Source organism: Sturnira hondurensis, unplaced genomic scaffold (genome assembly GCF_014824575.4).
Source record: "Sturnira hondurensis isolate 20B ecotype Veracruz unplaced genomic scaffold, ASM1482457v3 Scaffold0005279, whole genome shotgun sequence".
NCBI lineage: Eukaryota > Metazoa > Chordata > Mammalia > Chiroptera > Phyllostomidae > Sturnira > Sturnira hondurensis.
In genome coordinates this window covers 8,936,456-9,080,634 of record NW_028077910.1, presented here as the reverse complement: position 1 = coordinate 9,080,634, position 144,179 = coordinate 8,936,456, and the positions used below count along the sequence as shown (strand labels likewise).

Genomic DNA, 144,179 nt, shown 5'->3' with positions numbered 1-144,179 from the left:
TCATCCCGGACACCAGGCTTCCTAACAAAGTCATTACCAGGCGACCTCCCAGCTAGAGTTCCACATATGGCCTGGTTCCAACAAGTCTGTGTGCGTTTTTGATGTGACAGTGAACAGCTGCCAGTCACAGGAAGAAGTGATTTTCCAACAGGCAGGCACGGTGGCAGAGGTCCCTGGGTTTTCTGGGACACGGGTGGCCGAGTTTCTGGCATCCCTTCCCCAGCATCTTGGAGTCAGAGTGCTGCGGAGTGGTGACCGTGGTTTCCCCTGGGCTCTTCTACTGGCTGCATCGCTGCTGGTCTTATATCTCAGCCCAGTTTCCTGGAACACTGAAGTTCCTGTGAGTTTCCCCCAAATGGTTTACACATCTCTTCGTGCGTAAATTGGTTGGGGTAGATTTTATGGTCTGCCACTACATGTGTAAGTTACCCAGGAAAACAGTGAAACAAGAGATCCAAGACAAAGGCACTGGGCAAATTGGGAAAGGAATACCTGAGAGGAGGTGAAAGATGACAGCCCAAGGGTCCTTGCCTTATCCTCAGGTGAGATTCAAGTTTATGCATTTTCCTGTCATTAGGGAAGGGACAGGTGTCTGGTCCCACTTGGTCTCTGGCTGGCGTCTCATTATGCTATGACCTCTGTGCCCCTCACTTGGCCGACAGGAAGAAAATCTACATGCCTGTCTGTCAGGCCTCCCCTGGCCTGTTGAGTGCAACTTGCTGCTGATAACAGCAGGCCTGGGTACCACTCTGACTGCAAGATTTGTGCCCTCTGCAGCTTTTAGGTCCCAAACCCAGTCTTCTTCTCTTCCAACACCCCTCTCAGCATTTCCAGACTTCATGCGGGCCCCAGGAACCCTCTGGGGCTTCTTCATGCCTCACTGGTGTGCGGGGGCCCTTCAGAGCCGCTCTCAGACCCACAGCCCTGAACCTCTCGCTGTCCTTACTGAGTTTCTGCCACAACGCCATGGGGAATGCAAAGCCATGTCACTCTGGAAACTCTCTCGGAGGCTCACAGCACCCGCCAAAAATGTCTGGACAAGGGAGCACCAGACTGAATCTTCTGTTGGAGTGATAACACCACTGTCCACATCCCTCCCTTTCTCAGAATTTTAACTCAAGTTCAGGAAGCCCAAGAAAGTGATTTTAATGAAGATTTTGAGAAGGCTAGTTCAAACACTACAGGGGGTAGGCAAAAGGCAAAAAGCAGGTTTACAGTTGTGAGTACACGAAGCACAGAGTGGATAAAGCTATGCGAACTGGCATGCTGCATGTCTTCTTCCCTATGAACAACTGTGAACCCACTTTTGCCCGCCCCTGTGTTTAACAAATTTTTAAATACACAGGGCCTCGAATTGCAATTTTACCTCTAGGAGTTTATACTACAGATATAATCGTGTTCTCACAAAACCCTTTTTATGAAGCTCTTCATTGTGGGGTTGTGTGTAGGAGTCAAGTATTCAAAACCACCTAAACGTCCATCTATATGAGACTGATTAGATAAAATATGGTATATTCACACAATGGGAGATTATAAAGGCATGAAAAATAAAAAAACTGACTTTAATGTACTGATTTGTAAGATCTGCAAGATACATCTGGAGGATTACACTAAAACCAATAATATTGATTTTCTGTGCAGAATACTATTCACCATACAGCCTTTCATACTTCTTGAATATTGAACCATGTGACTATCAAACATATAAATATCACCAAGTACATTTTTATCTTAAAGGTGCATTTAATTTGTTAAAATATATATTCCCCCTAATATATACATATATATACAAATAAAAATATAGTTTAAAATTGCTCCAAGCTAAGCAATTACTTTTTTGCAAGTTTTTTTTCTTTTTTGTGGAATATCTACCTTCCCCTGAAGCTACACTTGCTTCAGTTTTAATGAGAGAAGAGCCTCAGGGCAAGGAGACGCAATTACTAGTTCCTCAGAATAAGCAATTACTGGGAACAGGAATTTAACCGTCTCAGTTTAATGTTTTCAAAAATGCCATCTCTCTCCACACCGTCAAGAGTTGAGGTTTGCATCATTCTTTANACAAATAAAAATATAGTTTAAAATTGCTCCAAGCTAAGCAATTACTTTTTTGCAAGTTTTTTTTTCTTTTTTGTGGAATATCTACCTTCCCCTGAAGCTACACTTGTTTCAGTTTTAATGAGAGAAGAGCCTCAGGGCAAGGAGATGCAATTACTAGTTCCTCAGAATAAGCAATTACTGGGAACAGGAATTTAACCGTCTCAGTTTAATGTTTTCAAAAATGCCATCTCTCTCCACACCGTCAAGAGTTGAGGTTTGCATCATTCTTTACTCAGAACTTTGTGTGTTGTTTTTCTCTTTAGTTCGTTAAACTAGTTCATAAAACTTGGTTCAGTATTTACATTAAAACTCTTGCTAAACTCGTCAGCATATGGTTTTCTAGATTCCATAAAATTATATCACTTGGATATAAAATGACAACCACAAAGCAATCCGTTGGTAGTTCACAGACAAGAGCAGCTGGCAGTTGTAGGGTGCTCAGTCTACATGAAGCATGATCTGAACTCTTTCCTGTATTGTTTGTTTAAGCAGGTATTCTTATCGTCATTTTACAGATGAGGAAACTGAGGCACAGGGAAGTTCACCAAGGTCATATAAACAAGACGTGAAGCAAGTAGGATTCACACCTAGATCCCGCTCAGTAACGATAGCTGCAATAACCGACATCCATGAAGCAGTAATAATCTGTCAGGCTAACACTGTTTTTGATGATCTAACCAATTCAATCCTTACAACAATTCCATAAACAGCTACCGTTTCATTTTCATTAGACGTGAGGATGTTGTCTAGTCAGTCCTGGCTGGCTGCTTTAACAGAAAACCAGACACTGACTGGGTTGCTTAAACGGCCCAGGTTGATTTCTGAGAGCGGTAGAGGCTGGAAAGTTCGAGACCGAGGTGCACATTAGAGACTGGACAGCAGCTCAGCTCCCTGGTTCGCGGAGTAATGGTGACGCGGACAGGGTTGAAAGCAGCCTTCTCTGCCTGCCTTCTGCAGCCTGGCTTCTTCCCATCACACGGCTGCGCGGCTACCCTATGAAAGCCCCCTGGGGCACGGGGCAGGCCACTGGGGTCTGGATCTATCCGACTCTCTGCTTCTTCCAACTCCTCTAACCTCTCTGAGCTTCGGTGCGAAAACTTTCGAAAGGCAGGAGAAGAACCACGTGGTCTCTGAAAATCATGACAGCCCTGGGCGGCTGTGTCGCCCCACGTTCCCTCCTTACCCTTCCTTTTGTTTCTACAAAAGGAAGTCTCCATTCGCCCTCCACATTCTGATGCTACAAGACTCCGGGAGAAACTGTCTCGCTGCTGAAAAGGAGTTCTGAGCACTGAAGGGCGAGGTTGGAAGTCCCAGGAGAGAATTGACATTGGCCTCCCAGACCTGAGTTCACGTGCAGACTGGCTTCCTCCTGACTCTCCTGTGTGTCTGCAGGTCCCTGCCCGAGGCGCCCATCCCCCACAGTCCTGGGCTTTTGCTCATGCTGAACCTTCTGCCTTTGGTGCCTTCTGCCTCCATTTCCACTTCCAGGGTCCAGATCTGTAATATTCTTCAGGACCCATTTTAATTGCCTCCTTTTCTGTGAATCCTCCCTGTTCTCTCCTCTCTATGCATTGGAAAGTAGTCTCTCTTTCACCTGGTTTGATTTCTTTTCCTAAACACTGATGGTTGTGAAAAGCACGGCGATCACTGGCATTTTAAAAATAAAAAATTTGTGCTATCATTCTAAAAAATTTCTCGTTAATAAATTAGTATCACCTCAAGTTAATTTCACCTGCTGCACTGGAAGCCCATCTTGATTTTTCACAAGTGAAGCCTTTAAGGAGGTTATTTCTTTAACAAGTAAAAGAAACGTTGACCCTTTCTAAAAGGAAAATTTCCCCCTATTAATAATATCTTGTTTGCTTTTTGTTTCTCTGCCTCTCTTCCTCACTTGTCCTCCTCTTTCTTTCTCTCTCCTTCCTTTTTTATTATTTGGATGTACAATTCCCTTCAATTTAGTTAGTATTTAGTGTTCTGTTGGCATTGTAGAGGTTAAGTTCAGAAATAATCTCTCCCCTCAAGGAATATTCAATGTACTCAAAAGAAAATATGCAAAAACTAATTGTGACACAATACAGCTTCAGAAAAGCTTAGGAAACTGGGGATTAATCTTCATTTAACACAAATAATGCAGTACACACAAAAAAATACTGTCTTGGAGGCACACTAAATAAACTTATAACACATTTTAAAATAGATTTGTTTTGCTGAAAGAGAACCCAAAACACAAAATTAGTTATAATTTGGAAGTTCATCCAACTTTAATAAAACAAAGAAAACAAAGTTCTTTGTTATTGTTAGTTCAAAAACAAATCTGATAAGTTTATATTTAAAAAGTAAAGTGACTTTCTTATATAGTTATGTCAAAAAATTAGGCTAACTTTGATTTGCGGTAAGAAATTCATTTCATTTTTGGTGTGGATTTTTTTTTTTTTTGGTTGAGTAGATACCAAGCACAACCCAATGGACCCCAAGTGCTCTCTGACTACTGTGGGATAATGGCTGCCTTCTACGGAGGAACTGCAAAGGGGGGGGGGGGCGTCTGTGAAATGGTGAGAAGCTATGTAGCATCCCCCACAGTCCAGCTGACATACGTGACTCTAACAGGCCATAGACTACCTGCACAGTCATGGTTTCTGCACATTTCCCTGCCTTGTATTCCTTCCATCAGGCACAGGTGACTCTAACATCTCTAGCATCTACGTTCTGGTGGAGACTTCAGTGATGCCTCTTGGCAGGACCTACACTCCTCATCCATCCACTGAGTTGAACCACCCCTGAGGACTCCATCTCTTTCCCTGGCGGTACGGAAAGGCAGTTTCAGTCATTTTTGGTGAGTCTCAAGTGAGCTATCTTGTATATTAGTTTATAATCACGACCACCAAAAAAGTCTTCATACACTTGTTAATTACTAGATTAAGAAGATAATCAATTTATTAATTGACTTGTGTATTGAAGAACTAGAAATAGTCCAGATGACATCGTGTAGGTAACACAACCCAATTTTAGCAATTGGTATTGTAACACTGTTGTTGTTTTTTGTTACCAAGATCAGAATGCATCTTTAAATGTACTGAAATGTATCAAAAGATATATATATATGATATAGTTCAAACACACATATTTAAGCATGAATAATTATGCACATGTGTCAGTGGAGAGACAAGAATCAGAGAAACATAGAGGCTGTTATTTTATCCTCTGCTCCTTCCTTCACACACAGAAAAACCTTACTACCATATTGCCTTACTTCTTTTTCTTTAGCATAACTTTTAAAAAAGCTACATTTAAAAATATCTTGCACATGGTAAAGTAACGATACAAAACTCAGTGAGCAACTGCTCTACCTAAAACGACTCTGGGTAATGACTGTGACTACACTGGTACAATTTATCTGCCGTGACAGTCACACGCATGCTTACAATGTTCCAATACATCAGCTTGAAAAACCCAGAGAGTGTATGAGTGAAGAGCTCTCCCATTATTAACAACCACCAGAAACATAAATACAACTTCCTCTTTCATCCAAGGTATTCTTAGCAAGATTTGCAATGCATCTTATTACTGTATCCACATAAACTATGCAAAAGGAAATTTAAACTCAAGCACAGAGGTTAGATTTATTTATATTTCTTTTAAACATTTCTTCTCATGTGGCTTTGAAACAGTAAGTACCATTATATTTTAGTCAATAAAAGTAACATTCTGTTCTTTAAAAATGAATTATAAAAAATTAAGATACTGTATTAATAGAATAAAAATACATTGGCTGATATTTTGCATATTTTAAAAATTCTGTCAACAGCATAAATCTGTTTTAGGGCTATGACACAGGATCATTTTATCTGGCTTATGAATGAATGTATTTTTATCTCTACATGCACTGTTTTGAGGGACATTGATAGAACAGTTTGTTTCAGCCAGAAATACATTTTTAAAAAATCAAATAAAGTTTAGGTTGTTTTTCTATTTATATATACACAAATGTTGGTTGCAGGAATTTTGTATAATAACCACAGAAAAGTGAGGAGAAAAAATGTGATCCCACTATTAGTAATATATTTGGTATAATTTCTTTTGGGTTTCTTAATGCATAATTTTTGTTTGGGTGTTGTTTTACCCCATGGTTAGAATAATAACATTTGGTATCTCTTTTTTTTTCAGTAGCTTTAAGTGTGAGGAAAGGAACATTAGAAACATATTCAGATTTCCATCTCGGTTCTGCCTCTGACTTGCGTTTCTCACCTTGACAAACTGCTTGTTTCTTTCAGCCTTAGGTTCCTCATTTATAAATGGGGATAATACAGATACCCGTCTGTTGCAAGCTGACCTGAAGTGAACATGCGTCTTCATAAGTGTCAGATCCTTTCTGGTGAAGACTGGTGCTCTGCCACACAACAATGATGCCACTCTGGCTACCTCACTGTCGGGGGATCTATTCAGTAAGAACAAGGCTCAGACCGATTTCTGTTCAACACACTCTCTGCGGCCATCAGGAACACCAGCTCTCTATCTCTTTAAGCAACCTCACAGCAGTCTTCTTGGAAGTTCCACTCCGAGGCAAAGACATTAGCACTATTGCAAGGGGAGTCTGGGAGAAGTTGATTCCTACTTTCACGGATGCCTTCAAGAGGTTCAAGACTTCGGTGAAGGAAATAACTGCAGAAATGGTGGAAATAGCAAGAGAGCTAGGAGTATAGCCCGGAGATGTGACTGGATTGTCGCTGTCTCATCACGAGACGTGAGTGAATGTGGAATTGCTCTACATGGGTGAGCAAAGAGACTGGTTCCCTGAAGTGACATCTGTTCCTGGTGAAGGTTGGTGAAATGACAACGAAGATCTGGAACATTACACAGACGTGACTTTGGGTGATACAGCAGTGGCAGGGCTTGAGAAGATTGACTCCGATTTCGAACGGTGTTCTACTGTAGGTTGAATGCTGTGAGTCACGTGCTGCAGAAAAACTGTTCAGGAAAAGCCGATTGACGTGGCCAACTTCAGCGTTGTATTTGAAGAACTTGCCGCAGTCACAGTGATCTTCAGCAGCCACCAACCTGACCAGCCAGCAGCCACCAACCTGACCAGCCAGCAGCCACCAACCTGACCAGCCAGCAGCCATCCACATGGAGGCGAAATCCGCCCCCCCCAGCAGAAGAACCGAGACTTGCTGAAGCCTCAGATGATGGTTAGCACTTTTTTTTAGAAATAAAGTGATTTTAATTAAGGTATGTCCATTGTTTTCTACACATAACATTATTATCCCATGACTATTTAGTCCCCTAACACCCCCTCCCCACCACAATGACCGCACAGTTGCCCATGTCCACAAGTCCTTTTTTTTTTTGCTCCATTTCTCCACCCCCTAACCTCCCTTCACCTTTTATCTTGCAGCCTGCCCTCTGAGTCTGTCTCTGTTTTGCTTGTCAGTTCAGGTTGTTCATTAGATTCCATATATGAGTGAAATCATATGGTATTTGTCTTTCTCTGAACGGCTTATTTCCCTTAGCATAATGTTCTTCAGGTCCATCCATACTGTTGCAAAGGCTAAAATTTTCTTCTTTTTTTATTTTTATGGCCAAGTAGAACAATGTTATTATGTGGTTAATAGACTGCAGTAGAGTATAAGCATAACTTTTATGTGCACTGGGAAACCCAAAAAAATTGAGTGACTTGCTTTATTGCAATATTCACTTTATGAATATTACAGATATCCATACTCCCAATATGGTGGTCTGGAACCAAGTCCACAATAACCCTGAGGTGTGCCTGTAGTAGCCAGAGCATCGGCATGTTTTGTGCAGGTTCACTAGACCCCATTTCCCAAAGGGCAATGCAAAGGCAGGGTCAGCTGATAACTGAACATGCAGCGAGATGTGTTGTAGGGAAGAACTCTAAGCTTAGAGAAACTGAAATTTTCATAGTGGCCAATAAGAGGCATTTTCTTTGTGTGAGGGGGAGACATTACCTTTATTATACAGACTGTAAGTATGCTGCCCTTTGCTCTAGAGGGGAACACTAACTCTTGTCTTCCAAGGCTATTTACTAGATAGATAACCTGTGAAGACAGTTGAAACGAAGACAGTTGAAACAAAGGATATTCAGCACCTGTCTTCTTTTTAAAAAATATTTTACTTATTTATTTTTTAGAGAGGGGAAGGAAGGAGAAAGAGTGAGAGAGAAACATCAGTGTGTGGTTGCCTCTCATGTGTCCCCTACTGGGAACCTAGCCTGCAACCCAGACATGTGCCCTGACTGGGAATCGAACCAGTAGTGACCCTTTGCTTCACAGGCCCACTCTCAATCCACTGAGCTACACCAGCCAGGGCAGCACCTCTCTTCTTAAGATGTGGAGAAACATGAAAATCTCATGGTTTACCCCAAATCGGATAGTACACATTTAAAAATTTCTAGGTAAGTAGTTTATTAATGATTGCTTTGTTAATTGAGGTTTTTTAAGTTTTGGATTAGGTGACTTGATGTTTTATTAATTTTAGAGAAATTGTTTTCCATGACTCCATCTAAACTTATGGGATATTCTATTGAATTTAAGATCTCAAAGATTATAAGGTATGTCATTACTCTATTTAACACTAAGGAAAAATTTTCTAATAACTAGATGCTGCAATGCCTTCTAATCACATCTGTTATAAATTGCTTAATAATTTTAGAGATATTAAATTGTGGGAAATGTATGTGTGTTAACATCAATGAAATTTGTATTTATTTATTGTCTTCCTTTCCCAATTAGAATGCAAACTCAGAGGAGGTTGGTATTCTGTCAATGTTAATTATCAATATGCATCCAGTGCCTAGAAGAGTGTTTGGCACATAATATTTAGTAATATTTGCTGAACTTATTTACATAGGAAAAATTGTAAGCTCTATCTTCCACTCCCTTCTCTCTTTCCCCACCCTCAACTTTGGCACACAATAATAGTTCTAAACTCTAGTACACAGAAAATCATCTAGAGAGCTTTAAAAATATGGTAACTGGGCCTCACCTAGACTAATTAAATTGGAATTTCTTGGAGCAAGGTGCAGACACAGGTGCCCAGGTGAATCTAATGCACACTGAGAAGTTCAGAGTCACTGATTCATGTTACTCCATTAATAATAAATACACATGCAATAGCCATGCATCTCTGCATAAAGGTTCCTAAAGGAAATTGTCGCTATTTCCTCAAACAGTAATAATCAAATATGCTTGGATAATACAGCCTTATTAACTATCGCATTTGATTTTCAGTCAGGTGAGGAAAGTAAAGTAAATATTATCATTTCTAAAGCTGCAAAGAATCTGAGTCTCAATGATTTAATCAAGGAAAAGCAAAGATGTGGACATTTTTTCTTCTCTGTTTTATAATCTCAAAAAAACTGTTTTATACTCTCAAAAAATCAGACAAACTGCTGTAAATTGTTACTTTATATCTATATTTAAATAGCATCTCCTAATTGATGTATTAGCTCTAGAAAAACACTGAGACAATCTGATTACTGTAAGCCATCCATTCGTTTAAGAAATATTGAATATTGACCAGTTATTGAATGCCAAGAACGTTCCAACTGTTAAGCAAGCTGAGCTTTCCTTAACTTGTCCGCTGACCAAGCACTGTGTTCCCATACTCCTGCCTCTCCCACACGTTTGACCTCTTCTTTTTTCTTTTTCTACCCTAGTTCAGGCTGGCGCTCTAGGTATAGCAAGAAATACAAGTTTGCTCATACTGTTACATTACTTGAATAACTGTAAATTTTATTTTGGACCATGATGTCCTAATTTCGTAAGCTTCAAGTCATGACCCTCTGCTTCTTCTTGCTAGTTTTTAATCAGTGAATTTGAGGACCCTTAAAAACAGGTTGAAACATACTGAGAATAACGTCCCATTAACCACTGGAGGGTTAAAGCTTGAGAATGGAGATCAATTTTGGTTTTTGTCTTTTTGGAGAAAGTAAAGTCCTTCTATCTCTAATGTTCTAGGAACCATTTTTCCTTGAGGGTGAAGAGAGCCATGAGGCTGTCATTATCATTTTATAAAGTTGGAAACATTTGATGGAACTAAAAGGGGGGTAGTTCCGGCAACAGGAGAATCAGCACTTATGTGATCTTATGCTCATAAATAAATGGGACGTAAAGCATTTTCCTAAAACAACCATAAAAGACTCTTAGAATCAGAAGTCACCATGATGAAAATGTAGGGAAAATAGGCAGACTGTGCCAAATGATCTTTAAGGACAGTGCTAATTTCCTCCTGGGGTATTATAACGTTTATTAAAAAGTTAATGGGATATCTGCCATACTCAGAAACATTGAAGCCCAAAGATTTATATTACAGAATTGAAGCCCTCTTTAAAGAATTTAATATCATCCATAGGCACTTAAATTCATATAGAAATCATTTCCTCCTTTGGTTTTTACTTAGTTTCTTTTAAATTTGAAGTTGAAGACGGGGGTGCAGCATCCATTTTTCCTAAGCACACATTGAAAACCAACAGTTCACAAGCACTGTTTCACCCAGCCCCTCAGCGCATTCAAACATATTGTTTGGAAATGCCGTATACTATTTATTTCCTCAGGAAAATATTGTCACCCAAAGGCTTCTCATTTGACATGTAGTAAGTTGGGTGTGTCCATGTTTGTGCCCAGGACGACCCTGGTTTATGCCTTTGTTCTGGCATAATTATCAGCAGCACCCTCTTCTCTCTCAAAAGGACCCTACTCTGGATAATAAATTACGTGGTCATCCCAATAACTTTAGTTTACATGAGTTTAATCAAATGTTTCCTATCCTTACTGAACCACGTGAGCCATATGTTCCTGTAACATGAATCAATCTCCCTAGAAAATGGTTTTACATACCTCCGAATTAATATTTAAGATCATATGTGAAATTAGTTTAATCCACGAGAATTTATTTTTGTCCCATTCTTCATAGCAAACGTGCAAAGGCTTCACTTGCAGGACGCAGATATGGTAGAAGAAAATGAAGACACACGTAGGCACATGTTGTGCAGCTGAACGCTTTCCTGTTGGGGACCTTGTTCATTGCAGCTGCTCCAGCACCTTCCAGTGAGTGGCGGAGCCAGGCCTGTCACACGTTCCCAACTTAGCTGCGCCTAATAAACTCACAGCTACAGTCTATAGTGGTAGGTTTTGCATGGCCTACTTAAGCCACATAAATTTGCTTCCTCCTACCACCTGCGACCTATTATTTCCCTTAAAAACTGCTGGTCAACTCTCTCTCTCCAAGTATATATCGACTACCATTTCAAACAATTTGTTTATAACTACCAAACTGTAGGTTAAAAGGAGGCAGTCTTGCCCAGGTGCCTGGTAACCAAGGGAAGCAGTGTTCCCATAGCTTTGAATGCGCCTGGTAAGTAGTGTTCTCAGAGCCTTGAGACTGGGTCCGAGGAAGGGTTCCCATAACTTGAAGTGGGCTCACATGCGTAGTGTGAAGCTCTGCTGAGTAAGATCTGATGGCACCTGTCTGGCTTTGTCTGTGTTCTATTACTTAAGCAGGTAGGGACTCCCCACTGGGGGCCACAGCATGTGCCACTCTAGGGGACAGGTGACATGCAATGTGCCAGGCAGAGACATGCAGGGTCATGTCTCTGCCCCACTGCGGCTTGCAGGGTGCACAGCTTGCCCACCTATGAATAAAATGTCAGACATGCCCACGGTCCTATGAATCTTCCTCCGTCTGCCCAAATACTATGAATCTGTGAGGCCTTGAACGGTCACAATACACAAGTTAACTAGTTTGCTCTAGAAACCACTTTCTGAAAATATTCAGGCCCCCAAAAGGCTTTACAATATTGCCCCACATCACTTAAATATTTATACACACCAGTGTTTCCTTGTAACAACAGTTAACCCTTATACAAAGCTTCCTGTGTTCAAGAATAGCTCTAAACTCTCTTTGCATCTGTTCACTTAGTCCTCCTAGTAATTTTCTGGGATAGGTACAGGTATGACTGCCTCCTGTTACAGAAGTCTACTAACCTGCCATGCCTACCTGGCTAACCAGTAACAGCCTGCCGTGCCTCACATATCAAACTGTCCCTCCCTCTTTGTAATAGAGTGTATCTTTACATGAAAGCTTTTGAGGAAAAGTACTATGTATATGTTTTTTGGTTGGCTATTTCAAATAACCCCTGCACTTCTTATGTATTTCAAGCACTCAAGAATGACTACAATAATATTTTAATCAATGGTAATTGTGTTGCAGATAAATGAAGGACCAATAGTCCCCAAAGATGTGCCTTGGACATAGTAAAGTTTTAATAAATATTTGTTGGTTATTTCTAATTAAGTATATGGAGACTATGCTAACATTTTCTAAAACCAGAGTTACTAAGTTATTTTCTAACTCTTTTTAAATATATGTTCTCAAGGAGTTTATTTTATTGTTTGATTTTTAGAGACACAGAGGAAGGGAGAGACAGAGAGAGAAACATCAATTTGTTGTCCCACTTATTTATGCATTCATTGGTTGCTTCTTGTATGCGCCCTGCCCAGGAGCTGAACCTGCAACCTTGGCTTATTGGGATGATGTTCTAACCAACTGAGCAACTGTCATTTCAACACCATTTCCTAATTCTTTAGTCAGATAAAATTCAGTAAAAATGAAGGAACGTACCTCCCAAATGAACTTGTTTAACTGACAGTTCAGGCATATGAATACCAAAAACATATTTTGAGCTGCCTCTTTAAACTGTTGATTTTCTGTTTACAATATTAAGACACTGTGCTGGGTTAAATATTCTGCCCCCAAATTCATGTCTGCCCAGACTTTGGGATGTGAGTTCTTTTGAAATAGAGTCCTTGAAGATATAATTAGCTAAGATGAAGTGATATGGAATTAACTGGGCCCTAAATCTAATAACTGGTGTCCTTGGCAGAATGTAGTGGACGGACACAGACACAGAGAGACGGGGACAGACATATGGGAGGGCCCCGTGGGACAACAGAGGTAGAAATTGGAGCGATGCATCGATAGTCACTGATTGCCAAGAATTGCCAGGAGCCCCCAGAAACAGGAGAGAGTCATGGGACAGAACCTCCCTCAGAACCTTGATTTTGGGCTTCTAGCCTCCTGAACTGTGAGAGAATAAAATTTCTATTGTTTTCTGTCACTTAGTTTTTGGTAATTTGTTATGGCAGCCTTAGGAAAATAACATAGATGCTAATGTGAAATCTTGATGCTTGCTCAGTGTTAGAAATTTGCTGATGCCTCAATTGTTTAGACATTAGTAAAAAAATATTTTATAAATACCACTATTTTTGTCTCTCTTATAAACATGCATGGTCTTAATTTATCTAAAGTGATCACTTTTCAAAGCAGCGCTAAATATCTTACTTAAGCTTTTGAATAAGCTCAGTTTCTGCCAGTTAATTATTTGTTGCTATACAGTGATATGAAACCAGGATTATATTTCCTCCATTAACATTACCAATCACACATCATTTCACTTCTGCACAACACACAGTGCCTTCGGCTTCACGTGGTGCACAGACAACTTGGCAGAGTTTTAGTGAAAGGCAAGCCAGACGGACTCCCGCTGTGCTTGCAGAACGACGATCTTTCCTTCTCGGTTGTTCACGGAGATAAGATGGTAGCTTTGGAAATAATTTCAAAGCTACGTGTTGTAATCCATTCATTACCGAAATATTGTTTTGAATATTGAATCTGGCAATTAGTTTACTAGGTCGACATAGGAGAAAAGTTGATAAAGTCGTTTCTGACTATATAAAGCCATTTTGTAATTATACAAAAATACTTCAACCACTTGTTTTATTTGCTCAAACAAGTTCCTCCCTTCTTACCCCAGAAATATTTTGTTTGAAATAAAAGAACAAAAAAAATTATTTGTACTGAGATTTTACTTTTGATACTATTTGGTAACTGTATTAAGTTCTGAAAATATAACTCAAAAATCAGAACAATATTTAATGGTACCTAGAATGACTAAGTTTTTTCTTATTTTAATAATTTCCTGGCTTTCTAAGAAATATCTTTTAAACAGCTAAGTGCATTTCCAAACAATAAGAAGAAATATATTGTTTTTAGTAGGTACAAAGATAATATTTACCGTTGGATTTTTTTCAAATTTGACATTTGGGACTTCCAGGTGCATGAATCACTAGAAAATTGAACTTGCTGCTGGCACCTCCTACAGATTTAAAACTACACTGGAACTGTTCTGCTGGGGAAATAGAGAAAGGTATGATAAGAGTGTGAGTTGAAGATGCTGACTAGTGTTTTATTCTAGCCATCAAAATGTAAATTAATTTTTCAGTTAATTGATTAATGACAGTTAATTTTTCTCATGTAAGGTAAGTGCATGATTATGGTTTCTAAGCAGAAAAAGTATTCTAGAGGCAGTATAGCAATTGAATAATTTCCCCTCAAACTGTGGGCTGGGATTATATATACAAGTGAATGTTGTATTACCTCTTAATTCATCGATTCTACGTAGAGATTAGGCTGCCGAGTTACCTCACCATTAAAACAGGCAATACACTTAGACCAGTCTCTAAGACAGATAAAATTAGTGCTATACAGTGCAATTTTCATGGAATATATTTACTAATATTTATGGTCATATTAAAGGCTATTGAGAGCTCTACATGATATGGGGAAACTCTTTAGACTATAGACATTATATACAAGTTTTTACTGATATCCAGCCAGGGAATGTTTGTTTTTCTAAGCTACTTAAAAGCAAAAAATACATAACATTAAGATTTTTTCCAGAAGCCAGTTCCTAGCTTAGTGTAAACTTTGTCTTATTTCTTTCTCTTATGATATGAATTCCGTTTTTCAAAGGTCAGGAAACCATGGGATGTTGGCCACTGGCCAGCTGATCCTTCACACTGAGCCTTGAATCAGAGCATATTGAGTTTACCAGGCTATTAGTGTAAGAAACACGCACGGTAGGATGGAGGGGGGGCCACAGCCAAGCTCGCCTACAAACAGGGAGCACGCATTCATTCCAGAGCTGCGAGCAGACCACAGGGGAACGCCGGGAGGATGAAAGCCCACATATGCCCCTTTGTGCATAGTCACTTATTAATTCAGCTGTTCTGTCCCCCCAAATCAAGGATATTTATAGATGTAAAGCTGAAGGAGGCGAAAGCAGAGGAAAGGTTTTAGAGTTGTAATCTCCGTTCCACGAGCCGTGGCCACACCCACGTGGCTTCGCACGTGCCTCTGAGGCAACAGAAGCCAGAACACTAAAGAGGCTGCCAGCGGCTGTTAAAACCCAGGCCAAGATCAGGGTGCAGAATAAGGTCACGAGCCTGTTTGAAAAATAAGGGTCAGCAATCTATTAGAATAAAAGCAACTACTCCTCAGGTTTGTGAGGGGTCAAAATCTTTGCACTTGAATGCAAAATATTTTTATTACTTCACTCACAGCTAAAGGCCAAGGTAGGCAGACTTTCAGTAAATGGGTCTGTAGCCCTCCTCTACTTCCCATCCTCAAGGGAGCGTGCATCCTCTGGCTCTTTACCCAGCAGCATCCCGACCCCAAACCTCTAGGGTTTCGCTATCCACATTTCAGTTGCCTAAGATTCTTTGGAGGAAGAGGACCTGCTTCATCCAGAAAGAATCCTGTGCCAAATCGTTCATTCTTGGTGAGGACTTCAAGTCTTCAAGTCCTAGTGTTCAGGTAAAGATATTTCAAATATCAGTAAGCTGGTTAGAAAAAAAAAAGGCAGAGGGTAGGAAAAACAATTGAGAAGAAAGAACAACTGAGGAGTACATGCTATGGTCTACTGAAGTTACAGGGACCCTGTGACATACTGCGTGGACCTTGGAAGACTCAGAGAGGCCAGGAAGAGTCCCAGGATGTTCAGATGTAGATATTCCTGAACTTGGCTGTCCTGTGGTGTAACTACCCAGTAGCACACAAAGTCAAAACTGTAAAGTGTGTGCACATTAAATTAAATGCATTGCAAAGTGAGAAGCCAAGATTTCACTTTGCAGTCCCCTGCTGCACAGCCCCAAGCAGATTGAACCTGTCGTTTTCAAGTTCAACACTGCCATTTCTTCCCTTTCTAAATGTGTGTTATAGCTGATTTTTTCTCCCAACGTGCACTGTGCTCTTTAGTTGCATTTATAACTTTGTTGCACATCAAATAACACATTTCTGCTGTTGCTGAAGGAGGTCATGGAGAGGATGCGAATAGGACCTGGGAAGTCGGAGGCTCCTCACCCTCTCCCCGTTCTTGGAACGTGTGTTCTTCCTGCCATTCTGATAGCCGAAGACTTTTCAAGGATGAAGCCATGAGAGAGCAATGTGTTCAGGCCATCTGGACGGTATACGTGACTGAACGCAAGGATTCTATACAAACTTCTAACACTCTGGCAGGCCAGTACATCTATTAGTCCTATGGCCGCCTAAGACAAGCCTCATATGTGAGTAAGTTCCTTGCTTATTAAACCTGCCGTCTCCCAACCTGGAGTGGTTTGCCTTTCTTCTTTCTCTTTGCCTTCAGTGTACCAGAGTCAATTACATATTTCATACAGAAAACCCTGAGTTTGCAAACCAGCACCTGATTTTCTTTCAGAATTAGCTTTTTTTGAATAGCTTTTGCAATCTAAAAGATAGGTTGGAGATTTAAATATCCTGAACTACCCCAAGTCAACCACAAACTTGGCAGGGTCTCTATCCTCCGTATCCTCCGTGTTTTAGAAATGTTTTGGTTTTGGCTTAAATAGACACGAGGCAAACAGCACGTCTTCATAAGTTTAAAATGCTGTCCATGTTGTGACCAATGGTGGGACTGGCTACCATGCGTGAGACAACCGTTCTCTCTGTTCCTGCCTAGACTAACAAAAACCAAAGGCTGAACACAGTTAACTGCTTTGCCTATGAGTTTACTTTCCAGTGTTCACTTGGGTTCTGCATGATTTATATTTCTGTACATATGACATATTGTTCCATGTCTCCAAAGTTTTAGGAAGTGCCCTAGTGAGTATCCTAACAATCTCTGCCCAGTTTGCCAGGCCTTCCCGTGCCCTGGGATGCCTTGAAGGTGGGTGAATGGTGGGTAATTCAACCAATGCCAAGGAACACAACATATGCCTGTTTGTTGCTCATCCCCTTCCAATGGGACCATTTGTATGCTTTTTTCCTGGACTAGGATAATCATAGCATTTCCCCCTCATGTACTCTTATTGGTTTTTCATGAGACAAATCCGTAGTGAGACTTATCTGGTTATTATAAAGGAAGGAAGTGCATGGGGTGGATCAGCTTGGATCTTCATCTTCTTTGGCCAGAACAACTGCTTAATCATTCTTCTGCCTCCAGCCACAGTGACCCAAATCATTAGAGATTAAAGAATTTATACTCTTGTTAAGCTCTGTTGACTATTTCAAGAACTGAAAGCTCTGATAAGACCTAGCTCTCAGGTAACAACTTTTAAAGGAAAAAGACAGTAAATACAGATCTAGTCTTCTGGCTTCCAAGCTGAAAACTAGGTGAGAACTTCCACGGCCAGTGTCCTTCTCAGTGAGTCTTAACATGAATGTAGAGGGAGGTGAGAACAGCTCAGGAGGTGGGCACATCAGCTGAGGGTGCGGGGAGCCCAACCGTAACCTGAAGGCTGCTGTAATTATTCTCGTTTATGAGTGAGTCAATGGAGGCGCACAGAGATCAAAAAATTTGTCTGGCTTCAGAGAGCTAAAGAATGGGGCAGCCAGGCCTCAGATTCCTATCCGCCTCTTTGGCCCGTGGCAGGAAAAAGCATGAACACTCAGTTGCATTCTCCCACAGTGTTTTACCGGTGACACTTCTCAACATTAATGCATGGTGCTATCAAGATCCCGGGTCACGACCAACACTGCCACGACATAGAATAAAGCAGGAAATGGCACGAGTTGTTTCTCAAAACTTTTATTTCCTTTATATAATACAGACATAGTCATGCACAGTTTGGGGATATAAATGTATTTATTTCTTCCTGTAATCCTATTCAGAAATAAAACTAATTAAACTGCCACACTGTTCTCCTTTTGGGATTCTTTGTTATTCTATAAAAACCACAGTTTATGAGTTTGAGAAACATTGTTTTGAGGCAAAGCAATTGCATTATGAGGTTTTCTTCTCCAAGAGCAGAGATTAATGGAACTATTGACTCATGCAATTCCCCTCTGCAATATTCTGAAATTCTCCAGTGTGAATCCGGTAAGACAGCTATATCTCACTATTATGGTATTTACAATTTACTGTAAAATACTTTAACATAGCAAATGTGGTGTGGCTAGGAGAGGTTTGTTAGGAAGTTAGTACTGGTGGTACCCTAGCTATGAAGGCAAGTCCCGCAGATGGTGAATGGACCCCTGTACGAATCGAATACGGTGACTCCCAGCTCCGGCTGTACATTGGAATCACCTGAAGCTTTTAAAAAGCACTTAATGGTTACAATATTTTAGTTTTTCAATTATCACACAAGATTGGCCTTTTTTACCCGTGGTAGTGCTGAGCTTTGAGTGTGAATATGTGTACAGATTTGTATAACACCCTTACACTCAGAACACGGAAGAGTTTCACCACCTAAAAACTCCCTTGTGAGTGTTGCCCACTCAGGGTCACTCCTCCCCAGCACCATGACCCCTGCCGATCATGACTCATTGGGAAGCTTGATTCATTGGTAAAAAGCACCAACCTGCAGACGCCGCCTTCACAGTTTCAGATCTGATTAGACTGGGGTTGGGGCTGGGGCGTCTTTCTAAGTTTCTCCAGGAGCCCTCATGTGCATCCACGGCGGCAAAACCGGTGCCCCCCTCAGGACCCAAATTCTGGAAGATGCTATCACAAGATCTGCTTCTTCAGCCCACGTCAGCACTGTTTGGTTAGGTAGCACACTGGATATTAAAGACTTGTTTTAATTCTAGAAATGAATGGAGATCAAAATATGTGGGTGAGCTGGAGGAATTCTTGTACAGCCCCCCCCCCCCAAAGAGGGCTGAGCACGTGGTGAGCCCAGCACCCATGGCAGATGGACCGGGACCTCTGAGGGGAAGGCTGCCAGGCACGGGATCTGACCAGAAGGCCAGCTGAATTCTGGTCCTGGAATACCATTAGCTCTGCCCAAGGAAATCCTTCATGCCTCATGCCTGTCTAGAATGTCTCTCCTTTTAGGGACTCACGGAGTCTTCAGAAAAGTTTATTATCAGTTTCTGCTTGCCTGTAAATATTTGCTTTGCAAATTTGGTCTGAGACTGCTTTCATTGTAATTTACCATCTGGTTGAGAGATGTTGGGGAGGGCTCAGTACTCTTTCCCACTTCTAACTTGTAAAATAGTAAAGCTTAATCCTGGCTGCACATTAGAATCACCTGGAGAATTTTCACGATCCTGATTCCCTGATGACACCCTAGTGTAATTAATTTAGAGTCTGTGGGAGAGGGACCCAGGTATCACCACTTTAGAAATCCTCCAGGTGTGTGAACTACTGCATTAGAGACTACTAATACCTGCCAAAAACCCTAATAATTCTGAATGAATAAATTGGCTTAAATTTGTTCAACTCAGTAAGTTGAACTCCATCTTCCATCACCAGCACATCTAGGCCTGGCTTCCGGCAGAACAGCTGCCAGGCGCCCAGATCCACCGCCATCATCTCCACCCCTGGCCTCTCCACTTTGAGCCATGAACACTCCTTAGAAGATGCATCAGTATCTTTTAGATACTAAATTATTTTCTAAACATTTATTAGACAATGAGAATAAATAAATGGTTAGAGAATAAACATTTATTCTCTAAAGTTTGTGTGAGCCAGGAAGCTGAGTATGACTTGTCTGGGTGGTTCTGGCCCGAAGTTGCAATCAAACTGTAGTCTGATGCCTTGACTGGAGCATTCACTCCAGATTCACTCACATGGCTGTTGGCACGAGCCCTCAGTTCCTCGCAGGCTGTGGGGCCAGAAGCCTTGATTTGTCACCTCCTGAATGTAGTTTCAACGTAAGGCTGTTTGAATATCCTCGTGACGTGGCAGCTGGCTTCCAAGAGGAAGCACGGAGGAAGTGGCGTGGTCTTTTATGACCTAATCTCCAAGTCACACGTCCTCGCTTCTCTTTCATTTCATGTTTTGGAGGCCAGTAACTAAGTCTAGCTCACGCTCAAGGGAAGGAAACAGACTTCACGTCTTGCAGAGAAGACTCTCAGAGGTTTTGTGAACAAACCTTAAAACCACCCCAGAGGATAATTGGCCTATAGAGCTAAAGGACTCTAAATGGTGCTTTAATTACCTTTATGGAAAAAAGCATCTAATCCCACTAGGATGCATAAACTTAACAGGAATCAGAGACCTACAGAACCCAAAAAACTCTGAGTTGAGACAACAGATTTGATTATTGTTGACATATTAACGGGCAAGCATGATTATGTGTTCCTATACCTTACATCTTAGAAAGAGGACAAACATACCAGATCAAGAGAAGTCACCTTATCTTGCTCAGATCCATGTTTTCCAATGAATCAGTTCTTTAAAAGATATGTACTTTACGGGGAATGCTGTATATGTGTTAACAGATAAACAGAAATGACATTTAATTTCAAGCGTCATTAGTACCATACAGGGAATGGTGAGAACAAGGTCAGCCAAGATGGTAAGGGACGAAAGTATTTCATTTCCAACTACTTAAAACAGTGTATTGATGCAGCAGCTAAGATAATGTTGAGTGCTTGCCAACTTAGAATAGAAAGGTTTATGGGAAAGAGCTAGAAAGCCTTTATAGCGCAAGTTCTCAAAATGCTCTATTTTCTGCTGAAGGCATTGCTTTTACAGGGAGCATTTGGATCATATAGAACAGGTGTCTACAGCCTGCAGGCCAAATCTGGCATGCTTTCTGCTTATGTAAATCAACTTTTATTGGAACACAGCTATGCTCCTTCCTGTCTGCAGTGTCTCTGGCTACTTTCACAGTCAAATGGACAGAGTAAGTGGTTTCTATGGTCCTCAAGGACTAAAAGTTTTACTATCTGGACCCTTACAGAAATCTGTTTGCCAATCTTTGGTATTGGCTAAAGAATAGGAACATACAAGTATTTTAAATTTTATTGCAAGAATCCCTAAGCTTTTTTAAAAATATTTTATTTATTTATTTTTAGAGAGAGGGGAAAGGAAGGAGAAAGAGAAAAACATCAATGTGTGGTTGCCTCTTGAGTGCCCCTACTGGAGACCAGGCCCACAACCTGGGCATGTGCCCTGACTGGGAATTGGACCAGCGACCCTTGGGTTCAGAGGCTGGCACTCAATCCACTGAGCCACACCAGCTTGAGCTAATCTTTAAACTTTTAATCACAGATCTTTTGGGACTTAAAGGCAGATAGATCAACGAGAAAACATGGCAGTCAACAGATTGACAAAACAGCATGTCATTATTTATTAAAACTTGCTACTTTTAGTACAATATGACTAAAATTATTTCCTCCCACCCTACTGTTGTTCTGCACCATAAAGAAAAATATGACTCTAGAGTCAGTCAACATTCTTGAGGTTGTACATAATTTTAAAAAACTCTCAAACTTGCTTAGGAAACAAAAGAGGGGAGGAGAAAGAGATTTATTGGCAAATAAAATCAAAGGAAATTAGAACCTGGGAATTTAAACACCATTTTCTTTCTTTATGACTGACGCCTTCCCTTTCCCCCTCTCTCCCAGACCCTGATTCTATCCTACTTTCTGTGTCAGCTTCATTATTTCCCCCTGCAACTGGATTTTCTCCGTGTCATGGGGACAATGACCCCTGGCAGCTCCAGATGTATGTTCCCTGCCCTCACCAGAGCCAGAGAGCATTTTCCTTAATTTGAAAGGAAGGAATATCTTTCTAATATCTGCCTCAGTATAGAAATCCAAGAAGATGGAGAAGAATGGTTGGTTTGGGATTCTTCCCGGTGGTGATGGGTTGGGCCTTCCGCCACAGGAAGAGCCGAAGAGGAAATGGTGTGTGGAGGAGAATCCTCCTCATCCAATCAGTGGATGAGCAGGAAGCTTAATCATGTGCTCATCCCTGGTTACAATTGGCCCTCCCACGTGGTCACACCAGCCAGGAATTTCTAAGAGGATACTGCATCTAATCCCTGTAAGAAGCTTATGCAGGTCACCTATAAATGGTATTTAATATATTCTGATTTTACTCTCTTGATTTTACAACTCCTTTCACCTGTTTTTCAAGAACTTCTTTATTCCTGATGCTCTAACTGATGCTTCAAAGAAGACAGACACACGGTGTTACATCTTCCTCTGGTCAGAGATCTCAGGTCAGAGAATCCTAATTTCTTATTTCCTCCTTTAAACCCTATGGTTGAGACATTTTTTTAACTTCCATTACACTTTGGGTTTTTTTTTGAAATATTTAAAACACATCTTCTGAATATATGAAACTCAGACTAGGACAGACACTGGCTAGTGGCTAGTGATCCCTACAACCCCTGCTGTATTTAGAATTAGCATTGGAATCAGATTCACTCAGTAATAAAATGTACTCTGTCACTTATTTAAAATCGTGTGATCTTGAAATAATGAATTTTCTCATTCTACAAATGAGGGCCATAAGCTATTCACTTAGTGAATATCTACCGAAAGTACCAAAAATTGGGATGCAACCATAAACAAGGGAAATAAGGTCTCTACCCTCACCGAACATACATGTTGAGTGTATTGAGAAGTTAATAGTGGTTTCCACACATGGTGGTAAGTACTGTGGTACAAAACAGGGGATACTGCAGGAAGACAGAGAAAAGGTATGCAGAGTAGACTTGGTGGGGTAAAGGAGGTGGTGGGGAGAGGTAAGACTCTCCCTGAGGAACCCGTATCTAAGTTGAGACTTAGAGAAATGAGCCGAGCAAATGAGAGAAGAGCATAGGGATTGAACAGTGTCTTGGGGGAGAGTAGGAGACAGATTTACCAAGATATGAGAGGGCATAATGCTTTTAAGGAACTGAATGTCACTCAACTATTAGTCAGGAATGTTCAGGTGGCAAGCCAACTAGCTCAAATTTAGAAAAAACTAGAATTTTTTGGCTCATTAATCAACTTATGGCTGGACTTGGCTGGCATCAGGGATGGCAAGATACAGGGACTCAAAAAAATGTGCCTGTGCTTCTGCCCTTTGCTTGTCCTTGTGGGTTACGTCGCCTGTCCTCTACTTGCTAGTCAGGGAACAACCCATGTGCCCTCTGACCCAGGAGACACTAGCTTTAACTTCTGGCTGTTTGTTGGGCAAATATCCTTTTTGGTATATATTATATGTTATAGTTATATAAGACTCATAGCAATGTAAAACATAATATTGCTAATAACATGATGACTAAGGACTATGATATTAAACAAAGTAATGCTTTGCTTTTAAAAAATATCTCCAGAAGCACCTGAAAAAATGTGAGAAAGGAGGATCAACTTACTCTTATTGACAAGGTTAAAAAGAAGTATGAAATACTTTAAAAATTGGATGAAATTCAGGCTGTGAAAGAGAAATTAAAACAATTTTGGTTCATACTGGAATTTTACGTTATCACTGAGAATAGGATCAGAAGCATAGTTGTATGCAATTTATTTATTTCTGAAAAGATAGTCTAGGAGAAAAGCTGTTACAAGATGTGTAGAAACTCCGTAATTGCCATCCAACAAAAATCCCCAGGGAAGAAATTCAGTCGTGTGCCCATCTCGGATCGAGTATGTTGTCCAAGGAGATGGGTTAGTTTTATTGGCTTTGTTCAGGTTGACCTCCCATTGAAGGACAGGGGTCAAGGTTGCTTACTAAGATATTAAGAGAGAAATGTGCTTGACATATTAGAGTCATGTGTATTATGATTCAGTTTAGAATGTAAATTATAAGGCTGAAGAGGTAAGATGGGGCCAGGTCATGAAGAATTATGTAGGTCATAGTAGAGTCTGGAATTTCTCATATGGACAATAGCAATCTTGCTGAATCATTTTGTAAAGTGGTAGTGTTAGTGTTAACTTTAGAATGATGGCACTAGCACAGACTGTAGAGTATGGGAGGTGAGAATAAGTGAGGAGAGAAGTTAGGGGACTGTTAAAATTGTCCAGATGAAAAGATAACAGGGGCCTGAACCAGCAAGGGTGGGTGGGCAGAAATGGGCAAAGTTAAGGATACTCTGGTAGCAACTATAAGGAGAAAAGATAGAATCAAGGACAAAGTTTTTTTGTTTGTTTGTTTTGTTTTGGTATACTTGGTGAATTGAGATGTAGAACCTAGAAAGATAAGTGGGTTTTAGGTGGGAAACGCAAGCTCAGCTTTGAAAATGAGAAACCTGAGGCAGGACAGGTCATAGAAAGCTAGGCTGAGGAGACGGATCAGGAGATATGCCTGAGACGCAGGTGGGGGGAGGGCGAAGCAGAGAGCAGACCTCCAGGTCCAAAGTCAAAGAACAGAGATATTTAAGGGAAAAACATAGGAAGGGGACTCTGCAAAGAAGAACTGAGTAGCCAGAACAGAAAGAAGAAATCTAGGAACAGATAGTACAATGAAGGCCAAAAGATGATTCAGTACAAGTTGACCTCATTTTTAAAAATTGTCGTGCAACATGCCCTAGCACAGCACAATGTAAGAACTAAAAATAAAGCACAGACCTCAAAGCAATTAAACGATGTCAAATAGTCTTGAACAAATTTCTTCAGTTGGGGGATGGGGGAGTGAGGAGCTGAAAGGGGCGGTGTGGGATGAAGTGGGTCCTGTGAACACACTGGTCACACTATGATGTTCAATAACCAGTATTTTCCTTGATAGAAGTGAGTCACTATGACTCACATGTGGCTCAGACGCTCACTCGTACATCTTTTCCAATCACTCTTGTAACTATCCGGTCACTGTATTTGTACTAATGCAGCTTTTTTGTCCCGAGTAAACGTGCCTTTTTCCTCTTCTGATTACATCAATAGTACCAAATCCTTTGACTTATTGGTTGCACCAGAAGCCATAGATTAATTGGCAAGATAAGTACAAGTGACAATTTATTTCTGCTTATCTCATTGATGTAGATAAACTCTGGCCGCTTGGTTCTCCTCCAAACATCAGCTAAAATGGCCATACAACTTATGCCACCCTGAGAGCAGTGTGGTTTGTGATTGCTGCTTTCTGCTGTTTGTGTGCATGACATTCAAACATTCTGTATCTGTTTTTTTTCTTCCCCCAGAACTAGCACGAATAAAATAAAAATTCTTAGCTCTTTCTTTAGGACAAGGGGGGTGGGGGGAATCACACATCAATTGAAGTAGAGAGAGGTATAAGGAAAATAACAGGTTGAGAAAGGCATTTTATAATTTATTAATATATATTGGTACTTCTTAAATTTGTTTCAAGAAAAAGAATGTTATAAAATCACAAACCATTAAAAAACCACATACTTTAAAACTTTTATCACTTCCTTTTTATAGCTTTATTGACTATCACCAAGTTTCAATATTTCAAATAATTAAATACTGCAACTGGGACATTAAAATACAAACTAATTTACCAAAATAATTGTATTCTGAATATTATGTACAATATTATACATTTTACATTACATAAAGGGTTTTTTATACATAAAGGTAAAATTTGATTTAGGATTCTTAAAAATCCAAAATACATTTGAGGAAACATTCCTATGCTTACATACACAACCACTCAGCTGGGACAATCAAAGCCATACGTGAGTATGGTCACTACAAAATAAAATTACATTCATCCCACAGTGGTAGCAATGGAAATGTTTTTATTAATTTGAGAGTATTACAAAACCACAAACATGAATTACATAACCTAATTTTATATACCTGAAACTCTTTATTCTTGAGACTGAAATGTCTCTATCCCAAGGGAATTTCTTGATTCTTCACTTCTTTAAGTAAGTTTTATGATTCATCATCATTAAAATGTCTATCTGTGGGCACAATGCAGACACAACCCCAGCAGGCAAAAAAGTCACCAAGGTTTATCACACCATTGTACAGTTTTTGAAAAATAATCTTATTCAATTGTATAGCTTGGTATGTCTTCATATTCACACTTGTTGTCCAAGTGATTACCCATTGAGGCACAGAGCTTACCGGGGAAATATATATTACGGTAGGGAATTAGATAATGAAACAAATATCACCAGGTGGCTTTGGGAAAGTAACGGAACGGGTGCTCATGTAGAAAACACCACCCCCACACAGAAAATTAGTTATTAAACTACGTGTCTGTCCTTCCAAAAAGGTTAATGCACTAAGGTGTCACACCTTGTCTGAATACTGAAATACCTAAGTCCAGAACACAGTTACATGAATTTTAGTACTATCTCACTTTTGAATTTAATTCCTTTCAAGAAGAATAGCTGTGCTTTGAAGTAAAGTGAAATATTTTTCTAACTGTTCTAACAAGTCTGAAAACAATGTTGGTTTTCAATGGCTCTTACTCCACAGATACGAAGACTGGTGAAAATTCTACCAGAATGATGCACAAGGACCTCAAAAAGGGGGCAATTAGTCAACTGGCCATTCTCCTTAAAGTCTACACAGCATTTTTGCACTATTCCTTATTTTGAAGTCCTGTATTTTATCAAAGGCAACCAACACAATACCTGGAAACCAGAACAGAGAAAAGAAACAAGCTGAAAAATGTACAAAATCCATGTCCTTTCCAACATTACATATCTTTGAAAAACAAGATTCAGAGCCTAAGATTTGCTTTATTGTTTTTCTTTTTGCTCAGGTTTAGCTTGAATATAAAAGAAGCTCTAACCTAGGTTATCAAAATATATAATTGTATGAGCATTTCTAATATAAAAGTTTAAAAAACCTAAATACATAATTTTTATAATTAAATATCCTAGAGTTCAGTAGGCAGGTTTAGTTTTGAGCAGCTTGTAAGGAATCTGTCGGCTGATTGCTGTCTGTCAGCTGGGGGTGCAGCTACATTTCAGCTCTTCGCTGTGACTTCTCAGCAACAGCAGCCCCGTCGTCTTCCTCCTCCTCCTCCTCCTCGTAGTGTTCTTCTCGGCCTTTGGGGTGTTTGTCAGCTCGAACTTCTCGTTCTTCTCCATCATTGTTTTTCTCATCAGCCTTAAAGTTAAAAATAAAAGCGTTAGGGCACAGAGTTAGTGAGACAAATAATCCCTTCTTTTAAACAAAAAGGTGAGAAGTTACTCATTTTTGGTGGATGGAAAGAAGTGAAAATTAATGTTCTAGTAGGCAACAGTGCTAGTCTTTCCTAATCTTCATTCACACTGTCACAAATTTTCCTAAGTCTAGGGTGACCTGTTAAACTCTGTGGCACCTTAGATGCACTGACTGGTAACTCTCCACTATACACATGTGTCCCCTACACATGCACAAACATGCTGGACAGAAATGCACATTCTACACATACATTTTCATCATTTTCACCATAAGTCTCTTCAGCATTATGCTCCAATTCCCTTTTTTTCTCTTCAGTCAAATCTTCCTGAACCTAAAACAAACCAGAGATACTAGGTGACACTTTCATCATCTAGGCACTTGAAACAACATATTGTGATTTCTAAAAAGTTCACTCAAAGTAGCAGCAACAAAATTAAACTAATAATAAACTTGAAAAAAGATAAAAGCCAAATATTTGACTTGTCTCTTACCTATGAAGAAATGTATACTACACCTGCTACAAAAAAAACCCTTACTCAACTGTCTGCTGTACCTAGAAGCATGCCTGGCACACGGCTTAATAAATACTGTGGAATGAATGAATAAGTGAATCAATGCAAACAAATAACATCTGCTCTGTAAGCACAGAAAACAGACCCCATGACCTATATATAAGATAGGAGAAAACTGAGAAAAAATGTGATATACATATTTATAATTAACAATAAAATTTCTGGCTCAAATATCTAGAACACAGAACACAACCATTTCAATTTCTTCATAGAATAGTTATTAAACTGCCTCAGATCCCTACATCTTTTCAGTGTTCTAACATGACATTTGCTTTAAATAATGTTCTGTAATATACATTATCGCTAGTATGTCATTGATATACCAATTAATTTTCAAAATGCAAATCAAAGAAATCACCCAAATATTTTTGCTAAAATAATCTCTATTTAATGATCACATTCTACAAAATATATGATTTAGAAAAATGTTAGAAGATATTTTCTAACTTAACTATTTTGAAAACCATACCATATGCCAAATAGTTTAAGTCATTTGAATACATTTTGAAAAACTGCTGGCCAGTGATTAAGCATAATGTACTGTCCTGGCACCAAAAGCAAACCTGATCTCTCCAAAGACCGTGGTATAGAGGAAGTCTCCTAGAATAATACATAAAACTACCTGATTTATTAATTTTTTGGTGCGGAGGGGGAGGTGTTAAAAATCCCAGAAATGGGCAAAGAAAGGAAGTATGCAGATGTTCTAATTAAGGACCAAGAAACTAAGGTTTGTCTCGAGATGTGTGGCCAGGTGCAACAGGAATGGACCACAACCTACCTGGGCTGTTAGGGGCCTACAAAGATGGCCTTTCAAAGATGCCCTGGACAGAGCCCCACCTTCACGACCCAGCCCAATGCCACTGGACTCACAGCCCCTCAACTACATTGGCACAAAATAAACTCCTTTTGGGGACAGAGGTATAGAGTGTCTTTTGTATTTACATGTCCTGGTGGGGTGAGCTAGAGAGAAGACACACATTGTACAAGCAGGCTCCACCTGTGTCCGTGACATTGTTCTGCCCTTCATCACAGAACCTCATAACAACATTCCCTGGGACACTGTGATGAAAATGATGAAGCACTTATTTCAAACTATATTAAGTTCTCACTAATTGAAACATCGTTAAATTGCTCAAGTGTCCCGGTCAATTTCAGTGAGTGGATATGTCTTCTATAGCTGGTGAACGCTACACATGGCTTAGCTGGGGTTGGGAGGAAACTACCTTGAAACTGCAGAATGGCAGAAAGGATACATAAGTCAGGGTCAGCACACTTTTTCTGTACGGGGTCTAGAGAGAAAATATTCAGGCTTGCTCGGCCATAAGGTGCAGCAACTCCCCAGCTGCACCACGGCAGTGCAGAAGCAGGCTCAGATGATATGCAAGTAAACACACAGGGCTGCATCCCAAGAAGACCTCACTCACAAAACAGGCCGAGGCCCCCAGTTTGCCAGTCACACGCTGACTATGGGGTCAGACAAACCCAGACTAAAACCTTGGTTCTGCAGCTCTCCCAGCTGTATTAACAATGAGCTCATTTGTTCTTACTCTAAAAATTTTCAAGCACACACACACAAAGAAAATAATTTCATGAACTCCTTAATGGTCATTACCAAGGTTCAAAAGTCATCACAAAGCTGCCACACTTGCATCACCTTTTGCTTTTCTTTATTTTGTGATGAATTATTCTTCAAAATTCTACACATCATATAATTTCATCCCTACCCATCTCAGGATACATCTCTAAAAGCAATGAGCTTTTCTTATGTAACCATAGTGCCATTCAACCACCTGACAAATGATTCCATGGTATCATCTATCGTCTAGTCCATACTTACACTGTCCTGATTGGCTTAGAAATGTCTATTTACAGTTGGTTTGTTCTCGTCACCATCCAAACAAAGGTCACACCTAACTCAGGTTCTCCTCTTTTCTCCTCAGTGTTACTGATTATCCGCTTCTTTAAGGCACCACTTAACTCATTCCTCAGCCCACACATTTCTTATGAAAGTAAGTTAGCTTAAGGCTTGAGTGAATTCACATTCAATTTGCAAAGCAAGGATTTTTCAGAGATGATGCTGTAGACTTCACATTTTCATCACACCAGGAGGTACATTAACATTTGTCCCACACTCAGAATGGCTAGGATTGTTCAGGGAGCCTGATGGTGACAGCCTGACCTCCAAGGTGAAATTCCCCAACTTCCATTCGGTAGTGATATCATTCACTGATGAGTGCTCTTACATCAGTGGCTTTAATTAGGGGTTATAGAAACAGTAACTCTAATTCTATCATTCCTTCTGCATTTACTAACTTCTAACAACTGGCCCATACCCACTACTTAGTTACACGTATGAGGGTATGCTGGGTGTACTTTAAAATAAGACCTCGGTGGGCTCTAGTCACGGTTTGACAAAAACAACCTGTGTGACCTTCAAACATTTAGCTTCGCTTGCTGAAGCTCAAATTTCTTATTTGTAAAATATAGAGTTGGAGAAAATCAGTGCTCAGCAGAAGTACTGGTTTTCATCACTGTGTAGGGTGTGGGGAGTCACAGACCCTTTATGACTCTGGTAAGAAAGTCGTCAGCCAATAGGTATAGGTACACGTAATTTGCATAGAAGTTTCAGCAGGGTCGGACTTCCCAAGTTCCCCCTGCGACTGTCTGTCCTGGGGCTGTGTCTGTAAACAGGGTGCTCCTGCAACACCAGCATCAGCCAGGGGCTTGGGTACAACTCTGACTTCAAGGTCCACCACAGACAAGGTCAAAATCTCCAAGGGTAAGGTAGACCCAGTCTTTGTATTTTTTACACACTCTCCAAGGTGATTCTTCGCCACAGCAAGCACTAAGAGTCACTCGCTTGAGTGACATGGATACTGGCTCGAGTGACAAATATTATGAATTCTTTCTTTTCTTACCTTGGGATATGTTGTCAATATAATCTGAGGTGGGGAGTACTGATTTAAATCCCTCTTTAATTTAGGGAACCCACAGATAAAAAAATCTTACAATTGTTTAGATTTATAAATATATATTATTATTCTAGTAACATATTTTCCATGGTTGGGGCAAAAGTACTGTAATTCCCATTCATCTTAGAGGCATTACTGAAAAGGAAAAAAAAGACATGGACTTTCTAATTTTAAAATGTGCTTGGACTAATAACCAGAAGCCAAATGTTAGCATTTTTTATAATGTAGATACACCAATTATGTCTTCCACATTTGGCCCTCTTTAGTATCCTATTAAAGCTGATACAAACATTTTGTTAAAGACTTCCCAACACTGCTCCTCATTACTCATTTTTGTTCACTGAACTCTGATGTTTTTTAAGCCTTTTAGAAATGGTCCCCACGTGGTGTGGTGAAGTTTAATAAATAACCAAAACAAAACAGATCTACTAAAACTGAGGTGGTCTTTCGCCAGCCACCCCTGTCCCTGTCCCTGTCCCTGTCCCAGTCTTCACGTCTTTCTTTGATCCATCAGCGTTGTCATGGGAGGAGCCGGGAACCAGAAGGCTGAACTGTAAGTAGTCAGGATGGATGGAATGTGACCAAAGGAAGGCCTTCAGCAATGTCGGCTTTAGTGGTGGGCCCCACCCTGCTGGCTGAGCCATGTTTCGCAGGAGAGTTTTTGCCATCTAGACAGCTCCTGACGTGGTGACGCACAGGCCGGCAGTGCCACCGCGGGCTGCCAAGTAAAGAACCGCGTGCTTGCTCTCTTGAGTGTTCACATCAGTCTGTTTTCAGTTGTATTGGGGAAACTGAGCACTTAGCACTTTCGAGCAATCATTCAATCTACGTATTTTTTAACATTTAATTCTAAAGCACACAGAGCTACTTTTTAGGGCAATGTCATAATTTGTCTTGTTTGCTCATAAATAGATAAGCTGCTAAGTTAGCGACATGAGGATGGGCTAAGCATATGAATGTCTTTCCTGCAAACAATCCCAAACAATGAACAGTGAACGCTGGTCCGCAGCCATCCTTTTTCTGTCTTTGAGGGGTGACTAACACCACGGCACTGAGACAAAAGGTGGGGACAGTGCAAATTTCCTAAAAATCACAGTCACCAGTCTGAGGTGCTGTACCTCCCAACAGGCCCTGATTGCCCTAGTGTGATGCACTTCCGCCCAAGGGGCGGGGCACCGGCAGGAGCAGTGGGGCTCACACCCCGGTGGTCGGTTGGGGCAGCCAGGGGACCCTGAGGCCAGAGGGAGATAACAACAATGTGCATTACACAGTATTCTGTAGTTTTCCGTGTCTCACACACAATCACTGACAACAAAATATGCCTTCTCCCATACTCTGACTCCTCTCATTTTCCCCTTTGCCACGCCCTGCTGAGAACTTTGTCTCTAACGTAACTAGTCCTCGAATGGTTTTTGGGAACCACGTTTCTGCATCCTCCTCATGGGGAGAGCTGGGAACTATGGAAAGGGGTGGTAAGACCCAATACCGACCGTCTCAGGAACCACCAGAAAAGGACAACACAGCCTGAATGAGGGACGCTCAGGGGGCACAGAGGACAGTCACTCAGGGAAGAAGAAGGGCACACTGAATTCCCCGGAGAGCTCAGCTCACCGGGCAACAGGCCTAAGGGAGAGGGTGTGGCAACCTGGAGCCTGTGCAAGACGGGTTAGAAAGTGGGCACGGAGATGCTGACACGGGAATCCTGGGCAGGGAACTGGCCAGAGAGAAGCTGGACCAGGGTCTGCTGCAGGGACAGGGAAAGGCTCTCAGTCGGTTCCGCCCACTGGAGGGAGAAAGAGCCCGGCCCGAGGGAGTGGCTGTCATGGGTGAGACTAACCTCCCGCCTGGCTACCATTCTCGCCCCCCCCCGCCCCCCCATCTTTCTTCTTTTAATACTCAATCCCTCCTGGATTACAGGATTTCTCTTCTTTGCCTTAACTGCTCTAACACAGGAATAAAGAAATCATCAGTAAATACTGATCAAAATTTTATGTTTACCCTTCTGAATTTTTAAAGGGAAGCCAAGGTGAACCTCTCTCCTTTTAATCTCTCAAACGACTCCCGGCATCTGTCCTAATAAAATAAAGTAATATTCGTCTAGACATCCTGTTATAAAGAAAAGTCCAGATGAATATCTTTTTCTTGCCAAATGTCTTAATATTCAAGGCTGCTAGTTTCTCTAATGCTCTCTTCTGATAAGACAGTTCGGGGTCTTAATTAGGATGAGGAGAGAGAGGACAGAAAGACCAAGTGTGTCCGAGCGTGCGTGCCTGGAGAGGCAGGCTGCCCACGCTGCTGAGCGCGGCATCCTTTCGTCTTCCTGGTATAAGCACGCATTTTAGCAACGGCTCTGACAGAGGACAAATGCAATAAAAACGAGACAGCAGACCTCGTCAAGGGAACTGTGTGTGTGAGTGCAGCAGCACAGGCACTGTGTGCAGGGTCTCGGGGGGCGGGGTGGTCTGTCCAGGCTGCCAGCTGTCCATCTTCTCACGCGGTGCCCCTTAGGGCCAAAGCCACACACACTAGCAAGATGCCTGGCTGAGAGGCAGCTCTAAAATGGGGATTTAATTTGCTGGACCATTTACTGGTCCAGAGGGAGACTAAACAGGGGGCCCGCGGCCTCATCCATATCTCGTCCCCAGGTACTTCAGTCATCCGTACAGAGAAGTGCGGTGACAGAGCAGCCACAACAACAGCACTCCTCAGTCGGTCACCAAACAGGGCACCACGATGTTCCAAACCTAACTAACAACAATGTGCCTGAAGTTTACAGTAAAAAAGGAAATTAAAGGGACAGGTTCAGAAATCCTACCAAAGTGCATTCCATTCAACTGAGCCCTTACGTACTGTTCCTCTTTTTGTATTGTTAAATTTAATTAAGATACCACATTCTTGGGACCGAAAGGGCTAAAAGTAGAGACCACACGTTTTGTTTTTTAAATGTCTGCAGGGTGTGAAGTGTACCTGGCAGACACTGTGGGGTGCCCCCTGCGGGGCACACACTTGGCCTTGTCCACAGAGAAAGTCCCACGGTCAGGCCAGGCGGCCTGGATGTGCAGAGCTTTGCTGTTCCCTCTCTGATGGGGAAACACACGGGGGAAAATAGCCTCGCAGAGACCACATGCGCCTGGGTCCACTACTGCTGGGAGGCCAGACGTCTTCTCCGTTCACACTTGCTACTGAGAACCGGAGAGAAGGGATTCCATCATGCGCCTATTGCGGTCTTCCAACCCATGTCTCACGGTCACGGTCTATTTCCTCTTGCTAAGCCTCGTCCTGCCTGAACATCTCCATAAAAGGCATATCAGAGCCGAAGCCGCCGAGGTTTGCTTAAGGTCAGTGTGAGGCACCAGCAGTGAGATGGGCCTCCGGCATGTTCCACGGCCCTACCTCCTCCTCGCCCTCCTCCTGGTACTGCTCATCGACATTATCCTCCTGCTGGTCCGGGTTGCCTGCCATCTGTTGGAACAAGAGGGGAGGCTCCGGTTACTGAGCACTGGAGATGTATTTTATAGTGCTCCAAGAACAAGCACGCCACCATGAAAAGTGTACTTTCAATGCATCGGTGGCCAGGAAATAATGAGTAATCATTCCCAACACAAAAAGCCCAGGCTGCCCATCCCTCTCGGAGTGCAGACACATCATTTCATATAATGGCTTGAAAACCAGCCAAAGAGGCAGACCGTCTGTCAGTGTAGGTTATGACTAATCTTTTGCATAAACCAGGCATTTATTAAAATGCCCAGGCTAAAGCCGCCTTCCCCAGAGGCCCCTGCTTACCACCAAGTGCTCCTCCATTTCCGCATTCCCTTGCTTTTCAGGACTTTGCTTCTGCTCTTCATTTTCATCTGGCAAATTTTCTTCTCTCACTTGCTCGGCTTCCTCAAATTCATCTTCGCCTTGATTATTAGGGTCATCTGCTGGGTTTATATCCTCTACAGCTGCCCTCTGTAAAATTTTAATAAAAAGCAACTGCCACTTCGAAATCCAGGATCAAGTTTAATTTCATTTGAAAGGCTACCCACGGGCAGAAAATGAAATCACCCTTCACAGGATGGTGCAGGGCCATCCTTGACAAGACGTATGAGTCCACATCCCACTGTCAAAAGAGAAAACTCCCGCCTTATTTGTCGGGACTGATGAGTCAGAATGAAATATGACTGGCACTCCTTTTCTGTGATTCCAAATTGGTCCTCAAAACTCTACTATCACAAGTAAGGGAGCATAACTAAACAGGCATGGGAAAAATAGTTAACAAAAACCAAGACACCAAGTAGGAGAAATAATTAAAATGGAAGATTCAGATCAGCAAATGGTAACTTCGTGTACTGGTGTGCTGATTTTTATACGGACAAGCTTTCCATATAAAAGCTTTTCACCCACATGTAAGTGGGTGAGAAAGATAAGGCTGACACCAGAAAGGACCAAAGAGGGGCCTGAAAAGGAGACAGGAAGAGGGCTAGTTCAAAAGCAAATGAACAATTTCTAGTACGGATCGCATTTCTCTATAACAAGTACTGTCGGGACCCTGGGAGGTGCCGCGCTGGCCAGGGACAGGAAAACAAGAACCCAGCTAACCCAATCGTTGGCAATTATTATTTTGAAAAATATCTCCCTTGACCATTCCCCTCCTCCCCAGTAACTCTCAGTTCCTGTGTTCAACGAATTCCCTCCATATTACCAACTTTAGAATTATCTCGATTTTCCACTTAAGCTCCCAAAGCGCCTTTCAAAATGAAACATGACCTCATAAAAAATCAGAGATAGAGCCTGAGCTCAGCAGACACTGCGCTGCCCGTGCGAGCTTCCCGGTCACTCCAGTGCCACCAACGGGACACTTAACTGAAGCTGCCAGCGCTTCCCGGAGATGGTGACGCCTCAGAGGAAGATTTAGTCCCCTTCAGCGTTCTCCAGACTTGACTCTACTTCAGTTCACTGCAGAGCCTTGAACGTGTTGGAGGGCTCACTGCGGTCTCCCCTGAATTACTCTCTGTGCATCCCTGGCTGTGGACTTCATTTAAGTGCAAATGACACTTCTCTTGGGAAGATCAGAGAGTGACAAACCTGCACACTAAGCTCCAGTTACTTCACCATCTCTTACATGCATTTTTTTGTGTGTGCATTATCAATAATTCATGTGGAAATAGAAAAAAAGTCACACATTATCTTTAGAAAAAAAAGGACCAAAGCTTTTGTAAAACTTAATAAAAATATATACCCTAGCTCCAACTCTGACCAAGTAATAAATAAGACCTCATGGGCATGGTGGTTATAACCCAGTAAAATAACTAGATGATCCACTATACCTCCCTAAAGTTCAAAAACGGTGAAGGAATTGAGAAGTACAATTTGGGAGTTAGACAGAATAGTCACAGGATGTAAAGTACAGCACAGAGAATATAGTCAATAACATTGTAATAACTACGTACAATGTTAAATGGAGACTAGGTTTATCTAGGTGATCACTTTGTAAGTCACATAAATGTCTAATCACCTGAAACTAATGTAATATTTTATGTCAAATATAACTGAAGAATAGAAAAAACTATTAAAGAAAAAAACAGCCCTGACTGGCATGACTCAGGAAGTTGGGCATCACCCCACACACCGAAAGGTTGCTGGTTCAACTCCTGGTCAGGGCACATGCCTGGGTTGTGGTTCAGGTCCCGGAATGGGAGTATGTGAGGCAACTGACAGACTGTTTCTCTCTCACATCGGTGTTTCTTTTCCTCTTTCTCCTCCCCTTTCCCTCTCTCTAAAAATAATTAAATAAAATCTGAAAAAAGAGAAAAAAGAAATGAAATAGATAAGACAGAAGGACAAGCAGGTTAACAATTTCTAACTAAAAGAAGGTATGGAAAGGAGGCCAATGTTTTCCAGTGTTCTCCAGAACAAGTAAACTGATGTCAGCAAAGATTACATAGTCAAGTAGGCAAAGCACACAGCAGTCCCCAAATGTCACTGACTGAACACTCACCCCTCTCAGCACATTCCCAGTCTTCTGCACACTCACGTTGTTGCTCTCTCATGCACACTCCCTTGCTCTTTCAGTCTCTGGCTCTCTCAGACTCTCCTGGTCTCTATAGCTCTTCATCTTTCCTAAAAACATTTCAGGGCTAGGGGACCCCGGAGCACACCTTCACAGTGCTAATTCCAGGGCTGGTGGGAGAGTGTGTCCCGCCTTCTCTCCACATGAGGGAAAGCTGTCTCCATCAAGGTGGCTTTAAGTAGCCACCAGGAAGACTTTCTCAACAGTAATCAAGGAAGGATATGGAACGCTTTTTCAATCCATAAGGTTGAGACAATATATGCAGGGCCCATAGGACAGCACAGACTAAACTTTATAAATGTGGTGGTTGGTTCACTAGCAAAAGAGGACCAGAGAGCTAAAGTAAGTTGTAAAAATCATCCCCACATAAGCACAAGCCCACACCCACTCAACACGGCTTGCCGTACTCCGAGGCAAGGCCAAGGCCCCAGACCACCCAGCTGAACTGGGAGTCCTGGTCCTTTTTGGTAAACACAACATAGCATCATGATACCTGGGCAATTGTTTCCCTTCGCAAACCATGCATTCTAATCCATGTGTCTATTAAAATGGTCACTGACTATTGGGAACTTGCAGTCACGGGACATATGTGATGCCCCAGCAGGCTGCTCGCCATGCTCAATAATAGTTCATTTTCTTTCTCTGGTTCCTGCTCCAACCCCCACACTTGCCTCCCCCCCCCCACCACACCGTCCTTCAGAATGACTACAGGTTTCCATGCCTTACAATTTTGCCTTTACTTTTTGTAAATTTTAATTCACTAATCTAAGAGAACAAACTCTTTAATGTTTTCCCAGGGCAAATTTTAACCCCTTCTCATCAACCCCGCCCCCCATGTTTTACAGTTAACAACATTGCTCATATCGTATAATCATGCAAGCCATCCTTCTCTGGGGCTGATGAAATAACAGGCCTGTCTGGAGTCAGGGGCACGGTGTCAGGCAAACCTTCAGGTTTCCTCTCTGCCCTGTGGGCTGCCGAGTGTCATGACCAGAAAAGGGGATACTTACGTCCACCTCAGATTCGGGGTCAGCTTCAGGCAGCCCTTGTTCTTGGGGCATGTGTCCATTCTCTGGGTCTTCTTCCCCCTCATCTTGGTGCTGGTTGTCTCTCTCATAGGCTGGCAAAGCAAAGAAATCAACATCAGTCCAGGAGAGCCGGACAGGATTTTTTCCTTTCACAAAACCAAAACCACCACCAGCAGGCTTTTCCAGGGACCCTTTACTCAGTCTCTCCTCTAGTGAGGTTAACTCAAAATAAGGTGCCCGCCTCGGCTTTTCCGAATACCACCGCGTCCTTTCCCCGAGTGTGTGCGGAAGGAGACGTGAGGGTGAGCAGCTGCACTCTAACTCTCTGTGCTTAGAAGAGAGACTGCCAGTGCCTGCCCCTCTGCCCCACTGTGCAAAACAACCACAATCAAAACTCTCTCAGTTAAATCCCAGTCCAGGTTGCTAAAATTACCATCTAATTTTGGGTAGTATCAGAGGAAATAGCAAGGTACCAAGAGAAGAAATGGATACTGTTTCAGGAAATAAAGGGAAGAACAACCCCACGTGTGGACCAAAAACACAAACAGTGCCCACCCTGTGACCTCTGACTCAGAGCGAGGATGACGGCCACGGCACAGATACATCCACATCATACTCACATGGACACTAACCAGCTGCTTTTAGAAAATTTTTTGAGATAGTGAATTTAGATAAGAGCATAGAAGAGAACAAATAACCTTTTTAGTAAGTCGTAAGAGGAAAGGTTACATAGATGGAGAAGATTTAACCTGTGGAAAACAAGGACACGGTAACCTACCATCAGGTTTCAAGTGCACCGGGGGATTCATTAAGTAAAGAAGTGAACAAACCATCCCCTAACCTTTCTGATAAAAGAACAAAAAAGCTTCCAGTGCTGCACAGGGAACATAAGAAAAACAATTTCTTGACTCCGAGGGCTATACAGTATCGTATACAGTATACGGGCTAGAGAGGGAGTTTGGGTGATCCTCCTTCTTCAGACCCCTTAGGAAGGATACATATCTCAGTGTTGTCGGAGAGACGGTTACTCTCCAGTTCTATTATCACAGAAAGAGCCACACTGGATACGTTCCATACCCCACATGCACACTACAATGGCAAGTTACTATCGGCTCAATTTTTGAAAACTTTTAAGGCAATGATCCAAAAGCCTCCAAGGCAAGGAGAAAGCAAAGAGATTTCCCAAAGTCTTAACAGTTCTGGGGTAACATGTCAGAAGTGACTAGCATACACACGTTGAAACTACTATCTCCTTTCCACTCTAAAGTGCTACCAAGGAAACATTTTCTTGGGCAACCGTGTCCATCATTGCGCACTGTCTGGGAGGATGAAGAAAAACACAACCACCGAAGACACACGGAACACAAGTCTCTCCACACGGACTCAGACACGCGTGTAACCCTGAGTGGGCACATATTACCGAGCAGTTTCATCAAAGCATTCATCATCTAAGGGGTCTCACCGCCTCCTTCCTCTTGCACGGCCTGGTCCTCTGCTCCCTGAACGATATCATTATCCACAGCATCGTAATGAGCTTGCTGCCTGCAAGGGGCACAGACATCATCAACTCAGCAACACAATTAAGCAGCACGGCTTGACGTAAGTCATTTATCTTTGAAGACAGTAATAAACTAATTTTTCAACTTTTTTAAGCCATAAAAAATTTTAAAAAACTTAGGTGACTAAGTTTTAATAAAGATCCTGGATATACTTTCAAAAAGATACTTTAGAAAAGATAAACTGCCTTTCAAATGATAAAATAAAATAAAGTTAGCATAAAACCTGCTAGGTTATCCTGAGACCTACACTATCACTTTTAAGCACACACAAAAAGGTTGACTATTTTTAAGATGAAATAACTATTTGGAACTTAATTCTGCCTCAGCTACAGGAGCAATTTGAGTCCCTCATGTTCATGGACAATAAATGCACAAAGCTGTGTTTCATCTGCTTATAGAAACGGGAGGAGGCTCCGTCACATGTAGCAGAGGGGGCTACCGTAGCTGCTCCGGGCGCTGTACTCTCCCCTCCTCCTGTCGGGCCAGCCTCTGCTGGGCCATCTCCTGCGCGAGAAGCTGCTGCTGCTGCTGCTGCTGCTGCTGCTGCTGCTGCCTCAACAAGTGTTCCTGCAGCCTCTGCTGGTGCAGGGCCTCCTGGTGCTCCCTCAGCCGCTGGGCCTCCTCTGCGCGCCTCGCTGCCAGTCTCTGTTGTTCCAGCTGCTCCTCGTAGGGTGATCGGAACTTGGTAACCGGCTCAGCTGAAGAATGTACCTGGGGAAAAATCAGCTGGAGTTGAGCAGAAGCAGTCGGGTCCTCTGAATTCTCCCATTGTTTCTCATGACAGATTCAGGAGGCAGGGATGGTGCATTGACACCCCTCTGTACCTGTCAGGTGAACTGTGAGGAGACCTGGCATTCGAGGGTCACCCGGCACTGCCACTCCCACTTTCCAACTCCCTGTGAGCAGCCCTTAGCTTCTCAGCAACTGACCGCCCGATTTACTGGCTTTAAGGCCAGTTTTCAGTGTGCTCCCTCTTAAAAGGAAGAAGGCAAACAGAAGACATGAATTCTGAACCCTAATCAAACTTCCATTCAAACAGCCCTGCTATAAGTGGGAACTCGGTGACCTCAAACTCACTGGGGCAATTTGTGAGCTTTAGGCTAAAAATCTAGTGCACAGGTGGCAAGAAGCCCAAGGGCCACCTTGTTTTATCCGGACCAGCATCTTGTTTCTACCCAGTGGCAGAGCCAAGCTCCCTGCCCCTAGTTAAAGAGTAGTCACATTTATACAGTCCTAAAATTACATTCGGCCCTTTGAAGGCAACCGAGAAGCTGATGAGGCTGATGTGGCCTCTGATGAAAATGAGTTTAACACCCTGAGGGATTTTAATTAACCCTAGCAATGTCCCAATCTCAGGTGAAACATCACTGAAAGAGTGAAATTTCAGATTAGGGCAGAAAAGCAGAGAACCAATTTTCTTCCAAGAAACAAAGAATGAGTAAGAAGATAGTGCCTTCTGATCAGAAGAAAGTCTGACACAGGAATTCCTAAACTCTGCTTCCCACCATGCTGTCCTCCCCCCCCAGCTGATACAAGTACACTCAGCCAGGAATCACTTTGACGAAAGCCACAAAGGACACAAAACTGGGAGAGGCTTCTTGATGCTAAGTTTGCAGCACTGCAGTACAGCTGCAGAGGGTTCCATACCTACTCAGCCTGAAGTTCCAAGCAGCTTGAAGCCTTGGAAAGTTCAAGGCCAGTAACAGCTTCAGTATCCATGCAAAGACCAGGTAGCCTATTGTTGAGTATCAACTTAGAGACAGGAGAAGAAAGGTGCCTAGCTGCATTCAGTGCTGCTTTACATTCTCTGAAAGTACAGTTGATAAATATACTAATGATTTATATAAATCTTACTTATGTGAGCGGGGCATGCTCAGTCGGGGGAGCTTGGGCAGAGGTTAAACATGCTCAGCTAGTGGAGTGTCCTTAAGCCATGAGATCAGCTTTTTGGTAACTTAATAACCACCTTGAAGGTGAATGGGCAAGAACCAGCACACATCTGACAGTGAACGAACAGGAGGAGACCTTTGATCACAGAAAGTCAGGGGCCCAGGGAGGGGCTCCCCTGTGCTACCCTGTGAAAGGGACATGAGCACATGACCTTTGAACTGTGCACTACGGACCCACGGTGACACACACACCCGCAACTCTGTCCTTTCTCCAAAGATATTTCTTAGGTAAGTGGCTCAGCTATGAACATTACACAAGAAAACTTAAGTCTGTGCATGCCACGTTCAGTGAAATCACTCGCATTCTTATTTCAGACACTGTCATATATAGGGAAGTTTTTTCCTTTAATAGTTGAAAACAAAGCCTTGCATCCTCTCTCACCAGGCCAAACTGAACCAAGGCCCACCTGAGGGGGGTGACCGCCTTCCTCAGCACGAGCAGGCCCTTCCACAAGGTGGGCGTCTTCCTTCCGGTCGCGCTCCTCCTTCCACTCCCGGTCCTGCTCCTCTGGGGACGGGTCGTGCTCCTCCTCGAGATGCTCCGCCTGTCCGACCTGCTCCATCGCCTCCTCCTCCAGGGCCTTCCTGTGCTCCTCCTCCACCTGCTGCTCCTCCGGCTTTCTGGCTTCCTCTTCTTGCTGGCTCTGCTCCGCTGGAGCCTGAAATTCTGCTTCCTTCCGAGGGGGAGGGGAAGGTTTCGTTTCTTCTGTTCTCCCAGGCCCGGCTTCATGCCTCTGCCACACGTGACCATTTCGAGACACCTAGGCCAAACACAGCCCTGGAAATGACACTCTTCTATTTCATAAGCAGGGATGTAATTTATTTACCAACACATCTGTGCCGTTACAACGTAAGCAAAATCCTAGAGTCTAGAAATACAGAGTCCTGACTAAAAGCGCCGCTTCGGTGGAGCCACCGACCTCCTCTCACTGTGTACTCCAACCCCTGAAGCAGAGACAAGGAAAGCAGAGCTCCACCTGGGAGGGGACACGGCCAAAGACCTCCAGGTAAAGCCTGTAAGTGACCGCCTCTCAGCAGGCCTTTCCATCAAAAGCAAGCTGGCCCTTCCTTCCCCTTAGAACAAAAAGGGGGTAAAAACTTGGTGCTGAAACATTTACATACTTTTCTTGAATGTAAATTTTGCCTTAGTAATTGGAAAAGGATGAGATCAAATTGAGGATGAGTCAGGTTTATCTTGTATTAGCTAATAAAAGAATAGACTGCCTTTACTAATGAACATCCACGTTAGCTAAAAATAGTGCTCATTAACCAGAAACAAAACCCTATTCAATGTATTAAAGCAGTGAGTTTTTTGTAAACCAGAGAAAGGCTTTTGTATTTTGTGCTGTTAGTACAGAAAACTGGGAACCTTAGCAACAACACAAAATGATGTGTCTAAAGAGTACCTCTCTTCTAAAATTGACGATTAAATCCACTTTCCCTGTAAGTTTCAGAATTTTTACATGATCTTAGACAAGAAGGAGCAAACAGAGATTATATAACATCAACTGGGGCATTCCCAACACCCTTCCCCACCTTTGTTTATCAGAAAAGATCATTTCTTTGGTCAGACTGCTCTCCCATAATTGAAATAAATGTGAAGGCCTCTCCTTAAATTCACAGGAGTGTAACTGAGAAGATGGGTGGTATAAATAAATAAACCTAGAAGAAATGTCCTTCCTCGGACATTTGAGGAAAACTTTTGGAGATGTACGTGTTACCAGCATCCTCACACACCTGGCGACTGTGACATAACACTGCCCTGGGGTGACGTGAAACATTTCTCTAAAGAGCATGGATTGCTCTCAACCTCCTGTCATTTATCTCCACGATAACCCTGGGCAAAAGCTCAGAGCAGAAAACAACTATCGCCACCTGGCAGGTGGGAAAACTAAAGCTCTGAGATGGTAAAAGATGAGCCTGGTAGACCGTTAGTCAACTAGGGCAGAGAATAAAACCAATATCCCGGGGGGGGATCTGGTTGTGTTTTCATACATTAGTGGTAACCCGAGACCCAGACAAAAAAAAAACAAGGATCCTCGAGGACACAGTCCTGGCTGTGAAGAAATGCTTGGCGAGGGCCGAGGACTCACAGGAAGTCCACTCACATCACTTACTCATTCCCCTGGGATGGGAACTTGGGGGCAAGTCTGCTCAAATGTTCACTTAACGACTTTGCCAGGGGAAACGTCACCGCACTTGCCATTTTTATTACGCCGGTAATTTGCAAAACCGACTTGTAAGAATTAATGATTAGGGTGACACCACTTCTGATGTCCTGTTCATCAGAGACTCTGAAGCAAGGCTTAGTTTTTATGAAGAATGGGAACATAAAAAAGTCGGTGGTGACAACAGCACTCACAGCCTTGGCAGCTTCACAACGGCCTCTCAATGCGGACTCTGGTGTGTTCTACAGGGGCCTAGCCCTGCATCAAATTCAAATATATCATCCACTTTAATATCTGAGTGGGCTGATTATCAATTAGATACTCGTGATCATTTATCGTCTTACTCTAAAAACAAACAAGCAAACAACAACAACAAAAAAAAAACTTACAAAATCCCAGGACACCACAACCCCTTTCAAACAAATAGACCCATATGAATAAAGACAAAGCCACCGTGTCTTTCCCAGGAAATACTGCACTCCTTCTCAAAATGTGCTCCCCAGACCAGCTGAATCAGAAATGCAAATCCTCGGGCCTCACCCCAAATTAGCTGAATTGGAAACCCTGAGCTGGGGTCCAGCAACCTCTGCTTTGACCGCCCTGCTAGGAACTCTGATACACACTAAAATTTAAGGACCGTTGTTCTGCAGGAAAAGCAGTTTACCTGAGGACAGCTTGACAGGGAGAGTGACCTGACCACAGGTCACCAGCCTCTCACCTGCTGTGGCTCTCTGGCTGGGCTCTCCCTTGCTGTGTTGTCACCCAGTGGAGAATGCGCCACCTGCGTGACACTCAGCCGCTCTGGTGGTTCTGCTTTTCGAAAGCTTGGAATCCTGTTCAGAGTATCCTTCAGCTGTTTGTATTCCGCAACTTGAGTCTGCACAGAAATTGCACCATTTGAAAAGGGAAAAAGAGATCACTCATGGATGGGTATTAGGGTTCACTGGAAGAATAAACAAGAGTATTATACCTAAATACAAGTTAGAAAAAAATATGAAGATTGTTTGCATGCATTAGCTAGTCTTACTTGAACATGCTTAACCTTTTTTAAGCACATGCACATTAGAATTTGAATTATAGGAAACAGAAAAAAATATCTAAGACAGATGTTAGTTTCCCATGCTACGTTAAACAAAGTCAGAATGTGTATGACTTCCTAGTATAAATATCACTATTGAAAGACACCTATGCAATTGGTTTTACAGCATCTAAAAATCTATAAAAATTCACATAATTACAAACACAGGTACAGATATCTTTTACCAATATGGTCTGAGCAACATTTTCCAGGGGTGAAGAACCATAAGTTGAGGATAAGGAACCGAACATACAAACACACAAAACCACACAGGCCACCCTATTCCCAGTCGACTTGTGCTCCACTGGGTTCTCTCGCTCCCCCAAACACCTGCAGTGTGGTGCTCTGCAGTGTTTGGAAAGCAATAGCATAGATATGACGTGAAGCTGGGTTTTTACTTCTCAGTCCTGACTGTGCTTCTCTCCTAAAGTGATAAAGGCACTCATGTAGGCATTTAAACAATGTATCTGTGTGTATATGTGGTAGGGCATGTGTGTGTGGAATGCTTTTAATACAAGGAGCTAGAAAGGCAGGAAAGAGTCACACCTCAACCAAGAAAATAGACACTGTGTATACTTAGCTCATCATACGCCTCAACACCGTTACCCTAAGACAAATGGTGTGTGTGCAGACACACAGTTGCAGAAACACAAGGAATACAGAAACCTCATTCTGGACAAGCTTCCCGGATGGGCCGCCTCGCCCTGGTGTGCAGAGCAGATAGGTGCTGCAGACAGAATCGGCCGGTGCTCGTGTAGCTGAAGCTCCCTGCACAGCACCCTCCATCCCCTGGAAGAGGCCCCTTTTGCCTTTTTCTAATGCACGCAAGGTGAAGAGGTCTCGGCTGGCGGAATCTGCCTCCCGGGGTGCTTCTTCGTAATTTGTACAGAGGTGTGTAGCAGGGCTCATGGGTGGCCCTTAGCTCAGAAATCTATCAAAACCTTTGTCAACCAACCTTGGAGGTCAAGGAAGAAAACAATGGATGTCCTCAGAGTGATACTTTTAATATTTTAGGATAAACAGGGAAGAACATACAAACCTTAGTACTAGCCTTTCTTCTTTCCTGTCCTCCTAAATAGATAATCTTTAAAGGAATTAATGCTGTGGCCCTTAAATATTCGTGTGCATTAGGAATCACGGAAGGGTCGAGTTAAAAGTGTAGGCCTCTGGGCCCCCACTCTGGTAGTTAGGGCTCGGTGGGTCTGGGGCAGCTGTGGCGGAGGGCGGTCTGCAAAAACGCCAGCTCCAGTCCAGCGGGACTCAGATGTCAGGAGGCCCCCGTCTCCCAGCGCGTTTCTGGTGTTGGCCCGGTTGCTTTCTTTCCCTTTGACCTCACTATCATTTAGTCATAAATGAGCACAGCACTAGGTAACTCAGTAGGCTGTAAATATTAAATTCTGTATGTAAAATTCTCATGATAATCTCCAATAACTAAAGACTCAAATTCTATTCTGTTCTTGCTTTCTCCTCTCTCAGCTATATTTAAACATGAAATTGTCTCATAAGATGATTTATATAAGAAAAGCAGATGTCTAAACAGTGTTTGTTTTCTAAGATGCAGAGAAAATGTTAATATGGGAATTAGATGTGACAATCTAATTAAGTATTATGCCTAGTGTGGCATAACTACTTTTTTTAAAAAGCAGGACAAACCTGGAGCTTTTTCCCCAAAGAGTCAAATGATATTTAAAGAAATAGAAAAATATATACAGGTTAAGTTTAAAAATTCTTTTTCTACAAAAAAACCCTGTCAGTAATACTTCCAGTGTGCTTCCTACAGAATTTGACCATGGTCATTAAATGAACTATTTTACTTATATTTATCTGGATCCTTAAATTGTTGCTTGGTCTAATATTTATGGCTATTATAGCATGCAGATTATTCAAATTGGTTTGTCACAGTTTTCAGTATAAAAAAACAGCCTCACATGAAATAATATATTACTTAACAAGACATATAATGAAGGTTTTGAATGACATAATCCCTCTGAGATCTCTTTTGTTTAGACATGTGTAAAAAAATCACCATGCAGCTAGTTTTACAGGGAGATACCATGAAATGGGTCTCATGAAAACCACGGACACGCATGGATACTCATGAAAACCGATGCCATGAAAGGGATCCCGCAAATGCAGGCGCTGCAGCCTCGGAGACGGGTCAGGGCCCACCGTGTTAGACTTCTAATAATTTTATAACGAGAAGAAAATAATACATGGTCTCCTGATAAATACAGATGGTCGGTTTTCCCTCTCCCTTTCCTCTTCATCCCTCCAGGAGAAGAAAGGTGAAGACCGGATGATTAGGAAGCCACGGGGACCGGCCAGCCACCCCATCCCTTGCTTCTGCGGGAAAGCTGTGAACCACTCGGCAGGGCATCGCTCCCATCCGCACTCCCGCCTCGGCGCCTGTTCATTTGTTCACGCAGGGACTCTCTGCGGAGGGCCTGCCTTGTGCCAGGCTGTTCTAGGCTTAAACAAGTAGAAATTACAACTCTTCTTTTTCCTTCTCTACGGACATGAGATTTCTTCCTTTTTTCTGTAATTTGAGCAACAACATCTAAGCCGAGACCCAAAAGGAGTGTGGCCCTCAGCTGGAATGCTGGTGGCAAGGAAGGGAGGAAAGAAAAAGTCTGAGAATAATTTACTTAGGTAGCTCGTGTCATAAAGCCCTGGAACTCCTAAAGCAAGAGTCAACACAGGTCAGACAGTGGCAAGAGACCATAGGATTTAAACAAGTATCCGAAGGCTGTGTGTAAGGGCCGAGGCAGCGTAGAAACGGTCATATGCACTACACCACCAGTGCAAAAAAAAAAAAAATCAAAGGTTTATTTCATATTCTCGTGACTGAATTTTGAAAGCATGCATGATCTTTGGGATCAGGATAGCTCTGTGCTAAGGCACTCGCTGCAGATTGGCTTTTAAGAGACTACATGCACAAAGGAATTCAGAAATGTTAAGCAGACTTGAAAAAGAACCGACAGAGGCTGCTACCCTGCTAACCTGTGCAGCCGCTAGTGCACTCTTGTGGTCTTCCAAAGTCACTACAAGATGTTCATGCTCGGAGAGTAAATTCTTATGCTGTTGCTACACAAAAAAGAATTTTACATATTGAGTTTTAACATTCTGAGACAAATTCTTTTTTGGCTGACAGTGGTATGACCAACCCAAACACTGCTTACTTGTTTATTTATTTCTTTGCTGTCACAGCATTTATCGAGTTTAAAAATCATTTGCATAGACGGCTATGATTAATGCAGTATTCTAAAATCTACAGAGTGTGCTACCCAGAAATCACAATCACTTACAATAAAATCAAAACCAAAGGAATGAATATTTCATTGTTAATAAACCTTTGTAAATAAAAGCACATTCAAATGCAACCGTCTAGCAAGAGCATCATTTCAGTACTAATGAAAATGTTGGGATTTGCAGACCATCTCCTTTCAGCTTCCAATGCAGAAGTGATGGAAGCACCAGGCGCACTCTGCTTTACGCAAAGCCCAGATTAACAGTGTGGACTTGCAGGTCGTTTAGGGAACGGCTTTTAAAGCCATCAGACAAAGGAAACCAGGCGAACAGAGAACTGTCGAACACAAGGGTTTATTTTACCTTGACATCTTGGAGCTGTGTATGGATGTCTTGGTGTGCTTTCCTCAGTTGTCTATTCTCTTCTCTCAAATTGTACGCCGTTTCTATTTTAGAAAACGAAAAATCGCACATAAAACCTTAGAATTTTTAGGCTTTCACTCTAATCTTTTCATATCTAAAGCTTCACATAACTTGTTTTAGGATTTGTTTTGAACTTTGACAATGTAATATTCTACATCAGAAAAAACGACACCCTTTGGGCGTGGACTCAGTTGGACACCCCAGTACAGTACAAGCTGGTCTGGTAGTTCACATAGGTTTCAACAGCTTATACAGCATAGAAGAAGTTAAGAAGTTTTAATTACTCGGGAGTTAAAAATGCAATATTTCTTTTTTTAATTTAATTCTTGTTCAAGTACAGTTTTGTTAATAAGAAAACCCTTAGGAATAAAATGTGATGGGAGGGGTGGTCCAAGGTGTGTCTCTTTACAAGTTAAGGACACAGTTATCAAAAAGCACAAACCCTATTTCTCAGTGCATGAAAAATTTCCACCCCCCCCCAAAAGGCATTTCAATTATAAAGGCAACTCAAGGAATAAGAAACACCTGTTGAAAAATTCCAACTATACTTTTGTTCTCCTACCACTAAGTTCTTGGCTGCTCCAAATTCTCTTTGGGGAAGTTCTTTCCTGGGTGCCACGGTGAGAGCAGCAATCATAGAGAAGCCCTAAAACCTCCCCAGCCTCGTGCCCTACTGTCCAGGGTACAGCTGCGGTAACTTAAGGATTCTTCTAGACCCCCAGCTCTTATCTTCTTGGTAATTCTCTCACATTCCCTGTACCTGGACATTAAATGGTATAAACTGGCAGCCACAAACTTTGTTTTTGCCTCGCAACATTGTCCTATATAAGAATCTTCCACATTTGAGTAGTTGTCCATTTATAAAATCAGGAATCTGGGTCTAATAAAACTGGCAACACTCGGCCCATTCTCATGGGCAACACTCAGTGGAAGTCGGGTGGTAGAATGGTGACCACATGCCATTTATTTCCCAAGAGATGCTTTGGAGAGTGAAAGCGGGTGCTGTTATTAATTATTACACAGGAACAGCAGGCACAAACCTAGGCTGTGCTGGGGGCGAATTGTCCCTAAGGGGCAGCAACCCCGCTGCCCACAAAACCCTAACTCTCCAGCACACTACGCAGCACTGAAGAAAAGTGCCAGTCACCATCGTTCTACATATTTCCTGTTGGGAACCGCTCTGCCTGGTTTCAGGAACTGTAACTACCCGCCATGGCTAAGGATGAGCAAACGACCTCTGGAAGGTGAGCCACAGGAGACAAAGGCTCGTCTCTGGTAGCAAACGCTGCCTCAACTTACTCCCCTGCCTCCAAAAGCATGGTCAATGTTGATGACGGGTACGACTCCTCACAGAGAGGGGCAGCCTAAGCCAGACTCGATCACTTAGGAGGCCATCATGGAAGAACTCAGGGGGCTGAGACAAAGAGGGAGCAATGGACCCTTGCTCCACGGCTATTCTGACATAGCCCGAGTCCCCATGTCCTCTAGGAAAAGCACTTCCTTGCTCTAATCCACTTAAACCTGAAAGGCTGATGGGGAGGGGGTGCAGCTCCTTGCCTTGCTAGAGCAGTATCTGGGGAGAAATCTGGCATAAGAAAGACTTCCTAAAAATTCTGTAAAACCTGCTTTGCTAAGAATGCTTTCATTCATATGTTAAGGGTCTGAGCAGGAAATGAGTATGTCTCCCAAAGTTTCTGCAACCCCCTTTCCTGACAGACACTCACTCAGACTAAGCCCTCAGATTTCTTTGAAATGCTTTCTACTGTTTGATCCTTGCTGCCCAGTATTCCTGTGTATTACAAGCCAATAAAGGCCCCTGGAGGAAGGGGCTCAAGGCCTTTTTCCCCTGCGAAACTGGCCACCTCTCCTCCCCAAGCAGATCATGTCTTGGTAATGTTTACTCTCATCCGTGGCAGATGGGGGACTTGAGGGCAAAGTCACCCCTCCAATTTCCTGTCCACTTTCACTCCTGCGGAGCCCCTGCTGACTCCTGGGTGTGGAATTTGTGCTGGGTCTGGGGGAGAGATCAACAACAAGGTGGGGAATGACAAGGCGCCCAGTGACTAGCTTATCCATCCGCATGTGATCATGGATTTTTTCAAAGGTCGAAACAGGACCCTCGGCAATCTAAGAGGACCGCAAAAGTGTCGCTGTCTGGACGGGGCTTCGGTATATACACACAGGAACACACACTAGAAATACCCAAACTTTGCGAGCTTTGAAAGCAATTAGAGATTATAAATTTAACGGCGGTGGCTCCCATGCCTTTGCTGTGTTAACTGAAGTTATTCAACTTTAGTAGGCCTCAATTTCTTCACTTGTTATATCAGGCTGACCACAACGCCTGCCTTGCAGGTTATGAGAATTAAACAAGAAAACTGCATGACGAGTTTCACCTGGGTCTGGCACATGGCGAACACTTGGTTCAGTGTCAGCAGTCACGATGGTGACAATGAAAGGAATGATTACCTAAGCTTATATGCTATCAGCTCCTCTCCCTCGGAATCCTGAATTCTCTCCTCATGTCACACGAAGCTGCCAGCTACCACTTGGACTACCCACCCTAGTTTGCCACTGCGGACCTGAGCCTACCACAATCGGCTTTAACCTACCAGCCTAAGCTTTATCAAGGATCGTGACCCAGAAGACTGCTGCCTCAGAAATTACTTACAAAAGTGTCACCAAGGCATTCTCACACTCTGTTGGCTAAGGTCTCTTTCAGAATTTTTTCCCCAAAATTAATTGGCAACAAAAGTAGTGTTTTCTCTCGCTCTTTCCCTCTTTCTCTCCCTTGGTCTCTCTCCCCCGCTGCCCCCAGGTATCGGTCAGCACTCTTCCTGAGGACAAGAGCCTCTACAACGTACTGCAGTTCTGCTTTGTCCTGGGTGCCGGGGAGATCAGAGCAGGTGACAGGCTCGCATCATCTTAGTTTGTAGAACTCACATGCACATCCTCCCGCTTTCCATGGTTCTTACTTCTTACTTCTATACTTAATTTGTTAAAATTGCATGACGCAAGGGTTTTGTTTCAAAGAAAGGGGTGAATATAGAGTAGACATCTTTAAGAAAACCTGCACTTTAGGGATACTGCTAAAATTAAATGAACTAATGCGGTCAAGTATGCCAAGCACAAGTCAGGCACCTATGAAATTTTAATTCCCACTCCTTAATGTACTTATTGATTGTTAGTATAACTTAATATATTTACCCAGCTTAGCTCGGGTTTGCAAATGCTAAACAATGTATCCAATGTGCCAGAAGTCTCTTCCCTTACCGCTCGAGGGCCAGCTTCCCAGGGCACAGCAAGGGCTTTCTGACACCGGAGTTCTCTTTTATACGATCCTCGGGGGGACTTCTCATGTTGTCTTTCTCGCTCCCTGATTTGGTTCTTTGTGTGTTTGCTTTTGTATTCCCCTATTCACTCTCAGCTGCCACAGTCAGACAGCCAGAAAGCGCGAGGACCCTTTTCTGTTGCATCTGCACTGGAACCTCGGCAGCAGGTAGTGACTGCCCCAGGTCTGTCGTAGATGCACCGCAGTTCTGTCCCCCTGGCCACCCCTCACCGCCTGCTGCATCCCCAAACTGCCCCAGGTCTGTCACAGATGCACCGCAGTTGTCCCCCTGGCCACCCCTCACCGCCCGCTGCATCCCCAAACTGCCCCAGGTCTGTCACAGATGCACCGCAGTTCTGTCCCCCTGGCCACCCCTCACCGCCTGCTGCATCCCCAAACTGCCCCAGGTCTGTCACAGATGCACCGCAGTTCTGTCCCCCTGGCCACCCCTCACCGCCCGCTGCATCTGCAACAAGCCAAAGCTCCTACATGTGTACAACTCATGGGTATCCTCTGCTGGGACCCAACTCTATCAAGACCACCTTAACCTTCTGTAAATTGCCTCAGTGGCTACTTAACTCCTCCTCCTTTTCATTGTACCATATTATTCTGAAATACTTATAGACAAACTGTTGCATGAAAAACACGGAGAAGTCTGAGGTACCCATCACCCGGCTCCTGTGAAGACATCTCATGAAAGTGTAGTGCACTGTACCCAAACCAGGAAATTGTCTGTCCCCGTACAATTAACTAGACTTAGACCTTACTCAGATTTCAACACTGTTTTTGGAGGAACCATGTATGTTTTTAAACCATTTTTCACACTTTAAACTCATTGTAACAGTGGGAAATTATAATAGTAGGGAATTGTAACTCATCCTACCACTCTTTGGACATTGTTTCTATAAGTGCTGACTCTGACTAATATGTAGCTTATAGATAAACAGCATGTTTTTATAAGAATCCTGGGAACTAATTTCTAAAGATAGAGACTTCGACCTTCAGGCACCCCAGCTGCAGGACATTTGCTGACCTTCCACTGTGGAGTCAGGATGACGTGAAGCCAGGATGGCTGAACCAGGATGACGCATATCAGACAGACCACCACTCGCCTTATCAGAATGGACAGTGCTCATCGGCACGAAGAGAACTTTTCAACCCCCTCCCTTGGTCTCTTTGTTCTGTTTCCTTCTCCCCCACCTTACAAATGCCTCTGCCTGCCCTGAGATGGACAGATGGGCTTTGCGATGTGAGTCCTCCACCTTCCAGACGATGGGCTTTGAGACAGGAGGCCCCCGTCTTCTAGATGCGCAGCATTTGCAAGTAAATCACTTTCCTTACATCAGCACCTGCCTCTGGAGTATTGGCTTTGGTAGTGGCTGGCAGCTGGGCCTGCGTTTGGTTACATCATTTAAATAGTTTCTTTAAATCTACTATTATTTTATGTTAACGCATATTAATAACTAAATAGGTCATTGTAGAATGTGCTATTTCTCTTTCCGACACTCACATGAACTTTGAGGAATAATACATTTCATTCCATATTACTATGAAAACACCTGATGCTGAACTGACGGTGATTTACGTTGAAGGTTCACCACAAACCAGGAGCTGCTCCAGGTGCTTCACACAAATTACTTAATCCTCATACCAACCCTACGGGGTTGACACCGTTTATGAATACCCAGTCTTACAGGTGAGGGCAAGGGAGCTGGTGGTGATCACACAACCTGCCTGTGGACATATACAAGGGGGCCCCAAACAGAAGTCATTTATAAAACATTGTGTATTCATTCTTACTGGTTAAACGTCAGTCACCTTCCAAGTGCTCTCTGTTTGATGCAGTACACCTACCCAGACGTTTTACCACTGCTCAAAACAGTTTTTGAACTCGTCAATTTTGGTGCATTTTAGTGATTTTGCCATTTCTTGTTTGACCTCTACCATGTTGGCAAAGCATTTCCCTTTGAGGACTGTTTTTACCCAGGGAAACAAAAAAGGTCGTTCAGGGTGAGAATGGGTGAATAGGGACAGTGGGGCATGGGGGTGATGCCAGTTTTGGTCAAAAACTGCTGAACACTCAGTGGGGTGTGGGCAAGTAAGCTCGTGAATCATAAATCATCCATCACGAAATGGGCAAACATGTTGGAAAGGTCTTCCAAAACAGTTCACTGAAGTGGAACACAACCTCTCACAACACCACCAGCTGGTACACTGATACAGGTGTGTTCCTAGGACACTCACCTAGGAGGGGAAGTCTGCACTACAAGGGGCCTGCCCTCCAGAAGAGAATTCTGGGATTCGAGGGGTTTCCCCCTCATAGTGAGTCATTGAAGAGGCTGATTTTCCAGGGCCATTAGACTCTAGGAGCCTGACCTATTGCAAGCTACAATCAGCCATCAGACAGCACCCTTTCCTCCCCTTGAAGAGTTTGAGAAAGGCTTCATCATCGTAATTTTTGATCATCGAGATGTCAGGGGGGCACTGATGGATGACAGTTTGTGGGCTGAGGTCAGAGATGTCAAATGAGTCACCACACACACACACACACACACAGAACTGTCTTGCCCAACATGGACTGTCAGCCTCACTGAAAAACACTAAATACTCTCCACTTCCCAAAGCAAACCAAAGAGATAAGGATGAATGTGAAATGCTACAAAGAAATCACACAACTGAAAAAGGACCAGTAATACAGAGAAATCAACCACTGTGCAAAAGCAAACAAAATAAAAGTCTGTTGTTCTACTGAAACATTAATATGAGCACTTATTTCCATATAAACTGGCTAATTAGATTTCCGAATACCTTTCAGCTTGGAAAGCTCCTGCTCTTTCTCTTGCTGCAGCTGCAGGTACCTCTGCTTGTGGTCATTGAACGTTCTGCTGAAGTCTTCCCCTTGCTTGCGATGTTCCTCTTCCAGGTTGCTGTGCTGTTTCTTTAGCTCCTCATGCTGGCTCTGCAAAAACCAGACCTTGAGCAACAACGTTCATTGTCTAAATCGCCGGCATATCAGAGTCCATTTCTTGGTAGCACAGCCTTTCTCTTGCAAGAAAGCAAGAACAAATAAGGAGTAGGTTTCATTTTCCTCAGGTTGCTTTTAATTTGTGCAGCTCACCTCCATTTCCTTCACATTTCAAATAAAGAGTTTGGGATCATGGCCAAAGATAATTTTCTTCTTAATTTTTAACATTCATGGAAACAACAAAAAGTTAGAAGTTAGCAGGAGAGACGGAAAAGAGAGGGGCCTGGGGGAATTCCCAAGCACTCAAGTTACTGTGCAAAGGAGGTACAGCTAATGGAAAAATTAACCTTCTGGGAGTATTCTAGACTTCTGCCTTCACTCTTTTGTTTCCCTAAAATCATTTCTCATTTCCCTTCTTTGATATTCAGCCTTCCTGGTGACCCAGTTTAAAGAAGGAAAGCAAAGACTCTTCCCTTTGGGGGAAGTAATAAATCGACCACTTATTGAATTATTCTCATTTATCTTACTTTCGATCAGAACACTGTGCTATAATGACAACTAGATAAATTTGACAGTCTCCAAATTCTTCCTGTGAAAGGACAGTCTGCTTTAATTCACGTCTTGTTTTCTTAATAGCAGAAAAGATTCTGGTTTCGATAAAAAGTACTTGCCCTAACTACAGAGGAGAAAGGACAATACCAAACGAACAGCCAGGGAGTCGGGGTGAAGGTCAGGGCCTGGTCTGCCTGAGGTGCGGAACGGCACAGTGCGCACTCTCACCTCTGCCAGCTTGACAGGAGCAACGACTCTCTCTCTGTGTCTTCCCGACACACGAGAACGAATCTGATCCCAGATCCAAGGGAGAGGATCTTTAATTACACATTGTTTCCTTGTGGTAGCTAAACGGACACTTTTTAAACATTAGTAGCACAAAGGGGATATTTCAATAGTTTACCACCTCCATTAAGTATAAGGTAAAATATGTAAGGAAAACTACTACGAGAAATTAAACAAAAAATCTTAAAGGCTAAAAAGAACAGAAAAAAATCAGCTGACCAGAGAGTATGAGTTACAAGAAATTGTGTAATAAGCTAACTGTGTTCTTTATAATGAGGTAATAAATATGATGCGGCATTATACTGCTATATCATTTTAGCCAAATGACTTCACTACACCACATTATAACAGAAACCAGCTCTCTGTAACTGTCCTTAATCACTTACGTTACTTAGTTAATCCTTTCACTCATTCATGAGGAACATCATTACATTACTCACCTTCAACATCTGATGTTGCACATTTAATGCACTGTATCTACTGTTGGAATCTTGCTGTAAATTGAAAAGAAAATAGTTAATAAGAGATTTTTAACATCTGGCTCTTTTGCTAAGCATAGCTTAAAATTCTTTTTTTTAAGTTTTTTTTAAATTTATTTATCTTTAGAGGGGAAGGGAAGGAGAAATATCAATGTGTGCCTCTCATGCGTCCCTTGCCGGGAACTGGCCTGCAACCCAGGCTTGTGCCCTGACTTCATGGGCCATGAACCGTGATCCTTTGGTTTGCAGGCCCATGCTCAATTCACTGAGCTACACCAGCCAGGGCAGCTTAAAATTCTTAATAGAAAAATTTCATTTATTTCGCTTGTGTAAGCTACAACAAATTCTACACTTGAACCAGGATGTCTGAGGCCGACTCTTTATCTAATAGCAGAAATGAAGTTTTAGCATTCCATAAGTTTCCCACATTTTAGTAATGAAACAGAGGACATGAAATAAAAAAATAGCAGCTTGACAGGGCCCTTGGAGATGTTACGTCCACTCACATATTCAGAAGAACTGAGGCCGCTGGTGTAGGAACTTGTCCTGAGACCCAGCATGCCGTAGGGATACTAATACACTGTGCTGGGCACTCCAAGGAAAATCGGGGCTAAACCACCAAGCTCATAAGCTCAGCTTGGCTTAATAGAGGGGGAGAGAAAAGGTGCTTTCCTTCTCTGAGCATCATGGGTAAGAAATTCCACATACACTACTTTATCCCAGTGAGACCGCACTTCACAGAGTGAGAATTAGGATAAGGAACAGACCAAGGGCAAATGCTTCCTTCAGCAGCAGAGGCAGAACCTGAGCCTGAGCCTGAACCTGGAGCCTGAGCTCCATGTCCCGGGGGCAGATCACTGGGTCCCCGCGCAGTGTCTGCACAAGGGGACCTCCCACATTGCCAATTCTGGGCAGCCGTGACCAGTCAGTATACAAGACACCTGAAAGTTTCTCTCCTCTGCTGTCTTCTGTCTGACACGCCTTGCCCCTTGCTCATCCCATGGCCAGCACACGTTCATGTTCCATCATTTATTTCATATTTTTACAGCTTCTAAAATGAACTGCATTTTCGCTTTCTCACTTTATTGCTTTACTACTTTACTTTAATTTGCAAGGAAATCACACTATAAAATGGACTAAAGAATGCCCACAGTTTTAGTCAGGGCTTTTAAAAGCAAGTGAGAGTTGAAAGCTAATAGCATCCCAGCTACCCAAGGAACTGACTCTTCTCAGTTGTAAGACCCTCAAAAAACAATGTTTTATTCAGCTAAAGCTTACATTTTTTAGAGTAAAAAAAAAAAAGACCAGTTGTTCTCCAGTTAATTATGGACTTAAAACTTTGTAATGGTAATATCACTTGTTCATTCATTCACTAGATGTTTTCGGATGAGCTCGGGAGGGAGGAGAGAAGACTACTCAGAGGCATCAGTCTCTCAGCTGCTCGGAGAGCGAAGAGACCTTGGCTCTGGGGAGCCCACCACACTGTGTTAGACGCTACACAGTAACGTGTGTACACAGTAACGTGTGTTCCAGTGGCAACGATGTTGTGCAAAGGCAGACCAAAAGAAACATTGTATTCTACAGAAAAGAGACTATAAAGGAACAAATGAATGAATGAAAATAAATTGCTGGTTTTGTTGAGGATTACCTATTCCCAATTTATTGCTATCATAAATCAGCAAAGGTAGGTTTTAAACGAACAATTTGGTAAAGTCTTCCTCTTAAAATTTTCTGATAGCAAAAAAGATGTATTTCAGCCCTACAGTTGATTGACAGAGTAAACTATTTTGTAACAATTCCTTATCCTCTAAATTTCATAAAAAACAAAACAAAATAAAACTTACCCTTCCTTTATTTAGTGTTTCTTGTGCTTCTAATTTATAAACAAGAAAATCTGGAAAATACAAAATGAAGGAAGTAGAGTATAAGTTAATTCCTTGTGAAATTTGTAAACATCTAAAAGAACAAAAGCAAACTTTACTCAGACTCACAAAAAATAGTTCTAGGTTTAAAACAGTCTACTTGGTGACATATATACTTTATTTTGCCTCTTCCTGCTTTGGAAAATGGTGGGGGAAAATTATTATAGAATTCTCTTTACCTTGAAAGCTTTAAGTCTTACATTAACTACATCCACATGATAACCAGCCAGTTAAAAGTGCATCTAGAGTGTGAACTCTGTAACTAACTAGCCTTGAAGCTAGGGAGGAAAACACACACGCAGCACAGCTAACGACAGAGGTGGTTCACTGCAACCCACTAGATGGCGCACTACAGTCACTCGGGACCTGAAAAGAGAATTCAAGCCATGGAAACCACTGTTAATGCTCTTAAAGCTTATTATCCACTAGATGGCCCCATAAAATCATGCTGCATTTGAAGACAAGGAAAATCCAAATCCTATCAAAGCATTTCAATGATGTTAAACTGCTATTCCTCGCACAGGCTTAATCCAAGGGTCGGTGAAGCATCCTCACCAATTCTGCCCTCCCCTGCTCTCCCTCCTTCAGCCCACCAGGTAAATCAAGACAGAACATGTAACTTAATCTCAAGATTTATCACAGAACATGAATAAAAATATAAATGCAGATAACTTTAAATCACAAGCTGTATAAAGCCTATGCTTTATACCAATATTCTGATAAAAATCATGGCATTGCCTAATACCTGTGCTAAATGTTAATTTTTCAAACTGAATCAGTCAGCTGTCCAATAAAATCCCTCACAAGATAAAAACATCTGGCCCTGACTGGTATAGCTCAGTGGATTGAGCTCGGGCCTATGAACCAAAGGATCGTGGTTCAATTCCCAGTCAGGGCACATGCCTGGGTTGCAGGCCAGTTCCCAGCAGGGAACTCATGGGAGGCAACCATACATTGATCTTTCTCTCCTTCTCTCCTTCCCTTCCTCTCTAAAGATAAATAAATAAGTAAATAAATATTTTTTAAAAATCTAAAAACATCTGTATAACTTAAAAGACATCATGCAATGTGAACAATTTATTATGTTATAAATGTGCATGCATATGCATAAGTATGTATAACATTTGTTATATATTCTAGACAATGCACACGGTTACTTTATGGATATTTGTAAATAAAAGTTCTAGGTATTACTAACATGAGTATAATATACCAATGAAAAGCTGTTTCTTTCTAAAATAATATATAAGCAATGTAAGAACCATCTCAAGGTGGCACACAGTGAATGAAAGATTCTACATCCTGTCTTGAGCGGAAATGATTTTACTGCACAATGAACAGCTAATTGTTTGACATCTGACTTTGGCTTGATTTCCTCAATTCCTTAGCAAAAAACAGTAACAAACCAAATACATGATTCCTCAAATAAGATAAAAACAAAACACAAATTACATTATTTATTTACCTTCCTTTGCTTTCTTATGTTCAAGTCTTTCTTTTTGCAAGGATTTTTCTAATCTTGATCTGTGTTCATACACAACTGAAAAAAAAGAGTTAAAATTTTTATTCAAAGAATTAAACACTCTACAGTAAAATTAACACCAATGTTTAAAACAGAAGGAAAACATTTAGAGTCTTCTCACAATTAAAACAAAGATATGTGTGTTTTTACAACTTCCATATTCTGTATAAAAACTGATGTTATAACTGATATAACTCTGGGCCGACTCCTATGCAGTTTGCCCCCTTGGAGCAAACACTCTGGTCAACACTCTGGAAGAAGCTGCCGCCTTCCTTGCCAGCAACCGTTCCTCCTCTTGCTTCTTAAATGAGCATCTCTGTGAGGTTCCAGGTCTCTTCCTGGGCAACACGTCCCCTCTCATGGCTTCAACCACCACCTGCACGGCATGCACCTGCCCATCTGTATTTCTAACTCCCGCCTCTCTCTGGGGACTTGAAGAGTGTTTCCTAAAAGCCTACAGGGTGTTTCCATTTAGAAACTTCTAAGCACCGCCAAGCCAACACAGTAGGATTTTAAATGAAGGCTGCTGTGTGTCGGTGAGAGAACCTGAGCAGCATACCATGGAACAGAAAAGAAGGTGTATGTCCCCACATCAAGGAAACCATTGATGAGAGAGCCAAGAAATGAAGGAAAGACAGGGATAAGCTCTGAATGGGAGAGGGGTGAGGGAGGACTTTTCAGAAGAGGTGACCTCTTGGCTGCTCTGATAGCAAAGAGCAGTTTGGAGTCGGGGGCACTGCAGGAGGGAGGACTTCTGGAGGACGTCACAGGGACAACGGCCCAGAGGTGTGAAACTAGACAAAAGGTGGCTGGTTGCACTCCCAAAGCTTGGTCCTAAGTCCACGGTTGAACAGTCACATTTGTTCAAACATACGTGTGTGTTTGGTGTTTGAGTCCCTCGGCCAACTTCTAAGAGCCTATTAACACCAAGCATTTCCTCGGGTCGGTACTAACAACACCATCCTCTATGATGTTGGGGGCGAAGCAGGGAAAAGGGAGATTACTGCTACTTTACAACCATGCTAAAGCCAAGCCCTGAAATGCAGGCTCACAGTCTCGGGGAATTTCATTCAGGTTGGGGGAACTTACAGGGACACGGATAAACAGGATGCCATCATAATATGACAGAGGCAAGAACAGGATGCTGGAGGAACACCTGAAGTCCGGCTGGAAGGACAAGCCCCGTCAACTCCAACCCACTGGCCCAAGCTCCCACAGTCTGGGTAGAAGAGCACAAGAGCATGGACATGCCAGTTAAAAGCGAATCTTGGTGCACTAATTGGACATATGACAGGCAATAATGTGCATTATTTTCAAACAAAGAAAGAGGCAAAGTAGTCAAGACCTCGCTCCAATATAACTGAAGAGGCAGCTGGGGTTCCTGAGAGTGTCAGGTCCATTAGGGGTTAAAAATTCCAGCCTAGAAGCACCCGTAATTAAAACAAAACACACCTGCAGTGGTACAGTCAAGAACATGCGTATGAGGGGACCTCGCCACCCACCCCCAGCCACCTCAGACTCTACATCGTAAATACTGTTGTGGCAGAACAGGATCGAGGGGGGAAGCTGCATTTACAACGTCTGACACTGAAACTCTTTGGATAATGGACAGAAGGGATCACTGTACACTCACTGTGGCAAACTCAGTGTTGCTTGGGACTCGGTAATCAGGACACAATTCTTTGGCTCAGGGGGCAGAAAACTCATCTTTGGTAGGAGTGGAGCACCCAGTAGATTACATCACGTAGATAGGGAGTGTGAGGGGTGGGGTGTGGGGCTGTGGGAGACAGCAATCCATTCTTCACCCTCTTCCCTGCAGTGCAGCCAGGAAGATACGGTGCCAACGGTTCGTCCACAGTATCCATTTATCACATGGAATCACACAACAGTCTGAGACAGTTTTACACTCAGTGGGAATTTACGCATTCAACATATTAAAAGCCGTGTGTCTTGGGAGCCATGAGACCCTAGGATACACAGTTATAAGCATTCATAAATCACCTTAAGAGATGCTCTATGATGCCCACAAAGATGCAAACATGTTTGTGGATTACAGTCCACATACAAAGGTCTTGGGACATCTGAGACATATTCATAAATAATAAAGTGGCATCATAACAGAGCTAAGGCAGGAGAATTTGTTTGGCAAATGTAGTAGAAAAAAGGATGTGGTAAACAGGAATAGAAGATATATGTAGAAACAATGAGGTAATTGTACTATTAATGTTTCCTTAGAACTGGTCAAGCCATTACTACAGCATCAGCTGCTAGTCCTGATGAAATGTAACTGAAGGCAAACGTGGTGTGAGAGTCGGGGGACGACCACCAAGGGTGAGGGCGAAAGAGCAGCAGAGACGCAGGAAGTGGAAGTGTGTTCTCATCGGTCTCGGGACGAAAACAAACAAACAAACAAACAAAAACTGAAGAACAGCCCCGACCTGGGAGCTGAGGAAACCACGCCAGGTAAAGCACAGTGAGTGAAAACTAACCCTTAGAGTTGGGAATCTGCAAAGAGAGGGGAGGGAGAGAGGTAGGAGGTGATGCAATGGCTGAAAGTGCCCCCATCAGTTAAACTCACACACCCACTACTGCTAATTCTTCCAAAATGCATTCTCCAGGCTTTCGAGCTACTGATCCGAGTTCAGATCCCAGGGACCCGTCGTTTGAGGGGCAGGTTGCTGAGCTTCTTTATACTTCAGTTTCTGCGTGTGCTGTGTGGCGATGAGAATAGCAGCTATCTCTTTGGGTGATGTCAGGGTTAAATGAGCTAATATAGGTCAAGTGCTTAGAACACTGCCTGGCATGGAGCAAATGCCAGAAAATACAAAAATACTTTTCACTTATCAGCTGTGATGGCTTAAAACTGCCAGAGAGGGAATCAGGTGATACCTCTCAACCCTGAAGTTAAAATCTAACAATAACAAAGTTAAAATCTAACAATAACAAAGTTAAAATATATTTTTTTCCAAAAAGGCATGAGATCTCGAATTCAGTTTGCTTTAATTTTTTTAAAAAATTCACTTAAAAAAGACAAAGCAAATAATCATTCCAATAGCTTCATAAAACCCATAAGCTAATTTTTAATAAAAATTAAACAATAGTAAAACAGACCAGATAAAACCTTTGTGTCTTTGCAGCTCTTCTAGAAAATTCCCCCATCAATTAAACTCACACACCCACTACCCTTAATTCTTTTAAAATGCATTCTCCAGGCTTCTGCGCTAGTGATGTATCTAGATAGCTTTCTGTTTCACCTAGAAGGAGGATCACCAATCAATCCTTGTCCCCCATTTCTATGTTCCTACTTAGACTGCGAGTCAAGGGCATCAGTCAAGATGAACTAATACAGCTAGAAACTCTGCAACAGAAATGGTGTGTGATGATATTCTCATGGCACCAAACAAGTTTAAGGGGAAAAAAGTACAAAAATGCAACAGTTTGATCTTGGCATTCAGGATCTTCAATGCAGAGTAATGCTGTAACGGGCACAGGATTTGAATTAGAAGAACTCATGAGAAAGAGAGGAAAATCCGTAATACTTATTATCTGCCCACTGAAAATGAGTTAAATATTTCCCATTTGGTTGAGAAGGGAAATAGGTTTTATTCCATCTGAAAGCCCTCAAGAGTTTAAAAACACATCAGCTCCCTACAGCAATTTTCCCTTTTTAACTTTGACTTCCATCTGAAAGTCACAAGAGAAATTAGCTGTATACATCCACTTATGGGCTGTACATCCAAAACATATTTCGGGGCGAACTACTCCAATTCAGAATTAGAAAGCAACGCCGAAGTTAGCTGGACAGAAAACACCGCTGCGTGTTTTAACACCGCCAGCCAAGAGAGGGCGATCTTTCCTTGGCGGAAGCAACAACAGCCCAGGAAATTTTGCTTTCAGTGCTGAAAACAAGGTAAGGTTTTACCTTCATCCTTCTAAAATAAATAAATAAAAACAACTTGGCAGCTTGATAGAAAGTCACACAATGCAACTTGTGAAAATATGAAGATTTGCAAGTAACTTTGTTATTTGACATACAAAAACAAATCTGTGCTTTGGTAATGGTGGGTAAAGATTTTTTAAGTAGGATAGTAACGCTTTGACAAAAAAGGAAAATAAACAGAAATCAATAAGGTACTTTTGAGGGTTTGTTTTGTAGGCCTAACATCATAGATATTTATTGTAGTGTTTAAAAACAGTGTGGGTCTAACCCCCAGACGTGGTGTGAAGGCCACCTACCCACCCTCCTCTGTAGGATGAGCTGGGCATTAACATGAAGACCACATCACAGATGGAGATTTCCAATCATCCCTCCTTCCTTCTTTCATCCTCACTTCACGAGAAGTCTGAGAAACATCTTAGAAAACCACCCACATGCAACAACTAGAAGAAAAAAGAAGGCAAACAACTAATGCCGCTGTGAGGACCACACTGGCCCGTCCCTCCAGGCCCTGTGAGTAGGCAAAGGCTTCCCCCAGGCTGTGTGCACCGTCTCCCCAACCAGACTCTTCCGACAAAGTTTCCTCGAACTCTGCATCCATCTCCTAACTTCACACTTAAACCGCACGCATCTTCATAACCTCTCACACACAACTCCTACAAACGGTTAAGTCCAGCTCTTACTTCCCACTCAATCCCAGCTCTTCATCTTCCAGTCAATTCCACCTTTCTAGTCTGCTTGACAATTTACAGCCGAATTTAATTATTAATTTAACCTTTTTTATGGTTAGCTCCCTTTACTAAATTATATCCACGTTCCAAGCCTGGGGGCAAAACCTTCCAACTGGCTTCTCATTACTGAGGGAAACCCAAAGACCTCTCATGGCTTCACCGATTGTCCATCCGCTCCAGCCACAGCAGCCTCCTGTTACTCTGAGAAGGGGCCAGGCACGCTCTCACCTCAGCAACTCAGACTGCCTCCCCCTGGTGCTTCCTTCTCCAGGCACCTGTGCGACTGACTTCCTCGTGGTCTTCAGGGCTCTACCTTCTCACCCAGTCCTTTCCTGGACAACCTGTCTTAAACTGCACCCTGCTTCCCACCCTCAACATTTCCAGTCTCCTTTCCAACTTCATTTTCCTCCTTAGCACTTAACATTCTACTTTTTTTTTTTTACTGATTTGTCTTATTTATTGTCCTATCCCATTAAGATATACACTTGGGGCAAGAATTTCTGGTTTGGCCCTGGCCAGTGTGGCTCAGTTGGTTGCAGCATGGTCCCCTAACCAAAAGGTTGTGGGTTTGATTCCTGGTCTGGGCACACACCTAGGTTGCAGGTTCAGTCCCTGGTTTGGGCATGTATGACCCCCCACCCCCGCCCCAGCCAGGTGCATGCGGACGGCAACTAATAGATGCTTCTGTCTGACATCAGTGTTTCTCTCTCCATTTCCTCTCTCTCTGAAGACAATGAAAAAATGTCCTCAGGTGAGGATTAAAAAAAAAGAATTTCTGGTTTGTTTTATTTCACCATTATATCCCCAGGAAAGTGACTATAAGCATTCAATAGGTAACAAATGAATGAATAAACAAACAAACAAATGAACTACATGTGCCTTGCAGGATGCGATCGGCTGTCTCCTTCTCCTTTCTCTTCCATATCCCAAGCCCTCACTACCACCTCAGTCCCGATCTCCAGTTCCTACTGTCTAGTGATATTCAAGACTTTTGTTCAATGAATGAGCATTTAAAAAATATCTCATTCTTTTCCTCACTCGCCTGCCATCCTTTATGACCCAGCACTTTTAAACTCAACTTACACATTTGTTGGCTCATTAGTATCACACATCCCAGAGACTAAACAGATAATAGAATAGAGATTGAACATGAATGTGTCTGTTGACACACAGGCTCATAAGATTAGCAGTAGTTAAATCACAGCCCTGAAATACAGCTTTCAGAATGCTGAGAGACTGAAGAACAGTCTGACTAGGTACTTTTCTACCACATGGCAATTGAAGTATTCTTTTTTACCGTACAATAGTGTTTTTTTAACTTTGCTATGCATACAGCTCACAAAGTCATTTAAATGGAAATTTAAATCATGATTTGAATTGGTGCTTAACTAACTTTTCTAGTTTGGATACACCTACACCGGGGCTTGCCTTCATGACACCATCTAATCAAGATTTGGCTCTTTTGAACAAGTATTATATTAGCTGACTTAAGCTATACTTCTTCACAAGAGTCTTCTTTTTGGCATGCTTTCAAAGTGATGTGCCGCTAATAATCATTATTATGAGATGAAACTATTCACTCCCCATGAAAGGATTTTTCTCTTAGCTGCTCAGAGCAATTATACTGCAGCCCAGCAAGGCTCCAGGCACCTCGGGAGACACTCAAGTGCGGTATTTCCTTTTATGAAAAACTTATAATCAATAAATTCGAGTTGTGAGAAGGGGCTAGCGCAGGCAGAACAGTCAGAAGACAGAGACCACCACGGGCCAGGCGAACGGCGGTGACACGATGACCCGCCAAGTCGGCTGATTTTTAGACGTGATCACAAGCTGAGAGGAAAATGACCCTCCTGTGCCACCGAAGTGCCGTGCCCCACACAGCAAAACTTGCATGGAAAAGTATATATGTATGGACAGTAGGAACTTAGGGAATCACACTGACAGAAGCGCACGTTATTCTAAAATCAGATGGATAATAAACAGACCCTGTACAGCACGGGCCTCCTCATCCAGCAGTCGGACCTCACCTGGACAGCATCTCAGTATCTTAGGAAATAATGCATGGGAGAGAGACAGAGAGAGAGGACTGGATTTTTGGTCACCCGAAATTAGTAAAGCAATGTAAAAGAATGCCCTTGGGATGTGCTAAAACCTGTGAAAGAACATTGGTTTTATAATGGGACTATGAATGCATTCATATACTTTTCACAATGTATGTGCTTGAAGCAAACATAAAAGATATCGAATTTCCGTAAGTTATCTAGGAATGCCAGCAAAGAGGAAGCAACCTAAAACCTGGTACCTGAGTTATCGACCCTAAGAGGTTTTCACACTGAATAAATTAGAACCCCGAGAATACCATGACCTGGGCAGAAGGAGCTGGACGGCAATGGGCTTCCCCTCCAAAGCAGCACAGTGGTCCCACCTTCATCCCAACTCCCAAAGTCATGTCTTCACCTCAAAACAGGAAAACAGGCGACATGTCTTAGAAAATGTTTCATACAAATATGGCTTGTAAAGAGATACTATGTAAGATCTCTATGTATTACATCCTGAGCGGCTCTTTCAACAACTAAAACAATATTCACTGAGCATCTACTATGTGCCAGGCATTGTTCGGATGCATGACAATACATCGTGAGCACAAAAGTAAAAAAAAAATCTACTTCTGGGAGCTCATGTTCTGACAGACAGATATAAATGATAATAAACTTAGTAGTACATTAGAAATTAGTGAGTGTCTCGGGGTGGGGAGCAAGCTGTAAGAAATTGGAGGCATGGGAAGGTGGGTCAGAATTCATTTTTAAACAGTGTGGTCAAGGCAGAATGCACTAGGAAGGCATTTGAACCAAGACTTGAAAAAAAGTGAAAGACTTGGTGCTTCAGACATCTAGGGGAATCTGTCTGGCTTGGAGGAACAGGCAAGGTGTTGTCCCTGGGGTGCAACGAGACCTGGGGTGCTCCAGGACAAGAGGCCAGGGATGCTGAGGCAGATGGAGCCTGGAAGATGGAAGGGGGGAGGGGGAGAAGGGGTGAGATAGTGATGGGCCTCCTAGGGCCCATGAAGACTGACTGGCTTTTACTCTGAAAGAAATGGGGAGCCATTAGAATGTTCCAAGAAGAAGCATGTGAGGTTGGCTGGTGGTTTTAAATGATGCTCACTCTCACAGTACTGGTGCAAGACGCAAGCAGGGAAACTAGTTAGTAGCAGGCTCCTGCAGAAATCCAGGCCTGAAGCAATGACAGATCAAGGCCGTGTGCAAGCTGTGGCGAATTTTACTTTTGCACTGAAGGTAACACCAGTGCATTTTATCATCTAAGATAGGGAAGGTCACCGGTGGGGAGGTTTGTGAGGAAGGTCAGGAACAAGCATTTGCTGCTGGCAGGGTGAAGACAGACTCGCAGAGGTGACATCGGTGTGGAAGTTAAAAGATGGCAGTGGAGGAAGGACAGGGAAGACCCAGACCGTGGGGAGAGAGCAGGTAAGAGCCCTGACGTGGAACAAAAACAACCCGTTTGCGGTGTTCCCAAAGAGTGACCTGGAGCGTCTGTTTGCACTGGATTCCTGACTCGACTCAACCAGAGTTTCCAGGGAAGGTTTGGCTTGATAATCCGAATATTTAGCAAGTGTGTCCCACTCACTGCCCATGAATATTTACAGATTTCTGGAAACACTTGGATTAGCTAGGTTGATAGGAAAGTGGGTGATCAGGGTGGGGAGAGAATGAGTAAGAATGGACTGCAATTGACTTGATGTAAAAAAATAACTTGATAGGTAGAGTAGAAGATAGAGCAGAGAATCTAAGAATGAGTAGAAGTTGAATTAGGTCACTAAACAAGATAAAATAAAGCAACATGAAAGTTAAACTCCCATATTGCCCAGATATAAGATAATATCAGTTTTGTTAATAAGACAACCAATAAAAAGTAGGTGATCATTTTTCCAACTGGAATATACTAAATTTTAGGGAAGTGAAAAGAATGGGAAATGACAAAGAATATGAGTAAGCACCTAAAGATATCCTAATGGAAATTATATATATGGAAAAGTGGTCAAGAAAATTAGTCATCAGGGAAATCAAATTAAAATCATACTGTGATACTAATTCTTCCATCAGTACGGCTAAAATTAAAAAAAAAATACCAACAGTTGACAAACATGTGAGGAAAGAACTCTCTTCTTTGCTGACGGATTTGCAAATTGATACACCCATTTGGAAAAGCTGTTTGACAGCACCTACCAGGGCTGAGGGAAGCATGCTGTGTGGCCCGGGTACAAACCCAACCAAATGCCTGACATTTAGTCACCAGAAGTCACACAGGAAAATCTTAAGAGCAGTACTGTTCATAGTAGTCCCAAATTGGAAACATGAACATCTAACACAGTAGAATGAATAAGTAGTTGTTGTTCAAAAAATGAAACGCCACTCTACAACGTGAACAATCTAGATAAAAAACATAGTTGAGTTTCATAACACAATGATAAAGAAAGAAACCAGACAGCAAAGTGGTAATTACTGAGTGATTCTACTTACAAAAAGTTCAAAACAAGTAAAGCTAATACGTGGGGCTGGAAGACAGGGTACTGTTTGCAATGCACGTGGCTGTGGGAGGCAGGCAGGCAGGCAGGCAGGCAAAGCCTTGGAGGAAGCACCAGGGGGCATTTTGGGCACTGGCGATGTTCTGATTCTTGGTCTACACTGTCTGCTTTGTGAAAGTTCTCTGTGCTATATACTTATGATTCATGTACTTTCCTGAATGCACGATTGTTTCATGAGGTCATGGTATTTGCTACTTTCAGTTACATAAGTGAAATATAATATAAAACATATTTAGACACATTATTTTTTCTCCATCCATGTCTCCCCAAACCATTTGAAAATATTTTTTACATTTTTTATTTATTTACTTTTAGAGAGAGGGGAAAGGAGGGAGAAAGAGAAGGAGAGAAACATCCATGTGTGGTTACCTCTTATGTAGCCCTCACTGGGGATTCAGGCTGCAACCCAGGCATGTGCCCTGACTGGGAATCGAACCGGCAGCCCTCTGGTTCACAGCCCATGCTCAATCCACTGAGCTACACCAGCCAGGGCTCCCTAAACAATTTCATTCAAATGCTTCATGTGTAGGTCTGATGTCTGTATGCTCACCACCTCAGGTCAGCACTGCAGGGCTCTGATGATCTCTGAGACACTCCCATCTTCACCAGAGACCCAGCACCTGGGAAACCTCTGTCTGCTACCATCACTGGAAATGTTCTCAGCTACACATCTTTGGTATAAGTCACCAGAGCTTACTTTTCCTTTGCTCTGTAGGTGCATATGAATGCCTTCTAGAGCCCTAATTCCTGATTGTGTGGGGGTGTTTCTTTATTGTGGTTGTGTGTATGTGTGTGTGTGCTTTGGTAAAAAGATTTTTTAATGAAGACATTTTGCATTTGCCATCGTGAGGACACATTCCAGGAACCAAATGCCCACACAATTTTAAACATTACTATATCCTTAAGAAAAAAAGATTTTGTCAGGAGGCCTCCATAAATATCTAACCACATTAAATGAGGTCACTTTGGCCCAATGTGTCTTCCTCACACAGCGCTCTGCTGTTTAAAATAAAGCAGTCAGGAAAGCACCCCAGGGATAGCAGTGGTTCTGTACTGACTTCAACACAACAAGAGCTCCTCTTATCTGAGGGGCAACTTTGCAGCATGAAGAGAGCGTGCCTTGTAATATTTAAGCATACGCAGCAATCAATGACAGAGGGGGGGGTGATGCACAGAAGCAAACGTATCCAAGGAAATAACACCAAAATGCCTGAGTGACTGATTCCAAGTGCACTGCAAAAGTAGGTCCATGGATGGTGCCAGTATTTGCAGCTGAGGCTACTGTGTGAAAGGGGAACCCGGGACCAAGAAGGATGAGGTGGAGGGTACATTATACCCCCCGTGTTGGACATGTTTAAAGTTTGATAGAGATACACAGATAGCACAGAAAAGGGTGACGAGTAATCTAAGAAATGCCCAAGCTGTTGGCAGCTAGGTCTATAGTCTATTTCACCATCACTGACAGGTCCAAGACTGAACACAGGGACCCCTCTGAGGCAAATCCCAGCCGACCCTCCACAGTCACTTCTTACTCTCCCTGACATTGTCTGTCCCATGGCCACGGGTCACCACAAAGGGATCTGGAAAAGATGGTAGGCTGTGGGGACAAAGCTGACTCTGGATGTCTAAAACCTTCACCAGTTTGACTGGAATTCTTAGTAATATCCTGCATCCTCCTTACATTTTGGGGCATTTTAAGCTCTTCTTTGCAGTAAGAGTATGAAGTATTCTTTTCTTTCCTCATATTCAGTATAGAAAATGAACATTTCTGGATGGTTTGTTAAGAACACATGTAGCTCTAAACAGGAATATGCCCTGCTCTGAGGTACTGGGCACGGCATTTGCGGGAGGCAGGGGTGGTACGATGCAGCTTCGCAAAACCTGGTGACCTTCCTTTAGCCTTTAGCTCATCTTCCATGCACAGCACTTAAACATGGTGTTATATACATATGATCTATATCTGATGAAAATATACATTGGATAAGACTTCACTATAGAACTATGATCACTTTCACAAGATTTTCCTTAGGAAGTCAGTGATCAGGAATTAATCTACATAAGATAAAACACATACTGGTTATTCACGGATCCACTTTCCTGTTAGGCTTACATTCCTTACTGTGATTAAAAAAAAAACAACAACACGAAAGCAAACCAACAAAAAAAATCACTGTGATTAAAATTGTTCATTCAACACTCTGAGTGAAAAAATAAACAGAAAAAAATCTTAAAATTTGGTTTCTGAATAGTTCTATTTTTTCAGAGTATTTTTCCTGAACTCTGAAAACAAGTATGTGACTATTTACATACCAACTTCTTACAGAATAAAAAGCCTTTAAAAAGTTACGTTATGCTTTCTGTATACACAATGAGCTACTGCAATGTTGATTAAATAAAAAGAACAGATTTTTTAAACCAAAAAAGGAAGGACCATTTCTAGTTTTTCTACTTTTTCATATAATTTCTCTAAAACTTAAAATGGGAGTAAGAATACATGATGCAAAATACCAACCTAAACAAGTTTACAAATTTTTAAGTAGCTTAAAAAGCAACTATATACACTGTATGGCAAAAGTAGTTTTGCGATTGCTCATATGGAAAATACAATAATTGATAAATAATAATCCAAGAATAAACTCTGTGTTTCACGCGCTCCCCACTGTAAACCTCCTTTTGCCCCAATCTGTATTTAGCTGAATCTTCTCCACACCTGACCTCTATTTCCGGTACTGGAAGAAAAAGTGATGTTTTCAATGACTGTTCTAACCAATGAAGTAAAGCAATTAATACAGTTTGGAATGCTTGTCAGTAATATAACTTGAAGCACAAAGAATTTTAAGATTTTTTTTACTTCTCTTTATTTTTCCAGAAAAACACTTGGCACAGAGCTTTCTGTACCAACTCTAATTCAATGGAATGGTTTAAATACAGACCAGAAACCATACGGGTGGAGAAGGTGATAAGTTTTCTATTTAATACTAATAACTAAATTCACCAGGATATTCCATTTCCTGACTATTTCACTTAATTGAGTTTGCAGCTTTGATGCTCAGTGTATCTGAGTAAAGTGAAGTAATGACTGAAACAGCAGCCTTTCAAAGATCATTCCAAAACATGCTTATGAGAAAACTAAAGGGCCTATTAAAAACATCCTTGTCTTTGCTAAACTCTCCTTAATGCAGATCTTAAAAGGGTATCATTAGAGCTTTATGTCGTCCCTATTTTTATTTTCTAAGTTAGCGTTACATAAAACTATTATGCAATGTAGCTATAATAGCTTTCAACTATGAATCTTTTGTATAGAATGATGAAGTTATTAACCCACTATTAGTACAACTAATACTCTATTTTTCTAGAAGTTATAATTTATTAACTAATTAACATGGTGTGTGGGGTTGACGAAGTTTTTCAAAATGTCTGCCAGGAATGAGACACAGTACACATACTTTCATTAGATTCATTAAGTCCAGAAAGCAAGTATAATCCTTTTGTGCATAGGCAATGAACAGGCCAGTGGCTAGGGAACCAGCTACAGGTCAAGCAGGTATTTAATGACGGAGTCCAAATTTAAACCCAGGTCTCCAGTCATTCGAATTTTAGGAAACTGCATAGTTCCCTCATCTTCCTGACTTGGTGTTCATTAATATTAATATTAATTCTCCAAAGTAATCAAATATAATCCAAAGTAAACTCTAAAAACACATTGTGAAACCCAAAATGAATTATTTTTAATATTCTCTTCCAATAATGCTATTAACCAATAAATGCCTAATTTTTAACCAATGGAAACCACTTTCATTTTTATTAGGGTTCTTTAAAACGATGTTTAAAAAAGAAAAAAATTGTGTGACCTTTCTAGACAGAGGCATATGGTTTTACAATTTCAGAGGGAAAGCTCATCCAATGTAACACATTTCTGATTAAATATTAAATCCATATTCTGAATAACTGAAGTCAAGGAGCTGCCCCAAATTTGTTACATTTAATAAGTTCAGTCTTCTCAGTGAGTGGAGGTTTTCTACCCTAGGTTGCTAAATCAACTTTTAAGACCAGTCTTCTTTTCTATTTTTTAAAATTAGCGGTGAAGAAGACAGGTGTCTCTCCATCCTACTGGCTAAGCACTGGCATTACAATCGCACACCGGAGCCAGAGTGAGGTCGTGGGCCCATGTGCGGCCCAGGGCGTACAGCCGTCACCCTGGCTGGAGGAGGGGGTGGCCAGCGGCCCGGACTCAACCACGAGCGTGGCAGCCTTCCAGCGGAGCTCACCAATGTTTCTCAGCGTCTCCGCACAGCTGGAAGAAAGGGAGTTGTGCTGGATTAGAAAGACAACTAAAATTGGAGTTGGCAGATCTGCACCAAATTCTGCCCATCATTTATTCACATCTGTTATTCTGGACACATACTGTTTTTGAGCCTCATTGTTCTAATCCATGATGTAAGTATCAGGGCCTAATTCAGTGTAGGGCACAGGGTAGATTCTCAGTCAATTTTGGCTGGATTTAAAACAAGAAAATGCAGAATTAGAGCAGTCCTGCCAAGGCGTGGGCGGTGACCGGATGTACAAGAAATGCAACATTCAGAAGAGGGCGGCCTGAGGTGAGAGGAGCTAGCCATGGGGAGAGGTTCCCAGTGCTCATGAGAAACCAGAGCAGGGAGAAAACAAGGGGGCAGGGCAGCAGGTCTGAGAGGCCCACACTGAAATGAGGCTCTCGGGGGCCTACCACACAATCCCAGAGACCAGGGTGATGACCCATTTTTGCTTGATGACTAGAAGAGAATGCTGATTTCACGGGTTTTGCTACTGAATGAGTCACCAGGGTGGGTAAGCTGAGAAAATATGTTAGGGAGTGGAAAAATGTAATTACATGGATGTTGTAGAAGTGACTCTAATTAAAAAATTCCTTGCTCTGAATGTTTTGTTAACTTTCAGTATCTACAGTACCATCCCCCACCAACTCACCAAACTCCCACAGCCTAATTCTTCTCAAAGGTGCCTCTGATTGAGTTCCACTGTTGCAAAGCCCAGGCCGGGAGAGACATACCACATAGCAGTTACCTGCTTGTGGGCATCAAGTCTCTAAAGGACACTAGAAAGCAAGTTTATTTTTATGGATAGTCTTGGACTCTGGGTCTTCCTTAGGACTAAGTTATTGGTGCCAGTCTGCAGTGAAACCCAACCTTGGATGAGAGTCTTAGAAAAGAAAGGTGTCTACAGGATTGGTCTTCCCAGTCCACTGCACATCACTGGAAATAAGCCAGGATGCCATTGTCAAAGTTATAAGAATTATGGATGCTGCTTGCCAAGGCATTTGTCCCTAGGCACTTGGTGACAGAGTGTGAAGACTATTCAATCTGGTGGGAAAAGCCTGGAGAAGGCGAAAGCCAGGAAAGAAAATAGACTGCCAGGTATCAAACATTCTAGGCCCTGAACATACTAATTTACTCTTTAATACTAACTCTGGAAGGCAGATTTTTTTTAACTCAGGCTCAGAAAGACTCAACAACTTGTTTCAAGGCAGAAAACACAAAATTGGCAGGCCTATGAGTCAGACTGACTTCAAAGCCAACTATGATGTACTGAACAGAGACAAAAGTTCACAGAAATCCCAAGTAAAATAACATCCTGTCTGTCTATTAAGAATTGTGAAAATGTAGGTGAGTACCAGAAAGATGCCTAAGTAGGCCACAAAGAACTGAATTAAAAATAGAACCTCCCTTAACACTTAATTATTTCGAAAGAAAACTTTGTACAGAATAATATTTATTCTTATTATACACACTTCTATGCAGTTTGGTTTGGGGGCTTTCAAGTCCACATCAAAATTAGATGAAGCAACTCTCATTAATAAGGAGACAGAATGTCGATTGTAAGAAGCTGGTAACAGCAAAGAACGCTATCAAAAATAATCACTCCTCAGAGCACTGATTCCACAGACTCACTGACTGAGGCTCTCTAACGGGTGCACAAGCTGCTCCACGTGGGATGACCACACATAATGAAACACAACTTCAATATATTCTAGCAAGGCGATCTTTAAAAATATGCAACTATACTTTACTATTTCTGCTTATAAAGACAAGGTTTCATGATTTTTCTATTGTTTGAAATCGTCTCTTTCTTCTCCCATTCTGAACATGCGGAAAGGAACAACGTCAGAGCACGTAACAGCGGTGCGACCCTGAGACATCGAGAAGACACTCTGTTGTGTAGTCTGCTCCTCCAGTTCTCACCTTGCCTCTAACCCTGTAATTTTGAGTTTAAATAAAGAAGAGAGCTTTATTATAGGTGTTTTCATATGGCCCACGCATCATCTACCCTTCCTTACTACAAAGACTCGTCGGGGGTAGGAACCATGTCTTCTGTGTGTTTATATAACTCCAGCGTATCCAGTGCAGTACCTTCCATATGAGGTAAATTCAGCAAGTATTACCTAAAGCAGTGAAATGTACGTATGTTCAGGATACTCAGTTTAAAGCACTGGGATGCATGTAGAAACACTTCCACATAAAATGGTTACACTAGAACCTCTAGGGCTTAAAAAAGCAAACCAATGTATTCATTTATGAACTAACTATCTACTATATTGCAGGCATTGTTCTAAGCTCAAAATTAGAACAGTGACATGAAAAGCCATTTTTCTGAATCTAAGGTCTTACAATCCCATAGAAGAAGAAAGACAAGCAAGAAAGATAATAGACAAGGAGATACAACATGAGATTTCAGATCATCGTCAGTGCAAATCAAATAATAATGAAGAATAATGGAGAAAGACAGTACCCTGGATGGATGAACTACTCATGAACTACTATTATTTTTCTGTTTAGGTAGGATATTCCCTTAAACCAAGAACACACGTGGTGAGAGAGTGTTCAGAGCATGAAAGGTGCAGCCTTCTGGGAAGTAACCAGTGCAGCCTCATGTGGGCAAGGACACTGCAGCAGCCCAGCCTTGAACATTGCTCCCTACAATCCCCTGGCACTCGCACCCTCGGGCACTACCCCTGCTACACTGCACCACAGCTGGCCTTTGTGACTGCTAGCCTCCAGCACAAGTGATCTTATCCCACTTCCAAGGTCAGGTTATAAAAGATCGTGGCTTCCACGCTGGGCTCCTCCTCTGTTAGATCCTTTGCTCTGTGGGGAGCCGGATGCCATGTCATGAGGACACCAGGGCTATGCGTGGAGGGATGTTTCACAGTGAGACACTCAGGTATCTGGTCAATAGTGAGGAACTGGAGCCTGCAAGCAATGGTGGGAATAAGCTCCGAACTGAATTCTCCCCTGGCTGAACCTTTCAAGAGGCAGCCCGGCCAACATCTTCATTACACTCTCATGAGAGACCCTGAGCTCAGCTGCTGCAGGATTCATACCCTCAGGAAACTGTGTGAAACAGTTCATGTTGATATGTTGGCTGCCTGAAAGTTCTAAGTTTGGGGGTCATTTGTTATCCAGCAATAAATAACTAATACAACTGCCTTTTGAAGTTGAAATCTGAGCCGAGATTGGAATCAAAGGGAGCCAGCGAAGAAGAAATCTCAGGGAAGAACTTTCCAGACAGAGAGGGTAGCAGGCAAAAAGATTCTGAGAAAGGAGGAAGCTGGGGGTGCCACCGAAACAGCAGAGAGGCCCGTGTAGCTGGAATCTTATTGGTGAATTAAAACAAGTGAGTTAACAACCCCTCCAAAAAGAGACAGGAAAGAACATCACCTGATTTACATTCTACAAGGAGCAACCTTTGTAAACTACTGGACTACAATGTGGGACGCAAGGGTGAAAGCAAGACAACCAAGCAGAAGCCTACTGCACTTAGTTAAGGTATTGTAGCACGTGAGGCCAGGAGGCTAGAAATAAAAATATCTGTGAACTGGTAAGACTCAGGATAGACATTTTGAAAGCAGAGTCAACACGACTATATGAGAAACATCTTACATAGCCCTGCACCATGCCTGTAGGTTCTGGTTTTTCTACATGACCAGAATAACACCAGAAGAGACCTATACAGAGGGGAAATTAGATACAGTCTACTGAGATATAATTCAACATTCAAAGAAATAATTGTAGGTGTGGTAGTTAAAAATCATAATCTCTTGTAGTTAAATCCTGGGGGGCCTGGAAAAAAGGCTTTTCCCTTTATAAAAGAATTAAACAATCTGTAGAGATGTTCTTTTTGGTGTCTGCTCTGATTGGTGCCAACCAGACTTTTAAAAAAAAACAAACCGTGTTTAAGCACTCAGCTAGCAAAGTAGAAACATAATAATAAAAATTAAAAAATAAAGTAATGAAACAGAGATGATAACGACAAAAGCCAGATTTTCTTTCCACATCAACATACTATTTCCAAAGGAATGAGTTAATGAGAAGTGTTTCCTTGAGTTAGAGAACAGACATATACTGCTTTCACAGAGCTTCACTGATTAGGTCTTAACAAGGATCTGCATGTTCCTACTCTGAAAAATTTCTGAGCAGGTATTGTTCACAAAAAGTACAGAACTGAACTTGGCAGAGAAAAAATGTCTCTTCTTACTGCTTCTATTATGTGCACCGAAAGCGTGTCAGCACAACTCACAGGAAATTTCCAGTCCCAAGTGAAAGCCACACTTGTGCACCTGGGGATCCCTTCGGCTTCCCATTTTTAGGAGGAATTTCTAATATTCTCAGGCCGAGTCATGAAGAATCACACTTTGGAAGAAAAAAACATGAACGGACTGCTATGAGGGTTATCTCACTACTGAAGGCCAACACTACAACCGACTAGTCACACACCCCATACATACAATCACACACACAATCACATATGAAAAAGAAGTTAATAAGTGTCCAACTAGAAAAGTAGGATGTTTTAAAGATATGCCTAAAATCAGGTAAGTTTTTAAAAGACAGACTGGCAGAAGGGCAGCCAGGGCATCCACCTCCATGAACTTCCCATGGCTTTTCCCCATGGCCTTGGGTATAAACATATGCAGTTGTCATAGTAGGTGCAATAATAACCTTCAAGTAAATACTAATGGAATGATTTTCTTCATTTAGTTTTTTTACAAAAGAATCATAGCAAACATGCCACATTTTTCTTAAGTGTTGAGAAGTCTACAAAAAATGTAAATGTCTAAAGCTATTCATGGGTCCCTGTTCTAAATTTTTTGGTTGTTTATTTTACCCACAGAAGCTACTGTACAGAAGTAAATCCTATGTTTTGTCATATCTGCTTTTGCGCTAAAATCATCATCATAATGGTGAAACATTTTGATAGAGGGTCTGCTTACTCTCTGATACTGAGAGAGCAGAATCATAAGAACTAGCAGAACGGGCTTTAACTTTAACAGATACATTTTTTACACTGTTTCTCTTGATACCAGCACTGGTATAATAAAATTTATAACCCAAGGAAGTCTCTGGACAGTAGGTATTTCAGAAAAAGTTTGTTAAATATAAGAATATAATTACGTACTACCCTTGCTTAGAATAAGTGCTTGCTTATTCCTTATTAACTCAACGTTTTGCCAAGACAATATGAATATGACTAAATCATACTATTTAATGTTAGTCTTTTTAAAAGTCTTTATTGAATCACCATAAAATAATTCCTCAAATAAAAGCAGCTTTCTTCTGCCCTGGCTGGTGTAGCTCCGTGGATTGAGCACTGGCCCGATCACTGGTCAGGCTCCCAGTCAGGGCACATGTCTGGGTTGCAGGCCAGGACCCCAGTGGGGTGTGTGTGGGGGGCAACCATATGCTTATGTTTCTCTCCCTCTCTTTCTCCTTCCCTTCTCCTCTGTCTGGAAATAAGTGAATAAAACCTTTTTAAGAAAAAAAGCAGCTTTCTTTATCTCACGCTGTACTAATTTTGAAATTAACTATGATAGATGGGGTCATCCTCCAAATTCTTCAACCTCACTGTTGTAACTGCACATCCACATTCTGCCATTCGTGCTGCTGTGTTTACTGCTGTGCGCACAGTACTCCTCTGCATCCCAACCCATTAACATTGGGACTGACCACATGACTTGCAGGGCCAGTGGGATGCAGACAAAGTTGACAGTGAGCCAGTTCCCAGCCAAGGCTTTAAGAGGCACTGCATGTTAAAACTCGCCCTCTGCTGCTCCTGTGATCCACCCTAAGAAGAGCACCCCCAGGTAGATGAAATCCTTTCAGCACAGGTCATAGAAAGAAAGCATTTGGAGTCGGCCTGAAACTGATCACAAACGTGTTGTCAATGCCTAGGTCCAGGCAAGCTGGGCCTGGCCTGGCCCGGTCAGTAATGGCCAAGCCACAGCCAACTGCAGACCTGCGAGCAGAAATATATTTATTATTGTAAAACACTGAGATTTTGAAATACATTGACACTCTGTACCTGTAAAAGGCCACCAGTGTAATATTAATTGCATCATACCACATCACCTTGATTTACCTATCCCAAACTGATAATAATTTCTTTGGCTCACTTCTATTTTAGAAAATAGAATCAGAAATCTCTTCAATAAGGGATTTTTAAAGAAATATTTGTCACAGAAAGACAGACATTCATTCTATAACTAAAGTCTAATTTCCAGAAATAAACTATAACATAGTGAATAAGCCATGTTTTAAAAAACCAAAGTTATAATTGTGTGACCTCAGATATTTCTACAATCTACCTAGCACCCCTCCACGTGAACTAAAAGTAAAGCACCTCCTTAAATATCTGATATAATCCAGAACCACTTGTCTGGGTTCTTTTAGGGGTTTCTGAATAGCTTTCTTTAAAAGTTCACAGGTGTGAACTAACCAGGGTTGGGAGGAGGAGTCAGTATGAATCAGAAAAACTCTTGAATTAAAGAAATGTTCAATAAGTATAATTTTATTTACTTTATTAAGGTTATATTAGTTAATGAAGTTATATTATTATATACATTTCAGATGTACAATTCTATAACACATAATCTGTGTATTATATTGTGTGTTTACCACCCTAAGCCAAGTCTCCTTCTATCACCATTTATTCCCCTACAGTCTCTTGTACCTACCCCCAACCCCCTGGTAATCACCAAATGGTAATCACCATTCTGTTGTCTGTGTCTGTGAGGGTTTGTTTTTTCTTTTTGCTTAATCCCTTCAACTTTTTACCCAGCCTGCAGCCCTTCTCCCCTCGGACGGCTGGCAGCCTAGTCCTTGTACTGCTTCTGAGTCCCAATACTTGCAGGGCTTGCCGGGGTCACTAGACAGGAGCGGTCGTTAACTCTGTGGTTAGGAGAATATCTTTCTTTTTACATTCCCAAGTATTTAAAAATCTGTCCATTTAAAAAGGGGGATAGATCTTTGTTTACCCATGTATTTTACTAGATTTTTTTCCCAGCATAATTAACATGAAGACAAACTATAGCCTAACACAAGTTCAATTATCACAGATTGTGAACACAATATTAAGGCGATTTTCATGGATCAATTCCAAGAACATTTTGCCCCTTTTGCCACTTATATACAATAAAGCAAAATTAGATCATGAAATTTACTGTGTAGCAACAAATTGCTAAGTATGACTCACGTCACATAATTCTTATTTTCATTATTTTTCACTTAAGCTAGCAGCTCAGAATTTAAAAATTACGATATTATAACTTAGAAAAACTCTCAAGGCTGGCTTAAGCACCCACGGGGTGTCTGAGTTGCTGTTATAATATTTCTTTTGAACGCTCAGTTATACCCTGGACACTCCTAGGGGTGGGTGGCGTTCTCGAGCCACGGGGGCTGTCAATGTGCTTCAGGAAATAAATTTAGCAAAGGGCAGTAACTGGACCTGTTACGATTCTTCCTTTTGAACTAATTAAGCTACTTTAAAAATGACCCCTTTACACAACACAATGGACGAAGAATGCACCGAATGAACATGAATGACAGTGGAGAGAACAGACAAGCCAGGCCACATCAGTCCCTTGGGCAGCTTAGTGTTGGCTGAACAATGATACCAATGCTTGTGTTTTGAACACTGAGTTTTAGTTGTTTTTATTCTGGTCATATTTTTAAACTTATCCAAAAAATAGACTAATGCACACAGACAGGCTGTACAGGCATATTAAATTAGCACTAGCAGAGGGCAATAATAAGGGAATGAATTTGCAAATACTTTCAAAACAGTCCTTACATTTCATTATTTTACTCAAAATAGTCATTGAGTACACTACGGAGCTGCTACTCCTTGGGAAAAAAAAAGACTAAAGAACATATCAGAAGATACGGACATCCAAACCGTCTGTCAATAGGAGGATGGATAAAGTGATAAATTGTGATAGATTTATCTAAGGCATACTAATAGAAATGAATTATCTATAAATGCATATAACAGCTCCAGTGAATCTCACAATGTTAAGCAAAAGAAGCCAGACACCTGTTTGATATATATACTATATATATAAAATGATACGTAAAGAACAAAAACAAACAAAATTAACCAATGGTGATTATATTTAGGAGTTGGGGCAGAGCTATCAAAAAAAGGAAATATCAGATTTGATTGGGCTATTCATATGCCCAATGTTTTACTGGTAAAGTATTTCATTCTTTCTTATCTTGTCAAATACAAGTAATTTTGTCTAACTTTAAAGCTACCATATGTAATTAATTTTAGACTACATATCCTATACATATGTGGCAAAATCAAATATAGTGTTATTTTGACTGTTAAAAATTAAAAATAGCCATATGTATCATGAACTTTATTTTTAAAACTACCCTTATTATCTAATAGATGATGATACACAAAGCTTAATTTTCTTTTACATAAAATCACTTCTGTATCATGTACCTCATAAAAATGAGGGGGAAAAAACCTCCTATAGGAGCATGTGAGATTGTATGTCCTAGTGACAGGTTTTGAGGATTACAAGAACAGCTGGGTACCACTTCAGTCACGGAGAAGAAATATGGGTAGAACTGTTGAATATCTGCTGACTAATCACACGTGCCTCCGGCAAGCTCTGTGAGCTCTTTTATAAAGTCAGTGCTGTCCAATGGACATACACTGTGAATCACATTTCTAATTTCTAAATTTCTAGCAGCCACAAATAAAAGAAAATAGAATGCCTATGTACACTGTAATCCACCAATGATACCTAACTCAACACAACAGTTAATTGAAATGTAGTGTCACCAAAAGAATAAGGTTTTGTTGGACAGGAAAATAGTTCACAACCTTTTAGATTTAACATTTAAATTTAAATTAGCTAAAATTTAAAATTCAGTTCTTCAATCACACTAGCTACACGTAAGTGCGTTTGCCACACACGGCCAGTGGCTGCCGCACTAGACAGCATAGATGATGACTCATTCAGCCTTTCTAAGGTACACTTTCTTCACTGAGAAACTAAAGCAGTTAATCAAGATAAACAATTCCCAGTGAGAATTTTTGCCAACTGAAGCCCACCTGCTCCATTCAAAATGTGAGCCTTTTCACGCAGGAATGCAACCCAGCGTCCAGGGATCTTATGACTTTCAAAGTCAGAAATCCGGATGTTTACATAAAATATCTTTCTCTTTTTCCTTGTAGACAACTACCATGAAATTTTTCAGAGCTTTGTGTGGGCCAAGCCAAAACACATCCATATGCTGCTCTTTACATCCTGGGTTCTGCAAACATTCTTTCCTGCTCTACCAATCTATGATTTATTCAGAAGTGATTTGACTTCTACATATGGAAACCAAAAAACACAGCTGGAGAATCAGTTGAGTGCTGAGCTTCAAAGGCCCCTCTAAAGTCAAGATGAAGCTACAGAGGCTATTAGGAGGGGACGGCCCGAGGTAAAAGGAGCAGGGTCCTAAGTGTGAGCTTAAGGCTTGTCTGCACCCCAGAATGCAGAGGAGTCCAAAAGAGAGTCAGTCATCCTAAGGTAAGGGACAACTCAAGCCCCTAACTTTGGAGCAAGGACAGTGTGCCAGAGAGATGAATGGAAAGGGTGGTGAAGCCAAGTTCACCGCAGTGGCTACTGCTCTTAATACAGTGAGACCCAGTCTCCGTGGAGCCTGCCTGGATCCTCCAGGGCATGTGGGATCCAAAAAAGGAACAAAGTAAACATGTCACCGAGGGTGGAAAGCTACAGAGGTGAAGCAGCAACTAGGAGCTTGAGCGGCCATCAGCACCTTCCATGGGCAGAGATGGGAGGAGGTGGGGGCTGGCAGGCCGACTCCAAGGAGACCAGCTCTCTAATCCAGGTGGGTCACCATCTGGGAATATTAACTGCTCGACGGGATCTGAAAAGGACAGAGTTCCCTCCGAGGTGCAAAGTCAGAAACTCTGTTTTGTGAGCACTGTTAAAACCTCATTCATTATAGTTCCAGGGCAAGGGAGCCCTGGAAACTGAGGCTGAGTCAGGGCTGAGTTAGGACTCAAGCAGGTTGAGCATTCATCTGATATATGTCACTGGCCTGCTACGTGACTCCTGTCTCCCCAAATTTAAACTGGCCATAATATAGCGTATTTTGCTTTACTCTGTATCATAGGGTTGTCTTCAGGACTAAATGATATCATAAGTATAAAGTAAACTGAAAAGTATAAATTTCTCATATAATTGCAAGGCACTTTGTATTATTTATGAAGCAATCACTAATGGATTCTAGGAATGCAACTACTAAATGCCACTTAGGTCCCTAATCAGGATTCTTCTTAAATTTGAGGGGAAGGAGTGGGTTAGAGCTTTAGGGTAATAGTACTGATCATTACCCCCGCCCATTACAAACCCAACCACTTTCTAAAGGGTTCATTGGATGGGATCGGGGAGGTCAAATTCCAAGGTGGACTTAAAAGTACCTCAGAAAGAGGAATTTGCCCTACAGCAGTGGTTCTTAACCTTTTTCAGGTCTCTAATGCTTTTAGAATCTGATAAAAGCTATGATTTCTGTCTTGGAAAATGGCACATATACAAAGTGACATGTATTTTCAGTTAGTACATGGACCCTCCATGGATCCCAAATTGAAAATGCCACCCTTAAGGAAGAAGGGGTTACAGACAAGACCCACTTCGTGGTCTCAGGAATGAGTTGTTGCTGGGTAGTAGGCAGTTTTAAGAACAGCTGGAGGCCAACAATACAACAAAGCAGTCTTTCTTTGAAGGCACAGCCTCTACTCAAAGCACTGCTACCATGGGACCCTCACATGAACTTTCTTGCAGTGTCTAGCTAACTCTTGGCTGCTGCTTCCCTGGACAGTTTCAAGAGAAAAGAGCATCCTTTCCATTGGTCCATATGGACCATGATCAACCCAGGGAGTGAAAGGTATGTGAAATTAAATGTAGTCTGTAAATCTCCCTAAGAACCACATGGCACATGGTGGTAGCACTTCCTTGGGCGATGTGTAGGGAATTTTTGCCATTTTGGTTTTGGGGACAGAGAACAGAAACCACATGTCACAGGAGACTTACGATATCCACGTGAGCATCGCCAAGAGAAGGGCACAGTGACGTAAAGTAACCATGAGCACCGTGGCAGCAACTGGCACCCGCACGGATAAAAGTGGAGCAGGAAGACGACCCCTGATTCTACAGAAATTCTGCAGCAACTTCCCACTGCCACAGACAGAGCTGTCCTTCACTCTTGAATGGAATATGGCCTCAAACATGTTGGCAAAATATTCTTTATTCTCTCCCCAATCCAATCGTTCATAGAAATATGTTAAGGAGAGTCAAAAGGAAAAGAGAAATATTTATCACATTCATTTCTAATTATGAAAATATGTTTAGAAAAGTGAGGTCATACTATGAATTTGAACTTACACTTGTTCAGAAAACATTTAATGACTTTTTCAGAATATGCTCTTAGGCTGTTTTTTATTTTATTAATATCACAAGGCACATTCATAGATTACTATATTTTAAACTTGACTTTTAAAGTAGGATGAATAACCAAATTGAAATGACTTGTCATGCAATTAATGCTCTTTCTTTAAATGAGAGATTTTTAGCTAAGACCAGTAAAACTCCATGTAAATAATCTTCTGACTACCAAATACCAAGGTCTTCACCAGGGGCTGCAGTCTCTAAAGTCAGGAGGGAGACTCAAAGGCACGTGGAAATGCTACAAGGACGAACGCACTGCACTGCATTCCTAGCTACTGGCCAATGAAATGCAGTCCCTCGTAGGAGTGGGAAATTGCCACATTCCGTCAATGGGTTTTGAAACTACCCAAGGACATGAGGCCTTCCACTTTGGGATTTCCCTTGACAGCATACTAGTTGGGATTATACTTCAGAAAGTCACCTGGAACTCTCTTTTAATTTTAATTTTTCCAAGTCAGATAGTTTAGACACCAGATCATTTCCTTCTGAAGGCCATGATTTCAAATGTCCCTTCTTGCTAATACACTTCAAGTTAAATGGTAAATCACATTTTGATACGTAGCAAAACATTTCTTTCAAAAGTATTATGTTGCATAATACAAGAAAACAATTTAGAACAGTGCCTGGTACACAGCAGGTGCCCAATAAATGTTAGCTTATGAGGACTTTGGTAATGATTCCCCAACAGTGAAAGTAATGACATTCTCATTTTGTGATAGGTAGCTACCAAGTTAACCCCCAAAGATTCTCATCTTCTCTATTATTCATATCTTCACAAAACTCCTTTTCTTGAGTGCTGGCCGACTTAGTGATTCAAGAGTAATTAGCAGAATATTGCAGAAGCGGTGTTTTGTCACTTTCAAGATGATCAGGTTACTAGAATACTTTTACTTTCATGTTGGGTTCTTTCACACTCTCTCTTGGATCTCTTGCCCTGAAGGAAGGCAGATATCATATTTTAAGTTCCACGATGGCACTACAGAAAGTCCAATGAAAAGACCCAGAAGAGTGGGATTGAAAGCAGACTTTCCAAGGCCTACCAACAACCACACTGTGAATTCTGAAGCTGGTTCTCATATCCCAGTTGAGTTTTGAGAAGATGTCCAGCCTCGTCAGCAGCTTCATCATGCAACGTTCAGGACGGATCTTGGGAGGATCACCCAGCTAAGCCCAGTTACCTTGCCCACAGAAACTACAAAATAGTACTTGTTGTTCTAGGCAATTCAGCTTGTGGAAATTTGTTATGCAACAGGGTAGCTAGCACAGACTTTGGAAGTGAAGTGTTACCACGACAAAAATCTAAAAGGTGGGAGAGCACCTTTGAACTGTGCAGTGGAACTTAACAGGCATATGAGTGAGAAAATAAGGTGCTTGAACACAGGTCCTCGGAATTCTGGACTCTGAAGAGATTGCTCGTAGAGGTGTAAGTGAAAGTAAAGAAATTTTTATTGGAAGCTGACAATTATGTAGTGGCAGAAGGTTTAACAATACCCACACTTAGGTGTGCTTGTGTGGCCTGTAGTTGCTGGCAGTTTTACAAAAAGTGAAAAATGAACTGGCCAGTTTAGCTAAGATTTTCTAGCAAAATGTTGAAGATGCTACCTGGTTTTTTCTCGTTGCTTAGAGTAGACTGTAGGAGGGTGCACTGAGGGGAGGACTACTAACCAGCATGGAGGCAAGACTAGAGGGTTGTGAGCACTCTCAGCTTCTCTAGACAGCACACAATGCTAAAACGAAGAAACAGCTTCCCAAGGTCCATTCCAGAGAACTGTCAGAAAAAACATGACCTAAAGATGAGTACAAGGGTATGGCTTTTCAAATCCTTGTTAAGACCCCAGAAACGTGGTATCTCAGAGTGCTATTCAGTCAGACCCTAGGAACAGTTTAAGAACGTAACTTGCAAGTCCTTTCCACAGGCTTTTGGGAAGTTAAGGGGCATCGTCTCTCCTTCGTCTCAGCAGAAGGTAGAGAAGGAGTTATCTCCAAGAAATACGTGGGCGTGGTTTTTATCCAACAGAGTAAACACCAACAAGAGAATTTTATCAATAGAAATTGCCGGTTTGGACTAAAAGGGACAGAGACAGTACTGTGGGCAAAAAGGCCATTGATCTCAAAAGTTCCACTGGCAGGAGGCAGGTTGAAAAAACTCAGCTGCAGGCACATACTATCTGTCATGAAAAGGCAGGATGACTCAGAGAGTAGAACCAATAGTCAAAATGGCAGAATCAAGACCCATGGAGAATTATTCCCAGGCCCGAAAACCTAGCAAAGGACCATCTACCCAGCTTGATTTCAAAACTGCTATGAACCAGGGACTCCTACATATGAGCCCTGAGATTTTCTGCTTCGTTGAACTAGAATATGGAAGTGTCCTGGGCCCACCCCACTGTTGTATGTCAGTGGTGTTGAGGTCAGAAGACTTGACTCCTCAGTTTCACAGATCTACAGATGAAGAGGATCTGTACTTGAGAAGCTATACCCAAGGAGCTTGCCCCACACCCAGATCACACGTAGATGGCTTCTGGATTTTGAGCTCATGGTCATCTATATAGTAAAGAGAATTTATTTTTCATCTTCCAATAAAAGTGATGTTTGACATCAGTACAATTTAACATATCATATAGCATCAAACCTCTAAAAAGCCTATAAAGTCCTTCAAAAATGTCCTTGAAATGTTTGTTATTAGGTTAAGAGATTGACACAGTACAAATTATAGATTCATAATTTACATCCTATCAATGTAAAACTTGATAAACTTGTATATTAACCAATCTAAATAATCAAGTAATTATCAGCTGTAATTACCCAACTTTAATCCATATTTTGGACATTTATTATACAGCATTGAGCTATTGTTGAGAGCATACCGGCAAGGTCAAAGCTCTCTTAAATATCTTGACTTGGCCCCGGCTGGTGTAGCTCAGTGGATTGAGCGTGGGCCTGCGAACCAGATGATCACGGTTCGATTCCCAGTCAGGGCACATGCCTGGGTTGCAGGCCAGTTCCCAGTCCCCGGCAGGGGACGTGTGAGAGGCAACCATACATTGATATTTCTCTCCCTCTCTCCTTCCCTTCCCCTCTAAAGAGAAATAAATAAATTCTTTTAAAAAATCTTGATTTGCAGATCTTTTTTGTTTGTAACAAAAATCCCACCTAAAGGGGTTTAAATAGGATGTGAAATGGGAAGTAAAAGGTTTAACTCTCCTAAAACAATCATAGATTTTCCTTAAATTCACTTACCCTCAAAGGCAAGGAAATGGTGCCATTCAAAGTGTTCTATAATGCCTCATCCTTCAGAATGACAGTATATATTTTACTTTTCTATTCACTATCTAACATATTGTGACGTTTTATATATGAAAAATTGTGAAAGCAATATTTTTTAAATGTCATACTGTTCTAAAGGGCAATTTATTTCATGGCCATGTCCCTCCAGGCTATGAAGCTATTTAAGGAGGCTTTATTAGTGAAGGGCAGTGACTGGCATGTCCCCTGGATAAGCAATCACAGGCCAATAAAAACAAAGAACACAAATACGCCATTCAGAAGGGCACAGCATTGTTAAAAACAGCAACGCCCATTTCTGCCCTAACAGAGAAAAGGGGGCTGTCAGCCTCCACAGAGTGGACCACAGGGCAGGAAAGCTACACTGCACTGGAACTCAAGAGGTGTGGCTCTGTGCTTAACTCCAGACACATGAGAAGTGATTCATCAATTTCTGGATAGGTTTCTTCCCTGCAAAATCCGGTGTTCACATCAGATTTGAACAGTTCACGCACTCCTAAACTTCAGACATGCAGGTAGTCCAAACATGAGTTCTTACTTTATGCACACAAAACATGTACAAGTATTATGAGTCGCCAAATATTCACTTGTTTCACTAAAATATACTTCATAAAGGAAACTTATGCTAATATATTGTAAATGAAAAATCTGACTTACATGGCATTAATGGATGGCAAATATAAAATTTAAATGCAGTAAAACAACAAAACAATTTTTAAATTCTGGCTATCAGGTTGTTGGCTATCTGAAATCTGCTCTCTTTGAGAAAAATAAATGAGCAAATCTACCTAGGAGAGAAGTTCTTGCATCAAATTGAGAGTTCCTACTTGACTTGTCAAGAACACACTGAAAAGGGATTCAAAAGAGCATTTTTTTACTATGCGATTTGATGTTATTTTATGCGGTATCTGCATACCACCTAAAATCAACTCGGTATCAACCAAAAAGGTCCTTCCTAACGGAAGCAAATGTCCTACACTTTGAAAATCAAATAATCATACTTGATTTTTGATTCTAAATTGTACCTTGAACTCTCATACAATCCACCTAATCTACTTTCTCAAAACCAGTAACATTATCACAGGACACTAAAGTAATTTTGAGGGCAATGCACTACTGCGGAATGAACACAAGCTAGGAAGTCACATTAGGGTTCAAAGTTCAGTTTCATTAGATTTGACCTTGACACTGGCAAGTTAATTAACCCCTCTGAGTCTCAGATCGTTCCTTCACAAGCCCCTTCAAATGAATTTTCAAAATTCTATCGCAATAAGTTCACTTCAAATAACAGTAGCTTGAGAGGAAAATATGGCTTGCCTTTTTTCTTTTATAATAAAGTTATATTGCCTATGAAACTGTCACTTCCAAACAAAGTTCCAAAACACAAACCACTGACTGGGAAAAGAAGCAGAAGGATTTTGTCTTCAATGATAAAATAACGATACTTAGTTGCAACCATGTAAAGTGTTTTCTGGTCTTTTCTTAACCCCCCAAAAGGGTCAAAACAATAGAAAAATTGGAGTGAGAGTATCTTAAATCAAAGAGAAGTTTCAACTAAGCTGGGCACATGGCTCCGAAAAGAGCCACATTTAGGACACAACTAATAACCCTATTACCTATCAGATGCAGTAAACGGTGACCAAATAAACATCCTGATGCTAATCTAGCAACAGTAGTCCTGCTCGCCTAATAAATCAGGATTCATATTGCTCACTTTAAGTGCATTATTTCTAATCCACACAAGTTGCAAGAGAGTCACTGTTACCCCCAATTAAATATGAAGAAACCCAAGTTCAGAGAAGTTACTTGCCTGGTCAAGGTCACTCTACTGGGCAACACCAGAATTGCATTCAAACTATCTGATGCCAAGTCCATTCTCCTTGCATTAGTCCCTGTTTTGTTTTGTTTTGTTTTTTTCTTTTCGGGACATGAAGATGTGAGCAAGAATCTTTCTCAATGCCCGGAAAAGTCATAGGCTGATATTAGTCCCTTTTTCTCTCTCTCCCTTCTTCCGGTTTCTCTCAAATCCTTCGCAATGTTGTCCATGCCAGCTTCAGCCGTCATCTGCCAACTCCAGTGCATTCATCCCTAAAGTCACTGAGACCTGGTCTTGTGCCCCAGCCCTAAAAGAAACTGTACTTGGAAAGGCAGGAGACGATAAAAAACTCAAGGTAAGGTTTTCAACCTACCTGGTACTTAAAGGAAAGGCTCACAGACAATGAGCAATTTTCTTACATGGTCAACCAGTATCAGCATGGACAAGGACATTTGTCCATATCCCATTTACAAGGACAACTGAGGTAGAGATGATGTGTGGAATCAAAATTTTTGCAAATCATATATATTCAGGAGTACTTAATTGGGAAAATTTTCAAACGTATCTAGAAGTTTTTATCTTTTATTCAGGGAATGGGTTTTAAGGTAGAATTTTACATAAAATAAAAACCACTAAGCCTAGAAAGTATTTCTGTTCCATTGTTTAAACACAAGATAATGAAACAAAACAGCTTGATAAATATTTCCTTTTAGCTACAAGATGTACTTCAGTGAAAATGTTTATTTAGTAGTTAATATCTAAGTGATGTTTATAAGTCCTAACTTTGTACTTCAAAATGAGTATACCAACAGTGCGCTGCCCACACCCATTAGTCTAAATCACTGAGGTCTGTGAACTACTCTGTGGTACATGAGATTCCCCACCAGTCCTGAATGCAAGCTGTAGCCTTTTAAGCTAACACTACTGACCCTCATGACAACTTAGTATAAGCACCATTGTCGTAATTACTACATATGATTGAAATGAGTCACGGAGAAGTTAGGTAACTTGCCCATGATCACACAAGTAAAAAGGAAAAAAAAAGGACGAAATCAAATCCAGGCCCTCTGACTCTAGCTTTTACCCACTACACTCCACTGCCCACCACATATAAGCCTATTCATAAGCAGAGAGAAAATTCTGAAAAGGCACAGACCTATTATTTATTGAGCACCTACTATATGCCAGGCACCGGGCACTGAAGGTGAAAGAATTTTTTTTAAAAGCCTGGCTCTGAACTGAGGAAGAGCCTTTTTTTCCCTTTCCTTCCTTGCTTGCTTGCTTCCTTCCTTCCTTCCAGCAAATTCAGTGGCGGTGGAAAACGAAGTAACAAGCTACAGTAAAAGGTGTTCATGTTCTGGCTAGCAGACCATCCTGCTTATTAGGGAACATGATGCAAAGGACAACTAACTTAAATAACATTATGACCCATAGAAACACCAAACTTTTTTAAAGACTTTAAATCATTAGCTCTGGCTGTTGTGGCTTAGTGGATTGAGTGCTGGCCTGAGAACCAAAGGGTCACCAGTTCGATTCCTAGTCAGGGCACAAGCCTGGGTTGCCAGCCAAGTTCCTGATGGGGGGATGCATGAGAGGCAACTGCACATTGATGTTTCTCTCCTTCTCCTTCTACCTCACTTCCCCTCTCTCTAAAAATAAAGTAAGTACATAAAATCTTTTTAAAAAATTCTAAATCATTGTAATACACCTATCTGGAACAGAAGCAGAGAAAACATTATATAAACCTTTTCTTTATGGTTTCCGGTCATCACTGGGAAGACCAAGGGCACTGTAACAATGTCATAAACTGTTTAAAGAATGAGGAACACACTGACCCTACTTTTTAAAAATGTAAAGTCATATCTCTCTCCCAGATCTTACTGCATACGGCTATTGCCTATCTCTAGTAGTTGTACCCTCTCCTAACCTGAAATGATACACAAGCGAGCTAATCAGTAACCATCCTGAGTTTCAATAGTCAGGGAAGGTCCCTGATCCAGAGTAAAGTACTCAGATTTATGACAGTTCACCTATTTTCTTTGAGTTTCTTTCTTTCAAAAGGGGGTGGATAATTATAAGAACAAATTTCATCAATTCAAAATTTTACCATGACAAACCTTTGAAGAGAAACCATGACAACGGTAAAAACAAATCCTTAATGAGCAGTACCTACTATGTCTCAGGTGTGCTAGCAGGTTACTAGGAATTTATTATTTTATCCTCACAATACCCCGATGAAATAGGTCATTCTCATCTCCAGTATATAAATTTTAAAATGTGAGGCCAAAGTTCACATAAAAAGTCACAAGGCTAGAATCTGAATCACATGCTCAAGGAAAAGAAACTTCAAATGTCTTTGCAGCGAAGCTGGTAGAGTAACTGTGCGAACTGGTTCAGTGGTAAGACCGCAGAGCTGTGCCTCTCCACCGGGGCTGCCCCTTGTAAGGGCAACATTGCTAGGTGAGCTCCACCCCTCTAGATTGTGATTTGATTGGCCTGGGAGTTGCCCAGGTAATGGCCAGTCAAAGCTGAGAACCAGTTTGTGTACACGCAGACAATGGTGCATGGCCTACTTGAAAGGAGTTTTCAAAAATTTAAAAGGATAAGGAAACGCTGTGCTGCTCAAAGGTTCTTAATACTGCCTCTGCCACCAACAGGGAACGCCCGCCCCACTCCTTAGAACAAATACGGTGTGGACGGCAGACGTGGACAGGCTGACGGACATAGATGTTTGTTCTTAGTGGAGGGGGTGCCTGTCTGGGAACTTTCCCTCTGTCCCCTCCACCATCTCCTATTTTGGAACTGTTCTACCACAAAATGCACTTGGTATTAGAGGTAACCTACTTTCAAAATAAGCTCTGGAGTACAACCCATTCTTAAACTGAATCTGACCTAAATATGCTCACTTAACAAATGTACACCATCAGGTTACAGGGCAAAACTACCTAAACATTTCAAGAATCATATTTCTTAAAGAAGGCCAGTGATAATAAACTCTGATCTTTCTCCAAGCCAGGTCAAGAGATCTCTCAAAACTAAACAAGTCTTAAGTACAGAGTCTAATGCCCTAAAAACCAGTGCAGGTGGTACATAACGTAGCTGAGGAAAACGTCACTTGTCATCGGAAAAGGGAGGAGAGTCTGCACAGTGCCAGAAAATCTTAGTAAACGACCTGAGGATGTGAAATCCAAAACAAATGCTGCAGAAGTCAATAGGGAATCCATTTTAAAAAGAAGAAATTGTAGCCTGCTTGTGGAACAATTCTTCGAGCTTAATTATGTTATAATTACTGCAGCACCACAACTCAAGAGGAAGTGGCAACAGAGTAAATGAAGAGCGGACTTTAAGGCGACTCGATCGAACTAGCCACAACGTTTCTGCTGCTGCAAAGCTACGTTGTGCATTGTAATGGTCTTGTGTTACCATTTATGACCACTTTCTCTCATTACCACTGAAAGGAGGCAAACCAAAGGAGAAAAGAAATCGAGACTGATTTTCAAAACGGAATGCTGCAAATAAAGGCCATGACTCAGAAATCAGGGTCTTGCTTGGTCAAGGAGTTTAGACATTGGCAGTTCAGGCAAAGCCACTACTTGGGGAAAATATTTCATTGCTGTTACTTTGTTTGGCTTTTCACAAAGCAGAGACAAGGAAGTGAAGTCTGAGAAAGCAGACATTAGTGCACGACATTAATTTTCTCACCACGGTGTAGGATCATTTTGCTTGTTGACTGAATAAATACACATTAGCCTCCTCCTGAATGTCAGGCCCTGGGCAGTGCTGAGGATGTGCCAGCCAACATGGCAGTGCCTGCTTCTGGGGCTCCGAACCTGAGACCAAGGCACCAACCCCCCAGAATCCACCCTGCAAGCCCCTTGCAGCCATGAGGGTGAAAACCCAGCCTTGCAGCTGTATATCAGACGGCGATTTTTCCCTTGGTCTGACAGCACTGAAGGGAAGCTGTTGATACCAACTAAATAAATAAGTACCTAAATACAGATCCACACTTTGAATACTAACAATATAATTCACACTTAAACATCCAGGAGTTTATGGGAAAATTTTTCTAAAACTACCAAAACAGATTTTCCATCTGAACTAAGACCAGCTAACATTATTTCCCTTGCCTGTGGCCATGCAGCCTCATGAGCTAAAAATACTTTTCTTTCTGCTAAGTTGGGAAGAACAAATATGATCAAGCAATAGGCTGTGCATCATTTTCTCTCATCTTAATTTTTTTACTAGAAAACACTCAAAATAGCTGAAGCAATGAAAAGGCATGTTTTATATTTGTATATGTATACACTGACAGATACGTCTATTCAGCTTGTGGCCTCCTAGTAATATGCAATAAGCCATACTTGTGTTATCAGCAAAACCTGTCCACCTTTCACTGCTCACAACTCTTGATTATTGTTTTTTGGTTGGAGAGACGGCTGCTGAAGTGTTGAAAACTAAGCACAAGTACACATAAAAGCTTTCTATATGTAGATATCTATATATAGATATAGATATATAGATATATGTAGGATGACTGTCTTCTTAACAAGACTACACGGTGCTAACATTGCAGTCATGCAGCATTTGTTTCTGAAATTCACATTAAATGAGATTCTAAAATAGAAGAACAGGAGCTTTGAGTCCCGCTGCAGGTCTTGCTCAAGTGATGTTTGCTCTGTCTGACAAAGTGAAAAACTGTTTCTCTTCTGGGACTTCTCACAGCTAATTGTAAAACACACACACACTTATCTCTATGATAAACTAAATATTACTCAAGAAGACAAACTTTAAAAAACATCCTTACAGGATGGTAAACAGTGGTGCCCTGGACTTTTGCAACACATCCAACATCTCCTAAGTCGCCCTGCTAAGTTAACAGAAGCCAGCAGGTCTAGTATCCATTTGACTAGGCCATTAGTTTGGGCTGCTGGGTCATGGCTTAATTTCTCCGGGGGAAAAAAAAAACAGCACAGTTCGAGAAGTCTCTGCCAAGCCCCCCATTTCTTAGGCTACTGACAAAGTCAAATGGAAAGCACATACCTAGGAACCAGGAAGCCATCCCTTCGGAATGGGCTGCCAGAAGCGGAGCGAGGGCTGGAGGTTTGCCTGCCCCGATGCAGCTGGGCCTTTGACAAGTGCTAGAGTAAAAGACACGGTGTGCACCCTCCCATCCAAGGCCCAACAGGACCAGGGACTGGTGCTACCCGTTTCAAAGGTAACCCCTTTGGAATCTGGAAGATGGGGATGTCACCTCCCCTCACACTCCAGAGGGCCCGGGGACCCTGAAGGGCTGGCCTCTGATGTCTCTGAAGGTCAGAGGTGGCACCCGCAGTGTCAATTGCTCACCAAAGCTACTTTTCCAGCGGGGGCGGAGGCGTGGGACAAAGTTGGCCATTGGCCTGGTGCGTCCATTAACCGTACCTTGTAACTGGGCGGAAAGGGACTCCTGGTGCTGCTGGTACTTGAGCGCCACCGCCTCGGCTTTCCGCAGCTGCGTCTGCAGCTCGTAGTAGAGCATCGCGCCGTAGAGAAAGCCAAACACCACTGTCAGCAGCAGCAGCGTCTGGAAGATCCGCTTCTGCTTTCGGGAGCACATCCCGTTTCCCATAGTCGCCGCCGGACCGCGCGCCGCGGCCGTCCCTTCCTCCCCTCCGCCCGAGCGAGCGCCTCAGCAGCGGCTGCCGCAGGAGGTGGCCGGACGCAGCATGAGGAGACGCGAGACAGACACAAAAGCGGGGCCCAGAGGCAAGTGGCGCCCGCTCAGCCCCCGCGCGCCGTGGGGCGCACAGCCATGGACGCCGCCGGGGCAGCCGCCGCCAAACTTTTGCGAGGCTGGCTATCTGCGAGTGCCGGGGCCTGGGAGGGGGCCCTCCGCATACTTCTGAGCGCGGTGTCCTCGCCCCGGTCCCCAGACGCCTCCTGCCTTTATTTCTCCTCCCCACTTTTTGGCCCGGCCGTGCCCGGCGGAGCTCCGAGTCCCGCCCTGGCCGCTCCCCGCCCCCTCGCGGCCGTTCCCACTACGCGACTTCTTTGCCACCACAAGGAGGGGGTGCGCGCCCAACAAAGGGGCCCCGACTCCAGGCGGTGCCACCGCGGGGATGGGGTGGGGTGGGTGACGGGTGGGGGCTTGCTGCTCCCCAGGCTTTGGGGGATGGCGGGCCGCTGTCACTGACGGGGCTGCGGAGCCTCGGCCGCCGCCGTCTCCCGCCCAACTTACGTGTCACCCACGGCTCCGCTATTCTGGCCAACGGGATTCCCGGAGGAAGTCCCACTCGGGCTCCCCGCTCATTGGGCCCGTCCGAGCTGCACCTCCCTCCCTTCGGGGTGGCAATGCCGGGCTCGATTGGACGCCCGCTTTGTCCGTCCGACCCCAGGGCCGCGCCTTCCCTGCCACTGTGGGGCCGCCCAGGGGCTAGTGGACCGCCCGGGCCCCAGACGCCGGGGTGCGCCCACGTGGAGTGCGGGTGGGTGCGGTGAGGCGGCGGAACTGGCGGCGGGGTGATTGGGGTGCGCCTAGGCCGTGTCCGGGCCTGCGGCTGGGCGAGGTACGGTGCGCACGTGTCTGAGTGCGCTAGTGAGCGAGTGTGCACTTGGAACGCACTTGGGAAGAGGAGTACGTTGTATGTAAATGAGAGAGAGTGGTTGGGAGCAGCTGCACTCTCCTGAGTGCCCCTTCTTTCTTTCCCCATCCAGTGGGCAGATGCGATGGACACACGGGATGGCTACATTGGCAGCATCGTCTTCGCATTGAAACAGGAGGTGCCGTGCCAACTGACTCTTGCCCCATCCAGTGTACTAGTGTGAATGCGTACGTGCCCGCAGATGGCGGGACGCGAGTCGCGAGACTCAAGCACTCTAGCACGCTAGACTTACTGCTCAACTGTCCACGTGGGTGGAGAAATCAGCTTGCCTCTGGCAGGAGGGAAAGAAATGATCTCATATTTTTTCCCCGGCTGCAAATAGCATAATTTAAAAACAAATTTTACTGGCTGAAATAAGTATGCATTCATTTTGTCATATGTATTTATTTTATTGGTGGCCCCCCAAAATCAGTTACATGGTTAAATTACATTTTAAAGGCCAACAGAGTTTCTTATGTAAAAAGAAAAACAAACGTAGTAAACACAAACCTCTTCAAAGAAATTCCGTAGTGCATTTGTTCTTTCCGTGTACTCGAGGGAGGAAGATTGAGGTTATGCGTAAATAATTTTGTTTCTGTTCTTGTTCTATATTCTGACAAAGTAAATCACTTATTAAATGCCTCAGTAGTTCCTTGGAATTTTATTACATACTGCATAATTTTAACATTCTAACTGGATTTTAGTCGTCACTATCAATAATGGCCAGTGAGTGCTCAAAATGAGGGTGGATCTGTTCAGCTAAATACAACAAAAATTCTGGTGCAGAATTCTTTAGGTTGGCTTTGAAAGTATAGAATGCTAAAAACCATAAAATAAACTGAATTTACAACCTAGCTAGCCTGTGACATAAATTTATACTAGCATGAAAACTAAGTGTGCTTGGCATGTGCTTTTCCCTAATAAATAACTTACAGCATAATGTTCAAAATGTTTTCATGTACAAATACCCCATTTCACTTATCACAGATGTTCCTCAATTTATGATGGGATTAATGGCCTAAAAGCCCATCATAAGTCAAAAAGACCCTAAGTTGAAAACAGGTTCAATACACCTAGCCTACAGAACATTACAGTTTAGTCTCGTCTAACTTAAATGTATTCAGAACATTTAAATGAAATTAAAGATAGCAGATAAAGTGGGCAAAATTGTCTAACATGAAACCTATTTTATAATAAAGTTTGAGCATCTTGTGTAGATTATTATGCATATGGTTTCCATACCATCTGAAAGTCAAAAACTCGTAAGCTGAACGATTTTCAATTAACGCTTTGTATGTGGAGGAGCATTGTAAGTGGAGGACCAAATGCACTAAGGCTCGTGTTTTGGTAAATAGAGAAACCTAGGTGTGTCAGAGTCACTGGTAGCTCCAGGGCCTTCCAGATCGTGCAGGAAGTTGGGAGCTCCTGAGCTTAGATTCCAGGTCAGAATCCTGTCCTTTCCACCTCTTTCTCCTGTGGAAGCCAGGTTCTCATTTTTTTTAAAACAAGTTATATTAACAACTGTGTCTGGTCCATTAAAATGAAAACCAAATTTAAAAGAAAAAGATCTAAAGAACTTTCAGAGTTTGGTTCTGACGTGTAAATGTTATATAGCCTTACTATATAGCCTTACTTGTTATCGAACCTACAGCTTTAAATTTCCCTCTTTCAGCTTGACTCTTGGAAACTGAGACAGAAAAATTCCTGTGACCTTGTTAAATTCCTCCTAACTGAGAATGTCTTGCCTTTGCCACTGTGCACTTTGCTAAACAAACTTCTTCCAAAAAAATCTCCCCAAACTCCTTGGGTGGAAATAAAGTTTTATAGCTACAATCCTGGACCATACTTAAATAGAACATCATCCTAGTCATAAAAGAAAAAGAAACTGTACAGAGAGTTAGGAAATTATTTCTCATATATTATACAGTATGCAGTATTTAGTTGTATTTCAGAACCTTTGAACAATTCTTGTGCTTCCGGAATACATGATTACTCATTTTAAACCTCTCATTTCTTTGCATCAGATTCCAGACTCCAAAGGTATTCTTTGCCTAAAGCTGCTGGCTGACTGCACAGAAAATAATAAATGTAGGCCATAAAACACAACTCAATATTTTAGTCATAAAATTTGAAAGAGAACAAAAATTATTACCTGAACTTATCCATTACTTCAAATTCAAGAAGGGTATGTAGAAGTACATAAAATCACTAATGGCAGTGTCTTTATAATATTACTTTTCCAAGGTGAAGTATGCTGCTAGTTTCTTGAAAGTATCAGTATAGAACTTTTAGGAGGCCAATACTGGGGAAGCTATCCGGGGCCTATAAACTGAACTGACATAAACTGAACTGTTGCCTTTGAGCACAGCTCGAAACAGATGAGCTCTTTTGACTGGTCTTGCTGGGTCTGTCATTAGTTCTACTTTATTTCTGTTTCTTTATCATTTTAATAATCATATCCTGTCATTATATTTTATACGCTGTATATTTACCAATACATATAATATAAAAATTGTAAATCCTGAGGAATACCCTCAATTTAATATTCTATTTCTAAGGCAGTCAGAAATCAAGGAGATTCAAGGTCTGATGTCTGAGAAGGGCTAAAGTGACATTAGGAAACCTCAATAAGCATTCTCTTTAACTTTAGTAAATTTGTCACTTTAGTAAAATGTGTTCACTTTTACAATGGAAGAAAGCAAGAAAAATGTAGTTGATGGATACAGCCAGAACATAATTTGTACAAATGGATGGTTTTTCATTAATAATATTCAGGATCCTAGAGTAAATACTTTTCACTTTTTGAAATTTCTCATTTACCTGTTTATTATAATTAAATTTAATATATATCTTTTAATTTGTAAGAGAAATCATTGCCTAAGAAAAGGTGATGAATGTTATTTTTTTTTAATTATAATTGTGTCGATAGATGTTAAGTAGACTTACTTTGGTGATCATTTTGTAATAAATACACAAATTGAATCATTATGTTGTACACCCAAAACTAATAAAATATTACATGCCAAATATAATTGCAATAAAAGTAAATCTATAAAATTTTAAATGGCACTAGAATATTAATAAGCCAGTTTTAACCTTTTCATCTGAAAACTGCTGAAATCAACTCTCTTTTTCTCTTCAGGAAACTTCACTCTGTATCTGCCTATTTGCCAGTTCTTGCTGTCACCTAATTAACACACAAGCTTCTCCTTGTCACCTTTACATGACTTGTTTTGAGGGGTAAAGGAAGCTGCATTCAAAGTATTCTCTCTTTGAGGACTCTGTGAACGATGCCTTAAAACTCCTTTTCCACAAGATTTTGCTAACGATCTGGTGATACTTGTTAACAGACTAACAAAGAACAAAATCGGCCCTTGTCTAAATAAATAACAAAGTAACTGAACATACTTTCTATGTCTTGGTACCTTACTTTGGTCTGTCTCTAAGCTGCCATCTTTGTCTGTCTGTCTAAGCTGCTTACTTTGTCTGTCTCTAAGCTGGCCAAAAAGTCCCCTTAGTTTTTTTTTCCGTAAAATAAAAGACATATTCTTCATTTTCAGCAATAGCTTTATTGGTTTGGATATTTTCGGTGCGTAGCTTATCTCCCACAATCAGCTTCTAGAGGGTAGAGGCCAGAGGTGCTGCTAAACATCTTCCAATGCATAAGACAGCCCATAGCAAAGAATCATTTGGCCAAAATATCAATAGTACCAAGAAACTTCACAAACCATTTTTGACATGTTCGATGAGTCACAGCACTTTGTCCGTATACTGCACAGATCTTTTGTGTTTCAGTTAAGTTTCTACCTTTTTTGAAATAATAAGGCAGAATACACCAAAAATGTTGTGTGTTCTTCCATCTTCAATATTAAAATGGCTGTACAAAAATTCACTGATTTTGGTGTGTTTTTTTAAATGTATGCTGATATGACAGCTGTCACAATACAGTCTAACAAAATTGTTTCAGATGATATTAAAGACAAGTAAGCACCACTAGAGCCATCATGTGGAAAAAATATAACAGACTTTTTGGCTGACCCAATATTTAAAGACTTAGAGAGTAAAGTACATGTTTAGCCCTTATTTGTAAAATGCTTTTCAATAGGAAAAACCTTGGCAACAACATGACTACTAAATACCTTTGAGCATGAACTACTTTGATAATAGGGGGAATGGTTTAGAAGGCCCTACTTGCCACAAGATGTACAGCTGGACAAAAAAAAAAAACAGGAACTGTCAGTTGTGAACCTTCTGTAATGACCTTCTAAAACAGGACCGTGTAACATGCTTTAAAACTCTTCTGAATTCTAAGGTGGCACAAGCAATAATTTTAAGTTTGTTACTTAACCTTTATTATGCTAGCATGTCATGAACTAACTACCATATTAATTTTAGAAAACAGTTTCATAGAATGTTAGAATGAATCTTAAAGGGCCACATGTGAGACTCAGATGTGAGTTGAATTTCCCGGAATCTTCTGTCAGCTCATTCAGGCAGCTTGTTACTAGCTCCCTGCCTTCAGGAGACCATGGAAAAGAGCAGCGGCCAATGAAACATGCCATTTTAAAGTCCCCCTCCAAAATGTATAGTTTATTGGATTCCTTTGTGTAAAAGACATGCTTGGTTTATCCATAACCATTTTATAGAATTGGTATTATAATTTTAATATGTTATATGATAGGCATTTATAGTAATTACTTAATCGTCACGAGGCATGGCTGGTCATATTTATCATATATCAGATGCTAACTCCTGGGTCGGAATTTCAGCATTTTGTTTCAGAACTTTTCCTAGGGGAAATCATAATGTGCTTCATAAACATCCTTTATGCTCTAGTTTTCTGGAACGTTTTGAATTAAAACAAAAGGATTACCGGTCCTTTTACTTAGAAATAAACTAGAGAAAAACTTTCAAATAAAAAACTAATTAGAATCAAGTTACCCCACTATTCAATTCAGCTCAAATTAAAATTGTTAAACAGAAACATTTGTTTTGGGTTACTCTTCTCCTTCTTATTCTTTTTTTCTAGTTCAATGCTCCAACTCCTGGTATCCAATATTCTATTGATGCCCTTCGCATTTCCGGAATCCACATCTGTGACTATGCCCTCCACTCACCATCTCCTACCTTTAAACATACACACTGAGCTTCCCTTCTTGAAGACAAAGTAGGATAGAGAATCTAACATAATGCTACCTCAAAATTCCAATCAATGTCCTTTTCTTCAAGTAACAAATTAATCAAAGAAAAGCAAATTTTATATATTAATTAATAGGAAGATATTAAAGAGTGAATTATGAACTTATTATTCCTCCCAAGAATTTAGCTGGGTAATGTGTTAAATGAAAGAACTGAACTCTAATGGCATAATCCTAGACAGCCCGGCGAGCAGGTGAGTGATAATGATGGACAGGAGGGTCTGACTTGTTACTACTCAGTTCCTGATTCCCCCGCCCAATTGTGAATGGGCTTATGAACATTTGAAAGGTGACCCAAGCCTTGACTGATGTGGTTCAGTGGGTTGGGCACTGTCCAGCAAACCAAAAGGTCATTGATTTGACCCCCGGTGAAGGCACAAGCCAGGGTTACATTACCAGCCAGATCCCTGGTTAGAGGCGTTTGAGAGGCGGCCAATAAATTTTTCTTGCACATTGATGTTTCCCTCCCCTCTTCCCTTCCCTCTAAAAATAAATAAAATCTCAAAAATAAAATAAAATAAACTGCGACCCACGGTACCCAGCATCAGGGTAAATATCCCATTGAATTCATAAACTCTCTCTAAGGTCAAGAGTAAGTCAGCAACTGTTAGGGCTGTTACTTCTCTCATCTGTAAATGGAACAGACAATCACATCTGTCCTGGCCAGCTCAGAGAAAATAAGCCCATAGGATGCTAGCGAGAAGCAGAACTTCAGACTTCATACAGATGAAGTACTGAGTGTTGTAGTGGTATTGTCATCATCCACCTAGATTTGTCTGCAAGTTTCTGGAAAACCGCAGTTGTCATTTTTTTAAATTTGCTTCAGCTACCCAATTTAAAAATGGTCATTTTCCAATCATAATTTTTAACTGAGCTTCTTTAATTGCTGGGAAGGAGTAAGTGCTGACTTCAAAGCAAAGGAATTTCCCCGTACACTTATTCGGGCTAGATTCCTGATTCTTGAGCTGTAATTTATGGACTAATGTTTTCATTATGCTTCAAATCTCACCAGGTTTTTTGTTTTGTTTTGTTTTGTTTTTAAGTAGCTACTGTGCGCAAGACACATGCAAAGAGGAAAGTGAAAGTGGAGGAGGTGGTGATGAATGAACCAAGGACCCTCTGTGCAAAGAGCTTGAAGATTTGTACTTATTTGTTTAATAAGTTGGAACTCTGGTTGGAAATTAGCTTTCTCAAAGAAAGAACAGAGCAAGGAAGGAAGCCTCATGATGTAATCAAGATATTTCTAGAGAAGGAGGCCGTACAGACAAGACAATTAGGACAGGTTAATTTATAAGATCAGTTAAGACTGAGGAAAATGAGAGTGATGCATAGACAGACACCTTAACACATAAATCTATTTTCTTTGAATTCTCTTTTGATGCCAGGCCAAGGCCTTTGCTCCTTGTGTGGATCTGTTGCTGGTTGGAGCTCGGTCTGGTCTTTAACACCACGGAGCATCGTTCAGATTCCAATTTCATCTTGCATGAGTTGTGCAAGAACTTAAAGACACTTGCATGATAAAGTAATTCCGTGTAAAAATATGTCTAGAGAGGTGGGATTTTTTTTCTCAGCCTTGTTTTTTACCTAATTTGTCTGCAATTATTTTTTAAGTTACCAGCCAGTGTGGAGATTTTCCATAGCACTCATCTGAATTTTCAGAAAAACAGCTCATTTTTTTACTCTCGTATTTCATTAGTTTACACAATATTTGATAAAGCAAGTACAATGGCAAAACAGTTTTTAGAACAGACTGCCTGCACACAGCTCAGTAGGCAGGCACAGGCCAGTTAGAGACTCATTTATGTCCCAGAGGTCTCCAGGGTGAAGTGTGGTGGGAGGGACTGATTTGCTGAGAGGGGAGCAGCCTCCTCTAACTAATTCCACTGTGTTGGAGGGCTTCTACCATACATTCAGACAGGTGGAGAGGTAAAAGAAAGCATTGGTGATCAAGGAAAGGTAAGTGAGAGAAGTAACAGGAAGCCAAAGGTAGGGGGAGAGGGGTGCTCTGAAGAGAGAGGCGAGTGTTATTGATAGAACTACAGAGATGGCAGGTTAAGATAAAGCCTAAGACAAGACTGTGGAATTAACTGATTAGGGGTGAGTTGGAAGAATGCAGTAGGATGGGGAATAAATAGATGACGAGTAAGTAAGGGAGGAGGAGCATGAAAGTGGACTTCGAGTTTGATATATTTGGCTGGGAAAAAAGATAGAGTGGGTGTAGCTTGAGGAAGAAACTAGATCGACAGAAAATATGGTTTGGGTTTTATTTTTATTATTATTATTTGTCTTTGGGTTAATATAGGCTTAAGAATTTTTTGGAAAGGAGCTAATAGAGAAGGATAGGGTAATAACGTAAAGTGCTACATTTAAATATAGGTTCTAAGAAACCAAGAAAAGTCTGCCTCAGTTACTAGAGTGCATGGAATATTATTTTTCAGAGCAGTGACCTATTATAGTTCCTTTTCCATTTTAGAGGCTCAATAAATTATTGACTGAATGATCTTAAGAGTTACTAAAGAGAAGCGAACTGAAAAGATTTCCAGGCTAATTGAAAAAGAAATTTGTTTGAGGGCCTAAGGTGGTGTGTGCTTGTAATAATTCACTTTGATTAAATGTGTACACCAGAAAAGTGGGCATGATTATATGGTAATAGCCCAAATAGAATATCTGTAAAACAATATCTATTTAAGAATAAAAACTAACTCTGTGTTGAAAAGAGTAACTGATCCGTCTAAAGTTTTATATGCAATTATCAGATGTGATGCTTACCAATTGATGACATGCAAATGTTTTATAATGTTAAATGGGAAAAGTAGAATGCAAAATCATATAAACAATATGAATATGACCATGTTAAATACTTATAGAAAAAATAATTTGTTAGAGCTTATTACTTTAAGTCATTAAATGAAGAAGAAAAAACTTTATTTTAAATAACTGATGAAAATCTGTTCATCCTCTTTAGTATAGTGATGCTTTTTATACATCTTCAGTTTTTAACGTTGTTGAACATATTCCTCCTGATCATAAGATCTGTGTTTCTTTGAGTAGCGAGCTGATGTCACACTGTGCAAGAGGTGAGGAAAATCCTGAACACTGAGCTGCCGTTTCACACATTTCCTTTTCCCTTCTTCCTCCACCATGTCATCGGAAATCCGTTAAGTGCACTCTGACCTCAAATGTGTCTTCAGTATCCCTTCGAATTTGCCTCTGCCAATCATATCTAGAACCTTGCCTGATGCATAGTAAACACCAAGTACATTTTTACTGAGTCAGAAAATAAATTTGGCACACGATGAAATCTGTTTTTGATCTATGCAGTATGTCAAAATAAATAACAAGGAAATTCACAAGACAAGTGTTAAAGAGATAGAAAAGGAAGAAAAACTTTTAGAGAAAAATGTATCTGATTTTAAATGTAGTATAACTTTCTAAGTAGAAAACCATTAGAAGAAATCACAAAGGAAAGCAAATAAATAGATTGATTACTTGAAAATCAAAATTGTTGCATTTTTAAAAATACTAAAAAATGTAAAAGCAAAAATATACAGAGTAAATTTGCATCGATTACTAGATGGCATAAATTACATGGATTTAACAAATTCAAGTTATATGGTTGCATGTAAATTGTCAAAAAACAGAGCAAAAAAGAAAAGGTCCCCATGGACATGGACAACGGTGTGTTGAGTGCTGGGGTGAGCGGCCTGGGTGGAGGTGGAAGAAGGTATAAGGGGAATAAATGGTAATGGAAAAATACAATAAAATACAGTTTTGAAAAGTTGCAAAGTTCATAAACAGATAATTCACAAAAGTCAATCAATATAAATGTGAGAAAACATTCAAGCTCAGTAATCAAAGAAATAAAAACAATACTGATACAATAAGCAAGAGTTTAAAAAGTTTTCATGAAGATTGACTTAATGTGGTAAAACCGATTTTAAAAAGATGTGTTGCCAAAGACACTAGGAATTGATACATATTTCTGGAAATGAAATTGGCAGTTCCTACCAAGAGTGTAAAACATTCATGCCTTTTGGTTTAGCAATTTTCCTTCCAGGAATCTATCCATAGAAAGCATCTAGAACTCAAGAAAACATTTTATATTCAAAGATAATCATTACAAAACCAGTTACTGCAGAAAAATATAAAAACAACTCAAAAGCTAAACTGCTGGGAAACAGTTAAACAAATTATGATATAAATGGTAAAAGTAGAATATTTTAACAGTCATTAAAACTGGTTGTCCTGGCTTGAAATCTCAAAAAGTGACCTGGAAAAAGGATTCGTGTATAAGAGAGTAAGGAGGATTCTTGTGGAACATCAGTGTAGAAGCAGGGCAGATGGCAAACAAGCCAATTCATATCTTGCTACTTTTGCTCGGTTTCCTGAAAAGCTCTGGAGAAAGTATAGGTAGGTCATCCCTCAGAGTTCCCACCAGGAGTGAGGGAGCTGGCGTGTTTATATTTCTGGAGGCATGCATTTTAAGGGCTGAGATGAGGGAAGTATCCCCAGAATTTCCCTGCCTTTTGTGTGCAAACAGCCAAGTGGCCTCAGCAGCTCAAGTCCCAAGTGCTGGGTGTGGGAGTGAAGGTGCACTGCAAGCCCCTGGGAGGGGAAATGGTAAAGGTACCCAAGCACATAGCAGTGGACCACTGGCCTATCTGCAGAACTGGTGTTTTCAAAGAATACTTCACGACAGGGTGAATGTTAAGTGAGAAAACCACCAAGAAAAAGGTTCAAAATACTATATAAGGGGACCAGCCTGGAATAACTAAAAATCCCTGCAAAATACTTGAAACAATGGTTCAGACAGTAGACAGCAGGCAAAAGTCACCCTAGAGAGGGAAGAAGCAGAAGAGGTAAACCTGATTAGTGATTGCCCTAAGGGCTGCCAGAGAGCAGGCTGCAGCATGGGGAAGGGGGAGCCTGGCTGGAGCCGGGCCCTCTCCCTGACAGGGGGTACCGTGGGGCTGGAGAGACACTTCACGTTAGGGGAAGCTGAGGGGAGGGTCTATGGGGACTATTTTTACAACTTTTGTCAGTCTGAACTTGCCTCAAAATAAAAAGGTTAAAAATGCCAAAAGGAAAAGGAAAATAATACCCTGAGAACACTAATTAAAAGAAAGATGGAACGGTTATATTAATATCGAAGGGGACTTTAGGAAAAGAACATTGTCAGGAATAAAGATGGTAATTTCATCATGATAAAGGTCGATTTATGAAGAACATGATTCTACTGTTTATGCACCAAATAGCAGACCTTCTAAATATATGAAGCAAAAGCTAATTGAACAAGGAGAAGTAGATAAATTCTCAATTATATCTTGAGCTTTCAACACTGTGCTCTCAGTCTCTGAAAAAACCAGGTGCCAGAAAACCTGTAAGGATATAAAAGACCCAAATAACACTATCAACCCCCATTACCTAATTGATATTTTTAGCAAGTTCCACCCAACAGCAACAGAATCACATTTTAAAAAATTATTCAAGGACCATTGACTAAGATGCACCATATTCTGAGATATAAATGAATCCAACAAAATTAAACCACACCACACATATTACTACTGCTATTTGGTGATGGGCCGAGCTAAAATTTCCAGACTACCTGACCTCTGTAAGCCCCCTCTCTGACTGGTAGACCACTGTGACAGTTTGGGTCTCCTGAAATTAATATCTAGCAGTCCTCTAAATGACTAATTATTTTCTTTTCCCCAATACACTGATACCCCGGTTAAATGCTGTCGATTTTGGTGAGGTTCGGACAGAGGTTAACAATATGCATTCTGGGCAGTATACAGGGTTTCAACCTCAGTGGGCTTCATCATCAGTAGGTCCCAGCCTCCTCTCTATTGATGGGGTTCTGTATCTGAAAACTGATTCAAGTTCGGGAATTGGTTGAAAGGCTGTGGCCCTGTTTTTATGATTCAGGTTAGGATTTTGTCCTTGACCTGAACATTAACCGCTGGTATAAATCATGTAAGATTTTAGTAGGCTTCTCACCTATTTCACTGCTAGCACACCGTGATTACGCAGCCGGTGCCACAAGTCTGTGCAAGTCAGGCTTGTGCTGCTTGTGCGTGATTGTCTACAATCATGTCTCTGCGGGTAGATTGCCTACCTCTGCCCCGTTTTGCTCTCTTTTCTTTCGCCTGCATTCCTTTGTACCCTCTTTCAACAGTTCAAAAATAATTCATCCATCATCAAACAAAACAGTTTCACCACCTCCATAAAATCTTCGTGTTGCAATGCTTAAAACTTGGTTAATAGCATGTCTTATATTCATTCATTTGTTGTGCATCAAATTTTATCAACCACCAACTAGACTAGGATTTCTCAGTGATTGATACTTTGACTTTATGTCATTTGTATTCTTTGAGCAATACCCAGTCATATAATACAAGCTTTTCGATTTGATATACTCACTAAAATTTGAAAATGATAAAGCTAACCTTTATATTAATCTGTAAGATTCTTTAGAAGTTAATTTGTAATTTATAATGTAGTTTTGTGGTTGTTTTTAGTGTCCTGCACTCACTCTTTCTTATCATTTGCCTTTGACTCTCATTAGAAAACTGTGACTCTACAAAACCCAAGCAGAACCAATGGTTGTCTTCCCTGAACATGTGACTTGAGGCTGCTGGTGTCTTTCTTGACCACCATGTGAGAAACATCTTCCTGCAGAATGAAGATGAGAAGACAAAGAAAGAGCAGAGAGGTGGAGAGAGGAAACTCCAATGACATTCTTTGAGCTTCCCAGTCCTTTTATACTTGAGTTCAGCTGCATCCCTGATTGGGCCAATTATATGTCAATAAATTTCCCTTTTAGAAAAAGAAACTGAGTGTCTGTTATTGTTGCCAGTTTGAACCGAGTGTCTGTCATTTTTGCTATTGAAAGAAACCTGAATCATACATATGTAATATGATTCAATTATCTTATATGTTGTAGATGCAAGGCAGCGAAGGCGCTGTGTTGGGCGTTGTGGGTGGTCCCCAAATGAGCAGATAACTCCTAGCCTGCCCTCAAGTTCCATTAAAACCTGGTAAAAAAGGTAAGATGCGTGCAGATGATGATACAAGACAATCCATGAAGAAGCCTCATAGGAAGTACGAAGGACTATGCAAGTTCAAATAAAGGAGCTAGCTCTTTTGTCTGGGGGCGTCACAGACACTTCAGGGAGAAGGAACCTTAGACATGGCCCAAGGACAACGCAAGGCTTTCTCAAGGAATGATAAAATGTCTAATTATATGAGAGTATAGATTTTTGCATAATGAGGATTAGAAACTAAGTTGGAAAGAAAAATCGGGGCTAAAGAGCGGATAAACTTGAAATACTAAAATAATGCATATGAGTTTCATTCGGGAGGAGAGAGTCATAGATGCTTTTGAAGAGGATGGAACTGTTGTAGAATGTGCCCAGCATTCAAAAAGGGAAATCCAAGCTCGTGTATGACACAGGAAACTTCAAATCTTTTTTGGTTCATAGTATTTTCTCAAATATCATTATCCACATCTGTCAACAAAACATGTTTTAGCCGACTATATCCAAGTACATGAGGGGGGTTTAATTGGTATCTCTCTTGTTTTAATTGTTTATGACAGGTGTATTCTTCAAATACTAACCCTTCACACAAATCATAGGACAATCATTACTACGACCAAGTTTGAATTATTTTTGAGTATTGAAAAGCATGTTTATAACCTATAAGGATCCATTTAATGCAAGGATGGCGATGATTACATTTACTTGAAATAGCCATAGGCTTGAAGGTAGAATGCAATCTTTGGGTTGTATTACTCAAGTTATACTTAGAGAAGAAATAACCTTATTCCCTGTCCTTTTATACAGTTACACTTGCACTCAGAAGACGTGCTTTTATACCGCACAGACATGTTCTCTTTCACCAACTTGTGGGCAGAAAATGACATGCTGTGTGGTGCAAGCCGAGTAAAGAAGCAAACTTCCCACGGAAACAAGGCAGCCCCGTCTGTAACACTGGGTGTGTCTGTGGTCCTGTGCCAAGTCTTCACTCTGGAGGAGTTAAATAGGACTCCTTCCCAGAACTTCTGAGAGCAGCCGTGACGGGGCCCAAATGGGAGTTTCTGATGCCATGTATCTGATGACCACTGGCCCAGGCTCAGAGGAGATCTTTCCACCTAGTAGGTCCAGCTTGCTACAGTTCACTTAGGAGAAGCCTTGTTGCTCTTTGACCAAAAAAAAAAGTCTCAGTGTGGAAGACCAGGACTCACTTCGATAATCCGGAGATTAACAGCATTAAAGTATGCTTTGTTGACCCTGTTGGTAGAGTCATGAAAACTTGTTATGCACTTTAGAAAGATTTCCACTTAAAATGTATTCAGACAAAAACATTTTTGTGAAAAGGGTAATTGTCTCATACCAGAGGGGGAAAAAATAGCTGGGCTAATTCTTTCTCCTTGGTGATTGACCGGAAACAAGTCATCAGATGGGCATATTTTGAATTGAATTTGTATTGCAACCCTGAAAAGCTAAGCCAGTTTTGCACTTGGTAATCTTCAGGGAGCAATTATGTATGATGTGAGTTCATTAAATAGCAAATCTTATATACTTCTGATTCTAATCTTCTGTTGTGAATGACCAGAGACAGGCCACTTTGTGAAGGAATAAACAGGGGCCGTGAGAAAAAAGCAATAGAAGGTGTGAAATTTCAGAGACAAGCAGCCTGAGAGAGATGTTTCTTAGGGTGGCCCTTAAGGGAATACTAACTTTGTTGTTGAGAGCATGCCTAAAGGGCTTCTTCCTCTTTTTTTATTTATCTTAGTTCCTATGTACTCATCTGTACTGGTATTAATAAGTTACTCTTTACTTAGCACTCCATGTGAGAGCCTGTTTTCCCCACAGCCTGGAACAATGCCACCACAGCCACAAGATGAAACAGGCATGAAAGATAGAGATGTGCTGGAGTGAAGCAATATTCTGCTTTCTTTCCTTTGCTCTTCAGATAATAATGACTCTGGGGAAGGAAGAGAAACTCCAGAACTACTTTGTTCTCTTCAAAGCCCGGGCCTCGGGAGAAAAAGTAATAAGACAAGACACCTCTCAGGCCAAGAGGCCACAAAATGCACCAGCCCTGTGCCTTTATTTTATTGCATTGATGATACTGAGCTCAAAAATTCCTTTTCTTAAAAAAGATAGCTGAAGGTAGTGGATGGAAGAAAATCTTAATGATGGCATTTAAATCAGAACCTTCATTTGTTTATATATACTTTCAGTTACATCTCCCCTCGAAGAATGCAAGATTTTAATGCACAAGGGAAAAAAAGAATTATTAAAACAAATGAAAAAACTCTGGGTTCTCATCATACAATCACATAAATAAAATAAGCATGTCTTCACAGCTGTTGAATATATATAGACGAGTAAAGAGTTGCTGGGAATTACTGTTAGTTGATGTGCTGGTTGGCAGAGGCTGTGGGGGTGGGAAGCAAACAGTCAGTGAGGTGCACCTGAGTGGTGCGGTACAGGCTGGCGAGTACCTGGGGCACAGAAAGGAGGAAAGAAAAGAGAGGGGGAGGCTTTTCCCTGGGAGCATAATCTTTCCAGGTCGGTTGCTCTTCTGCAAGCTCACCCACGTGCAGGCTTCTGTCCTACCATGGTCTCTGCCGGTTCTTGCTTGCCCATCTCCAACTCACTCTGCACAGTCTATGGTCTTGACTAAGCAAATTTGCCTCTCCTGACCTTGCTGACACACCTGTTGTTATAGACTGAATGTTTGTGTCCCCAGAAATTCATGTGTTGAAGTCCTTAACCTCCTTTCTAACTGTATTTGGAGCTAGTGTGCATGAGAAGGCTATAATCCAATGTTACTGGTGCCCTTACAGGAGAGGGGGGGAGACTCAGACACTTCTCCCTGTGCCACATGAGGACACAGTGAGAAGGATGCAGGCTGCAAACCAGATGAACACACTCACACCAGAACTGAATCTGCCTGAACCTTGATCTCGAATTTCCCAGCCTCTGTGACTGTGAAAAACGTTTGTTGCTTTAAGCAACTACCCAGCTTATGAGAGTTTATCATATCAGCTCAAGAAATGACTCAGACGGCTGCAGAATAAGACAAATGGTGCCCTTTTCAACACTAACCTTTTATCATTGAAGTTAGGGGTTTGAAACCACTAATTAAATGACATATTTACATCTCTTCTTAACTGAATGAATATATGAGTGTGCATGTGAATAGGTATATGTGTCCAGTTTCTTCTGGATTCTGTTGTGATTTTAATGACTACTCTGAATGTCCATATACTCTTACATATATTTGCCATCTCCAGATAAAATACAGTAGCTCTCAAATCGTCTTATTGTTCAGTCACATTCAGCACATTAACCCACCTCAGTTTCAGCTGGGCAAGTCAACCCTGTGAGAACCGCCATGGAGCGTTAAAGACAAGGAAATACACATCAGGATATGGTAGCAGGAAAGTTCCAAGGATGAGTGATTGTAAGATTATTGACGAACATAATTGAGATGGCACCAGGCAGGGGTCATTATAACTCAACCACTATTTATGCCACTATATTTTCCTTACAATTTTTTGATGCTCATTAAGCATGTGAGGCTTGTTGGCCAGAATTCTCTCAGAGTCCATGAAATAAATGCCCTCTTGCTGATTAGTTTATTTTGAGTGATGGATGGCAAGGTCTGGAATGAAGGATACTTTTCTTTGAAACTTGAATGGATAAAACAAATCCAAGTTGCATTGTTTTTTTAAAAAAATAAAATTCATACCATGAAAAAATGTTAGTGGTAACATCAAAACCTTGAGATGTGATATTAAAAACTTATTACACTTAAAAATTCATAAATTATTGAGAACTTAATATTAGTTCTATAATAACAGAATGTCAGTCTTTTGTTATAAACAATATTTTTTAAAGTAGCCCCCAAACATTCTGGTAATAGGCAGAAATACATACTTTTGTGCATTTGTTTACACAAACACACAATATCATTATTTCAGTATTTACTCTTGTGTCACTTGCTTTCTACATTGGGAAGAAACACCGAGGACGTGGGTTATGGACCCCTGACACAAGGAAGCACCAGAGTTGGACAGTAGATGGAGCTGTTCAGGGAATCCAGGGCTCCATCTTCTAGTATAATCTTCATGTTGGGGTGAATCTTTGTGCTGGACATTTTAGTGCAGAGCAATTGTGTGGCTGGTTTCTGAAAGAAGAAGAGAACTCTATGTCACTTGGTAAAATTTTAATAGGACAGTACTTGTCCTTGCATGAAAACCTCTTGGCTACTTACTTTGTGAATGGAAAGGTCAAATCTTCTGAATGTCCAGGAAGGGGTCTTTCAAATGGCTGCGGGGTGTCCATAGAAATCAGATGATGACCCCTGGCAGGTTTACTGAAGAGGGTTTTTTTGCACCTCGGTCATGCGGGTACCAGGACTTAAACTTTCAAGTCCTGAAGTCTGCAAGACTACAGAGATACTTGATATAATTCATTCTCTTCTGTTCTACTACATGTTTTGCCAATGTAACATGAATGGCTACTTTGCCTTCCTATTATTAATATTTTGGCATTATTTCCTATAGGGATCACTTAAGGAGTCAACGTTAACATCCATTTGTATCTCCTTTAGGAGGGAAAAATTATCAACCATCTCACTTAATTACAATACCTGGCAGGTAGGCTTTGGCTAAACGCTGTGAGGAGCACAACCAAATCTACTTTGCTGAATTCTCATGAGTCAATTCACAAACCCCTCATACTATTCTATTCCTTCTTATGATCCTCCAACAGCTTCTCCTGCCAGTCTTCTGAAAACTCACCAACAGTTTTCTTTTAACCTAAAAATTGCCAGTTTGACCAGAGGAAGCAGAGACATGGACTCTCGTTAATCCTCCTGATCCTATTGCTAACAACACCTTTGTTTGTATCTTGAGATGCAGATTACAAAGTGCATTCGTATTCTGCTCATTTAATCCTCACTACCACCCCCAAGAGTAGCTTATGGGGTCAGGTTATGCTCTCTCTTAGCATCTGCTTTTCTTTTGCAGGATTTAATAACTGCTTAGTTAATAATTATCTGTGTGCCCTACACACTGCTTGGCAGACAGTTACTATTCAAACAGTACTTGTCCCAGGAATGGGATAATTGATGCATGAATAAAAGTTTCTACCCTTATTTTACAATTGAGAAGATTGGGACTCAGAACATCTGAATAGATTTGCCTAGATTCAAAGAGTTAAAAATAGGCTGTCAGGGCTCAAACTCTTTTGGACTTCAAACCCCTCCTTTCCTTTCCCACGGCTGCTAGACTGGAGAGAAAGTGCCAAGACAAATTTTAGAACAAATAGAATTGATAAAGGCCAAGTAGGAGCATGGTGGTGTATTAGTTTTCGGGGGTGGTGGTAACAAAGTACCACAAGCTAAATGACTGAAAGCTACAGAAATGCCTTCCCACACAGTTTCCAGTGCATGGTCCAAACGCAAGGTGACACAGGGGTTGGTGCTTTCTTGGTGGTTCAGGGGGAGAATCTGTTCCTTAGCTCTTTCCTAGCTTCTGCTGGCAGCTAGTAATCTTTGGCATCCCTTACCATGCACTGGGTCCACCCAAACTCTACCCTTCTCTTCACATGGCCTCCTGCTCTGCATGTCCATGTACCCTTTGTTCTGCTTATGGGGACACCAGTGACTGAATTCAGAGCCCACCCTAACTCAGTATGACTTCATCTTAACTTATATATGCAAGGACCCTACTTCCAAAAGAGGTCGCAAACACAGGTACCAGGGGTTAAGACGTCAATGTATCTTTAGAAGAGATGTGGTTCAACTCACAATGGATGCTTTTAAAAGTGGGGTGGGGGTGGGGCTAATAGTGACTAATTTAAATAGTGACTAATTTAAACCTCTCAAGAACTCTTCTTTTCTCTATCTCTTTTATTTTTATTTTTTTGTTATCGTTCAAGTACAGTTGTCTCCACTTCCCTCTACCACTCCCTCCACCCCAGCCAACCCCAACTTGGTTTTGTCCGTGTGTCCTAAATCATTTCCACAGACAACACATTACATTCTTCAGTACACCATTTCTTCAAGTGTTTTTTTTTCCTTAAACACTAATCTGCAGAATATTAACATGTACTGCCTGGGAAGAAAGGGTTTTATTATTAAATCGTTTTAAGAAATAATGGATTAAAGAATATTAGACATAAATATAAACAACTTTATTTTTTAAACTTATTTGGTTTAAATAACCCAGTAGCATTGGCTAATAAGGAATATCAATGATTTTAATGGGAGAAAACTACTTGGTTTCTAAAACTCTCCTTTTACAATTGCTAATATCAGATTGTCTTTAAAGGAAAAGAAAGTTGGATAAGACCATATCTGCAGAATAAATCCTAATTTATCTGTATTGAATAAAATGGCAGTCTAGGTCTTTTTACTCCAATGCCCAATATTTCTAAAAATTGAACAGTTAAGTTTAAGTAAGTCATATTTTCAAAAAATTCATTGAGAATTCACAATTACCACAACATTCCCTTTCTTAATAACTTCTTATATGAGCTGCAGTATCCGACTTTGGTCACAGGATAAGGACTCAGATTTTAACTGCTACTTGAATAATATACACAAAAGTAGCACCATGAATTGTGCCATTTACAAAGGTGCTAGGATGTAAAATAAAGCAGTAAAATCATGGCATTTTTAAGACAAATAATTTTTTATAGTTATATAGCCTTTTTCAGTTATAGAACTCTTCAGGGCCTTTAGTGCACCAGCACACCCTGCGAAGCTCTAGTAAGTGAGCTTCCCAAGCTGTGATGCCAGACCACTTTTTAACTTGAGGGTTATCCCAGGTGTCCTTTGTGAAATCCTGGACAAGTGAGACTTCCGGCCAAGATGGAGGCGTAGGTGGAAACACTACACTAGCTCCCTCCCACAACTAAATTTAAAGACAGCTAAGTTTTAGTAACAAAACCACAGCCAAAACAGTGAAAATTGAGCTTACGGAAGTCTGACAACAACAAACCACTCAGCCAGACCAGTAAGAGGGGCGGAGTCAGCGGTGGAACGGGTTCGGGCTGGAAAGATCCTTTGGTCTGACTGACCCAGGAGCGGAAGTGGAGGCGGTTGGTGGATCCCAGGCTTGGGGTGGTGACTGGCGGACCCAGTGAGGGTGCAGGGCGGCTGGCTGACTGCAGTCACACATTCTCGCACAGATAAATCAATTGAAGGAGAGAACAGTGGGACAGGCCGCCCAGGCTAGGGCCCCAGCAATGGGAATTAGAGCCTGAAAGCACCACTGGAAAGACTTTCTCAGGGTTGAGGGGCCGGGAGAGGCTCCCAGGCTTACAGAGAGTTCGTTGGAGAGACCCACAGGGTCCTGGAGAGTACACGGGCCTACACACCTGGGAACCAGCACCTGAAGGGCCCAATTTGCTTGTGGGAAGCCACAGAGGGGACAGAAATCTGAGTGAGAGCAGAGCAGACCAAAGCGCCATTTTTTTTCTCTCTGACCCCACCCCACATACAGAGTCTCAACCCAGCAACTGGGTCGCCCAGCTCTGGTGAACACCTAAGGCTCCGCCCCTCATACATAACAGGTGCGAACAGACCAAATATTATGACTCAAGAACAGCTCAAAGCCCCAGAGCCTATAATTCTAAGTGACCAAGAAATAGCCAACCTTTCAGATGCACAGTTCAAAATACTGGTGATCAGGATGCTCACAGAATTGGTTGATTTTAGCCACAAATTAGAGGAACATATGAAGGCTAAACTAATTGAAATGAAGGGAAATTCACAGGAAACCAATAGTGATGGAAAGGAAACTGGGACTCAAATCAAGGGAGTGGACCAGAAAAAAGAAAAAAATGACCAAACAGAATAGAATGAAGAAACAAGAATTAAAAAAAAATGAGTAAGGCTTAAGAACCTCCAGGACATCTTTAAACATTCCAACATCCAAATTATAGGGGTACCAGAAGGGGAAGAGGAACAGCCATGAGTGGAAAACTTATTTGAACAAATAATAAAGGAGAACTTCCCCAGTCTGGCAAAGGAAATAGACTTCCAGGAAATTCAGGAAGCTCAGTGAGTCCCAAAGAAGTTGGACCCAAGAAGGAACACACCAAGGCACATCATAATTACATTAGCCAAGATTAAAATGAAGGAGAGAATCCTAGAAGCAGCAAGAGATAAGGGGACAGTCACCTACAAAGGAGTACCCATCAGACTGTCAGCGGATTTCTCAAAAGAGACCTTACAGGCAAGAAGGGGCTGGAAAGAAGTATTCCAAGTCATGAAATCCAAAGACCTACAGCCAAGATTGCTTTATCCAGCAAAACTTTCATTTAGAATGGAAGGGCAGATAAAGTGCTTCTCAGATAAGGTCAAGTTCAAGGAGTTCATCATCACCAAGCCCTTGTTATATGAAATGTTAAAGGGACTTATCTAAGAAAAAGAAGATAAAAAATATGAACAGTGAAAGGACAGCAAACTCAGTTACTAAAAACCACACCTAAAACAAAAGCAAACTAAGCGGACAGCTAGATCGGGAGCAGAACCACAGAAATGGAGATCACATGGAAGGTTAGCAACAGGGGAGTGGGAGGAGGATAAGGGGGGAGAAGGTACAGAGAATAAGTAGCATAGATGGTAGGTAGAAAATAGACAGGGGAGGGCAAGAGTAGTGTCGGCAATGTAGAAGCTAAAGAACTTGTGACACATGGACATGAACTAAAGGGAGGAATGGAGGGGACTGAGGGGGGGGAATGCAATCACTATAGTGGCATAATCAATAAAATACATTTTAAAAAATCTTAAAAAAAGAGTACAGACTATCTTGCTTCCTGCTCCACCTCTGCAATAGGAGGTTTCCACGTCAACAGGGCAGAACGGTTGCTTCCCAGTCAGCCTCCACTTCTGAGCTCCAGGCAGGAAGGGAAAATCTTTTCTGTTTCTTTTTTTTCTTTCTTCCTTTTTACTTCCCTCCCTTCTCCCCCACACCCTCTCTCTTACACATATTCAGGAAAACAATAGCTTTCCCAGAAACCACTTCAAGAATTTCACCTTATATTTTTAACTGTCCAGAACTGGGTTACATGGTTTCCCCCTGATGCAAGAAAGTCTAACAAGGTCTGTACTTTTAGGCTTATTGTCAAGCTAAAAAAAAAAAGTTCCTGTTGGCAAGGAAGAATGAGAGAGAGAGACTTTTGAGTAGCCGGGTCTGGAATTGTACACTCTTTTCATTGTTAACTGTATTGGAGTTATGGCTAGTGTTGGTTTATGGTCCTTAGAGAAAAAAAAGTACGTTTTTTAAATATAAATACTGCTAGATTTTAAATTCCGTGGAGAAGAAAGTTGTTTTTGTTTCTATTATCATTTAAGCAGTTAAGTTATATAACCTGTTAGTAATAAACTATCTTGATGGGGAAGAAAAATGTGCTGGAGAGCGTCCCAGGAGTTCTGGACCCAGAATAGCAGTCTAATCGAGTGATTGCGCAACCATTGGACAAACTCACAATACAACTGAACAAGGAATTAAATATATAACTTTAAAATATTCTATTGACTCATTGCCTCAGGAAACTAGTATTAACTTACTGCGTTCTATTGATTCAGCATGATAAATAGAGTATTTTAATGGGGACTTTGATTCCATAATGATTCAGTTTCCAACATCTGTAGCAATCTCAAATCAGCCGAAAAAACAACCAGCAAGTCTTGAGCCAGACTGGTATGACTGTTGCTTTACAAAGTTGGTGCCCTTCCCTCTTAGATACAGCCCCACTCAATTAAAATCCTGCAACGCTGGCTAGGTAACAGTGCAGCAACCAACATTTCAACTGTAGAGAAATGTTGAATAGTAGGAAACAGGAACTCGAAAACAGAAACTGCTCTGGGCCGTCATCAGAGCTGTGCAGCCGCTGGAGCCTTTCCCCTTGATTTTGTGAGCGTAGGAGAGGCAAATTCAAAAACAAGTGATTGTAGCAGCATTGCCATGACTTTTTCTGTGGCATTTGATTAATTAGAAGTTTGAAAAATTTATCGAATTATCTTTCACTCTATTCTTAGGCTTATGGGGTCATACTAGTAGGTGGATCTGAGAGGAAGGACTAGCTCTTTCTCAGTTTTCTTTTTTAATCTTCATAGCAAGATAATGAATCAAGAAACTGTCCAGGATGAATCATTGTGCCAGGGCACCACTCGTTTCTCAGGCATGAATCAAGTGGACTGACCTCACTTTTCCTCAGATGTCAGCTCATAAAACCCTATTTTTAGGCAGAGAACACAGAAGTTTTAGTTTTGTCATATCTCCCCAAAAGATTATGGTATTGGAAAGAATATAAAACCTCCTAAAAACCCATTAAGACAAAACCAACTGCTTTGTCAAACCTCAGTCCCTAACTCTGTGGCCTGCTAGGAATTCCCTGACAGGCACAAGGTATGTTCTCACCTCCTTCAGGTTCTAACTGACATACCCTGTGTGTCCTGGGTCAGGGCCAGGCACTGGCCTTAGGGTCCTTGGGAACCTCTCAGGAGCTCTTTTTATTTTCCTCTTTTATTTTTATTTTTTTACTGTTGTTCAGGTACAGTTGTCTCCATTTCCCCCAACCACTCCCCCCACCCCAGCCATCCCCACTTCTCACCCTTGACCCTAGCCTGGCTTTGGTTTTGTCCATGTGTCCTTTATAGATGTTCCTGAAAACCCTTCCCCCTATGTCCCCCACTATCCCTCCTCCCCCACCTCCCCTCTGGTTACTGTCAGTTTGTTCTTAATTTCAGTGTCTCTGGTTACATTTTGCTGGCTTGTTTGTTTTGTTGATTAGGTTCCACTTGTAGGTGAGAATGGCCATCATAAACAAATCAAGAAACAATGAGTGTTGGAGAGGATGTGGAGAAAAGAGAACCCTAGTGCACAGTTGGTGGGAAGGCAGACTCGTGCAGCCACTGTGGAAAAGAGCGCGGAATTTCCTCAGAAAACTAAAAATGGAACTGCCTTTTGACCTGGCAGTTCCACTGCTAGGACTATACCCTAAGAACCCTGACACACCAATCCAAAAGAACCTATGCACCCCAATGTTCATAGCAGCACAATTCCAATTGCCAAATGCTGCACGCGACCTAAGTGCCCACCAGTGAATGAATGGATCAAGAACTCTTCTTGACCCTTTCTGCCTGAGGGCCTTTGCACAGGCTGTTTATTTTGCCCTGATTCTTCTTCTCTCCCCTATTTCCTTTTGTCCTACATTCTCTTCAGGTCTCATTAATTGAATTTGCATACTACATGAGTTTTCCCCCAGTTATGAGCTCCCTAATACTCTTCTCCTTTGCGTATCCAGTTTATAATTTTTGATAATTTTAAAGTTATTTGGATAGCCCCTTATGGTTTTCCCTGGGTGCAACCTAATGAGGGCAGATTTGAAAGGTATGTGAACCCGGGGGCAGGTTTGAGGAGGGGACAGAAAACTGTGGGAGCCACCCCAGTGCCGTGCTTTCACTTCCATTTTAACCCTCATAACATTGTATTTTCATAACCTCTGTGAGGGAGGCTTATTTCCTGTAAAATTGGTTGTGCCCCAGGACTGAGTACTTCATTGTCCTACTCAAGCCCCGCTGGTGCTGGCCTTTCCCATGATTTGAGGTGCATGCAGTACATTCAAATGGAGATTCTGCACGGGCAGTTGGATGAAGGTCAACAGAAGAATAGGAGAAATTTGGGAAGCATCTACACAGAAAAATACAGTAAACGTTGATGGGTCACAGTGAAAGAGAAGTTCCAGTGAGTAGCAGAGGGTCTTAAAGAAGGACAATAATGATGGAAGCAGAGAGGGAGTGAGGCCGAAAAGAATAAAAAAGACAGTCAAGACAAGGCAGTGGGTGTCACAGAAGCCACGGAGTGGGGCCTCAAGCGATGCACAAACCCAAAGTGAACTCTAAGGCATGGCCATCAATCTAGAGAGTTCATTTTCGACAAAGCAGAGCAGCCATATCTAGGGGGAAAATTTTGATGATATTCTGCAAAGATATTTAATTTTTTTCTTAAGTCACTATAAGTATATTATCCATGAATTTATCTAATTCTTTCATAATCTTATCTTCTTATTTCTTCCCACAAAGATCTGAGAGAACCTCCTATTCATAACTTGAACCTCCTATTCATAAATTTACTATCTTTGCAAGACATTCAAAGGCAATGTGCAATAGAGGGAAAAAAATCTGACAATAAAATGAGAGCAGGATTGAGGATTCAGAGATTTGGTTCTAGTCTCAGATCTGTAACTTATTAGCTGTGTTAACTTAAGCAAGCTGCTTCACTTCTCTGGGCCTAAATTTCCTCACCTATCACAGTGGGGGAGGGGTTTGGACTACATGCTAGATTTAGTGTTTTATAAATTTGCTTCTTCATAGTATGATTTTTGCTTACAAAATTTTAAAGGTAAATTTTTTTGTTATAAGAATTTCTTAGCTGGGCATGTTTCTTAATAGTATCACACCTTTCTCAATAAACCCTACCTACACTATTTACATTGCATTCCTTATTCCCATTCCTCATGTAAGGTACAGAAGCAACATATTTTAGTAGTCATTTTGGTGCCTCCAAGGGGTAACATATTAGAATACAGAAATGGTGTAAGCTTGTAAGTAAAAATTTCGGTGCTACACAGTTTATAAAGAATGTCATATTGAAATTCTGTCTATTAGTACAGCAATGCTTCCTAGTGATGAGGATACAATACGGAGTTAGAACTGGATCGCTGAAATCTCGCGGCAGGACGTGGAAGGGAAGTGAGATGTGACGTGAATGGGAGTTCAGCAGTTTCAGGCCTTTCTTGGGCATAGTCGTGTCTCTCAACCACGTATAGAAGTTGGTGAGATATTATGAGCTTCTGAATTTTGTAGTAAGTGAATGAATTACCTATTCAAAAATAAAACCAAGAACAGGAAATGAAACAAGAAAGAGTAACATTAATATATTTTATTTTTAACTTTTGATTAATTACTACATCTTTTCAAATTGATAAACATTATTATACTCTTAGAAGGTGATTTTTAAAGTTGTAAAGATGCTCTGTAAAAGACAGACTTTGAAGGTGGGCTTCGGGAAACTAAGGGGAAAATGTGTTGCGTGTATGGCAATGGGGCAGCGGAATCATAGCCGGCACACCTATGCAGTGTGAAGCCCCTGCGGGCAGCGCACTTCCAGAACCACTTCTCAGGTAACTGGGCTCAGGATCAGTTCTTCCATGATTCCACGCCAGTTCTGATCTTTGTCATCATTGTTCTATTATCAAGGAGCTGTGGTTTGCCAGGAACTTTTCCCTTTATCCATTTGATGGGCAGAATGTCCTTATTATTCCCCACCCTCCAATCAGCTTCCCACTCAGTTATTGTTTATTACAAAGGAATTTGCATTTTAGAAATCTCTCTATAACGAAAATGTTAAGAATATGTCTGATTTTATTATAAACATAGTGGATGCACATGTTCTGGTCGATATTTCTTTTCGAGTCTGGTGGGTGTTTAATGCATCCAGCGAATGCTACTGATCGCATTAGTGCATTCCATTACAGAATACCTCTCTTCATAGTCAATTTATCAATATTACTTCCCGGATAAATCCTCCAAATTCTTCAAATGAGTAAGTTAAGTTTCTTTTTTAATATTGCAAAAGCACATTTCTCTGAAGATTCGTAATGACTTCAAATGGTCTTGAAACTATGTCTGATTTTTGATTCCAGTTCAGAGAGGAAAATTGGTTAATTCCTTAGAAATTGTAAGTTGAATGGGAAGTTTCCTCTGCTGGAACACATTGAAAAATGACTTATGAAGAAACAGTAAATGTCTTAGATTGGCTTTTGTGTATTTGAAATGTGGCTTTTAACTTCTTTGGCACTTAATGTCACAAGGGGTTTCAGTGAGGAATGTGTGTGTCACGCTGACCCCCACTCCTGTAACAGCGGCATGTAGGGAACAGGAAATCACATGCGGTTGCACTGTGATTAGCTGTAGGGTGTGGAGATTCATGACCACTAAAATAGTTGTTTCTCAATATTATATTTTAAATGAAAATACAAAGTGGGCATATTTTTCAAGATATTATGTGTTACCATGAAATATAGTTTAGTGGCCATTTTATGAACCTGGCATTTTTCTTAAGGATGACTTTGTGCCAAATGGGTCAAATCTAGCCTTAGTCCAAATGGGCCAAATCTAGCCTACTACCTGTTTTTGTAAATAAAGTTTTATTGGAAAATACACACACACACAAAATAAAAACATGTGTTTTGGCAGTAACAGTTAAATTGTGTTAATTGCTATTTATTATGATGACTTAGAAAATGTATTCAACTTGAAAAATAACTTTTGAATTACTAAAGGAAGATGATAATGTCCAAGTCACGTCAGTGTTCAGAAAAATATTTAACCCATATCCAGTACAGACAATAATACTCTATTGCCAGGCTGTTAGAAAACCTAGAATTTGAAGTTATTTTCTATTCCAAGTATTTCAATACTTCTTTGTGGAAATTTGAACATTTCTGACATAATTATTATAGGCTGTGATGAACTTTCATTTTCCATTTATTCATACATTCTGTGGAAAATGAAGTTAAATAAAAAAGATTTGGATAGTTTTCTGTTTAGGAAAAACCAAACTGGTGAAACATTGCCAAGTTATTTATTCCTTAAGTGTCATTATTAGTGCATTTCTTTCTTCTGTCACAAGAGATTATATTGAATAAGAAGTAATTGGACTTCTCTGAATATGAGAAATAGACTCCCTGAAAATTTCAAACAGGGGTAGGGGTTTTTCTTATTTGTTTGTTTCATTGTAGTTAAACCAAGTGGAACATGACAGGTTCATCACTAAAAGAAGGTAATGCAATGAGTGAATGCAAAGAAATGGGGATATGAAAAGAATCTTGCAGCATAATGAAATATAGATTAAACCAATAGGCCAGGTTGTCTAGCTGTTTTTTCTTACAAATGAATGGCTAAGTAGGTCAGCCTTTGGATAAACTAAACTGTGGGTGTTAAACCATCTTTCAAGCCCCTTGAATTCATGTTTCCCTGTGGGTTAGCCTCCTTCCCCTAACGAGGGCTCAGAGGCCCGATGGAATTCACACTAATTAAAACAGGGATGGCAACTCAAGCAGCCTCAGCTTCAACACAAGAAGCCAGGGGCAGAATTCAAGCTACTGGTGAGTTTTACACTTCGCACCACCCAGCAGGGCAAACCTTCTTCAAAAATACCTTAAAGCAGAAAAAGGGCCAGCCAGTTAAACCGTATTGCACCTGGCCAGAGTCCAGGGGAGGTGTAAACCAAGCCTATAGGACTAGCAACCATCCTGACCAACTCGTTTGGGTCCCAGGATTTACTCTTTCATCGAAAACTGTTAAAAGGCAGAAAGTGGCTTTGGCACAATTTCAGTCGTTTTATGTATTCATTTCTACTTCACTTTGTCCTGGATTGTATTTGTTATATGCCCTAAAGATGATTTAAATTTGAGAAGGCTCATATCTGGAAGTTCTTTCACAGTGTATTTCAGGAGATGGGACCAGCTAGGGTAATGGAGTCTCCAGCAGCAGTGGATTCCAATCCCAGCTCTGTCCGATCTAGGTCTGGCAAGTAGAACCAACCCGCCTGCTCTCAGGTTCCTCATCCACAAAGTGAGGCTCCTAACGCCTTCCCCAGAGAGTGTTACTGGGTGTTCAAAACTCGGATAATACTTGAAGCACCCAGCATATAACAAGGACTCACTGATTGTTCTGAGCCTGTCTTTTTCCTTTTCTCTTTCTCCTTCTTAAAGTAACACAAGGTTCCAAATAATGTTAGATTTTCTATTTTTGTTTGTTTCTTTTTTACTCTCCAATTCTAATCTTTTCCTTCTTGTCTGGAAATAACCCCTGTGCTTGCTATTTAAGTTATTTTAGGTTGGTGCAATCCTTTTTGCATTTGACAACTTGCTAAGAGTTTGATACTCTCATTGAAAAGCAATCGGCTTGCTAAAGAACTAATATTTTAGTGTCAGCAAGTGAACTCTGCATCTTATTATTAAAAGAAAAAAATTGTGCCGATATTTATGCTGTGCAGAGTGTCTATTTGTAGACTCTGGCCAGAGTTCCCTTTTGTTATGGATTTCAGTCCTGCATGTTACCTTTTATGAAAACGGGGACAAAGTTTTGCAGAGGGGGCAGTGGCGGGGATGGGGGTGGAAAGTCAGAGGAACGGTGTTAGTGGAGAATAAGTGAATTTTTTTCTCTCTCTTCTGATCCTTTCTTGGGCTAAGTATCCAGTGTTTGCTTTCCTAATGTAAAAAAGGGAAACAGTCTTTTTTCTACCAATTTCAAGATTTAAAAAAATCAAGGCTCTTGCATATGTAGAACTAACCACTGCTAAGCAAGCGATTTGAAAAGGAGTGTAGCTATAGTTTATATGTATGGTCCTCGTTATGTGTGGAGCACAATTCATGAAAGGATTATACATGAATTAACTTGTTCATTTCATAAAAACCTTACCGTTATGCCTGTGTTACAGATGACGAAGTTGAGGCTCAACCACGTTAAGTGACTTGTCTCTCAGGAGTGTCAGGGCCAGAATCTGAACCAAGCAGTCTGGTGCTAAGGATTTCCCTTCTTACAATGTGTGACGTGGACTCAGAGAGGACTAGGATCAGTCTCCTGGAACTCTACTTCTCAAAGCACAATGGGTCATCCTTGACCAGACACACCAACATGACCTGGGAGTCTATTAAAAATATGGAGTCTGAGGCCTCACCCCAGACCGACCAAATTATAATTTGTATTTTAATAAGTCTCCGCAGGTAAGTAGTATACATGTGCTTTAGGAAGCACAAAAATTTTGTGGGATACAGGGAGAAAAAAATCATGGAATTTTAGATGTCAAAGGGATTAAAATTTAGAGATAATATAATAAATATAGTTCTGTCTCTTCCTTGCATAAATATTGAAAACAAGTTACACCATGGTTAAATATGTATTTAAGAATAAATAAATATTTATTGAATTCTTCAGGGTTCAACAAACATTTATTGAGAAGCTGTCATTTGCCAGGCTATATGCCAAGTGGGATGAGAACATAGAGACACAAGTCATGCCCTCCGGAAGCTCAGTGAAAAAGACAAATAAGTGCCTGGAGTTTACATGTGCTATGACAAAACTGTATTTATACAGTGTATAACAGAGCACACAGGAAGAGGACAGGATAGGGAGGAGGAAAAACAACCTTACGGTCTTAACATTAGAGCTGAATGAGCTACACCTACTGTGTTGACCAAAAGTAGCAGAATGTGAGCCTTTTTATTTGCAACTGGATCAATGAATATCCTCAATCAAGGCAATAAGCAACTCAGAGAAAGAAGGTATTTAGAGGGGTAGATGCCAACTTTGGCTTCATGCAGAATCGCATGGAGAACTTTCAGAAAACCTGTGGTTGGGTCCACCTCCAGAGTTACTGATTCAGTTCATCTGGGATGAGACCTAGGTATGCGGGGATTTTTGTTTACATTCGTCACGTGATCCTCGAGTTCATCCAAGGCCATTATCACTCTCCTGTACCTGGTTTCCTCCTTCAACGTTTGTATCTTCTGACCTTTCATCTGGTTCCTGACCCAGCTTTCTTCCCAGGACTTGAGAGTCACTGTTGTCATGAATCACTACTTGTTCCTTCTTGGATCCTGACCTAAGTCCGATTGTAAATACCACATTGTGGCAACCCCTGCTAGAGCTTGAAGGGCTTTTCCTCCAAATCCCCACAGTCCAGGGTCAGAGGTCTTAGGGATGTTAGCTTTAGAGCATCTTGAGGGCAGGATCTTCTGATCTTTAGCTGGTCTACAGCCCTACTGTATAAGAAGCCATCGTTTTCTCCCTCAATGTAAATAAAACATCAGAAGATTTTCCTTTGCTATTTGATGATCCTGATTTCCAAACTGATTACGACACCTGGATTCAGTGAAGGAGGAGTCAAAGCCTTTGCAGATGAGGGAAATGTTGGACATATTTCATTGACACACAATACTGTGAACCTAGTGCAAAAGAGAGAGTGCACATTTCCCAAAGCACACCCATGGGCCGTGCACATCAGAGTTGCCTGGGGAAGCTAAAGACAGTTCAGGTTCTGGCTCCTTCTCTAATGCTCCCGAATAAATGTTTCTAGAGACAGATTCCAGAAGGTGAATGCTTAACGCTCACCAGGTATGATTCTGGCCGACATCAGGTGAGAGGATGACTAAAAAATACATTATTTGTCAGAAATTATTTTATTTAAAAAAATTTTTAAAAAGAAATTACTTTATTAATCTCACAAGTTTGTTTTTCCCCCAATTCTTATTTCAGTTATAACCATAAGGAAGTGTTGTAAGTGGTCGATAGAACACTATAAATAAATAACCTTAAAGCAAGAAGTGCATTTCAAATATTTGAACAGACAACTTATTTTGTGTGTTGGGACAATTTAAAAATACATGGCGAGGCCTCTGAAGAGTTAAGGAATGTTTCTATTTAATGCCTAGAGCATGTCTCTACTGATGTAATTTTCATTTAAGGCAGTGATTTTGTTGACCAAGAGAGCACCCAGGGGAGAGCGTGGCACCGCGCCCAGGGTTCATTACTGTTCAAAGGCTCCATGGGTGCTGCACTAGGCAGCACTGCTGAGAAGTTCTGCCTTCAATGCTCAGATTTGTAGAGAACGTAAAAAAGCTGTCCTACTCTGTGAGCTTGCCGGGTTAGAGAGCAGCTAGTAAAACCAGACAACCTGATTGAAGTCAGGCAGGCAGGGGAAAAGGTCTCCCACCACCCTTCCCTTTCCTATTGTGTAGCTCCTTCCTTCCTTTCACTGATCTTCTCACCCCTGCTCTTTATTTCTACTGCCTAAACTTGGACTCTACCATGTCTACTCTGGATTGTTGCCAAAACCTCCTAGCCAGTCTCCTCATTTCCATTGTCTCTCTCCTACCTGCTGCCAAAATTCCCCTCCTAAAACCAAATCTGTTTCACTTTTAAACTTAAAACCTTTCCATAAAGGGGTTCTCATTACCTACAAAGTCCAAATTTCTCAGCATCCTTCCCTGGCTGGTGTGGTTCAGTTGGTTGGAGCATCACCATCCCATGCACCCAAGCCTGCAGGTTCAATTTCTGGTCAGGGCCCCTGCAGGAGGCAACCAATTGTTTCTCTCACACATCTGTGTGTGTCTCTCCCTCTTCCTCTCTCTCTTTCTCCTTCTCTCTCTCTCTCTCTCTCTCTCTCTCTCAAAGCAATGAAAAATTGTCTTTAGGTGAGGAAAAAAATTCTTGCCATCCCAAGGAAGACTTCCTGACTCCTGCCAGCCTTTCCTCTCCTTGACTTCGGTCACTCACTCACTTACATGCGGTTCTCTGCTAGGTTCCACTGCACCGACTGCAGTTTAATGAGCCATTCACGAATGCTCGTCTTTCTTTATTTCTTCCTCAGAGACCAGAGATAAGCAAGGCAAGGAATCAAACCTCCTGAAGGTATACATTTCTGGACAAGGGCTTTAAGGTTGAAAATGTCACATTTCTTCTTCCAACATCACCTCTGGAGTCGCCATGTTATTTGACTGCTTTTAGGAAAAAACTCACATTATCTTAATGCCACAGCCTTTCACCTTAGCCCCTTGAATTTGTCCTGGGAAGTCTCTCTGGCCTTGATATGAACTGGTGGCATTAATGACTGTCCTTTTAGCCACAGGGAGTTTTCTTGGCCCTCTTGGCACTCAAATCCCTTCCCCATGTCTGGCCTTACCTGATGGGCCATTACCCAGAATATTCCTAGGTCCCCCGTAACAACTGGGAGGAAGGTGAAGCACCAGAGACAATGGGAAGGTGCCAACACACGGTGTCAGTTCTAGAAAAGAAAATAGGAAGAAAAAAATCTAATGTTTAATCTTGCGACTCTGTCACTCCAGGCTCCCGATTTTGCCAAAAGTGGAAGTCTAGGATCGTTAGAGTATTCAATGAGAACACGGGGGAACTTTAATGTCCTCTCTCCTGTTTGCTCAAGGTATACTCAGGGTTAAACATTGATGAGACACAGAGTTAATAATTCTTCTCAATTCCTAACACTTCTCCTTTTCCTCAACAAAACACCTGGCTGTCTGCCGATGCTCAGGTGCCTTCTCTCTGAAGGATTCTTCGGTGCTTTGGGTTAGATATTCTGTCTCTCAAATAAAATCATTGTATTAGTTTGCTGGATTAAAAAAATTATGTGGTAAGTTTTAAGGGCTGCATGTGTTTATAAGACAGAGAGAGAGAGAGAGAGACTGGTCCATAGCAAACATATGATTTGAAAGAAATTGCAGAATAATGCCATTAAGAGCGGCCCTTCTTTCCTTCTTCCTTCTCTCTTTTCATTTTCTTTCCCTTCATTTCTTTTTTCTTTTCTTTATGTCTCTTTTATGTTTCCTTTTCTTTTTCTCTTTCTCATTCATCCCTCCATTTTATGAAGTTTTTTGCTACCAACCATTTATTAAATAATATAATACTCCAAGTATTACACTAAGCATTAGAGATAAAAATATAAGGAAGAAAAGCCACTACTACTGTCAGGGGCCACACGACCTAGTGCTGGGAGAAGCATACGGGTCTCCCTCATGGGAGAAATGCCATGAGGTCCGGGGTTCACCTGATGCTTTTTAAGGAAGTGAAGGCTTTGCTTTCTCCTAGTTATTCACCTATGTATTGTTTCATGGTAGTAGAATATTCTGAGAATGATAACTCTCTGAGGCTGCAGTGTGAGGACTGCTGGAGAGTGTGATAAAGAGGCTGGGAAGAACAGATAATGATGTGCTATCATTCAAGATAAGGGATTTGGCATTTGTCTTGGAGTCAGTGAGAAGTCGGAGTCACTATTGAAGGACATTAAGTAAGGAAATGAGATGAGCATGTCATTAGCAAAAAAGTTATCTGGGAACACTGAGGAGAATAGACAGGTAGTGGGGAGTGGGTGGGGCAGGAGACAGAGGTAAAGACACCTTTCAGAAAGGCTGTCATCTGGACAACGCTAAGGGCCTAAACTATGTGAGGGAAGTTGGGCCTCTAGAGAAAATAGGAGGCCTTAAGCTACAGAGCTGGGGGGAGTAGTGGAAAGGGAGAATTCCAGACGGCACCCAAATCTGTGAACATAGTGTCATTAACAGAGGTGCTGTCCAGGAGGTGGGGAAGGCCTGGGGTTGGGGTGGAGGGAACATAATTTGGGTTAAACTTCCAACACGTTGAATTTGAAGTCTTTAGATAGTCAACCTGTATTTAGAGGGGAAATGGGTTGGGAGCTGAGAAGAGAGATGGGTATTCAGACGCAGCTTTGAAAGTGGGCATTCTATGGATGGTGGCTGAGACCATGGGAGTGAGTACAATCGTTCAAGGAGGGAGGGAAGAGAACAGGGTGAGGGAAGACCAGGATCTTGGAGAACGCTATTCTTAAGGAAATAAATGGCAGTTAAGGAGACTGGGATTAAATGCCTTGGGATGTAGAAAGAGGGGCTAAAGCAAATGATTTCATGTGAGCCGAGGAAGGCAATCTTCCAGGAAACATAGATAAAAACCAGTAAAGAATCTCATGGAGAATTCCAGTAATAAAGGGACTTGGCAAAGGAGAATGGCAAGTGAATTTAGCAACACGGTGGACACTGGGGACCTCAGTGAGAGGTTTCCGTAGATCAGGGAAAGGGGTGCAGCATAAAATTGGTTGAGGAGAGATGGGTGGGGACATCGGGAAACTGGACGAAGGTTAACGAGGAACAACGTGGCAATAAGGGGAAAAAGAAGCTGATGGCAGAGAGGCTGGAAATGGAGGGGCTCATGCGGGGAATGAGTGAGGTCTGGGAGCTGTAACTGAAGAGAACAAGGCCGTGCCGAGGCCGAGCCACCACAGGAACAGACAGAAGTGGCAGTCCAGCCTTGGGAGCTTGGAGCCGACCTGGGGCCTGCTGAAGCCCCAGAGTCCTTGGGCTCAGGAAACTGGCCTGGCATTGTTTCTTTGGTAATTCATCCCCAGTGCTGTAAAAACAGGGAGAGGAGGAGGAAACTGCACCCTGGGCATCTATCTCTGTTCACTTCACTATGCTCCTCACCTCAATGCCCCCTCCCGTCCCCCCACAAAAGACTTGCGACTTTGCCAATTCCAATTACAATACTCAAAAGAGAACGATGTGAGCTCATTTATGGAGGAGGTTTCACATTAGGTTCTCCTCTGGGGCACATTTTTATTAGTTTACGGCACTAGGTCAAAATGTTTTTTTTAATTTCTTATTTTATTATTTCTTAGAGAGGTTGTGGAGACTGGAGTATGTATCTAGGCAAAAAAAGAAAAAAAGGAAAAAAAAGAAAAAGCCCCAAAAGAAAGATGGTGAGGATTCTGGACAGAAACAAACTGAAGGGGTGAGAGGGGCCAGACACAGAACAGTGGTGGAGGTGGGGAGAGAGTGTTTTGAGGAGTCGAAAGCCGGGAAGAGAGGTTCTGAGGCACTAAGTCAGGAATTGTCTCCCTGCTCACTGGCCTCTGGTTTTCTAGGTGGAGAAGACTTGTCTTGGGCCTGGGTTGCGTCCATGGCAGGGCTGAAGCACAATTAGGCATGACGGGCAAGTAGGAGAAACAGACCCCTTGGAGCAGTTAGCTACATGAGTTGATGTCCCAGAAAGCTTTATGGTTTGACAAAATGACAAAGAAGAATGCTTGGTTGCCTGGGGTGGGTGTAGAGTGGTGGGCAGTGAAGGTGGGGATGATGGAAAAGAAGAGGCATTCACTTCCAGTTCCACTGAAAAGAGGCCCCCAGAAAAGGCCGCTGGAGCTGTTTTCCGTGCAGTATGGAGGTGCCAGCTGACACCGGGTAACAGTGTTAGTTGGTACACAGCTCTACCTGGCAGCTACAGGACCCCTATGCTTTGGTTCCTTCTTCTGCAATGACCAAGGCCTTGGGACCAAAGGGATCGGAGAAAACCATTGAAGTCCTTGGAGGATGTTCAGCTGGAGATGATCGTTGGCCTCCACTGGTCCCAGTATCTCAGTTTGGGGGGTACCCATGGCGGTGTTTAGAAAATCATGGGCCGAGATTTTGAGGGAGTAGATAAGGGCAAGGGCTATGCTAATTCAGCTTACACTTCTGTGAAGAAAGAGGCGAGGTCACCCACGGGGTGAAGGGAGGCATGGGTCTTGAGAAGAAAAGGAAAAACCAGTGGGAAAGAGGTCAGGGCCCTGCTGAGGGGTGGTGAAAGATTGCTGACCAGTGTGGATGCCCAGCTGTGGACAGGGACCGTGCGTCGGTACTGTCATCGTTTACTTGATTTTCTTCGGCTTTTAGTAGTTTGAATGTGAGAATGAGAAAAGCAAACATCTACTTTAATCTATGGTTGAGATAATTTTCAAAAATAAAGAGAGAAACAAGCTCACAGTAAGACTCCGAAGGATTCCCAGAAAGAGTTGGTGGGGGGAGGGTGTCTAGACTTCTCACGGGCCGAACAGGAGAATGCAGGTGGTTGTAGATGCAGAGAAACCGTTTTGTAAAAGGTTATTGTGGCTGGTGTGGCCTGAGGGAAATCTTGGTTACACTTCTAATAAGGCAGCCTACAATTGCATTAGCATTTTTGGCAACCACATCACACCGTTGGCTTATACTGAGCTTATAGTCAACCAAAATCCTTAAATCTTTCACACGCACTGCTCTTAAGCCATGTTTCATCCAACTTGTACTTGTGAAATTAATTGTTGTTTTGGGCCTAAAAGTAGGGCTTTGCGTTTATGGCTATTAAATTTCATCTCGTTAGATTTAGGCTATTGTGCCAACTTTTGAAGAATATTTTACATATTGATTCAGGTTTTCACACACTCTTCCTCAGAGCTTTCAATAAGATAGAACCCAGAGGAATGCCTTGTGCACGTTCAATAATGAGAGATTTAACCTCACGTCCTGTTTTTCAGTTCCCATCTTCGCGTTGTCTGAAAGGGACTTTGTCATATTCCTTCCTAACATCTGGATTCACCACCTGCATTGGTTAGGATGTCATTGTATGCAAGGCGGAACCCTAAATTACCCTGGGATAAACACTAAGGACAGTTTTTATTGCGCAGAGGTAGGCAGGGATCCCAGCATGGGTTACGTCCGACTCTGTTCTGCTATTCGAAGAGCCGTCCTCAGGGAGCTTTCTTTGTGGTTGGAAGTTGGCGGCCAACAGCAGAGAGATAACACGCTCTGTTATCTGTGCCCAGAGGGAGTGTGGGAAGGAGAGAAAGTGTGGAGAGAAGACTATTCTTTAATTTGACCAGAACAGTCTCCCAGGTCCCTTTTAGAGTGACCAACCATCCCAATTTGCTTGGGAGCCAGGGCTGTCCTGGGATGTGGAATTTTCAGTAATGAAACCAAACTAATGGCTTTAGCCTACCTATTTCAGATTCTTCTGGGGACAGATGCCAATGGCCCTAATCCTCCTGATTCAGAATCTCTGGGCATGGAAAGGGGGAAATTAATTTCTATCAAGCATTGCAGATGGTAGTACAACATACCATTACTTGTAGAAACACTGGTTTAGACCTAAGGGCACTCCCCCCTGATGAGATCAACACCCAAAATGTCATGGCATCCAGCTAGTGGTACACCCAGGTACCCTGTACAAAGCTGGTATACCCACCCTACAACGATTTTTTTCTTCTTTCTTTTTATTGTTCAAGTACAGTTGTCTACATTGACTCCCCACCACTCCCCTCAACCCCAGCCATACCCACTTTCCACCCTTGATCCTACCCCTTTTTGGCTTTTTCCCATGTGTCCTTTATGCCTGCTCCTTCACAACCCTTTCCCCTCTCCCGCCCCTGCTCCATTATCCCCTCCCACCTCCCTTCTGGTTATTGCCAGTTTGTTCTTTATTTCAGTGTCTCTGGTTATATTTTGCTTGCTTATTTGTTCTATTGATTAGGTTCTGTACAGAGGGCCCAGAGACTGTGAAAGGATGCTCAGCATCACTAGCCATCAGAGAGATGCAAAGTAAAACCACAATGAGATACCACTTCACACCGGTCAAAGAGCATTTTTTGTAAGTGAAATCAATGTGTTTACTGTTGCTGCTTTGGTATTTAATAAGCTGAAGCTGCATTCTTCAGTCTTTTTCCTCAGCAGTTATAGTGACAGCCCGGGAAAAATTAGAAGGGGAAATCCCAGTAGTTTTGCATAAGAAGAAAACATGTAAGAGTCTAGTGAAATACTCAAAAAGACCTCTGCCAAGTGCAAACAAGAAACCATGGGTGGCTGGGGAGAAAAATCCTTCAGCAATCCAGGAAGTAAAAAATCATCAGATGACGGTCGCCACCTAGTGGGAAACTGGAGGATTTTGAATGAATGACAGAATTCCAGAATTTAAAGATGGCTTAAAATATTATTATGAGGTTTATTCACTCTTTCCATAAACATTCATTGAGGACCTGCTGTGCACCAGGCACATTAATAAACTCTAGGCTTTATTTGTTAATAGTTTGCAGCTGAGTCCACAAAGCCAGATGTCCAAGAATTTTAACTTTAGTTTTCAATGACATAACATTCGTTTCACTTGGTGATTAAAACTTAATCTCAGTTACTTTCATGCGTGTATACCCTGTACCCAAACTAGGTCTGAGTTCATGGGTTTCTGTGTGGTGCAGCACCCACATCTAGCCCTCCGAGTTGCTCTTTACACGTAGCCTTCTGCTGTGATGTTACTGTTCCTGTCTGCCCTTTGGATATTGGCCTTCACAGGTCACTACTGGATCTGCTTTTTTTTTTTTTTTTCTGCGCACTGGGTTTTTCTGAGTCTGCCTTCTTCTCAATTCTGTCCAATACCTTCTCAGGCTTTCTGCTGCTCCTGTAAAGCTGTCTACTGCCCTAAGCTTAGACACACAGAACATGCCTTTTAAGCTGATGTCTTCATGCTTCTCCTTGGCTTTATCTAGCAGCTGGATCCCAAGTCTCTTTGACTTCAGATCCTCCACATCTCTCTTGGATTTCTTTTGTCCCATTTTATAGAAGCATGGAAGAGCTTATGTTGAAATGGCCCCCGTGGCTGGATCACAAACTGCATGTTGTATAGCAAAGGTATATGTGGCCAACAGGATAAATGGGAGCTCTATAGATTTTGTACATCATTGTAAAGAATTTTGTATGTGTGCACTGCAATTAGAAGGCAATTTTAGTGGTTTGGGTGAGGGATGAAATAATACTGACTTGAACATTGGAGAACTGGTCTATTTAAGAGATGATGGTTGGTGGAACTAACTGTACTTGGGAAGCCCAACCTCCTATAGCCCACATAGCAGCTTCATTCACATTAGAAAAGAAGCTATCCTACAGGAAGAGGCAATTCACAGGCGCACAGCTGGCGGAATCATGTGTGGTCTAGATTCAATCCCCCCTTTGGCTGGATGTCTTTGTGCAGTGAGCAGTCTTGCCCGAACTAATGGGTGACCCTGAAAGCAGAAGTGGGAAGTGGGAGGAATGACTCGGTGTCCTTAAAAATATGCCTGGACATTAATGTCTATTCACTAGATCTTACTCCTAAGTGTGTGAGAAAACAGTTATGTAGGGTGACAAGCTGAAGTCTAATGTGCCATCGAGTTTCTTAGCTCAGTTGTTACCCCATCAGAATTACAACACAGCCAACCAAGATGAAATGACCCGTTCTAGGTGATTTTCAAGAGAAACATTAACTCACGATGAAAACTTCTAAAACTATTTCCCTGGGAAAGTGTGACAAATTGTCACAGCTAAGAATAGCATGTAGAGACATGACAAGCAAATGCCATGTGGTAGCCTACATGGAATCTTGGAACAGTGAAAAGACATTAAGTAAAAACTAAATAAATCTGAAAACCATGCAAATATGCTATACTAATGAAAAATGTTAATAGGGGAAATTGGGTACTATTATACTGGACTACCTGTATTCTCTTTGCAATTTTTCTGTGACTCTAAAACTTCTACAAAATAAAGTATACCTTTAAGAAATGACTGGAAGACGAAAATATGAAAAGGTACAATCTGCTCACTCCAAACAAACAAAAATTATTTATTTGATTTAGAGTAAACAGATGAATTCACTCTGCCAGGCATTATGGGATGTAGTGGGCCTACAATCGAATTGGGGAGATATGCCATACATGTGTATATTATTTTAAATTCTGAATGAGTGAGGCACAGTACAATATCTTGGAAATCAGAGGATCAAGAAATATCCTTGATGTAAAGGAAGAGGGTTGGTTAGCGGTAGGGGAAGAAATTAGCAAGTTCCACGTAAAAGGTGGGAATTCAATAGGACTTGAAGTAAGAGTGGATGGGGCTTGGATCACTTTAGTTTAATTTCCCAAATATCAAATGGGCATCAATTATATGCAAAGCACTGTACTCTGGGCTGATTGCTGACTTTTTTACTTAGATTACAACAAGTAGATATCTGAGCTCAAAGACATCCCAATCAAGAATGACTCTGATATCTTGTTTTGCCCTGATCTCCCTTTCGTGTTGAGATGTACTTTTCCTGAGGATGAAGTCAAGTTCACTCTCCAACAGTCTTTTTAAATGTGAAGACTATAACTGATGGCATTGTACACAACAGCAAATATTACTTTCTCTGAGTACCTTGTTTGTATTGTTTTGGCATAATTTTCATTCCCTTTGGATAATGAAATGAATTCCACCTTGAAGTGAAATTTCTGGGTCATGTGAAAAGTGTGTGTTTCATTTGATTAAAAACTGCTGAGCCACTTTCCAAAGTGGTTGCACAATTTTGCATTCCCACCAGGAATGTATGAGAGTTTCAGTTGCTCCACGTCTTTGTCAAGACGATATTGTCAACCATTTCTACTTTAGCTATTGCACTGGCTATATATAATGCCTCCCCATTGTGGCTTTACTTTGCATTTCCATGATGACCAATGATGTTAAACATTGCTTCATGTACTTATTGGCAATGTGTTAAATCTTCTTTGGTTAAGAGTTAGGTCGTACTCTTTGTCTAGCTTTAAATGAAATTGGTTGCCAGGCTCTGGGAGGAGGATGGAATGAAAAGCTATTGTTTTAATGGTTATAGAGTTTCAGTTTTGCAAGAAGAAAGAACTCCAGAGATTAATGATAGTGATGGTTGCTGAACAGCATGAATATACTAATGCCAGTGAACTGCACATATTAAAATGAATGACTTGGTACATTTAATGTTACATGTATTTTCCACATTTTTAATTGGGAAAAAACCCTATTACTAACCTCACACCTATGCCCATGTGACTGAAAATAAAGGAATTTTATCAGTTCTCCCACCAACACTGTACTAGGGGGAGAATTGGATGTGGGAAAAGGAGGAGCAGGGAAGGAGAGAGTAATGCGGGAAATAGGGGGACAACTGTAATTGAACACTAAAATAAATTTTTAAAAAGTAATTGGTTATCTTCTATTATTAAATAGCATTTTGTGCGTTTTTGATATATGTCTTATCAGATATGTGTTTTGCAAATAATTTCTCACTCTCTGAGGCTTGTTTCTCCATTTTTTAACCTTCAAAGAAATGACTTTATTCAAATACAACTTAACATTGTTCTTTTTCTTTCCTTCTTTCCATTTTTCCTGGTATATGGTTCTGTTTGTGTGTGCATGTATGTGTATATGACTAGTTTTGTGATATTTTATCACATGCCTAAGTTCACATACTGCCCATCATAATCAAGATGAGAGCACTTCTATCAGCACTAGGGCTCCTACTGTGCTCTTCTGTAATCACACCCACTGGACACTTCCTGTCCTCACCATTATTCCCTGACAACCACTAAAATTGTGTCATTTCAAAATGTTATATAAGTGGAACCACACAATATGTAACCTTTTGAGAATTTTTTTTACTCAGCACAATTCTCTAAAATTGCATATGTTAGCATACACAATTGTGTGTTCTTTTTAAATGCCAAGTAGTACTCCATAACATAGATGTACCACAATTTGCCTAACCTTTTGCCTTATTAGGAATAAAGCTGATATGAACATTCATGTACAGATTTTTGTATGAATATGTTTTGAATTCCCTAGAATAAATGCCAAGAGTGTAATTGCTAGATCACATGGTAGTATTGCATGTTTAGCCTTATAAGAAACTGCCAAACCAGTTTCCAGAATGATTGTATTATTTTACATTTGTACCAGCAATGATGGGAGATCTGGTTCTCTGTGTCCTGGCCAGCACTTGTCATCATCACTGTTTTTCATTTTAGCTATTCTTAGAGGTATGTAGTGCCATCTCATCGCAGTTTGAATTTGCACTTCCTTGACAGTTAATGATGTCGAACACCTTTTCATGTGTTTGTAATCTGTACGTTCCCTTTAGTGAAATGCCTGTTCATGTCATTTGCTCATTTTCTATTTAGATTTTTTATGTACTGTCTTGCAGTTTTTTATATACATGTATATGTGTGTATATATATGTGTATATATATGTATATATATATATTCTATATACTAGTTCTAGGATATGTGGTTGGCAATTTTTTTCCTCATTCTGCAGCTTGTCTTTTTATTCTTTCCACATAGTCTTCCCCAGAGGAAAAGTTTTGAATAATGTTGGGGTCAAACTGATTATTTTTTTTTATGGACTGTGATTTTGTTGTCAGGTCTAAGAATGCTGCTTTATGCTGAGACACCAAAGGTTCTCCTCTTTTTATTTTCCAAACATTGTAAAGGTTTATGTTGTCTTGAGTTAATTTTGAATAATCTATGTGGTTTTGTTTGAAATTATTATTTTTGCTTATAGATGTCCAATTGTTGAAAAAGCTACCCTTTTTCCAATTAATTGCTTTTGTGCCTCTGTCAGAAATTAGTTAAACATATTTGCGTGAGTCTATTTTGGGGTTTTCTTTTGCAGGGGTCCCCAGCCCCCAGACTGTGGATCGATACTGTTCTGTGGCCTATTAGGAACTGGGTCGGACACCACCCCCAACCCTGTCTGTGGAAAAATTCTCTTCCACAAAACCAGACCCTGGTGCCAGAAAATTTGGGGACCTCTGCTGTGTTCCATTGATCTGTGCGTCTGTCCCTCCACCTCATTGTGTTGGTTACTGTGGCTACATAGTAAATCTTGATACTGTGTGAAGTGATTCCTCACTTTATTCTTCTTTGTCAGGATAGCAGTTCTAGGGCTTATGCCTTTCTATATAAATTTTAGAGTAAGTTTGTCTATGTTTACAGAAAAAATGTGCTAGGATGTTAATTGGAATTGCATTCGGTCTTGGAGCAATTATAAGTGGTATTCTGTTTTTAATTTGTTTTTGCATGTTCATTGTTAGATGTTTATTCAATAATTGCCTTTTTGTTTATCTTTTATCCTAAGATTTTGCTCAACTCATTAGTTCTAGACAACCATATTATCTGCAAGCAGAGATAATTTGATTTCTTCTTTTTTAATCTATTTGTCTCTTATTTCTCCTTCTTGTCTTCTTTCAGTGACTAGAACTTTAGTAGTATGTTGAATGAAAGTTGTAAAGTTGATATTTCACCTTGTCTGCAGGCATGCAGTCTTTTCTAAGGCTAAGATGTTGCCTGTAGATTTTTTTTTTAGATGCTCATAATCTATTGGGAACCTCTCTGCTTGGTTGTAACTACCCCCCATGGCTAAGGATGAGTGAGCGACCTTCAGAATGCGAGCTACAGGAGACAAAGCTCATCTCTGGTAGCAAATGCTGCCTCAGCTTACTCCCCTGCCCCCAATGCATGGTCGATGTCCATGACCGCTAAGACTCCTCACAGCGAGGGGCAACCTAAGCCAGACACGATCACTTGGGAGGCCATTATGAAAGGACTTGGGGGGCTGTGACAAAGAGGGAGCAATGGACCCTTGCCCCCTGGCTATTCTGACATAGCCCGAGTCCCCATGTCCTCTGGGAGAAGTGCTTCCTGGCTCTAATCCACTTAAGCCTGAAAACCTGTGATGGGAAGGCAGTGCAGCTCCTTGCCTTGCTAGGGCAGTATCCGGGGTAAATTTGGCATAAGAAAGAATTCCTAACAGTCCTGTGAAGCCTGCTTTGCTAAGAATGTTTTCATTCATATGATAAAGGTCTGAGCAGGAAATGACTATGTCTACCAAAGTTTCTGCAACCCCCTTACCTGACAGATATTGATTCAGACTAAGCCCTCAGATTTCTTTGAAATGTTATTTACTGTTTGATCCTTACAACCCAATAAAAGCCCCTGGAGGAAGGGGCTCCTGGCCTTTTTCCCCTGAGAAACTGACCACCTCTCCTCCCCAAGCAGATCATGTCTTGGTAGTGTTACTTTCATCCGTGGTGGACGGGGGAACTTGAGGGCAAACTTGCCCCCACAATAATCAAATCAAGGCAATTCTCCTTTATGTCTAACTTAATGAGAGTTTTTATCATTTCATATTGGATATTATCAAATGCTTTCTTTAAATTGATTGATGTGAGTATATATACTTTTTTCTATTGATATAATGGATTACATTAATTGATTTTCAAATATTGAACCAGGCTTGAATACTTGAAATAAATTTCATTTGGTTGCATGTGTGATTCTTTTTATATATTGTTGTATTCTGTTTGCTAATATTCTGGTGAGTATATTTTCATCTAAGTTCATAGTAATTATCTTTTTGTACTGTCTTTGTCTGGTTTTGGTATCAAGGTAACACTGGACCAATGAATAGGCTGGAAAATGTTTTCTCTTTTTCTCTTCTCTGGAAAAAAATCGCGTAGTTCGTTTTAATTCTTAAAATGATTAGAGCCGTCTGGACCTGGAGACTTCTTTTTTGAGAAGTCTTTTAATTACTAGTTAGCTTCATTTCATAATTAAAGGACAAATTAAATTATTTAATCTTTGTTGACTTCTGATAGTTTGTCATTTTGGGGGAATTGGCCCATTTCTTCTAATTTTTTAAATATACAAGGTGGGGCAAGAGTAGATTTATAGTTGTTGATATGAAAAATAGTATAATAATTAACAAATAACAGTATAAAAATAAACCATGTTTCATATACTTATAACTGTAAACCTGATTTTACCCCATCTGTATGAAAGTAAAGTTTTTTGTACTGTTTCCTTATTATGCTTTTCAATAACCTCAGGGCCGGAGTAATATCCTTCACTTTATTCCTAAGACTGGTGATTTGTATTTTCTCTTTTTATTATTGTCAGTCTTGCTAGAGCTTTATGAATTTTATTACTTTTTTACCCAGCTTTTGTTTCATTGATTTCTGCTCATATCATTAATATCCCCACTCTTTCGGCTTGAGGTTTATTTTGCTCCTATTTTTCTAGTTTTATTAGGTAGGTTTCATCAAACTCGGATGATTGATTTGAGACCTTTCCCTGTTTCTAATGTAAACATTTAGGGAAATAAGTTTTTCTCAGCACTGCTTTAGCTGCATATTGTGAGTCTTGACATGTTTTATTTTCATTCAGTTCTCTGTATTTTTAAAATTTCCTTTGAAGTTTTTATTTCGCTAGGCAGTCCTCCTGTTTAGGTTGAACACACAGGTCCTGGCCTATTTTCATGGGCTCTGTTTCCAACGACAGTCCAATTTTCAGGGACTTTGTGATGTTGTCTGGTTATTCCTGATTTATCTGGGGCTCCCACCAGCCTCCAGGTTGCTGAGAGGTTGAAAGTATTTCCCTGGGCTGTTCAGCCTGGTGTCTCAGGTCTGTGGGACAAAGAGGCTTCCAGGACTGGGCAGCTTGTTGTGGCAGTGTCCTTCTTGCTGGGTCCCCTGCCACTCTGGTACAGCTTGCGGTGGCAGGGAAGTCTCAGGCCTGGAGGGGGAGGAGAGGGCTTCCCTGCCCGATTACTGTGAACAGGGCTCTGAGATCCGTTCTCCTCACTGTGGGGCCAGGTTGATCTACACTCCTTTTTGATGTTTGGATGGAATGAGCCCACCTGGACTGCCTTCGCTTGCTAGTCTGGGGACTGGGAAACACCAGATCTGGGTTGCCTTCTTCTACTGGGTGGAGAGAAAGGTAAGATGCCCAACCCCTGTGCCTTCCTTCCATCTTGGGACCCCCAAGTAGCTCCTCTTACTACCTCCCAGATCTCTCTTTGGTTGCTTCTTGCATTAGTTCAGTGTTTGTAGTGGGGAGGAGCAGGGAGAAATGACTCCTTGTCATCTGGTCTCGACAAGTATCTTGCCAGCGTCTATACAGTGTCTGGCAGAAGTAAGGCCTGCTTGGGTGTGGTTGGTAGGGTAATAATGTGGGTGTAATAATTTATGGTTTTGATTGGAACATTTCACCTAAAATGTCTTATGGTGTGCTTGAGGGTGATATTGTTATGTTACAGAATTACATGCTTATGATGGCGTATAAAGATTTTATAATAAAAAGTGGATGTTATTTGTGTGTCTACATACTATTAAGAAGAAAGAGAGGGCTTCCTTATATATATGTTTAATTCTCAGTATATGTTTATTGATTTTTGGCCGGGGTCAGGGAGAGAGAGAAACATCAATGTGAGAAAGAAGCATGGATCAGTTACCTCCCACATGTGCCCCGACCAAGGATGGAACATTTTTGTGCGTGGGATAAGACACCAACCAACTGAGCCACCCAGCTAGAGTTTACCAGTACGTTTTAAAAAGCAAAAGTTTAAAAAGTTTGATAAAGTTCAAATGATTGATTTCATTTTGTCTTTTATGGTTTGTACTTTTCGAGTTTTAAGTAGGAAGTCTTTGCTTAAAACGATGCTACAGGATTGTCCTCTTATGTTCTCTTTCATACGTTTGATAGCTTCAGCACTGTGTTTAAGTTTATGGTGCACTTCACAAGACTTTCCGTCTGTGCTGGGAAGCAGCAATCAAGGCCTTTCTTGGTATATGGCTACCTAGTTGCTCTGGCACCGCTTGTTGAAATTTTATTTTTTTATTGAGTTACCTTCAAATATTTGTCAAAAATTAAGTGTCTGTGTAGTGTGGGTCTATTTGTAGAATCCATGTTCCATTGCTCTGAATTTCTATATTTACACCAATGAAAGTCCTCTACCTTTGTTCTTTTTTTATTTCCACATTAGTTATAAAAAAAAGCTTGCCATTCCAACAGCCAAGAACACACTAGGATTTTGTTTGAGATTATAGAAAATCTACAAATTAATTTAGAAGAAATAAATACTTTAATAAAAACAAACTTTCTAATATAGTATATCCTCCTATTTATTTATGGATTACCTAATTTCTTTTTATTTATTTATCTATTTATTTATTTATTTGGATTACCTAATTTCTATTAGCAAATGTTTTGTAATTTTCAGTATACATGTCTTTCACATCATTGTTAAATATACCCCTAAATATTTCATGGTTTTTGATGCTATTTTAATTTTTTTAAATTTATTTTGAAATTGTTCCTTGCTGGAATATGGATTATAATTAATGTCTTTATTGACCTTGTTTCCTGAAACCTTGATAAATTCATGTATTACTTCCAGAAGCTTTTTTATAGATGACTTACGGTTTTCCAGACAATCATAGTGCCTGTCAATAATGACAGTTTTATCCCTTCTTTTCCAACTTATAGGCAATTCAGTTCTTTTTCTTGCATAATTGCATTGCCTAGGACTTTGAGTGCCATGTTAAATGTAAGGGGTAAGGTGAATATCTTTGCTTTGTTCCTGGTCTTATGGGAAAAATACTCAGTCATTCACTGTTGAGTATTATGTTGGATTAAGAAAGTTCCCTTTGATTCTTCACTTGGTGAGAATTTTAAACAAGAAATAGGTTTATATATTGTGAAATACTTTTTTTATTACATCTGTTAAGATGACCATTTGGTTTTTCTTTTTTAGTTTTTTCAAGATTGTTAATTCCTGGGATAGATGCCAGTTGTTAAGCTATATTCTCTTTTCATATATTGCTGAGTTTTATTTGCTAATATTTTGTTAAAGATTTTTACATCTATTTTTTATGAAAGATATTAGTGTGTAATATTTTTTCTTATGATACAGTTTGGTTTTATGATTAGGATAAAGCTGGCCATATAAAATGAGTTGTCAATAGTTCCTTCTTTTTTATATTTTTAGAGTTTGTGTAGAACTTGTAATATCTATTCCTTAATATTAGGTAGAATTCATCTGTGAAGGAATCTGAGCCTGAGGGGTTTTGGGGGAGGAGGTAAGGGAAAGAGATAGGAGAAGTAAGGCAGATTCGTTTTAATTGTTCCTCTAACATTTCTTATTACATATCTGTAGCAACTGTTGATGTTTACATTTTGGTCTTTTAAGTTGAGGCCCTTACAGTGGTATAGTATGTGTAGATTTGTTCAAACAATTCATTTAAATCAGTCCAGTTTTCCTGTGGCTGAGGAATCAGTAAGAACCAAGAAGTTCTCCCTAACAATGGACTTTTCTCTCTATGACAATGTCAAAAACTTGGTTTCATCATCTTTCATGTCACCCAACAAGCTGTTGAAGTGCTTTATTGCAGCAACATAGTAGGAGCAAAATAGATGAAACTCACCTATTTTGGAAAATTAATTTATTTTCTTTGTCTGCTTAAATGCTGCAAAATTTCTTTCCCGCTCTTTCTTCACTGTTTCAACTTTTATTCTCTCTTTCACCCTTTCGCTTTTTCTGCCTTTTTCCTTTTAAGTAAAGAATGGGACATTGATCCATTTTAAGATTTGACTAACTTGGACATGAATGTACTTAAAAAAAAATAAGTTCCTTTGAATCACCAAAACTTCCTTTCTCCACACTAACCTTGAGACTGGCTTCTTTAAACACTTTTAACTGCCACCTCCACTTTTCCTTCAGTTCTCATATTTGTAAACACCAGAACAACTCTGCACACGGCTGGAAACTACGGGGCTGATGCCAGTGACAGGATGACTCAAAGTGACAC

At 41.3% G+C, this 144,179-nt stretch overlaps 1 protein-coding gene, 1 long non-coding RNA gene and 1 other non-coding gene across 6 annotated transcripts; 1 reads left to right on the top strand and 2 right to left on the bottom strand.

The window, feature by feature from the left end:
• Positions 1–25,834: 25,834 nt before the first annotated feature.
• Positions 25,835–95,551, bottom strand: GOLIM4 (golgi integral membrane protein 4). 3 transcript variants are annotated; one of them, XM_037046592.1, is made up of 16 exons: positions 94,906–95,454; positions 59,260–59,334; positions 57,717–57,766; positions 55,834–55,887; positions 54,400–54,550; positions 48,201–48,283; positions 47,592–47,675; positions 44,232–44,390; positions 41,753–42,106; positions 39,836–40,107; positions 39,300–39,379; positions 37,820–37,929; positions 34,541–34,708; positions 34,151–34,219; positions 27,464–27,544; positions 25,835–27,156 (listed from the first exon to the last, which is right to left on the bottom strand). In XM_037046592.1, exons 1-16 carry the CDS (start codon positions 95,090–95,092, stop codon positions 27,007–27,009), a joined length of 2,127 nt encoding a protein of 708 aa, XP_036902487.1. In that variant the 5' UTR covers positions 95,093–95,454; the 3' UTR covers positions 25,835–27,006. The 3 variants fall into 3 exon arrangements, with proteins under 3 accessions (XP_036902487.1, XP_036902488.1, XP_036902489.1); XM_037046593.1 differs by lacking the exon at positions 27,464–27,544 and having other exon boundaries at positions 94,906–95,551; XM_037046594.1 differs by lacking the exon at positions 47,592–47,675 and having other exon boundaries at positions 94,906–95,460.
• LOC118987543 (small nucleolar RNA SNORA31) lies at positions 51,662–51,792 on the bottom strand. The gene has a single exon (XR_005066597.1). It is a non-coding gene; the product is annotated as a small nucleolar RNA SNORA31 (small nucleolar RNA).
• Positions 95,552–95,874: 323 nt separating the features above from the next.
• On the top strand, positions 95,875–108,096 carry LOC118987429 (uncharacterized). Of its 2 annotated transcripts, XR_005066563.1 has the most exons (3): positions 95,875–96,029; positions 102,688–102,824; positions 107,874–108,096. It is a non-coding gene; the product is annotated as an uncharacterized LOC118987429 (long non-coding RNA). The 2 variants fall into 2 exon arrangements; XR_005066562.1 differs by lacking the exons at positions 102,688–102,824; positions 107,874–108,096 and adding an exon at positions 96,178–96,525.
• Positions 108,097–144,179: the final 36,083 nt, after the last annotated feature.

What these genes read in the sequence shown, in the direction of transcription:
- GOLIM4 (XM_037046592.1), bottom strand. Translation starts at nt 95,092, where the DNA reads ATGGGAAACGGGATGTGCTCCCGAAAGCAGAAGCGGATCTTCCAGACG. An exon ending in CAGCCAGAGAGCCACAGCAG is followed by an intron (nt 42,107 to 44,231) that starts GTGAGAGGCTGG and finishes TGTTTGGCCTAG; the next exon opens with GTGTCTCGAAATGGTCACGT. An exon ending in ACCCCGAATCTGAGGTGGAC is followed by an intron (nt 34,709 to 37,819) that starts GTAAGTATCCCC and finishes AAAATTTTACAG; the next exon opens with AGGGCAGCTGTAGAGGATAT.